General features: G+C 50.3%; 4 protein-coding genes, 1 long non-coding RNA gene and 1 pseudogene across 53 annotated transcripts in view; 5 read left to right on the forward strand and 1 right to left on the reverse strand.

The window, feature by feature from the left end:
• NRTN (neurturin) overlaps nt 1-3,210 on the forward strand; it is a 12,996-nt gene extending 9,786 nt beyond the window's left edge. For all 3 annotated transcript variants that reach the window (XM_080672356.1, XM_080672355.1, XM_080672357.1), the window contains one exon: nt 2,646-3,210. In XM_080672356.1, the coding sequence (XP_080528482.1) occupies nt 2,646-3,070 (425 nt within the window). In that variant the 3' untranslated portion in view covers nt 3,071-3,210. The remainder of the gene's footprint in view (nt 1-2,645) is intronic.
• A 26,856-nt stretch (nt 3,211-30,066) lies between these two features.
• LOC308252344 (ran-binding protein 3) lies at nt 30,067-110,447 on the reverse strand (the record flags this gene model as incomplete). Of its 42 annotated transcripts, none has more annotated exons than XM_080676816.1 (20): nt 30,067-30,242; nt 31,699-31,821; nt 31,947-32,039; nt 46,415-46,598; nt 47,003-47,145; nt 49,519-49,639; nt 52,686-52,795; nt 53,344-53,446; nt 54,528-54,606; nt 55,011-55,114; nt 57,192-57,311; nt 58,475-58,593; nt 59,446-59,538; nt 61,141-61,206; nt 66,399-66,470; nt 68,550-68,636; nt 68,728-68,764; nt 77,246-77,434; nt 85,728-85,783; nt 110,350-110,445. In XM_080676816.1, the coding sequence occupies 20 exons, from the start codon at nt 110,369-110,371 to the stop codon at nt 30,130-30,132; spliced, it is 2,034 nt and encodes a 677-aa protein (XP_080532942.1). In that variant the 3' UTR covers nt 30,067-30,129. The 42 variants fall into 42 exon arrangements, with proteins under 42 accessions (XP_080532942.1, XP_080532931.1, XP_080532970.1 ...); XM_080676805.1 differs by having other exon boundaries at nt 52,686-52,810; nt 110,350-110,436; XM_080676844.1 differs by lacking the exon at nt 77,246-77,434 and having other exon boundaries at nt 52,686-52,810; nt 110,350-110,437.
• CAPS (calcyphosine) lies at nt 36,281-44,751 on the forward strand. Of its 5 annotated transcripts, none has more exons than XM_080676850.1 (5): nt 36,281-36,404; nt 43,202-43,308; nt 43,383-43,560; nt 43,766-43,972; nt 44,051-44,751. In XM_080676850.1, exons 2-5 carry the CDS (start codon nt 43,226-43,228, stop codon nt 44,150-44,152), a joined length of 570 nt encoding a protein of 189 aa, XP_080532976.1. In that variant the 5' UTR covers nt 36,281-36,404; nt 43,202-43,225; the 3' UTR covers nt 44,153-44,751. The 5 variants fall into 5 exon arrangements, with proteins under 5 accessions (XP_080532976.1, XP_080532977.1, XP_080532974.1 ...); XM_080676849.1 differs by lacking the exon at nt 36,281-36,404 and adding an exon at nt 42,400-43,125; XM_080676848.1 differs by having other exon boundaries at nt 36,323-36,404; nt 43,766-44,751.
• VMAC (vimentin type intermediate filament associated coiled-coil protein) lies at nt 37,166-41,462 on the forward strand. Its single transcript, XM_080676852.1, has 2 exons — nt 37,166-37,470; nt 39,104-41,462. The coding sequence occupies exons 1-2, from the start codon at nt 37,280-37,282 to the stop codon at nt 39,420-39,422; spliced, it is 510 nt and encodes a 169-aa protein (XP_080532978.1). The 5' UTR covers nt 37,166-37,279; the 3' UTR covers nt 39,423-41,462.
• LOC308251900 (large ribosomal subunit protein uL15-like) lies at nt 90,527-90,978 on the forward strand (annotated as a pseudogene). Its single transcript has one exon. The product of its transcript is annotated as a large ribosomal subunit protein uL15-like (transcript).
• Nucleotides 110,448-110,527: 80 nt separating the features above from the next.
• LOC308250190 lies at nt 110,528-121,370 on the forward strand. The gene is made up of 3 exons (XR_013960829.1): nt 110,528-110,785; nt 114,609-114,735; nt 115,121-121,370. It is a non-coding gene; the product is annotated as an uncharacterized lncRNA (long non-coding RNA).
• Nucleotides 121,371-121,896: the final 526 nt, after the last annotated feature.

Below are 121,896 nucleotides of genomic sequence, written 5' to 3' on the forward strand. Positions count from 1 at the left end.
CAAAGATGGGGTGGAGGGAGGATGCAAATCCCCCAATGGCAGGGTGTGTGTGTGGGGGCGTGGCTTCTAGGAACTGGGGTGTCTTGGCTTAGCTGTCAAAAGGAATTAGACTGTCCCTCAGGGGCCAGATGGAGATTAGACCTAGGAACTCTGGCGGTGGGGGGGGGGCACCCACAGCACAGCGGGGGGCAGGAGGGGGAGGCTGGACCCAAGGCCCCAGTGACCTGCATGTGTTGATAGGGAACAAGAACCGGGGAGACAGAGAGAGACCTAGAAACAGAGACCTAGACATGGGGAAAGAGACAGATATAGAGATGCACAGAGAGAGAGACAAAGGTGGGAGAGATGTGGAAAAAGCAGTGCGGTAGAGAAGTGAAACTCCCACCTGAGGAGAATGGCCACCTGGCCCAACTCCTCACTTGACACTGATGCCTGCCTTCTGCAAGTTCTGCATGGGCCCCACCTTGTGTGTGTGCCCACATGACCAAGCAATGTGGTGTAGGCACAGGCCGGGCGCATGCATGGCGCCTGCGGGTGGGGGTGGCCTGCATGCACACCCGCCCTGCCAGGCCTCACAGTCCTTTCTTGTCCTCACAATAGACAAGGGCGGCCTCCGGCACAGACTTCACTTCCGTTCCCAACACTAGCCCTTGTAGGCCGCGAAGCCCTTCCCAAGACACTGGGTTCCAGAGACCTGGGTGGGCCCCCAAAAGCTAGTGTTCCAGGACCTGGGGACAAAGCACCAATGGTGGAATCCACTGAGAAGAGTCAGCCCATGGGCGGGTGCCCACCAGTCCTGTGTCCTGTCCCTGGGCCCAGCTGTGCTGGGGGAAGGGAGTGGCTGTTGATCCCCTCAAGGTCCTGGGACTAATGTGCGGATGGTGGAATTTCAGGCTGAGGAATGAAGAGCAGATCTCATCTCTTTGTGTTCCAGACCCTGTGCACGTGGCCTGGCCTGCTGGAGGGATGCAGGGACAGATATACTGAAAGATTATTCATTGTTTATTTGAAATTCAAATTTAACTGGGTATTTGTATCATCTGGCAACCCCCCAAATAACTCTCTACAAGCACACCTTGAGGTGTGCACACTAAGTGGAGGAGTTTTAGGCACCAGAAGTGAGTCAGGCTCAAATCTAACCCCAGAGCCTGGCTATCCCAGTCTGGCTCCTGGGCTGCAAGAACTCGGAAAAGGCTGCTCATTCATCCCTCACTTTCACTCTCTCAGCCACAACCACAGTAAGGACTCTGCGAGCCACACTGAACAGAAAGGGATACTGGCAGAGGAGGGCCATCACCTATGTGGAGTTGAACAAGAAGAGTGGCAGAGCTAGGCTCAGGGCCTGGGCTTGTCTGCTTTCTGAGACCTGCTGTAGAAACAGACACTCTCAGGGTAACAGACAGTCCCTCCCCCTCAGGCTTCCCAGTAAGATACTTCTTTTGACAGCCAGGTGTGCCAGCCTTGGGGGCAGGTCCGGGCTAAACTCAGGATTTCCTCTCCCAACCTGTGACTGCAACCTGTCAGAGGCTGGGAGCCTCCTGCCAGCCATTCCAAAGTCTGCACTTCTTTCCTGGGGCTGCGGAGTACAACAGATCCTCGAATAAAGTCATGTCCTTGAACCTAGTTTTGTTCCAATGATGAGATGCCGTAAGAACTTTTATATTAATTAGCCTTTGGTAAAATTGGTTTCATTCTTTGTCATTTCGCCGGAGTTCCAAGAACCTACCGATGATGTTAAGTAAGGACTTACTGTACTGGGGCAGGGCCAGCCTCTTGGAAAATAAATTTAGGCTACGGGATCCTGAGATTCTGTGACTCTGGCACCTCCCGAGGGCAGCTGTGGGAGAAAAGGGCTGAACTTGGGCCAAACTTGGGTACTGGATGGAGGCAGGAAAAATGCTGTCCGGGTTTCTCGCTCTCACTGCCACCTGCTAGTGGGGTGGCCTTGGCCAAGTCTCTGCTATTTTGGGTACCCAGTTTCCTTACCTATTACATGGGAGTGGCCCTGACAATAGCTGCTGCCACCCCAAGGGGGGGGGGGTCCCCACACAGGCCTCAGTGCCTGCTGCTCTTCTGTGTGTTCTGAGAAGCCCCAACACCCGATTTGGTTTCTGTATAGGGAAACTGAGTCTCATTGCACAGTAGAGCAACAGGTACAGGGTGGGGGGTTGTGAGCAGCCCAAGGGCTCCCTGAAGATGTTGGGGCTTTGAGTAGGGACCCCAGAGAGTGAGGGAGAGACCCATACAGCTCAGCTAAAGGGTGAGGAGAAGCCCAGCATAGGGATGGGATCCACAGACAGTGTTGGGGGCGGGGCTGAGACACCCGGATGAGCTCAGCTCAGTGGGGCAGGCTGGAAAGTAGTCCAGGGAACGCAGGAAGGGTTAGCCAGGCTCTGAGCAGCTCAACATAGGGCAGGGTCCAAAGAGGGATGTTGGTAACCTTGGGGGCCCAGCGTAGGGATCTGCATATGCACCCCTCCAACACCTTCCAGCGGGGGCGCATGGGCAGGAATCTGGGAAATGCGCTAGCGCCGCAGCATCCCCACAAGGGTCATTTTCTGCAGGGAACAGCGAGGGTAGAGGACTCCCTCCCACCCACCCACCCACCCACTGATTCCCATCCCCTTCTCTCTCTCCCCTCGCAGACCGTGCACTACTGCAGGGCGCCCCGGACGCCGTGGAACTGCGCGAGCTGACGCCCTGGGCGGGGCGATCCCCAAGTGTGCGCCGTCGGACTGGGCCCCGGCGGCGGCGCGCGCGTGCGCGGTCGGGGACACGACCATGCGGGCTGCGCGAGCTCGAGGTGCGCGTGAGCGAGTTGGGCCTAGGCTACACGTCCGAAGAGACGGTGCTGTTCCGCTACTGCGCAGGCGCGTGCGAGGCGGCCACGCGCGTCTACGACCTGGGCTTGCGGCGCCTGCGCCAGCGGCGGCGCGTGCGGCGGGAGAGAATTCGCGCGCAGCCCTGCTGCCGCCCGACGGCCTACGAGGACGAAGTGTCTTTTCTGGACACGAACAGCCGCTACCACACGGTGCACGAGCTGTCGGCGCGCGAGTGCGCCTGCGTGTGACCCTACCTCACTGGTCCCAGCCGGACAGCACCCAAAGTTACAGCTGTCAAACCTCGCGACAGACTGCCCATGCGCAGAAGATGCCGTCGAGGTTTCGGGACTCTCGCGATAACTGTACAGAGATAAAGTGTGGAAAGTTGATGTGGGTCTTGATTGTGCGCACCAAGGGTGTCCGCCTCTGGGAGGGGCAGGAGGACGTGTGAGGAAGTGGCCCCATCTCCCCTGGGAAAAGGGGGATGGGTGCGGGTGTCACCTGCAGCATGGTGGGGAGATTCTTTAGGGGGAAAGGAAAGATTCAAAGAGGGTCCTGTTTCCGGAGTACAAGTGGGAAAATGGGGTTAATTGGGGCAATGTCGGCAGGGACTGCCCTTCCACCTCCCTGCAGGTCCCTGTGCTGCTCCCCAGCATGTCTATCCCAGCAAGATGTGCTTCTGGGGAGGGCGGGAGGGCGAACCGGGAGAAGTGAAGTTGGTGGAGGAAGGTGGAGTCACCCTGCAGAGGAGGAGACTGAGGTCCAGGTGGACCCGGGCCTCAGGCTGGGTCAGCCCCCACAAGAGTGGCCTCTAAGCCACTATCTCCTTTTACCAGCTAAAAATACGCACGCGCTGCCCATCTCCCTGTGGGGATAGGTCTGGGGAGGGCGCCAGCCCCATCCAACCCCAAACTGGCGCCTGTTGGGGCAGAGCTGGTCCCGAGGGATCTAGGTCCTGGCCCATAAAAACCCTGGCCCGAGTTGGAGGGGGGATTTATGACGATCCCCCGTGGAGGATGGAAAAAGTGCTGGGCGGTGTTTAGATTTGCCTGCAGTGTCACCTTGATGTTTGGCAGGCCGAGGAAGGGCACAGGGTTTTGAATTCCCAGAGCTGGGGGAGGGATCAGTGGGTCCCATGGTCTGAAGAGGGACGGGTGAGGGGGTAGGTGCTGCAAGCCGAGGGCTGGCGCCCAAAAGACCAGAGGGTGTGGACCCTTCCCCTCCAGCCCCTCAGACTGGGGGATCCCAAGGGCACATCCCCTTCCCTCCTTTGCTGTTTCCCTAGACGGGCCCCCTCCCTTCCTTCCTGCACATCTGAGTTCAGGACCACCCTCTAACCACCACACCCATTCCAGACCCAACTCAAGTCCAGAAGCTGGAGGGCGGGAATCAGAAGCTGCCCCCAAGAAGGACCTAGTCAGGCAGGCACATCCCCCAGCTCCCTGCCCCCCAGGGCTCTGGTTGCAACTAGAGAAACTTGAGGCAGCTAATGGGAAGGACTTACATGGAGCTCCAAAAGCATGGCTTGGCAGCCAGGCCCCACCCAGCCAGTGGGTGGTCTGTTTGGAAGGCAATTTCAGGACGGAGGCTGGCTGGGGTCCCTGCATGCTCCTGCAGTATTCTGACTCTGAGGTTTGGGGTGGTGTATTTCTCCACTGTTTGGGCTGACTCAGCCCAGTGTGGCAGAGGCTGGGGTTCCCAGACACTGCAGAAGCTGAGCCTCAGTTTCCCCATTGTAGAAGGCTCTGAGCTTCAAAGAGGGATGTTGCTGAGCTCAGGACATACAGCAGGCTTTGGAGCCTGGGTTTGTGGCGCGCACACACACACACACACACACACACACACACACACACACTCCCCCAGCCTCCTGGGACCTCAGCCTCCCTGTCTCCCACCCAGATCCAGCATCCCAACCACAGAGCTCTGGCTTAGCCCGCCAAATAATTGAAATGTAAACAGAGCTGCCCCCACAGACCCCTGGGGCAGGGGTTCTCAACTCATATCACACACACACACACACACACACACACACACACACAAACACACCCATATGGGGGCTTAGCAGACAGAATTACACATAGACCCACAGCCCACATGCTTACACATTCAGTTGTCATTCACACTCAGAACTGCACACTCAGAGAGGGGCACCCTCAAAGTCACCACTCATTCGAAAATAGAAGGACACAAGCCCTAGCCAGTTTGGCTCAGTGGATAGAGTGTCAGACTGAAGGGTCCCAGGTTCGATTCTGGTCAAGGGCATGCACCTTAGTTGCAGGTTCACCTGCCCTGGTCGGGGTGCGTGCAGGAGGCAACCAATTGATGTGTCTCTCTCACATCGAGGTTTCTGTCTCTCCCTCTCCCTCCCACTCTTTCTAAAAAACATCAATGGAAAAATATCCTCTGGTGAGGATTAACCAAAAAAAAAAAAAAAAAGGACACAGGATCACACATTCTGTCACACACTCACAGCCACGCACACCCATGCTGGCCATCATGCTCCAAGCCCTGCGTGATCACGTGTCACACACACAGCATCACATTCTTTTTCCCTTGCTCTCCTTTGAGGGGTGGTCCCTGCCCTTGTGCCAGCCCTGCCCACACTAACCCCAAGACAGCCTGGCCCCCACTTTCCAGTCCCTCTGGGCCTTACTCTCCCCTCTCTGCCTGAGGGGCTTGCTCTCAGTGGGTTTTACACCTCTTGACATGTGTAGCCCGACCATTCTGGGTCTGGGAGCCATGCAGGCTGCTGAGCAGCATTCCTGACTCCTACCCACTTGATGCTATCAGCCCACCCCAAGTCTTGACAACTACAAATGTCTCCAGACGTTGCCGTGTGTGTGTGTGTGTGTGTGTGTGTGTGTGTGTGTGTGTGTGTGTGTGTGTTGCGGGGGGGGGAAGGCGGGGGAGAGTCGCCCTGGGGTGAGAACCGCTGTTCTAGAATAGGGGAGGACACATCAGTTTTTATCAGAACGTTCCCATCTAGAAAATGGTACCAATATTGCCTGCCTGCCTGCCTGCCCCACAGGCAGTTACCCAGCTGCAAGCAGACCCAGCAGGGCCACGGCAGTGAGCACCTTGGTAGGTGAAGTCCGCAGAAGCCAACATTTCCAGCAGCTGAGACATTCCCGCCCCCCCGGCCCCACACCCACCCCAGAGGCCCCTGGCAGGTTAAGGCCCCGAAGCCCAGATTCTTGGCAGCAGAGGTGCCCAGTAGGTGAAGTCCCAGGTAAGTGAGATCAACAACCAAGGTCTCCAGGAGGTGAGATTCCTAGGAGGTGAGGTCCCCAGCATGTGATACACCCTCTCCGCATCCCCAGTGGGTGAGGCCCCTGTCAGGTGAGGTTCCTAACAGCAGAAGTGGCTGGCAGGGGAGGCCACAGGCTGGCCGGCTCATGTGAACCAAGAAGCTTTGCTGGTCACTGTCTGGTGAGTGGACTCCTGCTACAGCCGCCAGCAAGCCTTGCACAACACCAGGGCCCAGCGAAGGATCAAGGCCGCCAGGGGAAGTAGCTCAGTAGCCGACGTGGTCTTCGTCTAGGCCCAGCAGATCCTGGGCCAGCTCCTTGGGGCTCTGGAAGTTGTCCATGTGGACAAAGGTGCTGGGTGGCAGGAATTGTTCGCGGTTCCTCCTGCTGGGGCGAAACACCATGGGCATGGGCCAGACCTGCAGGGCATGCTTCCCCAGCTTCTCTGATGTAGTTGGGGTGCAAGTTCTGCAAAGCCAGGTAACACTTGCACTGGGACAGGCCCTAGGTTGTGAGTGCCTGGGGCAGTAGCTTGTGGGAGCGCCCATCCATGTCCACTTTGAGATGACTTTAAAGCATCTGGTTGAATCCTTCCTCCAGATGGACACTACCCAGGCCACCAGCTCGGTCTTAGCTGAGAGGTTGACCGGTGCATTGGCCGGCTGGCCAGGCCATGGCTCCAGCCAGCCATACCACCCGAAGTTGTCCCAGTCTCTGCAGTAGGACATGGGAGATTGAAGTACCCATTCAGGGCCCTCAGCTATGGGCAGTGGCCAGGCAGTTTCATGTTAAACCAGACACAGCACTAGCTGAGCGGCCTGAGGGGAGACAGAAGCTGGGCCTGCGGTCAGCAGCTAACCTTTAGGATGCATGAGGGCTGCGCCCACCTGAGGGTACATGCTGCGGTTGGCGGCCGAGTGGCAGTCAGCTATGCCAGGCCATAGCTCTGAGCAGTGGGGTGCTGAATGTCCTGAAGGAATGGGTGGGTGGGGGGCTACCCCAAGGTGGCCTGGCTGGGTCCCCCCAGAGGATACTGGCCCTGCCCACCCATTAGGAGCTGTGGTGAGAGAGTCCATTGTCGACTTAGGGGGCCACATGGGCTCAGGGGACACATAGAGGTAGGAGAAGAAGCACAAGGCCAAAAGCAGCTGCAACAACCCCCCAAGGAGCTAATGGTGCCAGGGACATCGTGTCGTGGCCCAGTCGAGCAGACCCATGGGTCAGAGCAGCTGGGAGGAGGGAGAGTGGAGACAGTATCACTGATAAAAATAACCCATGCTGAGGGGCACACGTGGGCTACCAACGTTAATGTTCCTGAGTCCTGAGGTAGGCACCAGTATGATTCCTGTTTTACAGATGAGAAAACTGAGGCCAAATGACTCAGAGTGAGGAAGTGGCGGAGCTGGAATTCCAACAAAGACAGGCTGACCCGAGTCCACTTCCTCCTAGCACTTAGGCAACATGACCCTTTCTCTACCTGGGGAGGGGTCCCCAGGGAAGGTGGGATAGGTCCCAACAGCTCTCAGGTCCCACCTTGACCCTGCCCTTTCTCAGCTTTCCCGGACTCTTCTCCAATCTGGGAGAAGACAGAGTTGGTTACAAGAGGCTTAAATCTGAGGCTTTGTCTGAGAGGGGCACAGTGGGATTGGGTTTGAAGGTTATGTAGGAACTCACCAGGTAGAGTAGGAGTTAGGGGAAGGGTGTTCCTGGCAGAAGAAACAACCAATGCAGAGGCCTGGAGGTGAAAGACAGCCTGGCCTGTGTGCAGGAAGAGCAAAGGAAGTGCTTAGGGAGGCCAGTGTGAACTTGATGTTACATTCACTTGGTGGTCCACAGTCACTAAGTGCTCCAGAATAGCTCCTCTGGGCCTGTGCTGGCTAATTTCCCTCCAGTCCCAGTCCCTCCTGTCCCCAGGAGTGGTCACGAAGTCCTCCCAGACCCCAGACCCCAACCACTGGAGAGGAAATCTACGACCTTGGGTCTGCCACCCTGGAGCTGCCCATTTCACAGGTGAGAAAACTGAGGCCCGGAGAGGCACCTCTGTCTCTTGCCTGAGTACACACAGCTGGAGCCATTGTGATCAAGAACCTCAACTCTCCCCTCTGAATGTAACCCTAAACTTCTCTCCCGCTGTGTAAGTGGAGCTCAAATCTACAGCCTGGCACTGTCTGATAGAACTTTCTGTGACCAGGGAATTGTTCCACCTCGCACCATCCCATTCACCGGCCACTAGCCCAGTGTGGCTACTGAGCCCTTGGAATGTAGTTCTGGTGTCCCAGGAGTGGAGTTAATGCTCATTTACATTAAAAAACAGATATTATCTTCTGTAAATTGAAAACAACTTGAAATAAAAAGTAAAAACACACCAAAAACAATGTCTGGTTCTCAATTCAATGATTGGAAAATATGTAAGAACATTTGGAACACCCGGGATGTGAAAATCTGCTCTTTCCACCGCATGTTTTATGAAGTCTAAGTAAAGATCAAGTATCTACAATGAAAACTGGGTGTCAGCATTAGGTGAGCTGCCATAAAATACACATCGGATTTCCAAGACTTAGGATGAAAAAGAGGATAAAAATATCTCAATAATTTTTATATTTATCTCACATCAAAATAATACTAGTTTAGATCTATTGGGTTAAAGAAAGCATATTATTAAATTAATTTCATAAAATATACTCCAGGTTGCCAAAACGTCGCATGAAAATGTAGTTACTAGAAAAATACTACCTATATGTATGGCTTTCATTGTATCTCTATTGGACAGCGTTCATTGCTCTAAAATTTTTTAAAAATATATTTTTATTGATTTCAGAGAGGAAGGGAGAGGAAGAGACAGATAGAAACATCAATGATGAGAGAGAATAATCGATTGGCTGTCTCCTGCACACCCCATGACTGACAATCAGACCGAGACCTCCTGGTTCATAAGTCAACACTCAATCACTGAGCTATGCCGGCCAGGCGCTCTAGAATTTTTAAGAAAGAGAAACTATTGATATGAATCATAATTTATTTAAAACTGATCTGACAGTATTTTCTTTTTTTTTTCACTTTATTTTTAAATATATATATTTTTCCCCATCACCATTTATCCCCACTCTATTCTCCTCCACCTCCACACACCCCTCCCCTCCGCAGTCACCACACTGTTGTCTGTGTCCATGAGTTCTTGCTCTTTCTTTTTTGCTCAATCCCTCCAACCCTCTCAGGCCCTCTCCTCCAGAGCTGTCAGCCTATTCTCTATCTATGAATCTGTTTTTATCTTGCTTGTTGGTTCAGTTTCTTCATTAGATTCCACATATGAGTGAAATCATATGGTACTTTTTTTCTGACTGGCTAATTTCACTTAGTATAATGTTCTCCAGGTCCATCCATGCTGTAACAAAGGGTAAAATTTTCTTTTTTTTTTTATGACTGAGTAGTATCCCATAGTGTAAATGAACCATAGCTATTTTATCCACTCATTTATTGATGGACACTTGAGCTACTTCCAAATCTTGGCTGTTGCAAATAACGCTGCAATGAACATAGAGGTACATATATTCTTTCAAATTAGTGTTTCAGGTTTCTTCAGATAGATTCCCACAAGTGAAATTGCTGGGTCATAAGGCAGTTCTATTTAAAAAAAAAATTGTAATCCTCACCTAAGGATATTTTTCCATTGATTTTTAGAGAGAGTGGTAGGGTTGGGAAGAGACAGAGAGAGAGAAACATCGATGTGAGAGACACATCGATTGGTTGCCTCCTGCACTCACCCCGACAGGGGCCAGGGATAGAGCCTGCAACCCAGGCACGTGCCCTTGACCGGAATTGAACCCGGGACCCTTCAGTCCCTGGACCGATGCTCTACCCACTGAGCCAAATAGGCTAGGGCCATTTTTAAATCTTTGAGGTATCTCTATGTGGCTTTCCACAGGGGCTGCACCAATCTACATTCCCACCAACAGTGCACAAGGGTTCCCCTTTTTCCACATCCTTGCCAACACTGGTTTGTTGATTTATTGATGAGAGCCATTCTGGCAGGTGTAAGGTGATATCTCACTGTGGTTTTAATTTGCATTTCTCTGATGATCAGTCACGTTGAGCATATTTTCATATGTCTATTGGTATCTGTATGTCCTCTTTGAAGAAGTGTCTATTCAGGTCCTTAGCCCATTTTTTAAATAAACATTTAAAAATGTTTGTATTGATTTTCAGAAAGAAGAGGAGAGGTAGAGAGAGAGAGAGAGAGAGAGAGAGAGAGAGAGAGAGAGAGAGAGAGAGACATTGGTGTGAGAGCATAATATTGATCAACTGCCTCCTGCACGCACCCCACCAGGGATAGAGCCTGCAACCTTTGATGCCTGGGCCTCCAGCAGCCTCCGTCTCACTCAGCCACAATCCCTGCTGGTTTTTACCGCCAGAAGTATGGGGAATTCTCTTCTTGTCACTGGGCTGGGGGCCTAGTGTGGAGCTTGGACCCCTCCCTTCTGAGGGAAACCTCCACAGCCTAAGATATCCCTCTTGATATTCCTCTGCCAAACTTGGGTGTGGGACCAGCCTTCCTGTGTCTCCACCCCTCCTACCGGTCTTGATGTAGCTTCTTCTTTAATTTCATAGTTGTAGGACTTCCATTCAGCTCGGTTTCAGGTGGTTCTGAATGATGGTTGTTCTGTAGTTTATTTATTTATTTTTTCGTGCCTCAGTTTCTCCTTTTATTGCTTCTGTACACTCCTCACCCCCCTGTAAACAGAGTGCTGTGAGATCGCGGTGGAGGAAGCCTCCTCTGGGGTGGGCGGTGGCGGGCCCGGCTCTCCTCGCGGTGGGCACGCCTGGCTGTGGAGAGGTGAGCTGCTCAGCCTCCCCCGTGGGCGCCCGGTAGCCTCTGGGTCTCAGCTTCATCTCCGTGAAGGGCACGGAGAACTCGAAGCCCTTCCAGTGGTACCAGCTCACTCCCTGGTGGTCCACCGTGCTCCTGTAGAGCCTGTTGAGGTTGGCATAGTGGCGGTTCCTGTACCACCAGGCCCCTCGGTAGAAGACGGCGCAGGAGATGAGCAAGTTGTTGGGGTCGCAGTCTGTTCTGTAGTTTAGTTGTAACTGTGATGTGGTTGTGGGAGAAGGCGAGTACTGTGTTTACCTACACCACCATCTTGCCTGGAAGTCTTCCATTTTTTCTCTTGTTTCCTTTGCCCAAGGAGATATATCAGGGAAAAAATATTGCTATAAGAAATGTCCGAGATTTTACTGCTTATGTTTTCTTCTAGGGTTTTTATGGTTTCAAGTTTACCATTCAAGTCTTTAACACATTCTTTTTCTTTTATACATTTTGAGTTTATTCTTGTGTGTGGTGTAAGAAGGTGACCTAGCCCTGGCTGGTTTTGCTCAGTGGTTAGAGTGTTGGCCCTCGGACCAAAGTTTCTCGGGTTCAATTCCCAGTGAAGGGCACATACCTTGAGTGTAGGCTCCCCAGCCCTGATTGGGGTGCATGCAGGAGGCAACCAATTGATCTTTCTTTCTCCTCCTCCTCCCCACTTCCACTCTCTAGAAATCAATGGAAAAAATATCCTCGGGAAAGGATTAAAAGATAAAAAGGTGGTCTAGTTTCATTTTTTTGCATATATCTGACCAATTTTTCCCAACACCATTTATTGAATAGACTATCTTTAACCCATTGTATGTTTTTGCCTCCTTTGTCAAATATTAATTGACTATAAAGGCATGGGTTTATTTATGGCCTCTCTATTCTGTTCCATTGATCTATATGTCTGGTTTTAAAAAATATTTTTATTGATTTATTTTTTAGAGACAGAGGAATGGATAGGGAGGGAGAAACATCGATGTGAGAGCAAAACATTGATTGGCTGCTTCTCAAATGCCCCCCACCGGGGACTGAGCCCACAACCCAGGCATGTATCCTGACCAGGAATCAAACTGGCAACCTTTTGGTGAATGGGACCATGCCCAACCAACTGTGTCACACCAGCCAGGGCAATATGGACTTTTCTGTTTGTTGTTAATCCTTACCAGAGGATATTTTTCCATTGATTTTTTAGAGAGAATGGAAGGAGGCGGGGAGGAGAGACAGAGAGAGAGAGAGAGAAGCTCATATGGTGTGTGTGGGGGCAACTGATTGATGTTTCTCTCTCATATCATGTTTTTCTCTCTCCCTTCCTCTCTCTCAAAAAATCAATAAAAATATCCTCAGGTCAGGATTGAAAAACATATATCTCAATAATTTTCTATGTTAATTACATACTGAGATAATGCTCTGGATGTACTGAGTGAAATAAAATATATCATTAATTTTACTAGTATCTTCAGTATCTTCCTATTCTTTTTCATGTGGCTGCTAGAAAATAAAAAAATTACATAGTATGTGGCAGAACACAGTTTGGGGTTCCTCAAAAAGCTAAACAGAGCGTTACCATATCACCCAGCGGTTTCACTCCTAGGCATCTACACAAAGGAATGGAAAGCAGGGACCTGAACAGATGTTCATACCCCCTTTTCACAGCAGCATCATTACAACAGCTAGAAGTTGCAAACACCCCAGCTGTCCGTCAACAGATGATGGATAAATACAATGTGGTCCGTCCATAGAATGGAATACTGTTCAGTGTTCCAAAGGAAGGAAATTCTGACACCTGCTGCAACATAGATGAACCCCGAGGACACTATGCTCAGTGAAATAAGCAAGACAGAGAAGTGCAAATATGTATGATTCCACTTCTACGAAACATCGAGAACGGGTAAACTCATAGAGACAGGAAGTAGGTTAGAGGTTACCAGGGGCTTGGGAGGGTTGAAAGGGGTTTTTGCTTACTGAGTGCAAAGCTTCTGTTTGGGGTGATAAAAACGTTTTGAAAATAGTGGTGATGTTTGCACAACCGTGTGATTGTACTTAACGTCACTGAACTGCACACTTAAAAATGAGCAAAATGGCAAATTTTATATCATATATATTTGGCCACGGTTTAAAAAATAATGTAACATGGCAAAAACCATTGGATTGTATGTTTTAAATGGACGAACTGGATGGGATGTAAATTACACCCCAATAAAGTTGTTTTAAAACCTGACAATGGAGGCTGGCAGGCTCTTTCTATGGGGCAGAGCCTCCAATTGAGGACCTCACAGGAGGCCTTTTGTGATTGAGAGGGAGCAGAAGGGCCTGGTCGGTGTGGCTCAGGGGGTGAGTGTTGACCTATGAGCCAGGAGGTCACAGTTCGATTCTGAGTCAGAGCACATGCCCAGGTGGCGGGCTTGATCCCCAGCAGGGGGGCGTGCAGGAAGCAGCCAATCAATGATTCTCTCTCATCACTGATGTTTCTCTCTCTCCCTCTCCCTTCCTCTCTGAAATCAATACAAATATATTAAAAAAAAAATAAATAAGGGAGCAGAATGTGGAATTACAAGTTCACACCAACATTTCTAGAAAGAGACGGAAAAGACAGGCCTTCGGGGAGAGAGCCCGAGGCAGGCAGGAAAGAAGGCTGAATGCTGACCACCCCGACTTTGTGCGGGAGGGGTCTGGGGCTGTGCACCGAGGTTAATAGAAATGGAATTACAGTGAATAGAGTTGCTCTTTTCCAGGTTGGGCTTTGGGCTTATGGCAGCCCCTCCTCGGAGACAGAGAGGTCCTTGGCGGTGACCTTGAGGAGCACAGATTGGGGGCGGGGGGCTGGAGGCACTGGGAGACCAGCACTGAGATCCCACCCAAGTTGAACCCAAAATATGTAGAAAAGGTCTGAAGAATGCCACGGTGCTGGGACACCACAAAGATCAGGAAAAAACCCCCAAATCAAACCAAAACCCCACTGCATCCCAAGTCCTCTTTTCCCACCAGACAGGGGTGGGGGAGTCCAAACCTGGGAAGGATGAGGACTCTAGGGTGCTTTGGGATCCAGGAAGCTCCACCCGGTTCCCGGTTCCCGGTTCCAGGAGGCCTTTCCAGGGGGCAGCGTGCGGGTGTAGCAAGCAGCGGACCGGCAGGTTTAGGGTGGAGCACAGCTGGCCTCTCAAGGTGTGGATGGATGACACCAGCAGGAGAGGGGAATATACCTCTAGCTGTGGCACAACTCAGTGCAGCCCTCACACCTGCCATCAGGTGACCCAGGGTGTTTCATCCCAGGAGCCAGGCCATCATCCGACAGCAAACTGAGAGACTCCGCCAATGGCCGCTGCAAGATCCGATGGGGTGTTGCAGGAAGTTGGGGACTGGAGTCACCAGCCCGGCCTCGCCTGCAGCCTTCGGCTTGTGTAGCTTTGGGCATACCATTGACTCATCCGTACAGTGAAAAGGCTGACCTAGGCTCCTGGTTCTCAAAGTGGGTTCTGTGGCAAGGGGAGGCACCAGGGGTTGTCTGGGGGTGTGGAAGGGCAGGTGAGCTGAATTTCAAGCTTTCCCACCTTCACTTCCACCAGATGCCACCCCTCATTCAGTCCCTGAGTTAATAAACATTCCTTCAGTCCACGCTATGTATCAGGCCCCAGGTATATTGCAAGGAGCAACTGGGTGAGATAGACGATACATATGGAAGCTCGTAAGTGGACATCCCATATAATAAAAGGCTAATATGAAAATAGACCGAACAACCAAACAACCGGTCACTATGATGTGCACTGACCACCAGGGGGCACACGTGGAACATGGCAGGCGTCGGCAGCAGAGCATGGAACATGGTGGGCGCTGGCCATGGCTCACACCCGCAGCCAGCGCTGGTCTCTATTGCTCGGTGCTGTAAGTGGGTGCAAGCGGGCCGGTGCCACCAGCGTGTGGGAGTGGTGGCAGCGGTGGCAGAGCTGTCAGCAGACAGGAGACAGGGGGCCACAGAGGGAGGGGCTGGGCAGGGGCGCAGAGGATGGGCCGAGACCCGCCCCTGTGCCCACCGCAGCTTCACGGCCCACAGTTCCTTTCAAGGTGCACAAATTGGTGCACTGGGTCCCCAGTACAATCATAATGTGCACAGTGAGGAGAGTGTGACATGTCTGGACTTCCTGGACATGTGATCTGTGAGCTAAAGCCCCAAACAGTTCTCCAAGTAAACAGAAGGAGGGAGGAGCATTCTAGGCAGAGGGAACAACCCATGCAAAGGCCCCGAGGCAGCAAGGAATGGAGGAACTGGAGGGAATTCAGCAAGGCTGGGTGCTCATGTGCAGGAGATGAGGTCGGGACCGGCGCTGAGGCAGGCGACAGCAAGCCACATCTGGAATATTTAGCACTAGGGCGACAGGGAGCTATGCGAGGTTTCAAAAGGAGCAGTTTGTTGGGAGCAGAGCAGAGGCAGGGGGGCCAGAGAGAAGGAGGCTGCTGCAGGCGAGTCAAGGCCCAAGGCCCCGCTCCCAGGTATCCCCACTTCCCTGTTCCCAGACAAGAAATCACTTTTGTGAGGATGGTCACGCTGCCTGGGGTCCCACCAGCTAGTCCCAGGCCTAGCCACAGAAGAGGCTGACCCAGATCTCCGCATGGCTCACTCCTTGGCAGGTGGAAATATCTGGTAACTTATTAAAGTATAACTCAGGAAGCTGTCAGTCTTCATGTCACTGTGTCCTGGGCCTAAGGCCAAGACTAGAACTAGAACCTTCCTCCCCCCAGGCACCCTGCTGACATGGAAACCAAGGTCCAGAGAAGGGGTCTTTGCCACAAGTCTCTCGGACTCTCGAATGCACTAAGGGGTCTCCAGCAACACAAGCTGCTCTGCCAGCAACATTCTTTGCTCCCTGCCTCTTATTAATTTCCAGTCATCTTTCAGGACTCAGGACAGACTCCTCCCCCAATGCCTCCCCTCCCATCCCCTCCCCTTCCAGGCAGATCAGATCCCTCCCGGGGCTCCCACAGCTGCTTGTGTGTCCCCCATCATAGCTTTGGCCACACTGTCACATCCCCTGCCGGGCTGGCGGCCCTTTGAGGACAGAAAAGCTGGAAGAGCAAGACAGCTTGGAAGAGAGGATTTCAAACCCCCAACGAGGTCTCTGTGGAGGGCCATAGGGCTTTACCTAGTCCAGGTCTGTGATCAAAATTTGGCTGGCTATGTCTGCAAGCGTGTTGGGTTGGGAGACTTGGCCTGCCTTTTACTGAGGGATTGAGGCTGGGGACTGTCCTTCTCAGAGCCTCAGTCTCTCTCCTCTACATTGGCTTGTGCTAGAGCCCCCGGGAGTGTTACCGTCTTCAGAGGGAATGAGCTCCCTGTCAAGGGAAGGATTCAAGCGGGATGGCTCTGCTCTGGAAGGAGTTGCTGCTCAACACCATCTGAGATCCCCAGAGGAGCCAGGAGGGGCTTTACCTGCCCTGGGGCTGCGCCAGCTAGGCTCCAGGGGCTCCTCCTGACAGCTCCTGATGGGCCAGGACTGCAGCCAGAGGGGCCCCCAGGGCTGCCCCCCCCATCTGCTTCCGGGCCTCTGGTTCAGGTCTACTTTTCATCACATGGCCAGAGGGGGGTGCTATCCACAGGGGTCCCCACACACAACTGCACCTCAGGACCCCAAGGCCCCTGTGGTCCCAGGAGCTCTAGCCATCTGTCACCAGGTCATGGGGAGGGTGTGGGTTGGGGCAGAAGCACTAATGGGAATTTTCCATATACCAGCCCCTAACCCTGCCTGAGTGGGCCTCCCACTGGCCTGCTTGGGCCTCCACTGGCCTGCTTGGGCCTGAACTCAAGGCACCAGGGGGCTGGATGACCCAGCTGGCTTCAGGCATAGTGTTCCTGGGGCCAGGAAGTACAGCCAGGCTAAGTCCCAACCCCAAGTGAGCCCCCAACCCTGGCTGAGCCCCAACCCCAAGTGAGCCCCCGGCCCTGGCTGAGCCCCAATCCCAGCTGAGCTCTGATCCTGGGCGGAGGTCCCACTGTCGAGAAGGGGAAGTCCCTGGGAGGCCTTTGGGGCTCCTGATCACCGTAATTCTACCCACCCAGACCCCTAGCAAGCCCTGTCCCTCCGCAGCAGGGGCGGGGAACCTTTTCCTGCCAAGGGCCATGTGGATACTTATAACATCATTCATGGGCCAGACAAAATTATCAACTTAAAAATTAGCCTGCTCTATTTGGTCAAGCATTTAATTAACTGACCCCTAATGCCTTGGCAGGCTAGACCAAATGATTTCGAGGGCTGGATGTTCCCCACCCCTACTCCACAGTGACTGGAAATAAAACCATGCATGTCACAGGATTAGGGAAGTCAGGTCCCTACCCAAACCACCCCTACTGGCCCTGTGGCCAAGCGACCTCCTGCACTGGCCAATCCCACGCCTGGCAGCCTCTGGGCACAGGCCCCAGCCTTCACCCTGACTCCCTCCCCAGATCCTTGGATCTGGCACTTCATTCCCTCCCCCAGGACATCCCATCCTGCCCTAACCTCTTCCTTCTGAGTGCCACCTTCTTAGGGGGCCTCCTGCCACTGTCTCTCCCATGATTTAGTTTTATGGCCTTAAGCCACCTACAATCTTATTTGACCATTTGACATTTTTATTGTCTGGTCACACAGCTGGGAAGTGGGGAGCAGGAGGGGGTGGGGGTTTGGGACGTGAACCATGGCCTCCTGGCATCGGGATGTGCAGGGGGACCAATCACCAGCCTCTGGGGTCCAGCCTTTGGGGGTCAGAAGACCCTCCTGCCCAAAGCCAGAGGGAGCCAGTGCTCAGCCTGAATTTGCTTTGTGACCTGAGACCTCCCGACTCTAGGCGGAGGCTGGCACCTCCCTGGAAAGGGGCTTATCCCAGAGCCCAGAGTGTGAGACACTGGGGACACCTCCCTCCGTCTGCAGAGGCTGAGACCTGGGTCTCTACCTATACAGAGCCCCTGAGCCTTGGGCCTGGGCTGGGTGGGTGATGGAGCAGCCAGCCTGCTGGAAACTTCATTTCCCCTGGGGCCTCAGGGCTGCCAGCCAAGGAGGAGGCAGCTCAGGAGCAGGGTAGGGGGCCTCCCAGCTGGATGGGCGAGAAATTATCCTCACGTGCAAAATGCGGCATGTGGGAAGGCTATGGGAGTATGAGAACGGTGCCTCGGTATGGATGGGGGGCACCCTGGCATCTCCCCATGTTAACCAGGTGCCTGAGGCTCAAGGAGGATTCCCATTCCCCCCACTCCCCGTCTGACCCCCTTCCTCGCCAGTCTCAGAGAAACTTCCAGAAAGAGGGAGAAAGGGTAAGAGGTTCAGTTGCAGACATCAGTTCAGTTGGAGGCGGTGACTACAGGGACAAAGGGAATCCAGGCTCCACCCTGTGCCTGCCCCCACTGCCTGGACAGCCCGCCCCAGCCTGCAGAAAAGTCCTGGTCAGGCCTCCCGAGGACTCCTGCCTGTCTCCCAAGACCCCTGGCTTGCAGCCAGCCGGTGGGGAGAGAGGCTCCAGGTGTGTGGTGTAGGTGGCAGGTGAGTGATGGGCCCAGTGAGGCTGGCTCAGGCCTGGGGTCACAGGCAGGCTTGGCAGAGCCCCTCCAGGCCCCCCACATCCTCACCCAGTGGTGCCCCTCCATCCTTGGTCCCAACCCCAGTCAAAGGCATCATAGGGATCCTCAGTGTCCACTCTGCAGACAGGGAAACTGAGGCTCAGAGAGTGCCTGGAATTCACACCCACCCCCAACTTAGTCTTTCTTGGCATTCTCCAGAGAGGAGCAATTTCCCCCAACCCCAGACTGTTCTGGAATGTTCAGGAAATACTCATTTAACAGCGGAATCCACCTGCAGCCCCGAAGTGGTGGCGCTGGGCTGGAACCTGGGCCTGTCTGTCTGGCCTCAGAGTTCTTGATTGCAAAAGCTTCAGAGAACAGACTTCGACCTCTGGCAGCTGTGTGACCTTGGGTGCGTTATGCCACTTCTCTGAGCTTCAGTCACCTTGTCTGCAAAATGGAGCCAACGCAGCTGGTCCTCATGGAACCCTCTGGGGTCCCTGCACACCCTCTCGCAGGGCATGATTGTGGGCAGAGGCTGGAAACCTCAGGCCTGGGCTCCTGGCCCTTTCTGGGGCTCAGTTTCCCCGCCTATTGTATTTTAAAGAAGACAGCATCTCTGTCCAAGAGATGGTGCTGGGGGCTGTCGCGTGGAGAGGGAGTGGGGGGAACTCGAGGTGACAGAAACCTGGCACCCCTGTGCTGCCCGCCCTCTGCCTTCCTTCATCCTTGGCCCTTGGCACGTTGGGGTCTGCCCACCCTGGCACCCCGGCCTGACCGGGTTCACGTGGCTTAAATTTCAGCCTGCGGTGGGTGAGGAGGCGGGGCCGACACGCTTCATTTTCCAATTTCTGGAAATAAAAGCTGTGGGGCCATCTATTGTCAAATGGAAAAAAGCCCATTGCAAAACCGTGTGTGAAAAAACAACAGCATCTAGGTGCGTTGCTGCCTCTGGGAGAGAAAATTCCAGGGAACTCAGGGGCTGGGAACAAAGGGCCCTTTCTCTGTCTCTGGAGAGGCTTTGTAGAGCGGTGTGGTGGCTTTGGAATCAGAAGAGCCGTGAGGGTATTTTATAAGAAAGGAAAGCGTTCGGAGAAGATCTGTTGGGACATGGAGACAGAAAAGCAGAGGTTTTGTTGTTTTGTTTTTGGAGGATGCTTTCCAGTTTTCTGATACCTGTCCCTCCACTGGCAAAACCTGAACCAGGAATGCGGGCCAGCTGGGCACCAGCCCGGCCCTGCTGCGGGTATATGGAGATGCCACGTGTGGAAGACGTGCCCAGATTTTGCCCCCACCTTCTCCATTGGTAGGCTCTCAGAATATCTCGGGAGTCCTCACTTATAGTCAAATCCACCTGCAGCCACTCTGGCCCCCGGCCGGCCTCCACCTAAAGAGCACCAGTTCTGGGGACTGACCTTGGGGCAAGGGGAGAGTCAGATGGGAGAATTTCAGGCTACATCTCACCCATCTCTGCTCAAGACTCTCCCAGGGCCTTCATCGATCTCAGAGGCAAGGCCCACAGGTCCTGCTGCATCCCCCATAGGCCTCCTCACCATTCATACCCCAGGACCTTTGCATGGCTGTTCCTTCTGCCTAGAACTCTATCCTCCTGTTATCCACATGGCTCCCTCAGGTATCTCCCTCGTGAATCACTTTTTTCATATTACCCCCTTCCCACCAGCACTGCCCATCCCCCTCTTGCTTTATTTTTCTTCATAGCAAGTACTACCACTTAACTAGACTATATTTCTTTGCATCATTTATTGTCTCTTGCCTTTGTCCCCATGGAGGATCTTGGTCTGCTTTGTTCCCTGCTGAGCTCTGAGCACCTTGAATAGTGCCTGGCAGAGGAGGGGCTCAAGAAACACACCTTGAATGAATAAATGAATGAATGAGCGAACAAAGAAATGAACAGTACTGAGCATGCTGGGAAATTCTGTTTCCTGGCTTATAATTACTTATCCCCAAGACAGAGCCCCATGGGGCAGGTTCTGGGTCCCCCGTAGGACCTGGCACCCCACAGGTATTCTGTAAACAGGTGCTGAATGAATGAGTCACCACAGAGAGAAGCTCAGGATCTCACTCGGAGAATTAGAAACAGAGACCCTGGAGACTCCAGACTTTGTGGCAGCAGGGACCTTTGCCCACCCTCTTCCTTGCCCCCTACCTTGACTGCCTGGTCAGGGGCTGTCTCTGAGGGGTCTACAGGTGAGGTAGTCCTGAACCTGGGCGACTAGGGTGAGCAAGGGGCTGGGCTGGAGGGGGTGGCAGGCGCAGGCTGATGAGGAATGCTCCGACATAGGAATGAATAAACAGGCTCCTTGGATGTCAGAGTTTGGGGGCCAGGGGACGCTTTGAACCTCATGCTTGGCTGAGGATGTTTGGACAAGGCAGGCAGCCAGGGGGTGTCATCAGGGCTAAAATTAGCCTCCGATTCCCGCTCAGCCCCTCCCTCCAGCTCCAGAAGGGAGGTGGGATGGACCAGCCATCACTTAAGTGTGCACTAACTTTGTGCCAGGCCATGCTCCTTGAATGTACTAATGCATTTAATTCTCTCAATGACCCCACAGTCAGGTACTAGTATTCCCATTAGGGAGGCAGCCTGCAGAGAGAAAGCACTTAGTAATACAACACGAGGGGTGGGATTCGAATTCGGGACTCGAGATCTGTGCCCTTGCCATTGGGGCCTTGCGGAAGGCCAGAGCGATGACAGACCCCACGCAGCAGAGGTGAGGCGGGCATGTGACCCCTCCTTCCCTCCCCCGGGAACCTCTGGAATCAGGACTCCAGCACCCAATTCAAGTGTGTCCACTGCACAGATATCGCCCACCTCGTTCACTGTACGTGTATGTGGGGAGTGAGAGCCTGGGAGAGCAGGAGTCCAGTTAAGGTTACTAGATATTTCCTAAAGAAAGCAAACAACCAAAACCAAAACCCAAATATATTGGCAGATTCGGCCTCAACCTCCCCAGGGTGCCTTCCTGGGCTCCTCAGGAGCTCCAAGGTCCAGCACCCACAGGGCACAGCTGGCAGGGAGGCCCCAGCGTCCCGTGGGGACAGGGTCCCTCCGATGGGCTAATGTCGATCGTATCCAGGCTTGCATCCATACACAGGGAGCGTAACGGAGGCCCACTGCCCCTCCAGGAGGGATTAGAAAAGGGCGCCAGAGAGAATCCCGCTGAATCTGAATCTCAGATAAACAATGAATCACGCCATAGTTTATGTCCCACGTATTGGATGGGACATAGACTAAAAAGTCTATTTTATGCCTGAAGTTCAAACATAACTGGCCGTCTGTATTTTTATTTGCTTATTCTGACAACCTTAGCTGCCTTGTCCAAACAACCTTAGCTGTGGGGAGGGGAGGAGGGCCAGCAGGCCTGCCAGCAAGGTGACTTGTGATGATCTTCCCAGGGGATGGGTGGAGGGGGGCGGGAAGCAGGATGGGGAGGGGGCCTCCGGCCTCTCTCTACCCCGCCAATCCCCCCAGCCTTGCCTGCTCTTGCTCATTATTCATTTTTAATGGTGGTTACTGGGCCAGAGTGTGGGCAGGAACACCTGGGACTGAAGCTCCCGCAGCAGGCGGCCTCACTAATGGGGGTGAGAGAATGAGTGGGGGTGGGGAGGGGGGTCCCAGCCCACGAGGGGGCTGGCCCAGGGCAGGAAGTGTCCAATTTGGGGCAGCGGCAAGAAGACAGGCAGCAGGGACTGCATCTCTGGCTGCCTTCACTGGTCCCCACTGGCCACCTGTGCTGGGTCCTCCTGAGCCCCAGAGCCCCAGACGCAGGGGTCGGGGGCTCTGCCACTCCTGGGTCCCCCCCTCCCCCTGGCTCCGCAGATGCCAGCCTTCACTGGAGCTTGTTACCGCGGGAGCTTACTGAAACCTCACAGACAGGCTAAGTAGAAACTGAGGCCCTGAAAAGGGGCTGACTGGCCACCAGTGGCAGAGCTGGGACTCTTGGCCTCACCCCTTTCTTTCTTACTCCTCCAGCCTGGGTTGCTCTTTCCCCCTTCTCCTGGAAAGCTCCTATGCATGCTTCAGTACCCGCTTCTCCAGGAAACCTCCCTGAAGCTACATCAGGTGCCTCCTCTGTCCCCTTCTGCTCATGCAACCCATTGCAGCCCTGGTCAGTCAGCGTGGTAACTGCCCAGTCACGTGTCTATCTCCTCTGCTGGGCTGTGAGTCTTGGGATGATGGGCTGGGTCTGTCTTTTTTTTTTTTTTTTTTTAAATATATTTTATTGATATTTTACAGAGAGGAAGGGAGAGGGATAGAGAGCTAGAAACATCGATGAGAGAGAAACATCGATCAGCTGCCTCCTGCACACCTCCCACCGGGGATGTGCCCACAACCAAGGTACGTGCCCTTGACCGGAATCGAACCCGGGACCCTTCCGTCCGCAGGCCGACGCTCTATCCACTGAGCCAAACCGGTTTCGGCAGGGCTGGGTCTGTCTTGATCACCACTGTGTCCCCAGCACCCAGTATGGGCCTGTGACACTGCAGACCGAAGTGCACTGGATGGAGGTAGCGTAATTGGGAAACTTATATGCATATGTGCATAGCCCATGGACAGGACAATAGTGTGGTGAAGGCCTGGGAGGGGCAGGTGTGGGGTGGAGGGAATCAATGGGGGGAAAAAACAAAGGGGACATCTGTAATACTTTCAACAATAAAGATAAATTAAAAAACAAAAACAAACAAAGTACACTGGAGTCAGCCACAGGGCCCTGGTTCTACCCCCATTTGCTGTGTGCAAGTAACTATCTCTCTCTGAGCCTTTGTTTCCCCATCTGTAAAATGGGGTACTAGCACCTCCTTCGTATCCTGAGTTGCAAAGAAGTCATGTTGTACGAAAGATGTTGAAACCATGCTTTGTTGGGGGAGTGTTGCTCAACATATATTTAAATCTCAACAAATATTTAAATACTTAGGCAAATTAAAACTACAATGAGCTATCACTATACACCCAGAGGAATGACCAAAATCCAAAGTGACACCACCAAATGCTGGTGAGGATGTGGCGCAACGGAAACTCTCACTCATGGCTGGTGGGAATGCAAATGGTGCAGGCACTCTGGAAGACAGTTTGATGATTTCTTACAAAACTAAACACACTCACCTGGCTGGTGTGTCTCAGTGGTTGAGTGTCGGCCCATGCACCAGGAGGTCACTGGTTCAAATCCTGGTCAGGGCACATGTCTGGGTTGTGGGCTTGATCGCTGGTTGGGGGTGTGCAGGAGGTAGCTGGTCAATGATTCTGTTTCATCATTGATGTTTCTATCTCTTTGCCTCTCCCTTCCTTTTTCTCTAAAATCAATGAAAACATTAAAAAAAAAACCACCCCCAAACCTAAACACACCCTTTCCATGTGATCCAGCAACCATGCTCCTTGGTATTTACCCAAAGGAGTTGAAAACTTATGTCCACACGAAACCTGCACATAAATATTCACGGCAGCTTTACTCGCCGTTGTCAGCACCTGGACGCACGCAGCCCCCTGTCCTTCGGTAGGTGGGGGATGAACAGACGGTGGGACCTTCAGACAAAGGGAAGTTCCTCCGGGCTACAAAGAAATGAGCTCTCCAGCTGCAAAAAGACATGAGGAAACGTAGATGTATGTAACGGAGTGAAGGAAGCCAGTGTGGAAAAGCTACAAGTTACATGATTCCAACTCTATGACATTCTGGAAAAGGTGAAGCCATGGAGACAGCAGAGGGATCAGTGCTTGCCAGAGGGAGGGGGGTGCCTAGGCGGATCACAGAGGGATTTTAGGGCAGCAAACCTACTCTGTGTGACACTGTAATGGTGGATTCATATCACTATACATTTGTCGAAACCCACAAAACGTACAACACCAAGAGCGAACCCTCATGCCAGCTATGGGCTCTGGGTGATGATATGTTTGCTGGGTCAGTGTTTACTCATCAATTATAACAAATGTAGTCACAAATGCAATATCTTAATGGGGTAATAGGGGAAACTGTGTGTGTGTGCCTTTTTGGGGGCAAGGTCATATATGGGAACTCTATGCTCAATATTTTATAAATCTAAAATGGCTCTAAAAATAGTTTATTAATCAAATTTTTTTTCCAGAAAGGTTGTGAGTATATTCACCCATATACAAAATGACATTTGCTGCACTATTTATAGTAGCAAAAATCTCGGAATAAGGAAATGTGCTTTAATGGGTCAACAGTCCAGCTGCAGGTTGGAGTATTAGGCAGCCGTTAAAAAGCAAGAGAAAGTTCTTCACAGGAAGGGATCTGAGATGTTTGTTATGAGGGAACTGCACTAAGATCTGCGAACCAGCAGGGTCTATGATTATGTTTCTGCAGTGGAAAGAAAATATACAGACATGTTTGTTTCTGCATGGAACATGGCTGGAGGGAAAATAAGAAACCTGGCCACGGCCTCTGGGGTGAGACACAGGTGGTGGGGGGAGGAGGCTAGGGAGGGAGGGTGGCAGAGATTTTTTTCTGAATAGTTTGGTATATTTTAAATTCCCTGGCCCAGTCTGTTTTATCTATTGGAAAATCAACTGTACAGTGTATTTTAGAAAGATGACTGTGAACAAAACAATGGGCAAAATTAAAGCATCTGGATGGGTGTAAAAGAAGGAGGGGGATTTTAGGCCGGGTCATGGGTCTGCCTGCAGCCCCTCTGTTTGGGCCGGAAGCCCTCCCATGGGCCCCGAGCTCTGTCCTCGCTTGGCTCACACCTTTCTTGCTCTGGTTCATCCAATGCTCAGAGCCCAGCAGGGCCCCGGGGGTGAGACATGGGCTGCGTGCGCTGGGGCCAGGTCTGAGGGAGCCGCTCGAGACCAGGCCGACCACCCAGCGTTCCAGGAAGCCACTGGGAGGCCACTGAGGAGGAACCTGTAAGCACCAATATGGGGCTGGGGGCTGAGCCAGGCTTTGCTTGTCGCCCAAATCCAAGGAGGACCTGAGGAAGGGAGGGAGGGTGCCTGAGGGGTTTGGGGGGTGGGGAGAAACTGCTTCATGACTCAGTTTTCCCACAGGTAAAGTCTTCTCAGGCAGGGGATGCCCGAGGTGATCTGCATCTAGGGAACTGGGGGCTCTGTGGGTTCTGAACCCTAGATGTCAAGCCAGACTGGGTAGGGATTGGCAAAGCTCTGCCCCCACTTCCGGATCCCTGAAGTGATGACAAACCCGACTCTGGCTTTGGGCTTGGAGGGTCAGGTGGGAGGGTGGGCTGCCCCCCCCCCCCCCCGCCCGAATCCAGCCAGGAGACCTAAACCTCCGCCCTCCCCTCCTGGATGGGGACCCTGCATCCCAGGGGTATGGTGCCCCCAAGGCATTCAGCTCTGGCCCCTCCTTGAGCAGCCCTCTTGGCGCTGCTCCCGGGTGTCTTTGCCAGGACAAGGGAAATGTTTTTGCCCAGAAGGGCCCACTGCAAGAGGATGGATTTTGTGGTATCTGGCGGCCAGCGTTCTCCAAGGCAGTAAATCCTGCTCTGACTTGCTGTGTCCACCTGGGCAAGAGGCCTGATGGCCTGTCCTCTCACCTACGGTCCACCCCACCCACCAGTGCATGGCCTCCTAGCTGTGGGGGGGAGGTGTTTAGCCAGCTATTCCAGCCCCAAGGCCTTTGCACTCAGTTCCCGCTGCCTGGAACACCCTTCCCCCAAAGTAACCTGAGACTGGCTTCTTCTGGTCCCTCCCTGACCACCCCCACTCCTGCTAAGAGCAACCTCACCACCTCACTTGTGTCTTTATATATATTTGATTGATTTCAGAGAAACATCAACTTGTTACTCCACTTATTTATACATTCATTGGTTGATTCTTGTATGTGCCCTGACTGACAGGGGATCGAACCTGCAATCTTGGTGTATTGGGACAAGGCTCTTAACCACCAAGTCACAATGGCCAGGGCTCACCTGTCTTTCATGCCACCTTGGTTTTCTCTCTCGAGCACAGTTCATGACCATTTACATGTTTGCTCTTTTTTTTTTTTTTTTTACTGCCTGTTTTACTATTTCTCCCTCCAGAGTAGACTTTGAGCTCTGGGAAGGCAGGGACCTTGTTGGCTGATCCGACCCCCGGCTTAAGACTACGCCTGGCACAGAAGGTGCTCAGTAAACACGTGTAGGTGAATTCCAACTCTTGTCTTGGAGACTTGAGTATGGATGGTTTCTTTCTGCCCCCCTCCATGCAGCCATCATCTAATGGGATGGAGTGAGGGGAACCATGCCCAGAGCTGGCACCCAGGAAACAGGGCGCGGCCACGTTTATGGAGCCCTGTTGTGTTTCTTGGCTGGCTGCTGACCATGGGTGGCAGCCAGGATATACCCCAGACCTCAAGGAGACCCACCTCCTACTAAACAATACCCGTGATGGTGACATGGGATTTAGAAGCTGGTAAGTCTATGGGCAAAAGTGGAAGAGGGCACAGGGGATGTGGTGCCCTGCTGGCCAGGTGGGAGGGCATGTGATGGGGTGTCAGGAAGGCCTCAATGGGGTGACGTTCAAGCTGAGAACTGAAGGAGGCAAGGGGGAGAGCTGTGGGGACTTCTGGGGGGACAGCAGTCCAGACAGAGGGCATGGCAAATGCAAAGGTCCTGGGGCAGAACTGTGTCTGGTGTGTTGGAGGAATAGTGAGGAGGCCTGTGTGGCTGGAGCAGAGTGAGTGAGGGGGAGAGATGGAGGAGGTGAGGGCAGGAAAGGGACGGGGCAGGTCATGCAGGGCCTTGTGGGCTGTGGGGAGAACTTAGGCTTGTGCCCCAAGAAGGTGAGAGCCCTGAAGGGCTGTGGGCAGAGGAGGGGCAGGACCTGACTCGGGTGTTCACAGGCGCTCTCTCTGGTGACTGCTGAGGGAAGAATGGACTGGGGGGCTAGGAGGGGGGCAAGGGTTGGAGCCAGATCTGGGGGCAGGTGAGTGATGGTGGGGGCTGGGCCCAGGGAAGCAGCGGCAAACCCCAGACCCAAGGGGCCATCTCGATAGCCTCGTGTGTCCCCGCTGGACCAACAGGCACCTCAGCCTACATCCAACAGAACTTTGTAAAGAAATCTGTGTGGTATAATTTTGCCTTTGAGATCCCCTGGTCCCATTGGGTTGCTTTTGTTCCAGTCACGCTGACCACTCCCACTTGGAAGGTCTTTGCGAGACAAGAGACATTTTATGTGTTGTGTCCCAACAGTAGCTAATAATAACAAAACAACTCCGCGTGCCGGCTGTGAGCTCAGCCTGCTGTCACCTCTGGGCCTCCGTTTCCTGTCGGTAAAGCAGGACTAATATGAATAGCTGGCAGGTGGGAAAGGCTCCAGGGTTTTTCTCTTTTAGTCTTACTTGGATCGCACACATTTTCTTGGGTTACGAGGGCTCAGAGACCCCCTGGCTGAGCAGTCCTTGTAGGCTTGGCCCACTGGGAAGTGTGTCAGGGCCATGGTCCTCAGGGAGTGCCTGCGGGGAGGGAAGGTAAGGCCCTATGGCTCCCTGCTGTGCTCTCCCCATGGTCTTACCATGCCCTCTTGCCCCATGCCCTTCCCCTCATGCACATCTGGAAAGACCTCTTCGCCCTCACCTGGGGAGAGGGTGAGCTCTGGAAAAGGTCCTCCACTGCCCCAGGCAGGGACTGCTAGGGCAGGAGGTGGGGTTCCAGGCAGAGGGGTGGGGGGCCTGGGGTCTGTGTGTGGGGCGGGGATGATGTCAACCCCTCACAGCCTAGTAAATGTTTATGAGCACGGGGGCCTGGGTTTGGGGGCTCCCTGGAGCCAGCAGGCAGCTGCTCCCTCCTGGCCTATTCTGGGGGGCCTGGCAGTTCTGCTTCAACACTGGCGGCCGGCCCACCAGAGGGTGGGTGGGTGGTGAGCACAGTCCCTGCCTGAGATGTCTAGAGGGGAAACCAAGGCTGGGAGGTAGGAAGGGGCTTGCTGGCTGTGAACCTTCCCTTTCCATCAGGCACGGGGTTTGGGCCTCACGGAGAATAAGTGGGGGAAGCTGAGGAAGGGTGTGCAGGAGGGAGGTACAGGCAGATCTGGTACAGGTCCTTGAACAGGCACCTCCCTGCTCCAGCCCTCAGGGTCCTCCATGCAACGGGTCTGGGTCAGTGGTACCTACTCTTAGACTTTGTCACTCCTGCTGACTCGGGCAGGATGAATGGGAAGAGGAAGCGGACAAGGAGGCAGAGACAGAATGTGGACACCACAGGGCCAGAGACTTTCGAGTGGCCAGCCATCCAGCTGAGCATGGTGAGCTCTGCCCCCTGCCGGCCACTGAAGGAACAGACCAGGCTGGTGCAGGAGCAGAGGGGCCAGTCCCCCAGAGGGTGTGGGAAGGGAGCTTACCCCCGGGGTACAGTCATTTCCCTCCTCACTGAATATCTTATGACGGCCCTGGTTACACCCCACTTGCCAGATGGGAAAACTGAGGGTGGAGCCAGGAAAGAACCAAGTGTTGAAACCAGAAGGCAGGTCTGGAAGCCCAGCACCCTCAGGACTCAACCAGGCATCTGGGACCCTCCCCTCTTAGCCCATGGGCGGGGTGGGGTGTCTCCATCCTTTCTCAGGGAATCCAAGTCCAGGCTCAGGATGCTGGTGCCCACTCCAGGGAGGGTGTTCTTGGCAGAGGTCCCTCATCATGGGGGGTGGGGAGGCTGAGGGGGCAGGGCCAGAAGAGACTGGAGTGGCTATACTGGGGCAATAAAAAATGAGCAGTGACAGGCCAGTGGCTGACAGCAGCAGTGCCCGCCCGGACTGTGCTCTGCAGAGGTTTAATTTTAGCCGATCAACACCCGGCTGAGTTATTACCTGGGCTGGACAGAAGAGGAAAGCAAGGCTCCAAGTTTGGCTTTCAACCATGTCTAGGCCCTGGGGGTGGACATGAGAGAAAGAAGGGATAGGGAGGGCCCCAGTGAGGAGGGTGCTTGAGGGCTGCAACCAGCCTGGCCTGCTCCTGCTGCCCACAAGGCAACTTGCAGAGCCCAGACCCCCCCAGGGCACAACCCTGCTCCCCGGGGAGACTGGAGGGCCCTAATTTATGACCCATCTCAGCGTGCTGGAGCAAGCCAGGCCTTCCTCTCCGGCTGCCAGGAAGCACCGAGCCAGTTCTGCAGAAAGTCTGGGGGCTGAGGCGGCCAGTGTTCTGGGGCTGCCTAAATCACTGTGCCTGACAGGTGGTGGCCGTGAGGATCTCAAGTTTCTCCTCTTGTTGCTGCCAGGGGCCCCTGCCCTGCAGGCTCTCAGTGGCCTGTCACCCACCTGTCAGATGGGGACAAGGCTCTGGGGCAGGCCATCTGGGGCTCTCTGCTCCAATGCCCAGGAATTTGGAGTCGGGCTTGCGTGGGCCATGGGCGTGTTTTCCGCATGCTGTTGGCTTTGGGAGGAGGCCCAGACAGAGGATGGTCTGGGACCTGCAGGGGAGCAGCAGGAAGGGCTGTGGGTAGCTGTCCCAGCTCCCACTCACAGGTTCCTGCCCCCCAACACCCACTCCCTGCTTCAAGGCCAGCTGGTGCCTCTGGCTCAGTGGGGAACAAATTCAGGTGCCTAATCTCCTGCTCCCATCCTCGCTTCCTTCCAAATCCACCCAGAGTCTCCCTAGCTGGCGCTGGCCTGTCACTCTCACCCTGGAGAGCAGTGGAGGAGAAAAGGAAGACACACACACACACAAATATACATCAAATTTAATTTTAGGGGCATTTCCACCTGCTCAAGGTTGAGGGAGGTGGTGGGACTCACACCTTGGGCTCTGCGAACAACTCCCAGCCCTCCAGCTGGCCCATCTTGACCAGGGCAGCCGCTATGCCCATGTACACGCAGGCTGCAGCACCGATCCCATAGCTGTGAGCTGTGAGGGTGAAGAGGGTGTCGTCAGGGACTGTGGGGCTTGTCTATGCCTCCTCCCTACCCCCACCCCGGGCAGGAACTCCTCCCTTGAGGGATTAAATCACTTAACCCTCTGACTTTGAAGGTGTGTGTGAAAACTGAGGCAGAGAGAGAGGCAGGAATACAAGCTGTCAAGATGGGAGGGGAGGAAGGGTAGGGGTTGCTGGACAGATGCCGCACTGGGGACTCCCAGCCTGTGCTGAGTACTGGTACCAGGTCCCCTGTCTACCCCATGGTTTGTGAACCAAGGAGCAGATTGCAACTGATGGCCTGAAAGCTGCCGCCAAGGATGGGGTTCCGCTTGCTCTGCGTGGGGGCTCACACCCGTTCACAGGTTTGAGGGTGCATGCCAAACCCAGACCTCACTCAAGGTCTCAAAGCAAAGGCAGGCCCAGCCCAGGTGGCTCAGTGCTTGACAGTCGACCTATGAAACAGGAAGTCATAGTTTGATTCCTGGTCAGGGCACATGTCTGGGTTGTGGGCTCAATCCCCAGCAGGGAGTGTGCATGAGGCAGCCGACCAATGATTCTCTCTCATCGTTGATGTTTCTCTCTCTCTCCCCTCCTTTGAAATTAATACAAATATATATTTATAAAAATAAAGGCAAAAGCAGGATAGTGTGGGCTACCCCCTCTGCAGTGCCCTCCTTCTCTGCCTGGCTGGCACCTTCCACTGACACTCCCAGCCTGTTGGGCCAGGGCAGTTTATCTTCGTGTGGCATCTGGGGCTGTGGGAGGCGGAAAGAGCATCGTCTGCTCCATTCAGGGGGCTCCACCATGCCAGGCTGGCCTGGGCCAGACCCCTTCCACCAGGGAGGCATGCTCTGCTGGATCCCAGGTGACCTCAGGCCACCTCAGCCCCCTCCTTGAGCCTTAGTCATTACATCTGTAAAGTGGGGATGGTAGTACAAGAACCAGCACCACCTTCTTCGGCTTATAGGCTGGTGGCGGAAACAGGCAGTGACCTCAAATTCTCTGACCAAGTGCAACAAAGGAGGGAAATATGGAGCGAGGGTAGAGGGTCTGAGATCATACACAGAGAAGTTGGTGAGAGAGAGAGAGCTATGCTAACATCTGGAGGAAGGACATTCAAGCAGAGAATAGCCTGTGCAAAGGCCCTGGGGCAGGACGGTGCCTGGCGTGTTGGAGGAACACGGAAGAGGCTTGTATGGCTGCAGCAGAATGAGGGAGGGGAAGAAAGGGAGGAGGGAAGCATTGATGAGGTGGGGATATAGTAGGTGCTTAAGCAGCAGCAGGTGTTACTATTGTTGAACTGGCTGGTGACTGGGCACTGGGAGCTTTTACGACGACTGCCCCCTCCTCTGTGTCCTACACAGCCGGCCCTGCCAGGTCCCTGGTCAGGGATGGAACGCAGAGGGAGGAGGCTCAGTGGAGGGCAGGGTTGGGGAGCTCACTCACTGCGTGCTCCCAGGGTCAGGCCTCCAGCGCAGCCTCCAATGAAGTAGTTCAGGGGGTCGTCAGGCTTCTGTCGGACCTGGGCACTGACGCAGGAGGCAATGCCAAATACGGCACCAATGGCGGCTGTGGTGCAGATAGGAAGGGGCGGGCACTGAGTCAGGGGCCCGGAGGGGCAGGATTGCCAGGCCAGTGCCAGAGGGGACACTGAGGAGAAGTAAGATGCCCCCCCACCCCCAGCATTTGCTCACCTGCAGTAAATGTGTACCGTCCTGTCCTGGCCACTCCCTCCAGGAAGGAGTCAGGGGGCTTGAGTGCAACGCTGTAGGCGGAGGTGATCAGGCCTGCAGGATGAGAGGGGTAAGGTGGCTCAGACTTGGGCCTCTGCACTGAGGAGTGGCCCTGGCTAGGGAGCAGGCCCCTCTCTCACCTGATAAACCTTCTCTCCCTTGGTCCCCACTGTGCCCCCCAAGGTATCTCAGCTGGGATGGGAACCCAGGTCTGCTGCTGCAAAGCCTGGGATCTCATCCTGCCTTCAGCCCCCAGGCCTCCCCACTAAGGCCTAATCAAGGCCCCGTCACCCTCATGGGCCCACCACAGGGCACCAGCCCAGTACACAGAGGACAGGCCCAGGGCCTCAACAGCCAGGCTACTCCCTATCCCTGAGTGCAGGCATAGCTGCCACAGCAGCACTCCCAGAGCCCCTGGCACCTGGGTTCCTCTCCCATCAAGGGCTCTATTCTCCTGTGGGACCCGGGGCTCCATGGCCTAATCCTCCTTGGCAGAGGCTTGGCTCCTGGGGCTGCCAATGCCTTCTTGTTGGCACCCAGGTCCCCCTCCCTACTGGCAGCTCCAGCCTGGGCCTGTCCCTCACAGCTGGCTGGCTGGGTGGATGCCCATATCCACTGGGCCTCGCCACTGCCATCAGCTTTTCCATCTCTGCCTTTCCATCTCTGCTGTCGGCCTGACCACCCTGCCCCTCACCTTGGCCTTTGATGCATGAGGGACCTGAGTGGGGGCTGGGTCTGCTGCTGAGTGCCAGGTGGGTGGCAAGGAGCAAGGTGAAGAATTCTGAGTGACCACTGATCTGGGCTGGTATGTGGGTTTGGGGTAAGGCTGGGGCAGACGAGGGCCCACCTGGCTGACTGCCTGTCACCAGAACAGTCCAACATGGGGTTCCCCATCCTCCAGCTGACCCTGCTCAGGGCAACAATGCACCCCTCCTCTCCCTACAGACCCCCAGTGTTGCCTACATCAGGGACATCTTGAGGCAAGCCCATTTCATTCCAGACAAAAGAGAATTGTCACCTATGGGTGGCAAGCACAGCCACTGCTGCACTTACCCTCCTCAGGACCAAAGGGGCTCAATACCCTTATACCTGTTGCTTCATGGGAGGGGAGGGGCGTCAGAGAGGCAGAGTGACTTGCCTGAGGTCATTAAGCAGAGCAGACTGCAAGCGGGATGATTCTCACCCTGGGGCCATGGTCTACCCCGCACGGCAGCCCTGGGCAGTAGGCTTCACCTGCTTCTCAGGACCCACCCATGGGACCTCTAGGCTGAGCAGTACCCCCCACCCTAGCCTGGGCTTGGATGCAGCTCACTGGAGCTGCTGTGGTCCCTTTTAAAGACTTAATTGGCAGGGCCTCCCAGTCCTGTCTGGGACCTCTGAGTCTTGATCTCAGGAGCTGGGCCAGGAACAAGGATCTTAGGATGCCCTGAAGGGGAACCACTTACAAGATTCAGTGATGTCCCCAAACCCAGTCATGCAGTGAGCCCTAGGGGGCACCTTATCAACCCCATCCCATATGCCTGTGGTCCTGGCCGCGATGGACACACAAGAGTGCCCCTACCATCCTGCATGCCCTTAGAAGTCCTTGAACTGGGAGCAAGTGACCCGAGAGCCCCCTGATTGTCCCAGGGTCAAGACGGTTCCACCCCAACTCTCCCCAAGCAATCATCCAGCATGGTGGCCTGAGACAGCCCACCTCTCCAGGAGCTTGCTCAACTCCTCAGATGCTGTGACCCCCAGCACACAAGGATCTCTGACTCACCTTTCCATCCCCTCAGCCTGCTCTGGGCTTCTTCTCAGCCTCCCATAGTGGCCTCCAGACACAGTGCACATTTGTTCATTCATTAATTTATAGTTACTGTGTGCCATCATTCATTCATTCACTCAGTTACTATGCACCCACATCCATCCATTCATTCAGTTACTCAGGACCCTGGTTCATTTATTCACTCACAAATAGTTACTGTACCCACAACCATCATTCAAAAATTCATTCAGTCACATAATCACTATGTGCCCTGATTCTTTCTTTCTTTCCTTCCTTCCTTCCTTCCTTCCTTCCTTCCTTCCTTCCTTCCTTCCTTCCTTCCCTCCCTCCCTCCCTCCCTCCCTCCCTCCCTCCCTCCCTCCCTCCTTCCTTCCTTCCTTCAAAAAGTTATGGTGTGTCTACAAGGTTCTGGGCTCTGCTGACCACAGGGCTTCCTCCAGGGGCTCACCAGCTCAGGGCAGCGAAACATGAAACCAGTGCTCTTGTGAGGGCTGAGGGGAGGTAGGGAATGAGGGAGTGGGTAAGTGAGGGAGGATCCAGAAGTCAAGTTGAATGGTGAGAGCACACATGTACACTCCCACTCACAAACACCAGCATTAAAGTCTTCCTCGGTTTCAAAATCCCCTAAAGCAGCGATTTTCAGATTTTCAACCCGTGCACCGTGGCACACTGGTGTGCTGAAAGATTTTCTAAAATATGCAATACCTGACAACTTAATCAGGGGCACTGAGCTCTTTTCCCTTAGATTGTCAAAGAAATAAAATGACAACAACCAACACAGCAATAGCCATCTGGTGTCAATGAATTAAAATTATACCTTTTTTTTTGTCAGATAGGCAAAAATATATTTTTTGTTATGCTGCAGAATTTTACTAATTAGTTTATGTGTGCCATGAGATGAAAAAGGTTGAAAAATCACTGCCCTAAAGCATCACTTCTCCCAATCTTCTCCCTAAAAGCCCCACTCTCCTGGACTTTAATTTCCTGAGACACAATCAGGACCTTCCAGGCATTCATCAGTGACAGCATCTCCCCATAAGAATGCACCAGAGAACTCCTACAATGAGTTGATCCCACACTGTGCAGCCCTCCAGGGCTCCCATAGAGATCCCACCACATGCCCTGAACTGTCCCAATAACTTGCCATTCAAGTAGACTCCATATAATCCACCCCCTGGGACCCCCTCTTCAGCCTTTTCTGCTGACCACCCTCCATAAGGACCCAGTGCACACATTCCTTGCCCCAGGCTCCCCCAGATCAGCAGACCTGGATATGCAGCCCGGCTTCAAAAGACCCCGGGGCAGTTAATACACCTCTTCAACCTTCAGTTTCCACCTCTGAGAAATGGAGATAATGGTCTTACTAAATATGCAGATAATGATCGGGATTATTAGGTCTACCCTAATGCAAATGCCTCCCAGTGCTGACTCAACTTCTGCCGTGCCCTGTTTCAGGAGCTGGAGATACAAAGGTGGCCAAAACCACCAAATCTACTTCTCAGGGAGACTAGAATAAAGGGGGACCAGAAGGGGTGAGACTCGGGGGTCTCCTCTGCAGGGGAATGCCAGTGCTGTGGGTCCCCTCACACCCCCAAGGCTTTCCTTATAGTAGTCCCTGACTCACTTCTCCTACGATCTCCGGCACTCCTAGGATCCCTCTGGTGGCCCCAATAAAACTTCAGATGTCCCTGACCACACAACTGTTCTGAATCCTTTCTCAAATCTTCTGTACCCCACTCAGACATCCCAATAATAACCCATAACCCCGCCCCCCAATAATCTCAATATTACACCGTTAGAAAGTCTCATTATCCTCCGGCTCCTTTGACCTCAATAATGGCCCTGTCTCACTCCACGTCTTCCAAAGAGCCCGTGTCACTTCAACAATAACCCCCAAACCCCAGAACCCAGGGATCACTTCTGACAATCCCAGCAACCAGCCTGTAACATGTACCAAACCTCCTGGAGACCTCCAATCCTGCTAGAACCCCACCCCCCACAAACGTCTCTCTCACGAGTTCCCCATGACCGCCCCAGACACCCCATCGAGGATGACGTACTACCCCGCGACATTCCCAGCCCTGATGTGACCCCCTTGGACAGCTCCCACTGGCCCTACGGCCTCCCTGCGCCCTCTGAATTAGTTCGACACCCCACAAAGTCTATCTTGTACAGGGTATCCCCAGACACGCTGAGGAAAACCATATGCCACCCCGCGAGATCCACAGTCCCCCAGGCCACCCTCGGATAGCCCCCAGTGACCCTATGACCTCCCTGCACCCTCCGCCCTCGGGGCCCGGCCAGTCGGTGCTCACCAACGGCACCAGTGATACTAGTGCTGGCGTAAGCCTTGCGGTGACACTCAGTGCCGTCAGGGATGTCCCAGTACCGCCGAATAAGCCGCGCCATGGCTGCGACCCTGAGCACCGGACTACACAGCCGGCAGTACCCAGGGCCAAGGGCAGCCTCCGCTCGCTATCGCGAGACTTCCGGAGAGGCGCGCGCAGCACCCCTGGCGGACAGGCGCGCAACAAGCATACAACTTTATTGAGTGCCGCGGCCACGGACACGGGCTGCGCGCACGCACCGAGTTCGGGACTGGCGTAAAGGAAGAGCTCGTGCTCCCCCAGCAGATTTCTTGGAGGGGAAAGGTGAGGCCAACCAGGATCAGTGAGGTCAGATCTCGCTATTTCTAGCTCAGCAGGCCCTAGGTTAGGAATGGTCTGACTCCCGGAGGTGGGACCTAACATAGGGGCGGAACTATAATATAATAGGTGCTAGGCATATCGCCACGCACAGATTAGGGCGCGGTCGGGACGGGACTGAGTTTGACGAGACTAGAGCTAGAGCAAGAGGTAATTATGGGGCGGGACATAGCGAAAATGTGGCCACTTGCTGCGTCAGAATCTGCCTAGGGGCGTGGTCACGCACTGAGGCCCGTCCCCAAGTAGGAATCTGAACCGCGTGCGACTATTTTGGGGCGTGGCCAGTATCAAGAGCGGAGCTTGAGGGGAAAGTGACTAACCCTCATACTAAGATCTTAGAAGGATATGGCCTGTCCAAGACCTGTGCCTGATGAAGTACGCATTACGCTTGGGGACGTGGCAAGAACCAGAGACAGAACCTGTGGGGGACTCGACCAATCCGGAGCTGTACGATTGCCTAAGGGGCGTGGACGTGCCCAATCAAGTGGTTCTGAGAGAAGCGCAACCGATTCCCGGAACGTGGTCAGACTTGCTCGGTCGCGGAATCCGGACCAATCCTGGTGTTACCTCCTGAGCAGAGTAACCAATGGCGTTGCCAGAACCTGAATGGGCCGTGCCGCCAGAGAACAGGCCCGGGCCAGGGGCGGAGTTCTGAGGTTCCGGAACCAATCAGGGTGTTTGGGCTTGAGGAGGGCACTACCCAGTCGGTTGCGGCCAATCGCCCCGTGGTCCTGAGTGGGCCTTTGGGGCGTGGTCCACGGGGGTAGCACGGGTTTCAGGCGCCCCAGGGGCGTGGCCAGGCCTGGACCGCCACCGGGGCCATGTCCGCGCCGCCGCCCCTGCAGATCCGCGAGGCGAACGCACACCTGGTGGCCGTACACCGGCGCGCCGCGGAGCTGGAGGCGCGGCTGGACGCGGCGGAGCGCACGGTGCGCTCCCAGGCCGAGCGCCTGGCCCACCACGACGAGCAGCTGCGCGCTGCCCTGGACGAACTGGGCCGCGCCAAGGACCGGTGAGGCCCGGGGCCCGCCAGGTGAACTTCTAGTAGGTGGGCGGAGGCGGAGCCGAGAATGGAAAGGGAGCGCTGGCAGGGGAACCGAATTCATTCACTGGAGGCTGTACTACCGGAGGGTTTGAAAAAAGAAACACCAAAAAATTTGAATTAGTTATCAGCATGTAAAGATTTGTCACACAAGTGTGTGGATTTTTTAACTTAAAAGCTTCCCACAAAGTAAAATCAGCTGGTACTGAATGGTGCAGAGTCCACCGACTTCTTTGAGTAGATTTTGGGAGCCATGGCAGGTTCTTGAACAGAAGAGGATGTGATCTATCAGAAATTTATGTTTTGTTTTGTTTTTGCTAATCCGCACCCAAGGATATTTTCCCATTTATTTTTAGAGAGAGTGGAAGTTAAGGGTGAGAGACAGAGAGGAACATCAATGTGAGAGAGACATATCGATTGGTTTCCTCTCGCAGGTGCCTCAATGAGGGCTGGGGCTCCAGCCTGCAACTAAGGTATATATGCCCTTGACGTTGACTGGAATCTAACCCAGGACCTGTTAGTCCACAGGCCAATGCTCTATCCACTGAGCCAAACCAGCTACGGCTACCAGAAGTTTTTTTTTAAAATATATTTTTATTGATTTCAGAGAGAGAGAGAGAAACATCAACGGTAAGAGAGAAGCATTGATTGGCTGCCTCCTGCACGCCACCTACTGGGGGTCAAGCCCACAACCCGGGCATGTGCCCTTAACCAGAATTGAACCCGGGGACCATTCAGTCCACACGCCCACGCTCTATCCACTGAGCCAACCCAGCTAGGGCTATCAGAAGTTTTTGAAGAGTCCCTCTAGCACCTGAGTATTGAAAGGGATGAGACAAGTGCCCATGGGGAGATACTGGGGCCCAGGTGAGAAACAATTCAGAGCTGGATGGATTAATTCATCTTTACTAATTAATTCTCCTACTATGTGCCAGACACTGTACTGGGTACTAGGGCACATCTACGCAGCTCTGCCCTTAGGCAGACACATCACTAGTCAGTTACAACATGGGGTGATGAGAGGTTGTGAAGGAGGTGCACACACGGTTCTGAGGGGATACAGAGGGAATGCTTCCTGGAGGAGGAGCCAACTAAGCTGAACAACAAATAGGAAAAGATGTAGGGAAAGAGGGAACTGCAGGAAGAGCTAGGAGGAGACATGAGTCTGTTCAGCTGGGTGGCTTAAACAATAGACATTTATCACTGTTTTGGAGGCTGCGAAGTCCAAGATCAAAGTACTGGCAAATTCAGTTCCTGGTGAAGACTGTCTTCCTGGTCATCTCATTGTGTCCTCACCGAGAGGGAGAGAGCTGCCTGGTATCTCTCCTTATAAGAGCACTAATCCCATCATGAGGATCCCACCCTCATGACCTCATCTAACTTTAGCTTCCTAAGGCCCCCACCTTCAAATATCACACTGGGATGTAGGGATTCAACTTATGAACTTGGGAAGGACATAACCGTTCAGTCCTTAAGGGGGGGCCGTGAGGCAGTGGTGAGGAATATGGCCTTTATTCTGATGATGGGGAGCCTGATATCAGAAGGGACAGGAGCATCTCTAGTCCTTCAGTACTGTTACTACTGAGTTCTGTCTTCCTGCCAGCGAGATCGCCGCTCTGCAGGAGCAGCTGCTGACCTCCGAGGCCACTGTCCACAGCCTGCAGGCGGCCGTGCACCAGAGGGACAAGCTCATCAGGCAGCTGCAGCCCCGGGCCAAGTTGCTGCAGGACATATGTCGCCAGCGACCACCCCTGGCTGGGCTGCTGGCAGCCCTTGCTGAGGCCGAGCGCCTGGGTCCCCTACCAGCCAGTGACCCTGGCCACCCATCCTGTGGTGCGCCCAGTTTGCTCCTTGCCAACAGCACTGAGGAGGAAGGGGACAGGGACCACCTCCAGCCAGCAGTGTTTGGGACCACTGTGTGAGCCCCAGAGCACAGATTCCAGAATGGAGACAGAGGGTGCCTGTGGAGACTTTTTCCACTGCTGTGGGGGTACTCAAGGGTGGGGGTGTCACCAGTGTCCCAGGGGGAACTCCATGGCAGAGCCATAATACTTTCCAAGCATCAGACCTGCTAAAAAGTCAAATGGTCAGCCTGCAGGCAAATGAAAATGTTTAGCCCAATCTTTTTTAAAAACAAAACTTTAAATCAATTATCCTTGTTGAAAATTGGCAACATTTACAGACAAAAATCTGGATTTCTGGCTTTAGATTTGGCCATGCCTGCCTAGAACTGAACCCAGAATACTCTCTTTAGCCACAGTGTGAATTTTTTAATTAGCCCCTTCACTTCTCTTAGGGCCAGATGTCCGGACCCCAAAGCATGAGTTTGAGACCCCTCTCTGGTGGAGGCAGATGGCATCAAGTTCCAGATTATTAGATTGTTTCTTCTCCCCTTTTCCCCCTGTCCAGATTTTTTTTCATCCTGAAGCATCCTTTATCCCAGGATAGAGCTTTTTTTTACTCCATCCCGAATCAGAATTATTTTTATTATTTCCCAATCCAAGGACATACCTATTGATGTTCTAGAGAGAGAGGAAGGGAGACAGCAAAATATTGATGTGAGAGAAAAACATCAATCAGTTTTCCCGTACACACTCTGATGGGATCGAACCCACACCTAGGTATGTGCTGAGGGGAATTAAGCCTGCAACTTTTTGGTGCATGGGACAAGGCTCTAGTTGAGCCACATGGTCCCCAGACTAGAATTAAGAGCTTCAAGCTTCATGCTGTTTTGCATTAATTATTTTGAAGACAAATCCTAGACATCTTCCCCCTAACTCTGTCCTTCCCTCAACCTTTAACTCAGAAGGCAAGTGCCCATGGGGAGATACTGGGGCCCAGGTGAGAAACAATTCAGAGCTGGATGGATTAATTCATCTTTGCTAATTAATTCTACTATGTGCCAGATACTGTACTGGGTACTAGGGCACGTGAGATGCTGGCAGCCAGGCTGTGCTGTCCTGGAAAACTCAGGCCTCCCTTAACCTTTTCTTGATAATGTGCTGCCTCAAGGCCTTTACACTGGCTGCTCCCTCTGCCTAGAATGCTCTTCCCCCAGGTGTCACATGACGGGTTCCTTGGCACTCGGGTCTTTCTTTGCTCAAATTTCACCTCAGAAAGTCCTTCTCTGACTACCTGAAGTAATTCCTCCCCACCCCCTGCCATTACCATTGCATTTTTTTCTTTAAAAATATATTTTTATTGATTTCAGAGAGGAAGGAAGAGGGAGAGAGATAGAAACATCAGTGATGAGAGAATCATTGATCGGTTGCCTCCTGCACACCTCCTACTAGGGATTGAGCTGGAAACCTGGACATGTGCCCTTGACTGGAATCGAACCCAGACCCTTCAGTCCGCAGGCCGGGCCTCTATCCACCGAGCCAAGCCTGCCAGGGCTATTTTTTTTTTGTTATAGAAGCTCTTGCCACCAGAGTGTAAACTGCATGAAGGTAGAGCTTTTGTTCTACACCAATACTGTAGGAACAGGATGAGTCTGTGGGCCCTGAAGGGAGTTGGGGGTCCCCAGCACTTCAGATAAAACCCCTCCAGTCTAGCTTTTGTAGTAAGCAGCTGGTTCCTATTTTATAGTCCCTAGAGAATCTATTTTTTAACTCCTTTTTTTACACTGCACTCTTGGCCAGAGCCATTCAGGGAGTGTTGCTTATCAAACCAGGGAACCTTGTGCTCTCCTCAGCCACGCCAGAGCTGTTTCCCACCTCCTTACTCAGGAAATTGTCATACTGGGAACTGCTGTGGGGCAGGGCCTATTCCAGCTAGAAAGGTTGGCGCCCATCCCGTCCTCAGGATGGTGCCTGTTGTCTGCCTGGCATCTAACACTGACCCCTCAGTATATAACAATATCCCTATTTTCTCCTCTGGATGAATAAGAAAGGGGGGCTGTTTGTATGAGGGAAGGCAGGCTGGGGCCTGTGTGAGCTCAAGAATAAACAGGGTGATTTGTCAGCCTGGTCCTTCCTCACTTTTTCCAGGTGTGGGGGGGCTGGTCACTGTGTGGTTCCTGGTCTAGGGTGGGGCCCTGCTGGGTGAGGGCTTGTTTCAGTCACAGGAGCTTGTACCGCCGGCACTTTACACACAGAACTGTGTCTAATCTTTGTTTGCAGCCACCTATGGACACAGGCTGCCCCATTTCACAGCTGGGAGACTAAAGGTGAAATGAAAAGGCCTCTGGGTCAGGAGGGCCTGGACCCCTACCCATTTTTGGAAGTTATTGTTGAAATTCTGATTCTCTTACAGATGTCAAACAGAGCTACACTAATTGTGGTCAGATTTTACATTTTCCATAGGGAAAAAACCGATGCCAACACATTAAAAAACACAATGCAGTATTTCTTTGACTGCCCAAAGAATGCTGGACTGCAGTGAGCCACTGAGCTGACTGTGACATCAGCTGTGGCTTGAATTGCATTGCTGGGTCAGGAATTCCTGACCACACACCATTGTGCTGAGTGCAAGGCCTGGAGGTCCCCAAAGGGGGGGGGGGGCACTTTTTTTTGGTTAATCCCATTTTTGAGGATATTTTTTCCATTGGAAAAAAAAACACTTTTTTTTTTTTTAGAGAGTGGAAGGGAGGGAGGGGGAAAGAAACATCGATGTGAGAGACACATTGATTGGTTGCCCCCTGCACATGCCCCAACTGGGGCCAGGATGGAACCTGCAACCCAGGCATGTGCCCTTGACAGGTAATTGAACCCATGACCCTTCGTTTCATGGGCTGACTAACCACAGAGCCACACCAGCCAGGGCAAGGGCCCACATTTTAAGTCCTTGGGAGTCCCAACGTCCTTTTGGATCCTGCTGGTTGGTGTAATGCTCTGTTGGCAACGATGTCCAAAATCTGGATCAAAGACCTGTGATGGTGGCCTTGGTTCCTCTTGGATTATGTCAGGTCAGGACCACTTCTCTATTTGGTACCGCAGCCTCCTGGCTCACCAGCTTGTCCATGAGCAAGCCCACCAAGTGATGTTTGAGAACTGAAAACCAACCACCAAAAGACCCATACAACAAAAACACCATGACTGGCCCCTTAACTACCAGAAACTGCTTTATCCAACTTAACTCTGCTGTGTCCTGGCTCAGCTAGCACTGGTCTCAGGACCTCCCATTGGACATGAGTTGGGCCACTACCAGCCCTTTTAAACTCAAATCCCTCAGCAGCTTTGGATGCTGCCCTGTGAAAAGGGATAGGGGTCAGTATAGTCCAGAGAGGAGAGGGGCTCTGCCTCAGGTCACATAGGAATTGGGCCTTGAGCCTCCTTCCATCCAGGACATGGTGGTCCTTGCAGGCCTGTGGCCTGCCCCTCATTGTGGTCAGAAAGACTCCCACCTCCCACCCTAGTCTGGGCCTGGCTCTATCCTAGGCCTGAGCATTGCAGGGTAGGGAGTGAGCAGCACAATGGGTGGATGGGGCTGCCAATGACAGCACTGCTGTCCCTCCTGGTCCTGCCATTCGGCACAGTCAGGGTTACAGCTGGGGCCCCTCCCAGTCTCCAGAGCCACTGTCCCTTAGCAACAATCCTACTGGGTAGAACGCACTGCCAACACAGGACAAACCAGGCAGGAGCCAGTGGAGTGGCCATCTGAGGACTCCAGGACAGACAAGGCCAGGTGAGTGAGTAGGGGGCACCCAGCTTGTAGCCTGGCCAGCCGAGCAGGAAGCCTATTTGCCCTCTATCTCATTCAGCTGCCCAGAGAGCCTGAACCTAACATGGATACGGTGGACGCCACTGTGGAGAGGCTCCGGGAACAGTGCCTGTCCCGAGGGGCCTCTGGCATCCAGGGCCTAGCCAGGTGAGCTGTCCCCTCACCCGTTCATGACCACTTGGCCCCAGGCATCACTCTCCAACTGCGACCCTTGCCCCTAGGTTTTTCCGCCGCCTGGACCAGGACAGGAGCCGATCCCTGGATGCAAGGGAGCTTCAGCAGGGCTTGGCTGAGCTGGGGCTGGGGCTGGACATGGCTGAGGCTGAGGGTATGTGCAGGCGATGGGACCGTGACGGCAGCGGGACGCTGGACCTGGAGGAGTTCCTGAGGGCACTCCGTGTAAGGCTGGCTGATGGGGGGCAAGTCCCTTCACCCACCTGTCTGGCGGGGGGAAGGGGTGTGCTGAGCTCTCAGTGGGGTTACCTGTGTCAGCAGACACCAGACACCCGGTAATTCATCACTAAGAGACTCAGGGATCCCCTGTGCTCTGCACTCTATGCCTGGAGGGGTTGGGGTCTCTTAGTCATCACTCTCCCTCTTTCAGCCCCCCATGTCCCAGGCCCGGGAGGCGGTCATTGCAGCTGCATTCTCCAAGCTGGACCGCAGTGGAGATGGTGTGGTGACCGTGGATGACCTTCGGGGGGTATATAGCTGCCACACCCATCCCAAGGTGCAAAGCGGGGAGTGGACTGAGGAGGAGGTACTCCGCCGCTTCCTGGACAACTTTGATTCCTCTGAGAAGGACGGGCAGGTAGGTGACGCCTATGAGGTCTCCCCAGCTCCTCCTGCCCTACATGTCCATCCCTACTTAGAGCCTGTCTGCCCCCAGGTCACCCTGGCTGAATTCCAGGACTACTACAGTGGTGTGAGCGCCTCCATGGACTCGGATGAGGAGTTTGTGGCCATGATGACCAGCGCCTGGCGACTGTGAGCAGCATGCACTCAGCTGGCACCACTGTAGCATAGGACTCCACCATGGCACCCTCTGAGCTTCCAGCTGGGCAGCCCCAGGGGTGGGGGCTGGAGGGGAGCAGGAGGATTAAGGCTGCAGAACTGGTTGGACCAGGTCTGAGGCCCTTGTTTGGCCAACAGGCCCAAGTGGGACAAAGCCCCCCTTCCCCCCATGAGGACACTGCAGGTGCCCACCCCACCCCTCACCCGGTTCTGCTCAGTTAATCCTTGACTCTGTTAGAATTCCCACCCTGCCCCTCCCTCATGGTTCCTGGGAAGCCAGGAGGCCCCTGGATGTGATATGGATGTGGGGAGGGAAGCAAATGGCTCTTCTGTGAAGCTAGGCTCTGCACTGAGATCCAGTGACCCTTTTCTGGAGTGTGGGGCAGGGGCCCAGGGCAGCAGGCAGGCCAGGCTGCTGGAGGAGCCTTACCTTGGGAGGCAGAGGTCATTCCTGGCCAGGCCCTCGGGCTTCCTGAGGCCCCTGGGGCACACAGGAGGCCAGGGCTTTAGTTAAAAGTTTTAATGTAGTTCCCAAATACATTTCATATGACAATCTTACATAAATGTTCCAAAACACATGGGCATTATCTGGTTTTACTTGTCACTAGTTGGCTAAGGCTTAAAGCAGAGAAATGTAGCCAGATCTGCTGGGGGTGGGAGGAGGGGTGAGGGAAGGGCTTTGGTGTCTTCCCATGGCTCAGGCTCAGGCTGCAAACAGTCAACCCAAGGTGTGGGTGGCACAGCTACGGAGACCAAGCCTTCTCCCTCCCTATGAGTGGGCTGGATAATTTCTTCTAAACTCCCCTGGGGCCCTGTGAACAGGGACCTTCTTTGCAAGGGGGGCGGTGCCCAGTTGGGGTCTTGGCCTTCTCTGGGATGGGCACAGCACCCGCTCCCGTGTGTGCTGCGAGTGTTAGGACAGCATTCTGTAGTCTGGAACCAGTCCCCTGCCACTCCTCAGAGGCCCTGCTAGGAACCCCATCTGCCTGTTATGGAGGCCCCTGGCCCTGGATGGTCTTGGGAGCGGTGACATCCAGGATTGGGCAAGGAATGGCCAACAGTAGAAAGCAGGTGTGTGCCTGGGTGTCTGATGATGGGTGACCCACATGATGGGGACAAGCAAGAGGGAGGGGTGCTATGCACGTCCCCTTCTTTGTCAGCTCCTGTGGGAAGCAGTGGCCTCACTGTCAGGTCCCCACTCTGGAAGGCACCTCATCCAATAGGGCCAGGCCTCTACACCAAGACATCACCCTCTAGGCAACGGGAATGGGTGAAAGGGGATCTAAGAAACCAGCCCCCTTGTACCCTCTTAGATCCAGTGACCTTTTCTAGATAAGCTCTCTCTAGTTGTGAGGCCTACCCCTCAACACTTCTTCATAGTTTGGAGGAGCCCCAGGTGGGGAACAAGTGGGAGCCTTCAGAGCACCCCAAGCTCCCAAGTAAGGCCCCAGCACACAAACCATGACCATAGGGAGAACGAGGACGTTGGAGCTGTGCCTGCTCAACACTCAGGAGCACCTTAATCTAAGAAACCAAAAACAAAGCCTTGGGGGAAAAGAAACCTAAAAACATATACCCCAAATCAGAAGGTGGGGAAGGAGAGTTAAAGATAGTAGCAGAATATCCAGCAGGGCCAGTGTTTAACTTGTGGGAGCAGACCTGGTAGCCTGGGCAGGTGGCAGGAACCCACGGGTATGGCGGCGGCATGAGAAGGGTGAAGAAACCAGGCATCCCAGTCCCAGTGAGAAGCCGTGACAAGTCTTAATGTGCCATTTCAATTCAAAGGAGGGAGGGAAGAAATGTTCTTTTTGTTTTGCTCATCAATATGATGAGGTCTCGTGTCCCAAACCACATTCAAGCAGTTCCCAAGTCTGCTTCTGAACGGGCCTTGCGGATCCGGACTGTGGCCAACCCAGCGGGGAGTGTGTTTCCCGGGGCCCCGCACCTCGACGCAGCCGGAGAGGGGCGGGCGGGTGGGTGGACAGACGGACAAAGCAGCAGGCTCCCGGGTGGCCAGCTCCAGGCGCTATGTGCTCCCAGCTGTCTGCCCGTCCCCTTCGTTGTCAGCGCCTGTGGGAAGCAGTGGCCTCGCCATCAGGTCCCCACTCTGGAAGGCACCCCAGCCCCCGGGGTCAGGCTTCCACACCAAGATGTCACCCTTAGGCCAACGGCAATGGATGAGAGGGGATCTAGGAAACCAGCCCCTTTGCGCCCTCCAGGGCAGGGACTGCTGGCTCACCGCCTCCTGTGGCCCCTGATGGAGCTAGGACGTCGTCATCGTCACTGTCATCCTCATTGGATGGGGCCACACCAGGCTCGGGGGCAGGTGTTCTGGTCTCCTGTTCCTGCTCCACGCGGCTGCGCAGGGCCAGGATGCGGTGGTGCAGAGCGGCATATAGCTGGCCCGTGTCCTTGGAACTGGCCTGGGGGAGGCAGAGAAAGTCCTGATTATGAGGCTTCATGGGGAAACAGCTCCCTGGACTCTCCTCAACCTGGGACCACAGACCAAAGCTCCAAAAGCCCGGAGCCCACCCCTCCAAGTGCTCCCAGAGCCTGTGGCTGGGCCAGCCCTCAAGTGACAGTGGCATTCCTGCCTCTCATTTTGGGGATGGGGCCCACCTAGAGGCCTCCTTGCTCTCTAGGGCCATGCTCTCAGAGCAGTGCTGAGTGCTCCCCACAGAGGGGCACTCTCCATCCAGCCCTGTGGTAACTGCCAGCGTGTGCCAAGAAACTTCCCTCCTGTGGCAGCTCAGGGTTGCTGCCCTGGTCCGGGGGAGGGGGACTGTTTGGGATCAGGCAGCCCACCCTGTCCGGGGGGGCTGCTCACCGAGATCAGGAAGACCTTCACACCCTGGTCCTCGGTATCCATGGCTGTGATGCGAATGCTCTTCTCACTGGCCTTGTCAATCTGCATCTGGGCCCACAGCTTGGTGTTGAGGATCAGCCGCAAGCTACCCTGGGTCCGCATCACTGCAACCAACAAGGCCATGACTCAGCCCTGGTCCCCACCCCCCACCCAACAACCAGCTAGAACAGATACATCCTGGAAGGAAAGCAAACCCAAACGGTGAAATCCCATGACTCTCCCATGGTCCACGAAAGTTGTCCACCTGTCCACTGAGCAACAGCCACACATGCTGGGGTTGGCCTGGCACCATCACCTGGCTTCCTGGGCCCAGAACCACCAACGCCACTGGCGGTGTCAGAGGCCACATGTAAGCGAGTTCTGTTGGTCCACACAGCATGTGCCAGGGGGCTTCCTTGGGGAAGTGGGTGATTAGGCAGAAGCAGGAGAACTGTAGGGAGGTGGGACCAGATAGGGACATTTGTGGGCTGCACACTGGGGACACTCACACTTTTTTATTTTTTATTTTCAATTAATTGTTTTAATCCCACCAACAATAAACTTTTAAAACAAAAGCACTTTCACATCCTTAATTAGGTATGCTTCCCATCTGTGGTCTCCAAGTTTCTGCTTCTTGATTTAACTTTGTCCTCCACCCCCGCCGCACACCCCTCCCCTGTGGCACTGTGGGCCTGGGCCCAGCGCTCCCTGATGTTCACACCAGCGGTGGGCTTCCTGTAGGGGCTCTCGGGCCTCACTCCCGACCCACGCCTTGGACAATCTTGCCCCAGGCTGGTGCCCAGGGTGCAGAGCTGAAGAGAAGAACTAGGGAGGCACTTTCTGTTTACCTTTTATGGCTAAAATAACAGCTTAGCAAAGCGACTTCACGAAGAAGCTTAGTGAAATTGTCAACACACTTTATGTGACACACGTCACGTAAAAGTCAACACCGCTTCACTGTCCCCCACTAACAGGCCAAGTCCCTGAGGTTTTCTTAGAAAAAGGATTGAGGCTAACCTGTGCTCAGAGCTTCCAACAGGAAGGAGATAAAGACAGACTGAAGGAAGCATATGGCAAAGAAAAACTGGGCACAGACCTTTCCTCTCCGGATGTACATGTGACACCCCCAGTTTTACCTGCAGCAGACCCAATGCCATAGTCAGCCTGCCCAATTTGTCAGAGCCCACCCAGCCAGCCCAGCTCTCCCCATTAGAACAGGACTGGTGAGGATTAAAAGGTGTCATCCCATCCAGATGGCCACACAGGACAGGGAGCAGCTTGGGCCAACTTGGGGAGGCCGGTGGGGTCCTGGGCCTCAACTGACCAAATCTCCCTGTGTCCTCTAAGCCCGATCTCGCAAGCCCAAAGTACCCATCTTTGAGGCAGTGGAGCAGTTCAGATGGGCTCAGAGGGAAGGTGTGTGACAAGGTAAAAGGCTTTGTGGGGTGAAACTAAAGGTCCTGGGATGGATCGCAATGAGAGAGGGGAGGGCGTAATGCAACCATGCTGCTGCCTGAGGAGGTGGGTGATGAGCTGTGGGGCTGCAAATACTGTGCTCTCTCTGTCCACATACATTTGAACATTTCCCTAAGAAAAAATGAAAAAGGAAGGGAGGGGACGTCCATGGGGGAAAAAGAATGGTGCCCAAATAGAAGGGCCCTTTTCATCCCTGTAAACAATCTCTGAGACAATTCTGAAAGGATGCAACGTAAGCTACTACTGGGTCATGAATAGCTGTTTCTGTCAAGGCTGGAGGACAATCTTTGTGTGGGAAGACAACAACAAAAAAAGTGAACACACATATTTCACAACACAGACAAATGAACATGCTGATTCTCTTTAAACATGCATATATGTATGTGTATACAACCCCTCAATCCATTTTTGTAATCAACATACTTCTGGGAATAAGATTCATGTGTAGACAGCCCAGGACCACCATTTATGGTACTCAGAAAAATTAGGGACAAACTACATGTCCATCAATACGGAAATGGTGACATACATTCATTTTTCAACAGAATATATTAGTTTTCCCAAAGTCATGTTTTAAAGGAAAATTTAATGACACAGGAACATGTTCACAAAATAGTGAGTGAAAAGAACAGCATATAAAATTGCCCCATTTCCTCAAGAAAAAAACCACAGAACAGGAGTGGACCATGTTATTAGCAGATATTTCTCTTTATCAAGAGACTGCAGTTGATTTTTTCTTTTTCCATCCTACCATAAAACAACAGACACTTTCATGATCAAAAAACAAGTTTAAAAATTGCTAAATACTTTTATCCCACTCAGAGGGACCTTTCACACTCAGAAAGAGGGAAGTCATGGAAGGGCTGGCAGCTGGATCCTCTGGGTCAGGCCTCAGGGTGTGGGTACCTGGGCTCTCCCGTGAGGACCTGCTCCCCTGCTCCTTGGGTCAAGGGGCCAAGTTGGGACCTTGCCCTTTACTGCCTTGGGAACTCTGCACCAATCCAGGCCCTCCCACAGCTCACCTAGTCGGGACTGTAATGTCCCATCGTCAGCCGATGCCATGTCGTTGAGTCTCAGCAGTCCCCGGCCTCTCTCCACCCAAGACTGTGAGGTCTTGTCAAAGACAAACAGCTTACACTGGATCTGGAACACAGGGCAGCCCTCTGGGTGAGCAAGGGACCCTAGCTGGGTAGATGCCACTAGGAGCCTCCATTTAATTCTCATGTACTACCAGGGTCAACAAACTACGGGCCCACATCTGACCCTTGGCCAGTTTTCTGTTCTGCCTTCAAGCTAAAGTGGATTTTATACTTTTAGAGGAATATTTAAAAAATTAAGGAAATGAAAATCAAAACCACGAGATATCACTTCACACCCACTAGGATGGCTACAACCAAAAAGACAGATAATAACCGGCACTGGAGAGGATGTGGCATCCCTGTTGGCATCTGAAGCCTCATACAGTTCCTCAAAATGCTAAATATGGCCCTGGGGCAGTGTGGCTCAGTTAGCTGGAATATCATTCCATACACTGAAAGGTCACGGGTTCGATTCCTGGTTAGGGCACATGACTAGGTTGTGGGTCTGATCCCCAGTTGGAGCGTGTGCAGGAGGCAACCTTCTTTCTCACATTGATGTTTCTCTCTCCTCTCTCTCTCTCTCTCTCTCTCTCTCTTCCTTCCCTTCTCTCTAAAATAAATAAATAAATAAATAAATAAATAAAATAAAATCAATGAAAAAACTTCCTTGGGTAAGGATTAAAAAAAAAAAAAAAAAGTTGCCCTGGCTAGTGTGGCTCAGTTGGTTGAGTGTTATCCCATGCACTGAGAAATCGCTGGTTCTATTCCCCATCAGGGCACATGCCCAGGTTGCAGGCTTGATCCCCAGTAGGGGGCATGTAGGAGGCAGCCAATGGATGGTTCTCTCTCATCGATGTTTCTCTCATATTTTTTTTTTTTATATATTTTATTGATTTTTTACAGAGAGGAAGGGAGAGGGATAGAGAGTTAGAAACATCGATGACAGAGAAACATCGATCAGCTGCCTCCTGCACACCTCCTACTGGGGATGTGCCCGCAACCAAGGTACATGCCCTTGACCGGAATCGAACCTGGGACCCTTCAGTCCGCAGGCTGACGCTCTATCCACTGAGCCAAACCGGTTTTGGCTGTTTCTCTCATATTTAAAACAACAGAAAAAAAAGTGAAACATGTAGTGACTACATGGCCCAGCAATGCCACTTCTAAGTATCCACCCAAGAGAAATGAAATAGGTTTTCACACAAGAACTTGCACATAAATGTTCACAGCAGCAAAATTCTATAATAGTTAAAAAGTGGAAACAACCCAAATGTCCATCAACACAATGTAATATTATGGAGCTATGAAAAGGAGTGAAGCACTGACACACACTATAACATGGATGGACCTTGAATACTTGATGCTCAGTGAGAGCAGCCAGACACAAAAGGCCACAAAGTATGTGATTTCATTTATGTGAAACCAGAGGCCCGGTGCATGAAATTCGTGCATGGGGGGTGTGTGTGTGTCCCTCAGCCTAGCCTACACCCTCTCCAATCTGGGTCCCCTCTCACAATCCAGGACTGCTGGCTCCCAACTGCACGCCTGCCTAACTTCCTGATTGCCCCTAACCGCTTCTGCCTGCCAGCCTGATCACCCCCTAACCACTCCCCTGCCAGCCTGATTGATGCCTAGCTGCTCCCCTGCCAGTCTGTTTGCCCCTAATTGCCCTCCCCTGCAGGCCTGGTCACCCCTAACTGCCCTCCCCTGCAGGTCTGGTCCACCCAACTTCTCTCCCCGGCAGGCCTGGGTCCCCCCCAACTGCCCTTCCCTGTAGGCCCGGTCGCCCCCAACTTCCCTCCTCTGCCAGCCTGGTCACCCCTAACTGCCCACCCCTGCAGGCTTGATCGCCCACAACTGCCCTCCCTTGCAGGCCTGGTCCCTCCCAACTGCCCTCCCCTACAGGCCTGATCGCCCACAACTGCCCTCCCTTGCAGGCCTGGTCCCTCCCAACTACCCTCCCCTGCTGGCCATCTTGTGGTGGCCATCTTGTGTCCACATGGGAGCAGTCATCTTTGACCACATGGGGGCAGCCATCTTGTGTGTTGGAGTGATGGTCAATTTGCATATTACTCTTTTATTAGATAGGATGTCCAGTACAGGCAACTCCACAAAGATAGGAAGTGGATTCGTGATTGCCAGGGGGTGGGGGAGAGGAATGGGGAGTGACTGCTAATGGGCACGAAGTTTCTTTTTGGAGGACAAAAATGTTCTAAATTAGATAATAGTGACAGTTGCACATCTGTGTCAATATACTAAACACCACAAAACTGTATACTTTAAAAAGGTAAATTTCTTAGAGATATGTGCACTATATCTCAATAAAGCTGTTATATTAAAAAAGGATATCAACAGAGACCATAGTGGTTCTTTACAGAAAAAGTTTGCAGATCATGTCAGTATCTCTTAACATGGATAGATTAAAAAAACCAAGTTGAATGGGGAAAGAAGTACCACTAAAACCTGCATTAAAACCAGCCTCTCTCTCTCTCTCTCTCTCTCTCTCTCTATATATATATATATATATATATATATATACACACACACACACACACACACATATATATATATATCTATGTGTGTGTGTGTGTGTGTGTGTGTGTGTGTTTTATAGACACACACATTGTGTGAAAAAGTGAAAAGCAGATGAACAGGCAGAGACCTAGACATGTTGCCTCAGGCTAGGAAGGAAAATGCTGACAGGGAAAGAGTAGCGTGAAGTTTTGGCTGCATCTGTGATTTTCCCCCCTCTAATAAAACAAGACAAGGTTCCAGTGTGACAAAATAACCACAGCTATAACTTTGGTTAGTAAGAGAAGTCACAAGTCGTGTAATTCCCTAAACTATGAGAATGTTTCAAAACAGAATCCTTTTTTTTGGTAAAACAAAGCAATATAAGAAGATCCTTAGAGTTGGTTAAACTTTCAACAAAAGCCCCACCAACAAGATCCTAAAGGTGGGACTCACGTCTCTCTGTCACTTCCAAGGGAAGTCTCTCCCCAAATGTGCTTGGAGAATGTGGGTTGACCCCTTGGGGGCTGGACCCTCAAATGCACAAAGAAGCTTCGGGCCATCACAATTCCACCTAAGGGCCAAGAGGCCCACCTTACCTGTAACACGTTGCTCTCTGCCTCCTCTCCAGTGATGACTTCCACTTTTTCCAACAAACACTTGCGCGCTGTTGCCTTGGTGTAGGCGGCTGCCGATTCGGCCAGGGACTCTGCAATGTTATTAGCTAAACGACATTGACTATTTACTTGGTGGGGGGAGAGTGTACTGCACAGGAAACAAAAGGGTTGGCTTGGTCTCAAGGGTACCAGCTACCCACGGGACATGGAGTGGACCCCAAAATATGCCAAGTAGTTCAGCCCCGGGATCTGTAAGGGAGGCCAGCTGGGAGCTGCTGGCATGGCTCTGGGTTTCCCATTTCCCATTCAGTAGGGGACAGACCTCAAAGAGGGCACTGAAGAAAAACTCCCTCTGCTGCTTCGGGGTGTGAAGGGAGAGGGCTACAACCACCTCAACCACCCTACCCCCAAGTCACGATACAGCACCACGGGCCTGTGCCTATTTATAGATGAACATGTCCCCTTTCTGTTCACTGAAAACCAGTGCCCATGGCTTTCTGGCTCTGTCCCAGTGGCTGGTTCATGAGGTTATTACTGCTGTGTTGAGCTGATCCCTACATCCCTCCCAGGCTGAGGTGTGGATGGACAATGTCCTATCACTTGGTACCCCCTCCTATGAGGCAATAGGATTGCGACGTACCTTTCTCAGGGGTGGCCTCTTGGGATGAAGACTCGGACCCAGACTCGATAGCTGAGTTCTCCCTGTTGGCATCTGAAGTGACCTCATTTAATTTGGGTGGGCTCTGCAGGGAAACAAAGTCACATGGGAAAAGCATTAGGCCGATCCTGGCGGGTCAACCACTATGGAACAGTAAGTCCCTTGGCCCGGCAGCAGCTCTCGGAACTTCCCTGCTGGGCTTTCTGCCCACAGCTCCTCCTCTGCAGCTTTGGGGACCCTCCCAGACCTGCAGACAGACCTATATAGCCCTTCCCCATGGGCTATGTCCCAGCCATACTCCCCACATCCCAACCCCAAAACCACACAACAATCTTCAAGCATTATTTGGTGTTATAACCTAACACAAAGGGGCATCATGCATGAACTGCCCTTGGAGCCCCTCAGTGGGGCCTCTCATGGCATTGCCTGGAGGTGTGTGCCACCAGCTGACATTACTTTTGGCTGCAGAGTTCACTTTGTCTGTGTGAGGTAGTTCTTTGACTATTTTATTTTGACAGGAAATGGACAGTACTGACGCTCGAGAAAAGCAGCAGAGGGCTCTTTAATGTAATGTAGACTGAGACAAACATGGACAGAATTGGTTGGACCCAAAACAGCTCTGTAGCCACACTGACAATGGACACAGAGGGGCTGTGCCCATTTGATCGGGGGAAAAGGGATGAAGTAAGGAAGCATGTAAACAATTCCAGAACCCACCCCTGGCTGTGATGTGTCGGGAGTACATGGGGCACCCAGTCCCTCTGAGGCCACCACACCCGTCCCCTCCTTTGTGCCGCAGCCTCATTGGCAGGTGGGGAGGACCATTGTTGGCTTCAGAAGTGGCCAGGGGGGCCCCAGCAGCGTGCAGCTAAGGACTGGTCTGATGGCTGTACCTGTAGCCAGCCTTCGTGGGGAAAGCATGCCCTGTGCCTCAGAAAACCTGTCTTAGGATGAGGAAAGACTGGAAATAGAACACTGGCTCCTGGAGAGCAGATAACCCTGCCCATGACTTTAAACTGAGTCTTCTTTCTCTTACTTGCAACTGAAATCATCCTACTTTTCCAAGAGACAACGCGGCAGCCACACTCACGTTCCTTGACCTGGGCTGGGGAGCTCTAAAAACCTTCTGGGCCCCAGGAAGAACAGTCCCCATAGGGGCCACTCACCAATACGCGCTCGCTCATGTTCTGGCCAAATACAAATTTGTTGCTGGTGGCATCGGCACTATTGGTCGAGTTCTCTAAACTGAAGAGAAGATGGACTGTGAATTCAGGGGCGGAACCTGGTGAGTAACAAGAGGCAGCTAAGCTGCCACTGGCCCACTGGGTTCTGTTCTGGGCACAAGGTCCTGGTGATAGAGATCACGCTGAGAGCTGGGCTGGACAACCCCATAGAACTCAGGTCCTGCCTCAGTTGTCCATCAAAGTCCACTGTCCTGGCTCCTCCACGGCTGTGCCAAGTGGGAAAGAAGGAAGGGACTAGGGGGCAACTGGAATTCTGGAGGATTCTGCTCCCTCCCCTCCATTCTTTCCCCTAGGGAAGGACCAGGCTGGCTCCTGGTCCAGTTTCTGCCTCCTCTCTGGGCCAGAGACAAGGTGGATGAATGACCTGAGCACTTCTGAGGCTGGACACAGGGCCTGACAACATACCTGGAGCTGATATATTGAAGAAAATAGTTGGTCGCGGTTGGCGTTTCTGAACTGGGGTGTCCGGCATTTTCCATGTCAGCTGCTTCAGTGTTTTCATTTATTAACTGGGAAACAGAGACACTATACTCAGAGAACACCACATTCTGGACCTCTACAGCTTGGCCTGGCTGCACAATCCTCTGCCATGTGGCACAGCTCAACGTGCAAATCCTATCAATGTGCATGCAGGGGTTTGTGTGTGAGCACTGGGTGCTGGCGCTGTAATCAATTCCAGAACCTTTTGCTTTTAACAGTTAATGTACAAAAACAATTCATAAAGTGTTAGCGAACTTCTTCTACCTTGTTTAAAAAAAAAAATAAAAAATGCACTTAGGTTGGCATCTTGTTAGCATTTTCATCAACACTTCTGTTCCGAGATCACAGAACACTTATAAATCTGGTGTTTTAAGGGGTTTATTAAGAACATAAAGCACTGTTGTTTGAGGGCTTCATTAATGCCAGCTGCCCTGTCTGCTCCATCACATATGTGACCTAATGCACTACTCCTGGGAACCCTGAGCGGGGAAGGATGGACTTGGTCCTGTGAGCAAGGAAGCTCGTTCTCAGAGGAGCTGGAGACTACGGCCTGGAGTCACCCTCTGTGGAGAAGGTGGGATGTGACCAAGACCTCAGAGATCACATGAGCTCTGGATCTCTAGGAGACAATGCCCCTGGCCCCATGTCAAGGCAGCATTGCCCTGAACTTGAGGAGCAGACTCAACTAGACGATGGCCAGACCCCGCCCCCAGGGCTGGTAGATTTCAAGGCTGTTCCTTCACTTTCCTCTTCCTGGAGGGAGCAGTCCCCAAGGAATGTATTATTTTGGCTAAAGCTATGCAACATCAACACTTATTTTTGTCTCCTGGGGCATCTACGCTTCTCTTGGACAGTGACACCATAGGAGAACACAGGTGGCATGTTTTCTATATGATGACTTTTGTTTCCTTATTTCCGAGTCTCTCACCCTCAGCATCATTGGCATTGGGGCTGGATCGTCCTGGGCATTGTGGGGTGTTGAGCAGCATCCCTAGCCCCTACCCACTCGATGCCAGGAGTACCTACCCCCTAGTGTGACAATCACAGATGTCCCCAGATATAGCCACTGACACTGCCTCTCAGTCCTCTAAAGAAGATTCCTGCCAGGTGAGCTGCTGGAAATGGCAAAGAACATTCCATATCTGTGCCTGCTAAACATAGTACTGCTCACTCTAGTCTTTCTGGAGTGCTAGCACACAGCGTGCAGAGCCGAGATCCCTGCCACTGCCAGATGCCCCCACCCCAACTCAGTCCCCAGACTGGACCCACCTGCCTGGGGGGCAGCCAGGAGATGGCAGATACTGTTGCTCCTGTGGGAGAGAAAACAATCTTTCCACCTGCCCTATTTTTGAAAATAAGGTGATGGTTCTGTCGGGAGCAATCTGGTCCCGTGGGAAACATTCAGCACTATTTGGGGGCATGTGTGGTTGTCACAACTGAGAGGGTATACTCCTGGTATCTAGAGGGTGGGGACCAGGGATGCTGCTCAACAACCCACAGTGGTGAGCAGGTCAGGCCTCCAATAACTAAACACAATCCGGTCTGAATGCTGCTAGTGTTGAGATTAAAAAACCCTGAAGAGCCGAAACCGGTTTGGCTCAGTGGATAGAGCGTCGGCCTGCGGACTGAGGGGTCCCGGGTTCGATTCCGGTCAAGGGCATGTACCTTGGTTGCGGGCACATCCCCAGTGGGGGGTGTGCAGGAGGCAGCTGATGGATGTTTCTCTCTCATCGATGTTTCTAGCTCTCTCTCCCTCTCCCTTCCTCTCTGTAAAATGTCAATAAAATATATTTAAAAAAAAAAAAAACCCTGAAGAAAACAAAAACTTCACACTGGCTGCCTCTCTGTCCCCTGTAGCCAGGAGCCACCACTCAGTCCCACTGAGGATGGAGGGGTGGCAGGCAGCCTGGGTGGCTGAGCAGCCGAGTATGGGAAACATGCACAACAAGCAGCTGCCGGTCGTGCTAAGAGTCACAGGACCACTTCACAGCACAGCCCCTGTGTCTGACCCACCCTTCAGAAGCAATTTCTGTTCTCGAACCTGGGAGAGGCATACAAAGATCAATCCCTGAGTTCAACGGCTCACCCAGCCCTCTGAGCACATACCTTAACTCTGTCCCTCAAGTTCTGCCCAAATACAAACGCTTGCTGTGCAACTTGCTCTTTTTTCTCACAGCTGTCCTCCTCAGAAGTACTGCTAGACTCATTTTTCTGGGGCTCTTTCTCCTAGTTAAACAGAACAACGACAACTGAAAAGAAGGGACACATTAGCCCTGATGAGCAAGCTGAATCATCTTATAGCATAATTGCATGTCCCTTGACGAGGGTCCCTGGGCTGAGGAACATCTGAGGAGGGGCTAGAACCAATTGGAAGAGTGAGGTAGGCAGAGCCTGGGACTGGATGGGGCAAACTCTCCGCAGCCAGGAACATGGGGAGGACAGGACAGTGGGGTCACTTTTGGGTCTCCCTCTGGTGCAGAGCTGTGCAGCTGACTGCCCTGAGACCCAGCTACCAAAGTTTCCATGAAGCATATATTACAAAAACAATTTCTATTTCCAATTCCCTTAACTTGTTTGAAGGTGGGGGAACCTCATAGATGTTTCAAAATAGAATTGTAGATGATCCATTTTCACCATTTGAGCCTGAACATCTATGGGGGGTGAGGGTGAGGGAGGCAGAGGATAGAGAACCTCTGGCAGCAACTTATCTGCTGAAGTGGCCAAGGGCAAAGGCACACAGACGCAGTCTGGCTTGCGTCTGAGGCACAGTGCAGTATTGCAATTTGGATTCCAAATTTGTCTCTGCCAACCCCAAGAGCAGGTGCTTCATGAAATGCCTGTTTCCCAGCTGCTCTGTAGCACTACTGGAAAACAGATGCTTCTGGCCTATATAATCCAGAACCACAAAGGATGTCTTTTAAAAACAAACCATTTCTGAGCTGACTCCCCAGGCATTTAAAGGAGCACACGTGTACAAATCCCAGAGTCGCTGGGGTGTGGAAACAGGGAGGGAAGACACGTGTCCCCACAAAATGGTGCAAAGATCTCATTAATGAAAGCCATCCCTCCAGGCCCAGTGGCTCCCCAGGGCTCAAAGGTTAGTGTGCCAACTGGCAGAAACGCTGCCCCAGGACATGTGGAAATGACATGCTGGATTCGGGCAACACAGGACTGTATAGCAGAGCTTTGCTCACAGCATCTTTCTCTCAGAACCATGAAGACTCCTCTCCCCTCTCTTGGTGTTTGTCAGCACTGATACTGCTGAGCAAATCCAGAAAGCTTGAACTCAAAACAAACTGACATTGCTCAGAGCAGGTAATTGTCTATGTGCTCAGCAAAGCCCGAGAAGTCTCCTGTGAGGTGTGCTCCCTGCCCTGGCACAGACGGACCTCAGGTGCTGGCGCCTCGTCAGGTGGACTTCTCTGTGTGGGGTTGTCGAGCGATGTCGATGTCGCTGTTCCTGTGCAGTCTGCTGGGATACTGAGCCCATTGGTGCCGCTGCTTGGAACTGTGGGGACAAACGGACAGAGTGAGAATCGTGGAGTCAGTGCTAGACCACCTCTAGTGCTTTCTTCTGCCACCATTAGGACCAACAGTATATAATTTCTCCTTTTATAAGAAAGGGTCTAGTGTCACTACTAAAAGCAACCAACTCTTAGATTAAAGGAACAAATATTGGGGGAACAATTATAAATTTTACAAAACAAGTTTTAGAAATAATATCTTTATTCTATGCATTTTTCCTTTAAATAGCTGAGATTACATGACATGCACAACTTTAAATCTAGTTTTGACTGTTGAGCATTACATAAAAAAACTTCCCATGTAATTAAAAACTCTTCATAAATATTAACTATTTCCCTCATGTGGGATGTTCCGTGGCTTTTGATGAAGACTTCTCGAATTGTAGGGAAAGATCAAGAGGAAGACAAGAGCTCATTCACATGAAGAAAATTAAGGATTAACTGAAAACCATTGTCTATGTGGATGTAATGAAAATATGGTTTAAGAGTCACGTCTCAAGGTTGGCGAATAAAATGAAAACATGTGAAAGTTACCCTTTGAGTTTCTGAGACTGCAGGGCTGAGTTCTGCCTGCAAATGTGTAGGGACGAATCTGAACCGCTCAGGAAGTGGAGGCAGCATTTATGAGGCCAGGGCGTGCACGAGGCACATTTACACCAGCAGTCAGGCTTGGCCTCCTGTCTTTACTGGGCTCACCAGGAATATAAAGGGCTGCTTTCCCAGCACTCTCTTTATTTCTTTGTGCTTTTGGCAAATATGACATGGCTGTCCCAGAAGTGACTTTGTAATATTCTACTCTGCCATGACAGCCTGGGTACCAGGGCTGTGTTTCTTACCGGCCTGTGAGAGTGCCTTTGGCTGTGGGGCTTGTAACACTGCCGGGCGAAGCACACTCCGCTGCTGCTCCTTGGGCTTCTGGCTTGGCAGACCTGGGAACAGAGGTCGGTTTGCCCAGCGCCCTTGGACCTCGTGGGCAGAAATGCAACAGCTCAGACTCTCAGGCACTTTACAGATAAATTAAATCCAGCAATCCATTTCATGTTCCTCACAGACTAGACTCTGTAAGGAAACACATCTGTTTTTTTAAAAAAATGTTTTTTTTTGTTTTTTGTTGTTTTTTTTTTATATTTTATTTAGGAAGGGAGAGGGAGAGAGAGAGAGAAACATCAATGATGAGAGAGAATCATTGATTGGCTGCCTCTTGCACGCCCCGTACTGGGGATCGAGCCCGCAACCCAGGCATGTGCCCTTGGCAGGAATCAAACCTGGGACCTTTCAATCCGCAGGCTGACGCTCTATCCATTGAGCCAAACCAGCTAGGGCAAGAAAATGTTTTTTATTGATTTTTAGAGAGAGGAGGGAGAGGGAGAGATAGAAACATCAATGATGAGAGAGAATCAGTGATTGGCTGCCTCCTGCATGCCCCCTACTGGGGATCGATCCCACAACCCAGACATGTGCCATGACCAGAATCAAACTGGCAACTTCTTGGTTCATGGGTCCATGCTCAACCTCTGAGCCACACTGGCCAGGCGGCAAGGACATTAAAAAAACAAACCCAAAACACTTTCTTTACAGCTCAACATACAGAGTTTGGCTATTGCTATTTTTATAAGTGATTAAATGACATTCCCATGTCACTGATCATGTCTGTGAATTAACCCAGTGAGTACACTAATGCTTTGGGGAAGCCAAGGGACAGCTGTTCTCAAGTGCTGGGCTCAAGGGTCAAGCACAGACCTGAGGGGAAAGCAGCAAAGCCACAGGCAATGCCCCAGAATTTAGGCTGCTGCTTGGGGGTCACAGAAAGGCACCCTCTGACCTGCTTTTCATTTTTTTATTTTTTAAAATATATTTTTATTGATTTCAGAGGAAAGGAGAGGGAGAGGGATAGAAACATCAGTGAGAGAATCAATGACTGGCTGCCTCCTGCACGCCCCCTACTGGGGATTGAGCCTGTGCCCTTGACCGGAATCAAACCTGGGACCTTTCAGTCCACAGGCTGACATTCTATCCACTGAGCCAAACCAGCTAGGGCAGCACCTGCTTTTTAAAAATGCCACATTGAGAAAACACCTCTGGCCAAATACAACTAAGGGCAAGGACCACAAGAAAACATTTTTGGCCCTGCTTGGGCTTGGGCTCCCTTTGGACCTGACAGGTCTCGAGAGCGCCATCACTTGGCCCTGCTCACCAACAGTGTGCTACTGAATTGAGGCCACTCTGCAAATCAGGGTTAACAATATGGCGTATTGGGGCTAGAATGCTCTGGAGAGACAGCTGGAACCAACTGAGCTATCACTGGACACAGAGCCCAAACTCCCATACCAACTCAAGCTTGTTCCCTTGTCACCTCCACTTCAGGGTAGAGAAGCTCCCTGGTCTGACAGGCTCTTTATAGTGTTTTTCCAGAGCTCATGTGTCAGGTAACAGCCCAGAGTGCACTGGTGGGTTGCCTTAGGCAGCTGTACAGAAGCCTGGAAGGGTATAAGAAAGCCACTCTCCTCTCTTCCTCCAAGGTGGGCACCTACCTGCACTGGGTGCCTGGCCATGGATCAGTGTTGGTGGCTTCAACCGGAACCCACTGCTCTTTTCCTCTACAAGCACAAGACAAAAGATAAAAAAAAAAGCCTTCCTGGAGTGGGGTGGTAAGGCTGGGAGGGAGCAGGGGCAGGAGAGGGTTGTTGTCTGGGCCTCAGTAGCCAGGGGCCTAGAGAACAAGGGAAATGATTTCAAACTGAAACAGAAATGCAGAAGTCCTATCCAACCACCAAGGCTGTAAGGCAGCCTGGGTGAGGAGGCAGGGCATTGCAGGAAGTGCGGCTCGGGAGCCAAGTGCAGACAGTGGAAGGCCATAGGGTGTCAAAGGTGCAAGACAGAAGTGAGGGTGACCACTCTACCAAGGAGCCCTTCCATCTAGAAGGTGAGTGCAAGGCTGGACTTTGCCAGGACCTTGGATGCCATGCTGCACTTGCAGGCCCTGGAGAATGGCACAGGGCCACCAAATAAAGGTCTCCAGGGATGCATTTCTCTTTCCTAGAGCACTTGTCAGGAGGTCTCTGTACTACCAACAGATGTGTGGGAAATGAGACATGTTTTCTTTGGCAAGAGATCAAGAGTGGCACATAGTGGGCTTGTTCTCTTTCCAGATATGCCTGGAGAGCTTTGTCTCATTGCTTAATGAGAGCACTGGAAGGCCCGGAAGAAGGAAGCAGGGTTGTTTGTCCTGGCCACACGTGAGGAGGCGGGGCCTCCCCCAGGACTTGAGTTCAGGCTGACAAATACAGGGGCTCTTGGGATATTCAAAACCTGGTTTCTGCTTAGCCACGCATCCACAGATCCCTTAATCAATGCATCTTGGTGACTTTGCCCATCTCATAAGGGGGTGGGGTGGAAGAGACAGTTTAATGTAATCCTTGGTGGGAAGGATCAGCATAAAAAGCTTTGTGACTCCAACAGGCCAGGTCTGTATCTGGAGAAGCAGAGGGACAGCAGCATTTTGGGCCACCAGAGGCAGCCTTGCTTTTGTGCTAAGGTCTAACACATCGGAAAAAAACCTTGCCAGATTTCAGGGCACAAGATAATAATACAGAAATCAGTGTGTGTTTCTATACACTGGCAACAAACAACCCAAAATGAAGTCAAGAAAACAATTTCATGTTGTTGGAAGAAAATAAAGACTTAAAGGGAAAGATACCTCAAAAGGTCACACAGACAAATCCAGAGACAGAAAGTGGATTCATGGTTGCCAGGGGCTGGGAAAGACAGAATGGGGAATGACTTCTAAAGGATATGGGGACTTCTTTTGGGGGTGGTTAAAATGTTCTAAAATTAATTACAGTGACAGTCGCACAACTCTGTGGATATACTAAAAACCAACCAATTGTACACTAAAATGACAACACAAATGCTTTGTCAGACCACTTTCAGGTAGGAAACAAAATCAAATCAGAATTCTGAGTAAAACAGAAGGGCCCTCTTCCTGTTGTCGACATGTTGGTGAGCCAAACTGCTCTCCTTAGGCAAAAAGAGGATTACAGAAACTCTCACTGCTAGTTAGTAAAAAGGACTGGAGCCTGCCAGGCTTCTAGAGCCTGTGTTAGTGGGATGGTGTCTCTCCCATAAGAGAGCTCTGGGTCATAAAAACCACACTCGGGAAAATCAGACAAAACAGGATGCAGGGGAAGACATGCTGCCAGATGTTTCTTTTTAGAAGGAAAATACTGAATTACATTTCCAAAGCTTAGGGTTATTCAGAAGATGATTGGCAATATAAAACTAAAAAATTGAGATGAAATTCACAATTCAGAAAACTTCTAAAGCCCTTAGAGCTGGCTCTGCAATGCTCACATTGTGGCTACAGATGGATGGCTACCACTGTGCTCTGTGCAGAGCCAATGCTAACAGCCACTGACCCGTGAGGCTGACCTATGCTGATCAGTGTGGGCAGCGGGCCCAGAAATTACTGCCAATGAACATTCACTAACTTTGCATCTGGTGCCAGGCCAACCCTGAAGATGCACAGGAATCTATGCTGAATGCTACAGTAAACTGATGGACAGACAGACAAGGTGTACCACACTTCTGAAGGGGCCAAAGCAGGAGGGTGGTATGCTTACAGGGCAGTAAAAGCCTGGAGGACCCTGTTGCAGCCCCATCTTCACTAAAACAAATGTGATCTCTTCTCATGGCCTCCTGCAAGATGGTCAGGGTACAATGAAGAGGCATTGCTTGGAGGCCAGAGCCCCACCACACAGAGGTGGCTACACTGGTGTCTTCTTGAGGGTACATGCATCCCCTTCTGTGAGCTCTCTGGGGGAAGAGGTCTCTCCTCTGGGGCAGCCTCTTTCCTCTTCCAAATCATGTCTGAAGCAAGCAGGCTCCTTTGAGGGTACACTGTGCCCTGCCTCAGGAAGATCCTGAGTGACTTCTGAGGGAGTTAATGCTCACCACCCAGGGAGGCCCAGATTTAACAGGAAAATATATCAGTATTCAACCTGATGTATTCCAGCGGTTGGAAAGAATCCAAGAGAAGGCAGCCTGATGAGAGCTGAGGTGTATAAGGGCAGTGCTGGTGCAGGGGGAGAAGAGTGCTTGACCACATATGGGGGAATGGAGCAATGAGTAAATGTATTTAGGACAGAGGGAGTCAGGTTTCTTAGAAAAGGGAGGTAGACATATAGAGGGAGAGGTTAAGATGAATCCTGTTGGCAATGAATTGGAAGTATCCAGATAGAAATGTAGAAATATAGGTAAATGTAAGCATATGTATGCATATAGGTATACGTTCTTAGTTGTGTGTGTGTGTGTGTGTTCCCAGCTTCCCAGCTCTAGGCACTGAGAGGTCCTGAGAGCAGTGACAGCCCAAATGGTGGTGAGCACACGGAGCACCCAGATCTTGGTTTCTTGAGACCATGCTCCATTAAGAGCCAGCACCCCTTTGAGAAAAGGGGAAAGATGATGAGCCTGGAACCTCTTGTTATGACAGAAAGTAAAGAAAGTGCCTAAAAGAATGACAGGGACCTGGGAAAAGGACATAGGATCCTGGTTTGATGGGGTCCATTGGCCAAATCTGGAACAATTAAAATAACTGATGATCAAAATAAAATCTGAATATTAAAATAAATACTAATAACAAATTGCAACCCACTGACTAAAACAGGAATCTGTAAATCCATATTGACACAAATGACTAAGGGTACATGCATCCCCTTCTCTGAGTAAAGTGGGGAAAAGAAAGCTGCTCCTTACAGAATGCCAATTAATAAATGTTGGGGCAATAATGGGGCAGAAAATCTCCATATGGCCATCATCAGAGTAATAATTAATTCAAGCAAGAAAACATTAATGGATGCTAACAAAGGAGGGCAAAATGAGAGATTTCCTCATGTCTCAAAGTATCTCTCCACTGAGCCAAACTGGCTAGATCAACCAAAGGACTTGTATGCATGCATATAAGCATAACCAATGGACAGACACCAGGGGGGTGAGGGCATGAACGGGAATGGGGTGGGGTGGGGCGCAACGAGGGTATAAGGACACATATGTAATACCTTAATCAATAAAGAAAAAAAATAAAGGAATTAAAAAAAAAAGTATCTCTCCAGAAAATAGTAATGACAAAGGGAGAAAAAAAATTTTATAGTGGAGAAACCGGGCAGATTCCACCCTAATCAAGTGATCAAAGTCAACCCGGCCTGCACAGGAAGAGTACACATTGTGTGCCACCACTGGGGTGCACAGGGAGAGCACGGCTGCACTTTTATGGTATTCCAGCTCCAAATACACAACCCGGGTGGAAGCCCCAGGAAACACCAGACACCCACAGACTGAAGGACTTCTCCAAAATAACTGGCCTGTAATCTTCAAGGTCAGAAAAGTCAAGGAAAGAATGAGCAACTGTTCCAGATGGAAAGAGAGACATATGATTAGAATCTGATGTCTTTGCTCTGAAGAATGCAAGGAGCCTTCTAGGTAAAGGGATAGAGAAATGCTTTATAAAAATTTCCTGTAAGTTTTAGTCCCCCTCCCCCACCCCAATTAAGCTAAAAAGGCAGGCAAACATATAAGAGGCTCACTTTGAGAGCTGATGTGCAAATCTAATATGACTGGCATGCTGCATCAGGTACCAGGGACCAGGACTGTATCAGAGCCTCTGCTAAGGCAGACTAAGCTGTCCCCTTTCTCAGGGCTATCCTGCTCTCAATGCTGCTGGATAAAGGTTTTGGGGGCAGAGAGAGGGAGCAAGGCCATCACTCACAGACCTCAGAGGTGATTGTGAGATTCATAATAGAACTCCATGGCATAAAGGGATCAAGATGTGTGTCTTCAGCTATTGATCCCTAGACCAAAACAGACTTGCAAAGGCTAACACTGCCCCCACACCTCAGAACACAACTTGCTAAACCAGTGCCCCAGGTACGACCAAAGACCTTTAAAAACCAAGCTCCTCTTCAGAAGCGGGAACTGGGTTAACTCCAAACAGTTTGCTTTTAGAGTCAGAACAAATTCAACTGAAATGGTGCCATCAAATCAATCCTCAAAGTTATAAAAACTCGCCTCTTCCCTCGACATCGCTCTCATGCCAGAGTATGAGTTATCTTGCAATGCTTTTGAAGTCGGCAATGAATTTATATAAGGCAGGTTTGGTTACAGAATTCGGGTGGTTAAACTTGCTCATTAAATCTTTTATGAGGAGAAACTTTCAGGAATTATTGGAGTTGGTTCTCCTGAGAAAGACCAAAAAAGGCAGGCCCTATGTTCTTCAGAGGGGAGCAAGCTGTTTTCCTTAAAGTTTTAAAGCTGTGATTAAATATATGCATATATCTTAACACATCTAAGCAATAATGTGAGAATTAATACACAGAAAAGGAGTCTGGGAAATTACATTTCACATTAGTTACCTTTGGGATGGTAGTCAGTGGGAAAGGGCAGACTAATTCTTTAAGTCTATTTATTTCTAATTTGCCTTTTTTAAAATTAAATGAATGTATTACTTGTGTAAAATTTTGAAAAACAAGTAATACACCACTTTCTCTTTTTTCAAAAAGGATGTAAAAATCCTTGTAAACAGGCTTGCTTACAGAAACAGAAATAAGGGCTTATGAAGCCTCTCTCACACCGGATTCCAAATGTATAAGCTAAAGAGTTGGGAAAACATTTAGGAACTGAACCCTGCTTTCAAATTGTCCATTGCTGTTAAGATGCTATGTTACAATATTAACTGCTTTTCGTCCCAGGAAAACCCCCAGTGACTGGCTGTGAAAGGCAAAGGGATGTGAGGGCTCACCTGGTTCTGAGTCAGAATTGCCTGCAGATGGTTCGCAGAAGGTTGATGGCATAAAAACATTGTTTTTTGATACTGTCAGCAAGGAGGTGCAGGCAGTGGAGGGAACAAGAGGAAAAACAGAGTGAGTAGGTGGGGCAGACATGAAGGGTTGATCTCCAAGTCCCATTGTGATGTAGGAGGTGGGGGTCAACATTATGAATAAGGCCTTTAGATACTCCAGACTCTACAGCAAGAAGAGGGGAGTCTCCAGCCTAATGGCCTCTGTCTGATGTCTACCAGTTCACTCTGGTCCACTGTGGTCATCTCTCCTGTCCTCATGCCCCTGGCTTTTCCTTGGCACCCTGGGCTCCTGTGGGGGCAGCCAGGAGGGAACTGGAGCACACCAGATGTTCCAAGTCTTACCCGGGGCTGAGCCTCAGCCCCTGCTCCTTGTCACCGGTCCAGGCTCAAAAGTTGGCTGCACCTGCCACCCCCACCTGTTTCGGATCTTACTGGCACTCTCATCTTTCCATTTCCTCTGAGGATTGGGAGCTGATTATCTCCTAGACCAGTGGTCGGCAAACTCATTAGTCAACAGAGCCAAATATCAACAGTACAGCGATTGAAATTTCTTTTGAGAGCCAAATTTTTTAAACTTAAACTTCTTCTAACGCCACTTCTTCAAAATAGACTCGCCCAGGCCGTGGTATTTTGTGGAAGAGCCACACTCAAGGGGCCAAAGAGCCGCATGTGGCTCGTGAGCCGCGGTTTGCCGACCACTGTCCTAGACCTAGACCAATGCACTAGAGAGAAAAAATGTTTGGTAGTCCTTTGTCCCTTAAGCCTAGTGCACAATACAAATCACCTCATCTCTTCTCTGCTACACCTTCCTAATAAGAAAGTGTGGTTCAGCAATAGACAGTGAGCGGAAGGAACACAATCACAGCCAGGAAGTGGATGCTTCCTCATTCCATAGAAACACCTATGCAATAAGCGGGCAGAGGCCCTTAAAAAAGGATGTCCACTGCAAACCATCTGGACAGTTCCTCAATGCCTAATGGGCAATTGACAGTGCATCCATTCAGGGGAGGGTCTTATGCAGTCATGAAAAAGCACATGGCAATGTTAAAAAAAAAAAAAAGCATTAAGGGAAATAGGAAATCAAGTGTGTTATAGAGACAACCTTGAGAGGACACTCACTTTCTGCACCAACTATTCCTATAAAGTCTGCATTACTTTTATAAGCAGACACAAACTTTCCAAGAGTGTCTTTTTTCCCCGTTAAAGAGATATCTTTAAGGTTCACAGTTGTAAATGTTTTATATGAACTTTGCAAGACTGAACTTCAATTTGGGTAACTAGAGATCCTCTCCCAATACACGTGTATCTCTAAGTCACAGTTACAGAGACCAAGATGGGACAATGCCAGAGTGGACCAAGTCCAGATGAGGTGGGGAGGAGAGGGAGCAGCCCTGTGACAGCCTGACCCTCCAAACTACAGGGGAGTCCCCAGGCTCGAGGAGCCCCCACTAAGTAGCCCCTGTGTCTCTCCCTACCCTTGAACCTACCTCTTTCCTGCACCAGATTTTGCACAAGCTGTGGCTGGTCTTCTGGCCTCTGTGCATGTGCTCAGATCATGCCCAGTCCAGATACTTCTACAGGGGTCCAACCTGGCCCACCTTTCAAGGCTCCAAGCCCTTTCCTTGGGGAGCTCAAGGCAGTCCAACACCACAGTGTCTATTGGGACCACTCAGCTCACTATGAACCGTGTGTGTGTGTCCTTCTCAATGGACCACCAAGGTCTAGGCAGAAGGGTCAGGAGAATCCCCCACTTCCAAGCAGCTTTTGGAAGGTGGACATGTGATTATTGATCAGAGGCCCCAATAGGGCTCAGATAGTCCCTTTCTCATTTCAGAGGGACGATTTTTCTTGGTGCATCTTTCTTATCAGTCTACTAGGTCACACTCCTCCATAAGTGTCACTGATCCCAGACTGGGATACCTGGTGCGACACCTCTGGCAAGCTCTAACCTTATCGTGACAGAGACCAAGTCTCAGATTGATCCTAACTGGATCTGAGCAGGATACAGATGAGTGTGAGATGTTGGAGGGGGAACAGTGGGCTTATAAACATGGATGCTTTCGCCACTCAATAAAGGTCTGTAGCTGTTACCTGACTGTGAAGGTGGGAATTGGGTTAAAGAGGACGTCCTTTCTCGCTTGACAGGAGGGCAGTAATTTCCATCTTCTCTGTCAGAATCTACAGAAAACAATGAGAAGGAGGAGGAGAAAATTAGGCTCCTTCCATTTTTACAATCAAAGACAGTGAAACGTTTTAGAGGTTTCCTCACCTTCACCACCTTCAGGGCTGGAGCCTCCAGCTGACCTCTGAAACGAGAGCACATGTCAGGGTGAAAGAGAGGGCCAAGCTGCCCTCTCACCTAACAGCTCACACGTTCTGTAATGAATGGATTCTGAGACACAGTACTGAGGGCCAACTCCCTTAGCTCAGCCACCAAGTCATAAGAGGAACTTTCAATCTCACGCTCAGAACTCCCCCATGAACCTTCTGCTGACCAGGCCACATGCTAAGGAATCCTCTTAGTGACTGACAGTGCATTTACAGCACAAGGACCGGTTTCTTTGTTTCTCCCCAGGTTACAGCTAACTGGTGTGTCATCCCCAAATTCAAGCATAGTGAAATGTTACCCGGCCAAAACTCCATTTGGCAAAGAGCTGAAAAGCGACCCATTCTCCACTCTGAAGGTCAGCTTTAAAAAATGGTCGCCTAGCCCTAGCCAGTTTGCCTAAGTGGATAGAGCATCAGCCTGCTGACTGAAGGGTCCTGGGTTCGATTCCAGTCCAGGGCATGAACTTAGGTTGTAGGCTTGATCCCGGGACCTAATCAGGGCGTGCTTGGGAGGCAACTAATTGTTGTGTCTCTCTCACATTGATATTTCTCTCTCTTCCCCCCCTTCTTCTACTCTCTCTAAAAATCAATGGAAAAATAACCTTGGATTTAGATTAACAATAAAAAAATAAAATAAAAACGGTCGCCTAACACCGAATTGTGGTTTCCATTCCTTGCCCTGGCATATTCCACAGTAAGGAACCTTGTTTCAACGTAGGCCATTGTTTCCAGAGCAACCCATAACTTTGATGCCTTGGACCAGCCTGCTGCAACGTGCTCAGGATCAATTCAGTAGACTACAAACCCACTGAACGATCATACACACACACACACACACACACACACACACACACACACACACACACACACACCCTGAGAGAAGGTGGCTGAAGAACCTTTCCCTTAACAACCTTTAGTTTTAGTCTTAACAATTAAGAGCCCTGAAGTGAGTCCCCTCCCAACCCAAGATAACACACAATCCCTCCCGTATGTCCCTTCTCAGGGATTTATGCTTCTTGAGAACTAAACAGCAGAAAGCAAATGTGGAAGATTGAACATCACTCCTCCTGGGGCGCTTAAGAAGCAGCAGAGGAACCAGTTTCCTTGGTTTCAGAAAAGCCCCTAAGACTCAAGGTTAGCCAAATGACGACCACCTGCCTGGAGGAGCTGAGGGATGAAATGAGGTGGTGCATGTGAAAGTGCTTTTCACACGGCAGAGCAAGTGTGGAGGCAGTAACTGCACTAAACCAAACTGTAGATGAGGGAGGACCTGGAGGGACCCTCCTAAAGCTGGGGCAGCTAACTTTTTTTTTTTTTTAAATATATTTTATTGATTTTTTACAGAGAGGAAGGGAGAGGGATAGAGAGCTAGAAACATCGATGAGAGAGAAACATCGATCAGCTGCCTCCTGCACACCCCCCACTGGGGATGTGCCCGCAACCAAGGTACATGCCCTTGACCAGAATCGAACCCGGGACCCTTCAGTCCGCAGGCCGACGCTCTATCCACTGAGCCAAACCAGTCAGGGCGGGGGCAGCTAACTTTTGCTGGTGACCCGACACCCTCCCTGATTTCCTCCTGAAGCTGGAACCTGACTCTACACTAGTGAGGACCTCCTAAAGCCTGGGCAACACACTTTTCTCATAAACGGCCAGAAAGTATTTCCAGTTCTGAGGACACGTTTTTACAATCTTTAAAAATGTAAACACCACCTTAGCTGTGGGCAAGTGTGTGTAGACCAGCCCATCTTGAAGGATGGTGAGAGCTTGGACAGTAAGAAAAGGATCCCAACCTGGACCTTCCCTCCTGTGTGAGCCAACGACTAGGGTTTGAATCAGAAAAATCAATCTGGGCTTCTTGCTCCAAGTCTGTGTCCTAAGAGCCTCCCTGGAAGTGTTTGTGAAGGGAGAGGATGACACTGTCCCCAGGTGTGTCTCAGGGGATTGGAAGCTCAGAGGGGACCATCCATCCAAGTGCTAGGGAACACAAACCCTTCTAACAACAGGGGCTATTCAATAGTCCTTAGAGCAGATGTGAATAAACCACTGGGCCCAAATAGGGCATGAATGGAGCGTGAGAGTGCTCAACCCCGCTCTTCAAGCCTTCTAGATCTAGACAGTTTCTTCCAGCTCTGCCACTGCTTAAGTGGGAAACCTTGGGCAAATTATCTTATTTGGAAAACAGGGTGCTGGTGCCTCCCCCACAGGGAAGTGGCATGGGGTCAACTGGATGAATAGGTGGCACTTGCTCAGCCCAACGTGCCAGTCCTTGCTCTAACTGTTCATAGCTCACTTCCACTGGATGTTACACCCTTGGACAGGGCTTGAAAGCTCAGGGACAGGCATGAACAGGAGAGTTGGGATTTGGAATAATGTCCTAGGGGCAGCCAGGAGGTGAGGGGTCAGGTTTGAAGACCCTTGGATGGGGGTTCCTGAGCCCACAGCACTATGATTCAGCAGTGACCAGGGCTGACATCTGATAACAAAGAGCTGTGTTAGCGACCTGTGGCTCTGTAGGAACTGGGATCTGCCACTTCCTGGATTGACTTTTGGAACCTGGAAATGGCCACCCTCTCTGGGCTCTGTAGACACTGCCTCCTCATCCACTGATATCCTCCTTTCCCTCAGGTCTCTCTTAAGTTCCCATGTGAGAAGAAAACCCCTTGGTCCTCTGGCCTCATTGCTCCCTGTCAGGATCCCCTGCTGGACTTGAAGTTCCAGGAGGGGACTGGTCCTCGGTACCACACAGCAGGAGCTTGCTCAGCATTTGCTCAGTGAAAGACTAGGGAGAAGCAGTGAAGAACTGTGTTCCGAAGTTATGCACAGGGCAACAGCCAGTAGCCCAGAAAGTTGTTAGGCCCAAGTTGCCTCAGTTGTTACAGAGGAGATTCCTCTAGCATCTAAATCTCAACAGGCCTCCACATATAACTTTTCTGTTGCCCGCTGGCCATCTATGTTAACTTCCACCTTGCGAATCTTCCAGGGCTCATTCTGCTATGGATTTCTAATTTCATTCCATGTGTTTGGAGAAGACTGTATGGTTTCAATCCTTTCAGATTTACTGAGACTGGTTTTGTGGCCTAGCAAGGGGTCTACCCTGGAGAACGTTCCTCGTGACTGAGGGGACAGTGCACTGTGCTGGGTCCTTGATGTGCTCATCCATCTGTCTGGATATTCTACTGATAACTGAGTGTAGTACTGAGGTTTCCAACTGTTATGACTGAATTGTCAATTTCTTCCTTCGGTTCTGCCAATTTTTGCTACATGTATTTTGGGGCTCTTTTAATGACACCTAAATTTCTTACCTCTTCCAATGATACCACAAAGCCTCAGGCTAGGAGTCCCTCCTCAGACCAGGAGCCTCTGGGGATTTAGCCTCACCTCTCAGGGTCCAGGACTGCTTACCAGGACCCTTGGCCCATCCCGTACCACTCCTCCCTGCCGTCATACTCCAACCTGTCTCTCTGATGTTTTCTGAGTATGTCAGCACCGTCCCGCTTCAATGTTCCTTTGCCATGTGCTACTCCCAAGGCCTGGGATGCTTTTCCTGCAGGTCCACTCACTGTGGCCTCCCTGAAGCCTTTCCTAATCACCTCCAGAATGAACCTATGTTCATGCCTATCTCACTGCCCAGGAAGTGGAGGCAGCTCGCCTTTACCCCACCCTCCAGCCTCTCTTGGGCCTCTACCCCGTTTTGTGTATCACAATCAGAAATGATCTGATGTTGTCTGTCTCTAGCTATGATGAGGCCCTACTCTGTCTGTTATCCTCAGCGCATATGTGCAATACCCAGGACACAGTGCACAAAAACTCTCAAGTATTTATTGCACAAATGGAGTCCATATCCTCCACTATGGCCCCTTAGAAAACCTGAGAAGAAAAGTTGCCTGGCCAAACAAGATTCAGACACTCCTAGACCCCTGACTCCAGGAAACCCTCAAATTCTTGCGCCAAGTCTTTTGAAGAACCATCCACAGGCATGCGATGGGTCTCTTGGTCCGGAAAAACCTGGATGCTAAGGCCTGGGAAGGAAAACACAGGAAGACTCCTGCACAAGGAGAACCTTCCAAAAACTGCTGGAACCTCCTGTGGGGTCTGAAACAGCTGAGAAGCAATGAGGAAACTGACACTGGCAACTCTTCTAAAAAAAATTAGTACAAGGAAGCATAAGACAGAATGTAAGGTGAAGTCATTTCTGCATGCCTTTGGATATGCTGACTCTTTTAGAAATCCTTCATAGCTGTCCGTGTGAGGAGCAACCTGCCCTACACCCTGCTGGAGAAGGGCTGAGCTTGCTGTCAGGCAGAAAAAGGTCTGCGGTGCAGCAACTCCCTCTGCCGTGCCCCCCTTCCCCTAAAGGCCAACGCCAGCTTCACCCTTTCCCTTGGATGGTAGCCTGGTGGTCTGGACCTCTTCTATGTCAGAGCAGTCTGGGGAACCCCTTCATCCCAATCAAGGGAGTGGCTACTCAGGGGTCAGTAGAAAGCAATGCCTGGGACTCCCAACTCCTTGGACCTTAGAAATCTGCAGCCCAAGTTCAGGAATTACCATTACAAACTCATATGAGGAGGATTCTAGAGCAGATTTTCAGGATCTGTGCTTCTTAGGGAGAACAGAAGCAGGGTGTAGAAGCCCCATTTTCTACTCCAACTCTCCCCACAGTAGAATCCATCTGTGGAAGAGTCAGAACCCATTTGGGACATCATGATGAAAATATACCCAACTAACACTGACATAAGGGGGCCGAAGAGAAAGTAGCACAAAGATAACCCTTCAACTGATTTCTCTGGCTTCAGGACAGTGTGAACGAATGAAGCAGGTTCACAAAAATGGAAAAGCCCTCTTAGATGGCGGAGGGGCGGCGGGCTGGTAAGCAGACCAGCCTGCAGAAGAATCAAAGGAGCTGCTCACCGTGTGCTTCCAGGCGGCACCGGCAGCTCTCTCCCCTCAGAAGCCACTGGGTCCTCCAGGGAAGCAGTTCATTCTGGGAGGCGTGTAAGACCCTGTCACCAAGTACAAAATCGGGATAATGTCTAACCCAGGATGGGAACATAGGCACGGGAAGCTTCTGATTTTTGTATAAAGGATTAAACTGTAAAAATTACGATCATTAGATTTATTAAGTATCACCCTCTTCCAAAAAAACATGGCTCTGGTGAGGCTGCCTGCTGTGGCCTCGAGGGAAACAAAGGTGCCAGGCCAGGGAAGGGGATGGAGCTGGAGATTGTGTCTCAGAACATGACAGACATAGGTACACAGGTAGTATGCAGAAATGAAAAGCACTGCTTTCCTGACCTCCCAGAAAAGACCAGAAAGCAAGACTAAGTCAGATAAATTCTTTCCAGAAAATACTGGATGCCATTTGGCCTGCCTGGGCCTCAGTGACTCCAGTCTAAACTGACCAGTTAGAAAGTCCAGCTGGCTGTGGGATGAAAAATCAAGTAAGAGCAGGGCCTATTGCCCTGGTGCAGTAGCTCAGTTGGTTGGAGCGTCGTCCCATATACCAAAAGGTTGCAGGTTTGCTTCCCAGTTAGGGCACATACCTAGATGTGGGTCAGATCCCTAACCAGAGCATGTATGGGAGGCAACAGATGGATGTTTCTCTCTCTCACACACATCGTTCTCTCTAAAAAAAAAAAAAAAAAATCAATAAAAACATATCCTTGGGGGAGGATTTTTTTTTTTTTTAAAGAGCAAAGCCTTATTGCGTCATTGTCTTCATATCAACTATGGGCCAATTTTGTGACTGAGGCAACCAGCTCAGAAACTCTTACTAAAAAAGCTCACTGAAACAAGAAAAACAGAAGTGGCCTCCAAAGACATGAAGTAGGGTGGGGATGGAACAAAAGTCAAATCCTGTGCAGGAGCTGGAAGATGAGGGAAGCTGTCCAGCCAGGGAGCTCGTTCCAGAATCTAAGCTTCTTGGTGGGTCTCATAAACATAGTTTAAGCACATCAGCGCCTTGGCTTGGAGCTTCAGTCCAGCAGACTTCAGCCAGGATCGGGGCAAGCACGAAGCTGCTTGCTTCTTCTGGATAAGAGAATTGAATCTGAAATGTGGTTTGGGTTTCTTCAAACTGCCTGCTGAGAGCCAGGAAGTCTGATATATAGACTTTTTTTCTAGTACTGAGTCTTCCATGGCTAGAGTGCTGATGAAACTGAAAGATGATCAAGGCCCTTTATAACAATTCAGCGAGCCACTATTTGCCATAAAGATCTCATGCTTTATAGACCCCCAGGGATTGAGGCACAGAGAAGAGACTGAGCATGATGGATGAGACCTACTGAGTAACAAGTGGGCGGTTTCCTGAACTCTGGTGTGGTACAGAGCAAGATCCAAATTTGTTCTGATGCAAACACAGTGAGTAACCAAGGGAAAAAAACCTCAGCCTAAGAAGCCTGGATCAGGTTCCTCTGCCTTGATTTATGCCTTAATTGACCTAAAAACCAAAGTGAACTTTGCTTGAACATGCCCACTCAGTGGGGAAAGCCAATTGATAGGAGCCATTAGCAACCTGTAATGGTTTTCTCTGCAGACAGCCCCACAGAGCGAGCCCTGGGTGAGCCCTCAGAGCTATCCCCAACTGATATGATGGTGGTGCTGCTTGGACTTGTGATGGAACGGAGGATTTCTGTAGTCACGAATGCTGAAACTGTGTGCGTGTGTGTGTGTGTGTGTGTGTGTGTGTGTGTGTGTGTGTGTGTATGTCAGATGCAGGCCTTCACGGTTGTGCTCTCCATTCATAAACCACTCCCCTGAGTCCTGGCTCCCTTCCATGGTAACTTCACAATCCATCCTGAGGTTCCCTGCTAGAACACTTGACCTTGTATTGGCCAGCCTGGGGAACACCTGAATTTCTTGGGATTAAGAGTCTCCAACCCAAAGTCCACAAGAACGGAGAAGCCACGTTCCTCAGAGATCAACATTTGGACTGGCCACAGGTGGAAGGTGAGGACCCACCAGTCTTACCAAGTGGGCACTAGAAGTGAGAGAGGCCTGAAATAGCCCACACGAATTTGGTAGAGTAGCTGCCATGACACGACCTCTGCATCTAGCCATCTGCTACTCTCAGTTGAAAACCCTCAATCATCCCAGTTAGAGATGCCTCTGTAAGTTGTGTTTTTCAAAGAAGGCAGCAGTAGAAAGCTTCAGAGTCTCTCAGGCAGGTCCACTTCAAGGTCATCTGTTCTTAGTGCCCTGAGAACAGATGACCTGTTCGCAAAGGCTGAAGATAAAATAACTAACAATACCTGACTCAGGAAGAGGTCCCAGGAGCTGCTCTGCCCACAACCAAAAAAGTGATCACCTCTTAATTATTGCCCTGCCAGCTCTTGTGTGACAGCTGTGATGCCAGAACACACTGGCAGTAAGTGCCTCCTGGCTGGAGTTGTTACTGAGCTTCTGAGTACACTTCATTATCCCAAACCCACTTCTATGCCATGAAGGACTGCCTCCCCGCTGTTCCCCACCCACGATAAAAACGACTTCTTCTTTATCCACCACACACTGATTTCTCCAAATTGTCAAAATATGACTCCAATCTCACCTTGGCTGAACATGACTTCTTCTTGCACCTATGGTTTGGTGCCTGTAACTGAATTTTAATGGCTTCCTTAAGAACACAGGGTACTGGTGACGTGACATAGAAATTGCTACATGTCTGGGGTTGTGATGCCCTGGAAGGCTGCCTAGCATTCTGTATGGCAGAGTGGGGGTCAGTTTTCTTGTTAGGAGTCATTTTTCAATGGCATGACATTGGGGGTACCTAGAGGATGGAGTTTGCAATCCTGAATATATGATGATGTTTACCTTTCCCAAATTATCAAACTCCAAACACTCAAGACATTTCTTGTTCTTGAGAGTTCACAATCTTCTCCACCTATTATCTTCAAAAGCCTTCTTAATACAAAGATAAAGAGCTCAGGGGTTCCCTCTGGATTCAAAGAAGAGTCTTCTCTTCTTCCTGCTTTGATTGAAGACAAGCAGCTCACAGCCTCACCACAGTCCAGACACAATCAGTCTTGCAAAGCAATTTGTGTTAGACATCTCCTCTTCCTACAGATTAAGGAAGCCAGAGCTCCTTGTGTTTCTAAGACACTGAATTGGAAGGCCCAGATTCAGAGAAAGAAAAAATGGAAGGAGGGAGAAGGGGTCCAATTTGATTTGGAAAGTTCTACCCACTACTCAATTCCTCTTTTGACCCCTCGTGTCTCTTTCAGGAAACAGTACTAGCTTTTTGCTATGGGTATATATTTATCCAACTAGAAAAGTCTCCATGTAAAGGGGACCTAATCTTCTCTTGACTTTTCAGCAGCAGGAATTAAATAGAGCTGGAGCGATCTTGGACACCTTTTCAGTTATCAGCTGCTTATAATCTAGAGTCTGGATCTGAGGGACCCAGAGGGAAAAGGGCCGGTCTGGGTTGGGACCCCTGGGCCATGGAATGGAGGTGGACTTACCCCTGCCAGTTCTCGTGGAAAAGGAGGAAGCTGGGCTTCAGGAGCGCTGGCTGAAGCGCTAGCAGGGGCAGGAGACTCTAGAGCATGCTCACCAGTTGACTCAGGGTGACCTGGGCCATGGTGGGGAGCCTCAGCCTCCCCCTGAGGCTCCTCTCCCGAATCCGACAAATCTTTTTGCTCTGCAGAGGACTGGGAGCAAAAAAGACAATTTTCCTTCAATGTAAATAAAGGCTGCAACATGGGGCAGGGGATGGGGGTGGGGATCGAAGGGCTAGAGATGGCTCCACCTTCAGCAATTCCTGCCCAGGAGGATGGGCCAAGAAAGCAGGCACAAAGTAAAGTGAACATGGACTTCCTGCTGTTTGACTTTACAAGGAGTTTTAAGGTGTGCAGGAAGCCTGAACCTTTGTTTTCAAAAGTGCAAGGCCTGGCATGGAGCTACTCTGCTTATGGGCCATGAGTGAGGAAAAACACTCCTAGTGACAAAAATGGGGACAGTGCCTCTATCAGAGGGGAAGAGGGATGATTACAGGTTAATAACACATCTCCTCAAAGATATGATGAGGGGAGCTGCCCTCAGCACCATTTCTATCTGCTAGGGAAGGTGGGGAAGTAGGCCAGGGACACCACACAGTCAAACACAGGCGTCCAGGGCAAAAGCTTCTGCATCTCACTCTAGTTCTTCCATCAATTTTCAACTTGTTCTGCTATAACCTGAGATGAAGGAAGAGCTTTTCTCATTTCAGTGAGTGCAGGTGTGGGGTGACCAAAGGAGCTGGCAGAGACACGGAAAGCCAGTTTTGTATTGGTGGGAGGGTGGGAGTTTAGCTGGAAGAGGGAGCCCTTTGGCCTGGGATTTCCCCAGGTTCATCCCAAACACCTTGGGCAGGGGCTTATTTGGAAAACAGCCAGGATAAGAGAAAGCTGGCTCCAGAAGTCTTTGTTCTTGAAAGCACAACACCCCCGGCATTCTTTGAGCTGGTTCTTGGGCTTCTGGGGATTGCTTCAGTGAGCTGAGAGCTCTGTGGCCAAGACTCTTTTCTTGAGAAGTGGGTTATAAAGCTGGTGTCCTGCAACAGATGGGCTCCAATCCCCAAACCTCCCGCATGGCATCGCCCACATGAAGCCATTTCTCTTACTTTGTGAACTAAATGACCATAGGGCTACCCTATCCTGCCTCCCTGCTGACGCTGCCGTGTTTCTTCTGGGTGTAAAGTATCTGAGATCTCTTTAGATAGGTGTTGGGGCTATTTTTTAACATGTGAGCCTGTTGGATGAAAGGTGCTATATAAAAAATAAGAGAAGTTTCAAACATTCGTAGGAAAGCAATAGCAACACAATGTTAACTCATGCAAGATCCATAGACGCAAAGGCCTTCCCAAACTGTTCTCTAACCTTTCTGGGGCACCAAGGTCAGTTCGCCCACTAGTCGGCTGCTACTTTATGGCGAGAAATTTAACACCCGCCAAAAGAAAATTAAACCCAGAGCTTTGTGGGAAACTGCCTGTCTCTTTAATTAGAACCAGTTGGATTTTTTTTAAATCCCTGCTTTTAAATGTCAGTGCTTCCTTTCAAATGGGAAGTTGAGGTGAACTTAGTATCAATTAATTCATGACATCTGGGCAAAACTGTATGTAACAATTTACTGAGGATTATGAGCAGGTTCTAGCTTGTAAAAGTAGAAACCAAATGTATACAGTATCTACTGAGCTCATTGTTGATGCTTCTACCTTAGTTGCTTTCTTACTTATTTACAATTCTTCTACTCTCATATATGTATTTTAAAAAATCCCTGCTTTTAAAACATAAATGTTCAAATGTCCTCATAGCATGGTGGACTCAAGATGACCAAAAAGAAATACAAATGTTGTTCCAGCATTTTCTCCTTGGGTCCAAGTGTTTCTGTTGGACAAGAAAAGTGAGCTCTAAAGAAGCAAGATAGGACCTGTAGTTTTTCAACATGTTTATTAAAATCAGACATCAGATCCAGACCCTAGATCATATATCCTAAATTGTATGTGGCTGACAAAAATAACAAAATAAAAACATGCACATAGGGTATACTTGTTACACCAACAATAAACTTCAAAACTAGGTCTAAACATACTATATGGCATTTTCAGCAATACGGGACTTTCTGCTCCTAAGCATTTCTGTAACTGCTTTCTGTCTTGTTACCAAATGGGCATTATCCTGCCAGTGCAACCACAATACCATCCCCCTTCGAATTAACAAATGTTTGGAAGATAAACTGAAAGAAACATTAAAAAAAAAGTTTTATTGATTTTAGAGAGAGAGGAAGAGGGAGGGAGAGAAACATTGATATGAGAGAAATATCGATTGGTTGCCTCAAGTACGCATGGAACCCACAACCTGGGCAGGTGCCCTAAATGAAAATTGAACAAAAGACCTTTCGGTGCATGGTACAGGGGACAATGCTCAACCAACTAAGCCACACCGGCCAGGGCTGAAAGAAACATTTAATCATCACATACCTTAAGACAACCTACTGAATGAGATTCAAATTCTCTACACATTAAAAAGAAAAAAACAAACTGCTTCCATTCAAGGCAGTTAATAAAAGGTTCTGTTTTTGCTTTAAAGGCAACCAATCAATGTTTTTTCTCTCTCTCTCAAATCAATAAACATATCCTTGGGCAAGGCTTAAAATTTTAAAAACAAACAACTCATTAAGAAAACTACACAAATGCATGTAAACACAAGCATTTCGTGAATAGCACCACCTTGAGGAAGCCTGGAGACATGGAAGGAAGTAAAGACAATTCCTATGCGTTAGGACTGGAGTTCAGACTGTGGAAGGCTTTCTCTAACTGGGACAACAGGGGGATTTGACAACTTGACCTGTGTGCCACCAGCAGGCCACTAACACCAATTTGTAGTTTGCTATGAACACACAGATCATCAATGGAACTGATATAAAATGTTGTGTGGCTGTACTACCAAACAAAAACAAGAAACACCTAGCTGGCAGCTTATTTGTTTTTAAAATTTCAAATCTTTATCCCAACAATAGCTGGGCCTGTGGTGTGCTCTCCTTTGAAGGGGGTTGGGGACAGGGGCTCTTTGAAGCACACCCCATTGGATGGTTTAGAGACTGTTTACTGACAAGGAAGTTAATGGCCTCACAGTGACAATGAGAATACTTGATCTATGTGAATCAAGAAGTGGCTCAAAAAATAGCTATAAGGGACATTTTGGTGACAATTAGGACAATTTATATATTGGAGAAGACTTCTGAATGATCATTTTCTTAGGGGTGACAATGGCACTGGGGCCATGGAGAGGAATGACACACTATTCCCTAGGAAACACCTGCACAAGTATTTAGAGAGGAACATCAGATGGGAACAAATTACAGTTTCAGCATTTATGACAAAAATGTTAACAGTGAAGCCAGATGAAGAATACCTGTGTCTTCAGTACCATTCTTGCATCTTATCTAATAACTAGTGGCCTGGTGCACGAAATTCGTGCACATTAAAAGGGGATTAATTAGAGGAAATAATTTAATATTGCTATTTGTCCTTTCTCTATAATAGAAGTGTCAGAGATGAAAGAAAATTAGTAAAATGTATATGAAAACCTTCCTCCTGTTAAGAGTCTGGGGTGCACCACGGGACCCAGAGTCAAGCCCCTACCCACCCACATGCGCCTCAAAATCGTGTGAGATCCAGACCTGGCCGGCCCCCGCCCCATTGGGCTAGATCCAGACCTGGCCAGTCCCACCCTTGTCAAGCCCCATAGGGCAGGGGATGTAGCCTGAGGTCCCCTAGTCCAGCGCCAGGACGGGGGGCGTGGCCTGAGGTGCCCCAGCGCAGACCAAGGTGGGGGGCGTGCCTTGAGGTCCCCCATCAAGCCCTGCCAGGTGTGGGACATGGCCTGAGATTCCCTTGTCAAGCCCTGCTGGGTAGGGGGCATGGCCTGAGGTCCCCCATCAAGCCCCGCCAGGCAGGGGGGCACAGGCTCAGGTCCCCCGTCAAGCCCCGCTGGGTGGGGTTTGTGGCCTGAGTTCCCCCGACCCAGCACTGGGGGTGCACCTTGAGGTCCCTGGTCAAGCCCTGCTGGGTGGGGAGCACGGCCTGAGGTCCCCTGTCAAGCCCTGCCAGACAGGGGGGATGCAGCCTCAGGTCCCCTGGCCCAGTGCTGGGGCAGGGGATGAGGCCTGAGGTCCCCCGGCCAGGTGCCGGGATGGGGGGCGTGGCCTGAGGTCCCCCAGCCTGATGCTGGGGCAGCAGCCTGAGGTCCCCTAGCCCAGCACCAGGACGGGAAGCACACCTTGAGGTCCCCCATCAAGCCCCGCTGGGCGGGGGTCATGGCCTGAGGTCCCCCAGCCTGGTGCCAAGGCGGGAGGCGCACCCTGAGGTCCCCTGGCCCGGTGCTGGGGTGGGTGGCGCGGCCTGAGTTCCCCTGACCCAGCACTGGGGGTGCACCTTGAGGTCCTCTGTCAAGCCCCACTGGATGGGGGTCACAGCCTGAGGTCCCCTGTCAAGCCCAGCCAGGCAGGGGGGCGCAGCCTCAGGTCCCCTGGCCTGGTACTGGGGTTGGGGGCGCAGCCTGAGGTCCCCCGGCCTGGTGCCGGTGTGGGGGGCGCAGCCTGAAGTCCCTTGTCAAGCCCCACCTGGTGGGGGGTGTGGCCTGAGGTCCCCCAGCCTGGCGCTGGGGAGGGGGGAGCAGCCTGAGGTCCCCTAGCCCAGCACCAGGACGGGAAGTGCACCTTGAGGTCCCCTGTCAAGCCCTGCTGGGTGGGGAATGCAGCCTGAGGTCCCCTGTCAAGCCCTTCCAGGGGCGGGGAAGGGTGTAGCCTCAGGTCCCTGCTGATTGCTCGTTAAGGCTCCTTATGGGAACTTGGCTTCAGCTGTGGGTGCAACCATCTTTGTGATGGAGTGATGGTCAATTAGCATATCCCCTCTTTATTATATAGGATTTGAAAATCCTATATAATAAAGAGCTGATATGCTAATTAGACCAAACAGCAGCAGAACGACCGTCCGGATGACCTTCTGGACAAAGCCGGGGCTTCAAGGGGCTGCGAAGGCCAGCTGGGGCTGCAAGGCCTAAGCCCCTTGCACAAATTTCATGCATCAGGCCTCTAGTCCTATCTAATAAAGAGGGAATATGCTAACTGACCTTCATGCCATTGCAAAGATGGCAGCATCCATAGCCAATAAGGAGGGAATATACTAATTGACTGCCACACCCTCAAAGATGGTGGTGCCCACAGCCAATAAGAAGGGAATATGCTAATTGCTGCCCTGCCCTCAAAGATGGCAGCGCCCACAGCCACAAGATGGCGGCGCCCAGTCCCCTCAGCCCCACTGGGGCCGCAGGCGCACGGCAAGGCTGGGCATGCCCCTAGGCGGGCCTGACTGCTCTGCACACCTGCCTCTGGAGTCCCCAGTCCCCTCAGCCCCCTAGCCCCCCAGGGCCGGTCCAAGGTGCAGGCAAGCCTTGGATGGTGGCTGCCCAGCCACCCAGTGCCACCCAAGGCTCAGGTAACCAGGGCCAGCCAAGGCTTGCGCTGGCAGCAGTGGCAGCAGCAGAGGTGTGATGGGGCGTCGCCTTCCCCTGACCACTGGGTTGCCTCCCACCCCTGAGGGTTCCCGGACTGTCAGAGGGGGCAGGCCGGGCTGAGGGACCCCCTCGAGTACATAAGTTTTCATGCACTGGGCCTCTAGTTTCAAAATAAAACGTCAAAGAGAAAGAGGATAAAAGTGTGCTCAGAAAAAAGCAGCCCCCAAAAGTCTTTTCCCAGTTCTGCTTCTGCAGTGTGAGAAGGGAATAGGGCAGAAAGAAAGAATGAAACTGGAAGACTCTCAAACTCTTACTTTGGCAAGAAGTCTTCTGGATGATCCTTGAAGGCCTGCCCTTCTTTCTTGAAATGGAAGTTAAGGGGAAACAAAGCTACCTGAGTTACTGTTTACTTTCCGCCTTACTCTTGAGCTGTCGTAACAATAAAGAAAAAAAAGATTGTGTCCATTTAGCCACTATCTATCTACTGGACAGCTCAGAAAGAACCCCTAAAGGACAGTCACAAAGGCTTCTCCAGCTTCTGATGTTTAACACAGAGGTTTCCCACACCCTTTCGATGATCTTGGGACAGAAATGGAGAGCTGAATTCTGAAGAGCTGCAGATCAGTTATTTTTAGAAGCCCATTAGTGTTGGCTCTGAGTCAGTATTTTGATAAGAACTACATTTGTACATTTTAAGATGATGATGACCATCTTTCCAGCTACTCTTCTGGTTCAATGTCATCCATTTACATCAACTTTATGAAGGCAATACATGTAAGTTATCCTTTTAATTACAAAGCAACAGAACCAGAAGGAAATGGGAGTGGGAGGAGGTAGAAAAGGATAACGGGGATAAATGGTAATAAAAGGAGACTTGCCCTGGCGTAGTGAACATATATAATACAATATACAGATGATGTATTATAGAATTGTACAACTGAAACCTATATAATTTTATTAACGAATGTCACCCCAATAAATTCAATAAAAAGTAAAAAAACCCTAACTAAACCAACTGAAAAACCAAAGCAAGAATCACAACTGTGAAAACAGTAATAAAACAGGAATTAATTTTAAAAGCATTTTAAATTCAGCCAAACAAATATTACATTTTAGTTTTTCATCCTGCCAGCTGTCCAAAAGTCCTCAGGTTTAAAGAATTATTAATTCCTATTGCTCATTTTAAATTCAGGGTCTGGAAACTTTTTCTGTAAAGGGCCAGAAACTAAATATTTTTGACTCTGCAGGCCATGGGTCTGGGTCCAAATTACTTTACTCTGTTGTTACAATGTGCAATCTGCTTCAGTAACTGTGAAGGGGATAGGCGTGGCTATGTACCAATAAAACTTTATTTACAAAAACAAGCAGTGGTGCCAGGCCTTAGTTTGCTGATCCCGTTTTAAGCTAAAAGTGATTCAAAAGATGGTCGCAATAAAACTCAAAATTCTAGAAAATCCTGACTTAATGGAAAACCTAAGAAATGACTTTTACTTCTAAAAGAGAAATCAAATACATCCATTTCTAAAAAGCTACAGGAAACACATCAGCCTTTCAGTGACTGACCCTTTTTCAAAGGAGAGATGATTAAAAACACAGGTAAGTTAGCTGTACGTATGTGTCAGGGCCCAGGGGAGAGGAGACATCAGAGGTTGATGTATCTTGAAAATACCACCTGGAAAGCCAAAAACAAAATGGGAAGAACATTTCCTCAGGTTTGGCTATTCTTTCTTCATCAAAGAATTAACAATGGGGATGTTTAATGTGAGAACAAGCCTAGTAGATAAAACCCTGCCAAAACAGAAGGCTCCAGTGCAAGGGGGTGTGGGTTTAGGGCCCCATTCCCTCCTATTCTCTTGGTACATAAGCTTTCTTCCTGGCATAGCACCTAAATGTTTTCCAGGAAATTGGGCTGCGCAGAAAGAAAAGTCTGGCCTTTCTTCTCAGACCAAAGGACAAAGTCTACAAAGCAGTAGCTGGACTGCTGGGAGTGCCAAATCACCAGACTAGCTGACCCAACCTCCAAGCCGGCCACCCTGCCGAGGAACTGGGGATCCGCCAGAGCACCCAGCCCTGAGCCAATTCTCAAATTCTCTTCTTATCAACAAGATTGCAAATGGATTTCAGAACACACTTGGTCACTCTGAAATCTTGCCATGGGCATTAAATTATCTGATGTCCTGGGCCATGGGTGGGGTGGGATCATCCATGTTTTTGACAAACAGAGGGAGTCCTCACATCAGCTTGGGAGGCATCACCACAAAACATCAACTAACTTTGGACACAATCCCAACCTTCCATACTGATTTATCAGGAAAGGATATAAAACCTGTGACTTCAAGACAAACAACAGGCAAAGGTAGGTATGCAACTGATGCACCTATCAGGCCTTTGACAAGGTATTTCCAACAACAATGTGACCAAGACATTTAAAATCTAAGAAGGGGAAGCAACACAACAAAGATGGATGGTAAATATACAATCCAAGTCAACTAATAATTATTCTAAATGCATTTATGCCTTGTTGTTTGGGGCCAAAAAATGTCTCTAAAATCTTTAAAGGTCCTGTTTTTCCTCCTTAACCACCATTGCTCTCTCCTTCTCTCCTCCCTCCCCACACTTTCTCTTCCACCTTGTCCCTCCTTCTCTTCCTCCTCTCCGTCCTTCTACCATTTTTCTCCTATTAATTTTCCTAATGTACAATATTTCTAAATCAAATAATTAGGAATGAGGACAAAGTTTTCTACCACCATTTTTTAAAGCAGGGTCTCTGAACCCTTTCCACACACACCTATCTCAACCACTCGCCATGGTAACCTAAAGCCACTGGACCTTTTTCCTCCAAGCTCAATGTGAAGGCTTAAAAGGGCAGAAGTATCCTTTGCCATGTGACCTGGGGAGAGAGATCTCTAGGAGAAAACAAATGTGAAGAGAGAACATACCAGCCCCTTACCTTTTGTCCTTTATCCTTCTGAAACACAAAGACGGGCGGAGCAATGGCAGGTTTTTCTGCAAAAAGAAAAATTGGTGTTTTTTCCCCCCCAACACTATTTCATATAATAAACAAAGCTATAATTATAAGTTAAAAATAAAAAAACAAACCCAATATAAAACTAGTAACCCCAAAAGACATCAAATCACTTAGAACAGCGGTCGGCAAACTCCTTGGTCAACAGAGCCAAATATCAACAGTACAACAATTGAAATTTCTTTTGAGAGCCAAATTTTTTAAACTTAAACTTCTTCTTCTAATGTCACTTCTTCAAAATAGACTCGCCCAGGCCGTGGTATTTTGTGGAAGAGGCACACTCAAGGGGCCAAAGAGCCGCATGTGGCTCGCGAGCCGCGGTTTGCCAACCACTGACTTAGAAAATACTTTCATTACGAGGAGGTGTGGGGTTTCAGTTTGTGACAATTCAACAGTTTATGGTAGGATACGTGTGCACATTATACACCAATAAAAAGGCTTTAAGACTCACTTAGGCCTGATCAAGGGAGAGCGGTGCGGTGTGTGGCGAGCTGCAAGACATTGGAGGTGACAGCTATTCAGTGCCACCAACTGTGGTTCTAAAGGAATTTGGCTCAGGGAAGTCAAATTTTTATGTGCCATCTCCTGAATTTCAAATGCCTGAGACTAGTTTAGGGTTTGTTATTATTATTATTTTTTTTTGAATTTGCAGGCCAACTGAGGTCAGGGGGCAACCAGTTTGCAATCTCTGTCTACACAGCTCATGCTTGTTGGAGAACCTTGGCCCACATTCCACCTAGTTCTCTAAGCAAGCAGCCATTAACAAAAAAAGAATTTAGGGAGTTGCAAAAGTCTGAGAGTCCATCTTGCATGTCTGCTGAAGGAAAAGACCCTCTGGGGATGCCCTGTCAGGGCTATGCCGCCTATTTTCTCAGGCAATACCATATATCTCCTATCCAGGGGCAGCCTAGGAAGCCTCTGCAGCCAGCTAGGGGACTGTAACCGAGGACCACCTTAACTCATGGGCGAGGCCCCTCATCATCTTGGGCCTGGGCATGGTGGCTCTGGGAGTGCTCATGAATCCTGTGGGGTGTGTTTAGGGTCTCCTTCAGCATCCAAGGGCTGAGAGAGGAGGGAGGCCAGGGGAATCATAAATTTGGGGAGCATCTGCACAGTCCTGCCGTCAGAGCCTCCAGTCATAGGAGGCTTAGATTAACCAGGAACCTACATTCACACAGCTTTGCCCCAGCAGGACTGCTATGTAGGAGGGGGACACGGTTCACAGTTCATAAGAGTGCTCACATAGGGAGCTGGTAGAGTGTCTGGTCTAGAGTGTCAGGGAAACATCCCTGAGATGAGGTTGCTGTGCTGAAGTCTCAAGAAGAGCCTGGCAGGGAGAGTGGCAGGTGTGAAGGCACGGAGCCCAGGGTCAGATGGTGGCCATGCCAAGGATTTGGGAAGTGGTGCAAAAGGAGTGGGGGAGACACGGAGATTGGTTGAGGTTTAAAATGAGAACAGTGTGGGGAAGAGGCCATGTGGAGAGACCAGTTAGGAGGTGACAGCGATTACCCATAATAAAAATTAGGTGAAGAGGAAGTTTGAGGAGGAAAAAGGACAAGACCGAGACAAAAATCAAAGAGATCCTGTTCCACTCCCCATCTCTCCAAACTCCCCCTTCTTGGAGAAGCAGGACAGGCACCAGTCTTCACTTTGAGGCAATGGCCCACTGATGGTGACCATTCCCTCTGCCGCACTCACTGAAGCTGCACTATAACCGAGTTAGATTAACCACAACAGTCCTCATTGTGCACAGCCCACAATGAACATGGGTGAAACATGTGTGAGACCAAAGTGCTAAAGGGAGGAGAGTAAGGGTCACCATCAAGGTTTCCATGCTACCCTAAGCAGCCATTTCCTGGCATAGTGCATAGCTGCTGCCTGACAAACCAGGATGGATGCATAAATGAATGAATGAACAGGCCTATGCTAGACAATAAATGACAGCAAAGACATGCTGGAGGGACTCTGGGGATGGCAGCAGCTTATTTACAGATGTCTACTATAGGAAATCCCAGAGATGGTCCGGTGCTGCCCTATAAACACAAACCCAGCATCAGGGGTTGGAGGTCCAGGCCCCAGGCTCGCTTCTGTCTTCAACTCCTGGCCAGCAACAAGGCACTGAGGTGCACAGGAAGAAGCCAGGGTTTTGGCCAGCCCAGCACCCCCAACCCCTCATTTTCTTTAGGGAAGCACCCCTTCCCCACCTCTGTTTCAGATGAAGCCTAGTCCTGGCTCCAGGCCTAAGGAGTACTGCATGCCATGAGCCCAGGGGACACTGTGACTCTCGAATAAGGCCAGGCTGCTGATGGTGAATGAGATTCAGGTCCAGGAATTTTGTTGGAGCTACTGGGTAATGAGAGCTCTCTCTCTGCTGAGCTGGTGGGAGGTAACCCTGGTGCTGCCACCAGCTGCCCGTCATCAAAAAGGACCTTAAGCCAAAACCGGTTTGGCTCAGTGGATAGAGCGTCGGCCTGCGGACTGAAGGGTCCCAGGTTCGATTCCGGTCAAGGGCACGTACATTGGTTGCGGGCACATCCCCAGTAGGGGGCGTGCAGGAGGCAGCTGATCGATGTTTCTCTCTCATCGATGTTTCTAGCTCTCTATCCCTCTCCCTTCCTCTCTGTGAAATATCAATGAAATATATTAAAAAAAAAAAAAAAAAAAAAAAAGGACCTTAAGCTAGAGCCAATCCAGCAGGAAGCAAGGGAGGAAACTGAATCCCATCGCTGGAGGTCCAGGGCCCAGCCTGCCCACAGCTAACCCCACCCCCAAGACTTTTCAGCTAAGTCAACAGAAGCTAATTTTTGTGTAAGGCACTCTGAGCTTGATTTCTGCCCCTTGTCTCCAACAGCCTCCAGCCTGAGAGGTTGCAGACTTCACTAAACTCACACTATACTTCCTAGAAGAAACCTTGGACTTGGCCTCACAGAAGGAATCAACCGCTGATACACTATGTATTTATGGGCTTATGGTCTATCTCCCCTACTAAGATGTCAACTCTAGGAGACTGGAGACTGCCTGGTTCCCCCTCCCCGTCCTGTGGTGTGAGAACATTACTTGGCAACCAGAAGGGATTCAACAAATATCTGCTGAAGGGATGAGCAAGGGGGGAGGGCACTACAGAAAACAATTGCCAGGCTAGTAAGAAAGGACTAGGTGAAGAGAGAACCATTTGGACAGCAGAGGAACAACTTTCTGATCTGCAGGCACATAGGAGGGTAATTGCAGGCAGCCTGGGGCAGGACAGGACAGGACAGGACCGGACCATGTGGCAGGGTCTGGGCATTAGCTGGGAGAGGTCCCATCTAAAGAAGGAACAATTCTGTACTGCAACTGGCATGTTGCTAAGCTGGGGCAGAGGGAGGTCATGGAGGGGACCATGGGGTCTGAGCTCTGAAATCAGCCACCCAAAGAACAGGAACACCAGCTGAGATCCAAACAGATCCACCCTCACCACCACCATCTCAGTTCAGACCTTTTCTGCCTCTACTTTTACCCCCTTAAAGTCCGGCTTTTGCAGAGCAGCCAGAACCATTGGTGTAAAACACATGCCTAAAACTCTGCAGTGCCCTCCCAGACTAGGGTTGGAGCTCCTTCAAACAGGCCATCCCCACATGACCATTACTGTGGCACTGTTCCGTGTACACCCCATGCTTCTGTCACATTTCTGGACTTCTGCCTGGTTTAGTCCCTCCGCCTAGTGTTCCTTTAGTCAACACTCATTCATGTATAGATACCAACTTCTTCAGGAAGCCCCTAGTTTGAACTGTGCTCCCAAAGCATGCTCTGGTTTATATCCTGCATTGATCCTACCTAGGCTACTTGTCAGGGAGACTGGGAGACTACTGACACAGCATCCAAAACAGCTCTGCACCCCCAGCCTGTCACCCAATGTACCTCATATAAGAATCATCCAATAAATGTTTGAACTAAACTCCCTCTGTACTTCTTCACGTGCATAACACTAGCTACTATGTAATCACAAATATCTATTAAACCCTTATTTCATGCCAGGCATCATGGGAAAAATGGGAACAAGTTGGGGGCAGAAAACTTTAGGGTGAAACACCCAATTTAAAGGGAGGAGTGTGTTTGTGTACAGGCCCGGAGCTTGCATGGGTTATTTATCTGCTCCCTGGCAGTGTCTACCCCAGGAATATAAACTCTGCATGGAGGTCTCTGTTGTGTTCACCTCCATATCTTTAGAGACACACATGAAATATATGCTAAATAAGCAGTTACAGAGTAAATGAAATGTCCTTCCTTGCCAGGGCTATGACTGGGGAAGCGGCAAGTGCTTTGGCAGCCCACCTGGGGTCCCAATGGGACCCCCCACTGAGGGTAGGTCTGGCAGTCATGACAAACACAACCACTGTACTAACATGTAACAATGAACTTCAGCCAGTCAGTTCTCCACCAATCACACAAAGCACCAGAGTTACACACATTTCATTTCCACTCAGCTCCAATAAGGTCAGAAGTCCATAAATTGCAAATTAGTACTGATAGTACAAAATAACAATAGATACGCAACACTTCCAAGTAGGATGGTTCTGCACTTATCAGAGTAGTCAAAGATGGTTTTTATAAAACTGTCCCCTATTACCAAACAGTTTCTCCCTGATTAAATTAGTTTGTAAAAAAAGCAGCTTGGGGCTCTGCCCCCGCGTTTCATACCTCGCGAGACTTCCCAAAAGCCTCCCTCTTGCAGCTCGGCCACCGACATGCCATCCAGACTCAGGAAGACCCGAAAACTTCAGGGCCACATGAGCCACGGCCATGGCCACGGCCGCATCAGCAAGCACAGGAAGCACCCTGGAGGCTGCGGTAATGCTGGTGGCTTGCATCATCACAGGATCAACTTCGACAAATATCACCCAGATTACTTTGGGAAAGTTGGTATGAGGCATTACCACTTAAGAGGAACCAGAGCTTCTGCCCAACTGTCAACCTTGATAAACTGTGGACCCTGGTCAGTGAGCAGACACGGGTAAATGCTGCCAAAAGCAAGACTGGAGTTGCTCCTATCATTGATGTGGTGCGATTGGGCTACTACGAAGTTCTGGGGAAGGGAAAGCTCCCAAAGCAGCCTGTCATTGTGAAGGCCAAGTTCTTCAGCAGAAGAGCCGAGGAGAAGATTAAGGGTGTTGGTGGGGCCTGTGTCCTGGTAGCTTGAAGCTACATCGAGGGAAGTTCATTAAAATGTCCAAGTACAAAAAAAAAAAAAAAAAAAAAAAAAAAAGCAGCTTGCCCAGAGCATTGGCTTGACACATCAGCACAGGAAGGGCTAAGAAAATAAAGGGTGGCCCTAGCCAGTTTGGCTCAGTGAATAGAGCATCGGCCTGTGGACTGAAGGGTCCAGGGTTCGATTCCAGTCAAGGGCACGTCTCTCGTATCTTGGTTGTAGGGTCCTCCCCGGCCTGGGCCCACGTGCAGGAGGCAACCAATCGATGTGTTTCTCTCACATTGCTATTTCTCTCTGTCTTTCCCTCTCTCTAAAAATCAATGGAGAAATATCCTCGGGCGAGGGAAAAAAAAAAAAAAAGCCCTAGCTGGTTTGGCTCAGTGGATAGAGCGTCGGCCTGTGAACTGAAGGGTCCCAGATTCGATTCTGGTCAAGGGCACATGACTTGGTTGTAGGCTCAATCCCCAGTAGGAGGCATGGAGGAGGCAGCCGATCAATGATTCTCTCATCATTGATGTTTCTATCTCTCTCTACCTCTCCCTTCCTCTTGGAAATCAATAAAAATAAAAAATTAATAAAATAAAACCAACAATGCCCTGGCTGGTGTGCACAGTGGTTAGAGCTTTGGCTAGGGCACAGAAGGGTCACAGGTTTGATCCCCAGCTAGGCGCCATGTGGGAGGCAACCAATGTGTCTCTCTCACATTCGTGTCTCTCTCTCTCTCTCCCCCTTCCCTTTCCCCCCCCCTCCCTCCCACTTTCTCTAAAAAAGAAATCAATGGAAAAAAATATCCTCGGGTGAGGAGTAACAAAAAAGAGAAAGAAAACAGTAAAGAAATCTGTTTAACCAAATGTTGCCCAAAGTTGTTTGACCAGGGAAGCCTCCCTTCCTAGAACACCTTCAGACAAGGCTTGAGAACTGTGTTCCATGGGTGACTATGGCACACGCTGGTGTGTGCAGTGGGATGGGATTCAGAGCTCCCAAGTCACATCAAACAATAGCCCCACCTCTGGGTGGCACAGGCTCTACTGTCTGGGATGTGTCTGGTACTTTGGCCTCACACCAGCTTTCCAAGTGCTACATGCCAAGTCCAAGATGGCTACTGCTCAATTCAAATGCCTCCTCCATCCTTTTCTAAGTGCCCTTCCTCAGCTATTGTGTCCCAGATAGCACCAGCTCGAGCCCAACTGTGATCCCCGATAATAATCACACAACCCAGTGGAGCAAAGTTCAGGCCTAGGCAAAATGTGTGGAGGGAGTGGGTCTCATTGGCCAGAAGCTGAAAGGAGCGAGCCCCTGATGACATCCTGGCACACAGCACCAGTTCTCCCTTCTGTCCTCTGTTACCCTCCATCTAACTGTGAGGTTCAGATGCAAAATGGTTCAGCCCAGTTCTGATCCCGAGGCAGGGTCTGTGTCTTGAATCTAGCCTTTGCAGTCCCTGTGATGAGCACGGATAGGTTAAGTCCAGGCACAGAAAGTTGCCGATTTCTGCTCTCAGGGCCCTGCTGACATGACTATGACTGTCAGGGTGCTCCACCCAGTCATTCCAGCCTGGGAACCACTTCCCCAGCTACACCACTTGCTATGTTCACAGATTCAATCATAACATTCATTGGCAACTACAACCTTCAGCAGTTCCACACACCCAAGTACCCACTGTGCGCCAGGCATCATACTGGCTTCTGTAGTGTGGTGGTGACACAGAGACATGTCCCCTGCCTCCCAGGACATGATGTCAGACTTTAGTTGAATATTACAGGGGATGCATAGAAGGGACTTACAGCACAGAGCTGGGGCACTCAATGTGGTGAGCCTGCAAAAAAGGGAGTGAATTGGGGAGAGCTTCTTGGAGGAAGTGCCATTTAAGTGGAAGGACGAACAGCATTTAACCGGGTAACCAGGAACAGGGAGAAATGAGGCAGCAGAGAACAAGGAGCACTGGATATACTTGAAAGTTAAGGTGGCACCAGTAGACAGACTTCTGACCCTTAAGGACAGTCAGGAAAACAGACCACCGAAGCCCAGGGCGATAGGAGTAAAAGGCACACTCTCCCTTTGCTAGGTCTGAGGTCTGCACATTCACACATGTTCGAGCATAGTTCCTGGAAGGTAAGCACCAATCACACTCAGGCAGTTCCTTTCTTTCTTTTTTTAAACCTTTATTGTTGAGAATATTACAGATCTCCCCCCCCACCACCCCGCCCTTCTCCACCCAGTTCCTGCCCACCCCAGGCCTTCACTACCCTATTGTCTGTGTCCATAAGGTAATCCTAATGTATAAAAAGCCAGGGGCCATCACGACCAAACACAGACCAAAAACACCAGACGGATGACCAAACAGCAGGCTGTGTGGGGTGACCAGGCCAGCAGGGCGGTTAGCGAGGGACAACCAAACGACTGAACAGCAGGCTGCATGGGGCGACCAGGCTGGCGGGGGGGCAGTTCGGGGCAACCAGGCCAGTGTGGGGAGGGCAGTTGGGGGCAACAAGGCTGGTGTGTGTGGGGGGGCAGTTGTGGACAACTGGGCTGGCAGGGTGGGTAGTAAGGGGCCACCAGGCTGGCGGGGGGGGGAGGGCAGTTGGGTGCGACCAGGCCGGAGGCGGGGGGGGGGGGCGACCAGGCTGGCAGAGGCAGTTAGGAGTGATCAGGCTGGCAGGGAGGGGGCAGTTAGGGATCGGGCCTAAACCGGCAGTTGGACATCCCCCGAGGGGTCCCGGACTGGAGAGGGGATGCCCCCCCCCCGTGCACGAATTTTGTGCACCAGGCCTCTAGAGCTTATATAAGTTCTTTGGTTAATCTCTTCTGGCTCCCCATCCCTACTTCCCTCTGAGATTCTTTAGTCTGTTCCATGTTTCCATGACACTGGTTCTATTTTGATTATCAAGTTTATTTTATTCATTAGATTCCTTGCTCATTTAATTTTGACTTTTAGATTCAATTGTTGATAGATATGCATATCTTTAATTTGTTCTTCTTCTTCTTAAAGAAGACCCTTTAACATTTCATGTAATATTTGTTTGGTGGTGGTGAACTCCTTTAGCTTTTCCTTTCCTGAAAGCTCTTTATCTGACCTTTAATTCTAAATGATAGCTTTGCTAGGTAATCTTGGTTGTAGATCCTTGCATTTAATCAGTTTGAATATTTCTTGTCACTGTCTTTTGGCCTGCTAAGTTTCTATTGAAAAATCAGCTGATAGTCTTATGGGGGCTCCCTTGTGGGTAACTGCTTTTCAGAGTCTCTCTTTGCCTTTAACCTTTGGCATTTTAAAAATGATGTATCTTGGTGTGGGCCTCTTTGGGTTCATCTTGTTTGGAACTCTGTGCTTCCTGGACTTATATGCCTATTTCTTTCACCAGGTAAGGGAAGTTTTTTGTCATTTTTTCAAATAGGTTTTTGATTTTTTGCTTCCTCTCTTCTCCTGGTATGCCCATGATGCAAATGTTGGTTTGCTTAACGTTGTCCCAGAGGCTCCTTATACTATCTTCATATTTGTTTTCTTTTTCTGTTCTGATTGGGTGTTTTTTTTTCTTCAAATTCTTGATTTGATTCTCGGCATCCTCTACTGTTGATCCCCTGTAAATTATTCCTTATTTCAGTTAGTGTATACTTTGTTTCTGACTGACCCTTTTTTATGTTGATGTTCTCACAAAGTTCCTTAAATTCTCACAAAGTTCCTTAAATTCTCACTAAGTTTCTTGAAATTCTCATTAAATTCCTTGAGCATCCTTATAACCATTGTTTTGAACTCTATCTGGTAGTTTTCTTGCTTCCATTTAATTTAGTTCTTTTTCTGGAGATTTCTCCTGTCCTTTCATTTGTGACATGTTTGTCTCTGCATTTTGGCTGCTTCCCTGTGTTTGTTTCTATGTATTAGGTAGATCTGCTATGACTCTGGGACTTGGTAGAGTCACCTTGTGTAGTAGGTGTCCTGTAGAGCCCAGTGGCTCAGCTAGATTTCAGGTGGTTCTGAATGATGGTGGTTCTGTATTTTAGCTGTAAATTTTGATGTGAGGCAGTTGCTTTCTTCAGGAAATGAGCCAAGGTAGCTTGAAAGATGGTGGGGATCCCTGAGATGCAGACTCCCTCCTCACTCAAGGAGCCTACAGGGAATGTACGTCTCTGGGTGGGAAGAAGGTTTCCAAGGAGGTTGTCCTTCTCCTAAAGCAGAAACTACTGGGGCCCTGGAACCTAGAGAAAGTCCTCAGATGGCTTAGGTGGGAGGCACTAAAAGCCCCACCCCAAAAGTCATGTCCATAATTTTAGTTTACAATGTCTTTGTCAGGGAGAGGGCTCATAAACTACCTCCTCTAGTAGTGGGTAAGAAGGGTCAACAGGAGGAGAAAAAAAATTTTTTAAATATATTTTTATTGATTTGAGAGAGGAGAGAGGGAGAGAGAAATAGAAACATCAATGATGAGAATGATTGATTGGCTGTCTCCTGCACACCCCCTACTGGGGATTGAGCCTGCAACTCAGGCATGTGCCCTTGACCGGAACTGACCCCAGGACCCTTCAGTCCACAGGCTGACTCTCTATCCACTGAGCCAAACCAGCTAGGGAGGAGGAGAAAAGTTTTAAACAGTCCCACACTTGAGAGAATTTAAATAGTGGACTTCCTGATACCACCTCTACCAGTAGGCCAGGGACTGGACTCAAGGGTTTTATCTGTGTCTTCTTTGCTTAGAGATTGATTGCTGGCAAAACCCTTAAGATTAAAGGAGTTATGTGTATATTTCAGAGGCAGCAAGGAAGGTGGATGAAGAGGGGCACTGCCCCAAAGCCAATCTAAGAAGGAAGAAGAACCCCAAAGGAAAGGGTGGCTGAGGAAAGGAGGCAGAGTCCCTGCTACAAGCAAGAAATGGAAAGCCAGGATTTGACTTGGACCCCAGAGGTGGCTCTGGGTAGAATAGTGTGTTTCCCAACCTCCAAGGTAACAGAGGTCTTGGGATCCCATATTTAGACTTTCCTCAGCCTCTGCCAAGTTATTCAAAGCAAGGACATTCCCAAATGGGGTTTCCCAAAACCCCAGGATGATTTCATATATCCAGCAGTTATTGAGCTCCCAGTATTTATGGGCTAGGCAGGGTGCTTTATCTGCAGCATTATCCTGAACCTTCACAACCACCTTAGGAAGTAGGTCATTCCAATGTCCTTATTTTATAGAACAGGAAATGGAGACTCAGAGGGGCTCAGTGACTGGTCCAAGGTGGGAACGGGTCTCCACCCCAGGCAGGCCTGACTCTGAAGCCCACACAGCTGAGCTATACTGCTATCCATGCACAAGTGCAAAAGGGAGAAGTCATGACCCCAGTTTGCTTTCTCCCATCTTTTCTGCTTAGGCGGGCCTTCAAGTGAAGAAATAGACACACTTTTCCATTGAGAAATAACATTAGGAATAAAGCAGCTGTCAGTTAACATTCTGTATAAACATTTATAGAAGAGTACAAAGGAAACTAGAGGGAGGCTGGCTGGCATGGCTCAGTGGTTGAGTGTCAACCTATGAACCAGGAGGTCATAGTTTGATTCCCGATCACGGTAAATGCCCGGGTTGTGGGCTCAATCCCCAGTGGGGGCTTGTGGGATGCAGCTGATCAATGATTCTCATCATTGATGCTTCTATCTCTCTCTCCCTCTCCTTTCCTCTCTGAAATCAAATAAAAGAAACGAGGGCAAGTGGAGTTTTGGGGTGGGCCCAATGCTTTCAACAAATAATGTGACAAGTATGCACTTAGACAACAGCTAATCCATTGAATCCTCAAGGAAAGAATGAATGCACATTCTAAGATGCACATTTAGTGGTGAAACAAATTGCATGGTCTTCATTGGTCAAATGTTTAACTATGAAATCCTTTGCATAACACATTCAGATTCCAAGCTGAAAACACACACATTTTCTTCACTCCTCCCTTCCACATAAATTTTCCTTCTTCACCCTGTGTTAGTTTACACAAATTACCAAAGGCAGACTGTCCTGTGACAAGCTTTGGCACCCCCCTGTGGCTACCTCCAACCTTTGTCTTTGAGGATCTCTGTTAAACTAAATAGAAGAAAATATGCAGATCTAGGCAAACACACAGAGAAGGGAATCTGGATTATCTTTCCTGTTCTGTTTATTCCCCTCCTAAATGATGGCTTGAACACTTGCCAGGAAACAGCCCCCTTCTGGAAAGCCACTTGGAATTCCTGTCTAAAATGTCAGCAAGGTACTTGTGTAAAATGAGCTTTAATCCTGGGCTGATGTGTCTTAATCTTATCTGTGCAAAAAATATGGAAAGCATCTTGCCAACACAAATAATTATTAATACGTGGCAACTACTTTAATCCTGTGACACCATCACAGCCCGTCATTTCTTTTCTCAGGAATTATTATAAACAGTTCTGTGCAGCAACATAAAGGTGAACTCGTCATTTCTATGTCAGCTCTGTTCGCAAACTAATTCTTTGGTGAAGAATGACACTGATCTCAATCATGCTGTTGCTAGGTGATGCCTCCCTCTAGAGTACCACATGCTCAGTGACCACCCAGCCCTCCTACTGGATGGTAGCGGGCCCCTGAATTCTTTTTTGGGTACTCAAATATATTTCTCCTCAGGCAACTCTCAACTGGTCTCATGGAGGTCATAGGGCGCACAGTTTTAGGAGATAATGCTGGCTTTTATTTTATGTATCCCCCTTTTCCCCCCGGAATGTTCTCTGGAGCATTACCCTCAACTATTGAAATTGAAAACATTTTTTATTGCTCTCATCTTACTGCCAGACTCCTATACTTCTACAGTGGTGATGAGGAACAAGCAACTAACACTTGTTGGTTGAATGGCCTTTACTATACCTAGTGGTAAGTACTTCACACACTGTTTCATTGAATGTCATCACAACCCCCATGGCATATGTATTATTTATTATCTCTGATTTTCAAACCATGAAACAAGTGCCTTGCCTAAAGTCACAAAGCTGGTAAGTGGCAAAGGTGGGATCAGAACGCTAAACCTGACTCTCCGAGGGAACTAGATACCTCACATGCCCCAAACCACACCTCGGGCTAAGCAGCAGTCTGCCTTCTTCTACTTATCAGCCCTGTAGCCAAACCCTCTGCCCCACCCACCCAGACTAAGATGCTGAGGGAAGACCTTGTTACTTTAGGCACCTCTGTGGCTTGACTTCAAGAAAAAACCCACAAACCTATTAAATAAGTCATATAAAGTAAGGAACTTCACCTAAAACTGCTGATAAATTCAGGGATCCAGCGTTGACAGCACCTCTCTATTCTGCCACTAGATAGCGTGACACCCAGTACAGCTGAGGTGAAGTAAAAGTGGCTGAAGACTGGAGAAAAGTTCCAGTAAAGACAACAGAAATCCCCTCACAGGAAGGAAATTTAAGGACTACAGAACTTCTGCTGAGGTTGCAGACCCAAACTGATAAAATTCGGGAATGAGGGCTCTGGTTTTTGTGTGGATTCAAACTGGCCTCAACCATTTGTGGCTGGGCAAGTTAACTCATTTTCTTTGTATATTGTCTTTTGTCCAACAGGGTTGGTACCTACACCCCAGGCAGTTTTGGGAAAAATTAAATGAAATGCATATAAAGTGATTGGAAAGTGGCTGACACAGAATATGAATTCCACGTTGGCATTATTACCATCATAATTATACATAGAAGACTGCAAATACTTTGATGCCACCCTAAAGCATGGGCTCTCAGGCCCCCCAACAATGATACCCTCACATTTGAAGGAGGGTTTAGTCCCTTCTGAGAGCTGCATGAATGCTGGAACACCTCAACACAAATGCTCAGTAGCTTAAACCCCTCAAGTCCTTCTGAAGCTGAGAGATTCACTGAGGTGAGATCTCATTGATCTGGCCTGATGGAGGGCCAATTAGCCAAGTCTTATTCCCAGTTGCATGATTTACTGAGCACCTGCTACATGCCAGGCACCATGCTGAGCATGGTCACAGCTCTCTAATGGGAACAGAAAACAAGTACCCAAAGATTTGAGAGATAATGAAATAATTCTGGAGACAGGTGCTATAAGAAAGATAAAGCAGGGGGTGGGAAAGAGCAACTGGGTCGAAGGGTATAGGGCAGCCTTGGGCAAACTACGGCCCGCGGGCCGGATCCGGCTGTTCTATCCGGTTCTCTTGCTCTCCCCTCCGCTCCTTTACTTTGAATTTATATTAGTTCACACAAACACTCCATCCATGCTTTTGTTCCGGCCCTCCGGTCCAGTTTAAGAACCCATTGTGGCCCTCGAGTCAAAAAGTTTGCCCACCCCTGGTACAGGGTGAGTGGGTGGGAAAGGACTCTCTAAGGTATCATTTGAACCTTAGACAATAAAAAGGTGAATGCCAAATATACTGAGCAGAGGGAACCCCAAGTATTAAAAGTCCTAGGGACAGAAAAAACCTGGAGGTCAACCTGACTGAGAGTTTCCATAGGGAAAGGTGGGAGGTGAGGTTGTGAGGGGGGTGCTGTGATGAGGAGTCTGGATCTTTCTAGTCTAAAGGGAGGCCAGTGGACTCCAAGCAGGAGAGTGACAGAATCTGGTGTGTGTGTATACTATATAATAAAAAAGCCTAATATGCTAAGTGTCCGGTTGTCCGGTCGGCCATTCAACCAATCAAAGCATAATATGCTAATGATATGCTAAGGCTGCTCAATTGCTAACTATGATTTGCACTGACCACCAGGGGGCAGACAATCGATCGGTCGACCAGTCACTATGACGTGCACTGACCACCATGGGGCAGACAGTCAACCAGTTGACCAGTCGCTATGATGTACACTGACCACCAGGGGGCAGAAACTCCGACCAGTAGGTTAGCTTGCTGCTGGGGTCCGGCAGATCGGGACTGAGCAAGCCAGGCCAGACATACCCTGGAGCCCTCCCACAGTTCCTCCCCAGCTGGCCAAACTCGCACGTCCCTCACCAGCCCTGACCGTGCACCAGTGGAGTCTCTCGGCCTGGCTTGCGCCCTCTCACAATCTGGGCTGAGGGACCCCCAGTGCACAAATTTCGTGCACTGGGCCTCTAGTATGTATATGTGTGTGTGTGTGAGTATATCCTATCTAATAAAAGAGTAATATGCAAATTGACCATCACTCCAACACACAAGATGGCTGCCCCCATGTGGTCAAAGATGGCTGCCCCCATATGGACACAAGATGGCTGCCACAAGATGGCCAGCAGGGAAGGGCAGTTGGGAGGGACCAGGCCTGCAAGGGAAGGCAGTTGGGGGGGCGGGCAGGCCTGCAGGGGAGGGTAGTTAGGAGTGACCAGGCCTGCAGGGGAGGGCAGTTAGGGGTGACCAGGCCTGCAGGGGAGGGCAGTTAGGGGCAAACAGGCTGGCAGGGGAGCAGTAAGGCATCAATCAGGCTGGCAGGGGAGTGGTTAGGGGGTGATCAGGCTGGCAGGCAGAAGCGGTTACGGGCAATCAGGAAGGCAGGCAGGCGAGCAGTTGGGAGCCAGCAGTCCTGGATTGTGAGAGGGATATCCCAGATTGGAGAGGGTGCAGGCTGGGTTGAGGGACAACCCCCGCCCCGTGCACGAATTTCGTGCACTGGGCCTCTAGTGCAGTGGTTGGCAAACTCCTTAGTCAACAGAGCCAAATATCAACAGTACAACGATTGAAATTTCTTTTGAGAGCCAAATTTTTTAAACTTAAACTTCTTCTAATGCTACTTCTTCAAAATAGACTCGCCCAGGCTGTGGTATTTTGTGGAAAAGCCACACTCAAGGGGCCTAAAAGCCGCATGTGGCTCGTGAGCCGCTGTTTGCCGACCACTGCTCGTGTGTGTGTGTGTGTGTGTGTGTGTGTGTGTGTATTGTTTTTTTTTTTAAATATATATTTTATTGATTTTTTAACAGAGAGGAAGGGAGAGGGATAAAGAGTTCGAATCATCGATGAGAGAGAAGCATCGATCAGCTGCTTCCTGCACACCTCCTACTGGGGATGTGCCCGCAACCGAGGTACATGCCCTTGACCGGAATCGAACCTGGGACCCTTCAGTCCGCAGGCCAACGCTCTATCCACTGAGCCAAACTGGTTAGAGCTATATTGTAATAAAGAGCTAATATGTTAATGGTCGTCATGCCGTAATGACCGATCAGCAGCAGGCTATGTGTGCAGCAAGGTGCGCCAGGAGGCAGGAGGCGGTAGCGCCTCCTCGCAGTGGCGGGAGGAGGAGCGCCTTGAGTGATTTCAATCGCACGCTGAGCCTCTAATATATATAGAGTAAAAGTGGCTATGTGTGTGTGTGTGTGTGTGTGTGTGTACACACACACACACACACACACACACACACACACACAGTGACCCAGTGCTCGATATCACGCAGCCCCGCCCAACCACCTGCCGCCTGCCTTGACACCCTAACCTCTCCACCCAGAGCTCGAGAGCGCCTGGCCCCTTGCTCTGCCCCCACCCCTCCGGCCTTCTCTGGCCACTTCAAGCCCTGCCTTCCGTCCTGCGAGTCGCCTCGGGCTGGTCCCGCCTCCCCCAGGCACCTCCCTGCTTCCGCCCCATCTCTGGAGCAATGCGGCCGCTCTGCCCCATCATGGCACCGGAAGAGAGTGTGGAAGCCTCCCGCCTGCTGCCAAGTTTTGAGTGCTGCTTCCTGGTGGCGCGCGCGCTGAGTGCGAGCGGTGGGTGGCGAAGGACTGGTGAGGGGGGCGCTACAGGCTCTCATCCCCACCCTCCCTGCCACGGGATGGTCCCGCCTCCTCCGGGTGCCTCCCTGCTTCTGCCCTGTCTCCGGAGCAACACGGTGGCTCTGCCCCGCCACGCACGCAGCCTCCTGCTGAACGGTCGTTAGCATATTATCTCTTTATTATATAGGATACACACACACAAGCGTGCACACACACACACATAGATGAATGTTCTTCACTTAAGGATACGTTTATAGAGTTTAGAGAGAAACACTGATGTGAGAAATATCAATCAGTTGCCTCCATATGCATCCCACCCAGGGATGGAACCCATAACCCAGGTCTGTGCCCTGACCGGAATCGAACCTGCAACCTTTTGGTGCACAAGATGATGCTCCAACCGAACCTCCTGGTTTATATTTTTAAAAGATCCACCCTGGCAATAGTCCTCATTTGACTCTACCTCTCATGTGTGTAAGAAAAGTTTAGTAAATAAAATGTAGGGGAAGATCATCCTGGGAGGTGAAATCTCAGAGAGGCAGGAGTAGATGCAAGGGGACCAGTGAGGTGCCTCCAGAAGTCATCCAGGTGAGAAATGGCAGTGACAATGGTGGCTCAGGCTAGTCTTGTGGCCATGGAGACAGGGCAAAGTGGGTAGAGTTGAATATTTTGAAGACAGAGCCTGTTGGTCTCTTAGGTGTGGGGACGGAGATGACTGTAATGAGGCTATGAAGGCATGTCTTGCTGGCATCTGTAATAACTCTTGCTCTGCTGACAAGAAGACTCCACAAGCAGGGTGTTCCCAAATCTCCCAAATGGTAATGATGAATAACCCAGATCCTGGACTCTTAGATCCCCAGTGGCTTTACTCCAATGAGCTCTTGCTCAGTGGAGAAAGCCAAACACTCAAGAACTGTTTTCCCCTCCCCTGCTCTGTTGTTACAGATGCAGCACAGGCATTAATTCTGGGTCAACAAATTCCGGAGACTCTGTACGGCAAACCTAGGGGAGTTTAGTTTAGCCAAGGTATTTTAAACTTACTGCAGAAACAAGGTCTTCCTTCTAAACATGTGCATGAAGTAACTACTATCTCTGCAATTTCCTATTTTTCTTTGAGAGAGTGAGAGCAAATATAGGGCCCCACGAGTCAGTTCTGGGGAGAAGAACAAATTCCCATTAAGTTGATGGTATTGATCCACCAGAAAGGATGACCAATCGACTCAATGGCTGGCAGTAGGCATGTTGTTACCGGCCAACTCTCCCTGCTTCAGCTCTCATGAAATGAATGGCTTGGACCTGGAACATCTCTGAAGGTCCTTTCCAGCTCTGACATTTTGTCAGGTCCTCACCTTCGACCTGAAAGGTCATGGAAAGCACTGTTCCTCCTCATTAACAGGGATATGAAGTCCATGATGCCAAAAGACCACAATAAAAAAGGAAGGTCAGGAGGGTGAGCCTAAACTCTAGTTGGCAAATACTTTATTCCTGGATAGTTTTATTTAATCTTATAACCCAGTAGTTCTCACCAGGGGTGATTTTGTTCCCCCTAGGAACAATGGACAATGTCTGGAGACAGTTTTGGTTATCACAATGGGGAGAAGCTGCTAATAATATCTAGTAAATGGAGACCAGGGATGTTGATCAACATCCTAGGGTGCATAGGACGGTCCCCCAATCACAAGGAATGATTCAACCCCAAACTGTTCTGAGGCTGAACCAGATCTCCTGGTTCTACATTAATTATTTGGAAAAAGACTGCTTTAGCTCGCTAACTCACATTATACACCAGAGTAAGTTCCCAGTGTGTCAGACAATACAAACAGGGTGACCCCCAGCTTCTGTGAGTTACCTCCTTTTTCCTCTCCACTCAGTTTGTGTATTTATTTTAAAATATATTTGTATTTATTTCAGAGAGGAAGGGAGAGGGAGATAGAAACATCAATGATGAGATTCATCCTATTGGCTGCCTCCTGCATGCCCCCCACTGGGGATTGAGTCCGCAACCCGGGCATGTGCCCTGATCTGGAATTGAACCGTGATCTCCTGGTTCATACGTTGACGCTCAACCACTGAGACACACCGGCCGGGCAGTTTGTGTATTTAAATGTGTGCAGGACTAGGAATTTAGTAAACCAGACGATTACAGAATATAGTCTCAGGTATGGGGGTCCCAATGGAATTCCCTAACCCAGGGGGTCTCACATGGGAATAATTCTGTCCTTGAGGGGACATCTGAGACATTTTTTCTTGTCTGGAGATATTTCTCCTTGTAATGACTGGGGTAGGTGGGTACCACTGGCATCATGTGGGTAAAATGTAGGGAGGGATACTGCTAAATGTTCTACAATGCACAGGATGGCCCTCACTAACCCCAACGTCAGTAATGATGAGGTGGAGAAACACAGCTATAACCCCGAAGGAACCTTTTCTCTACCCAGGCACCCAATCAGAAGAGTAACAGCCAGCTGTAACTAATATGTATCCACAAAAGCCAGTGAATCAATGACCTGATATATGCTCTCTCTCACACAACTATCCTCAGACTTGATTTACATTGTTCCCACTGCACAGATGCAGGAACTGAAGTCAAACAATTTGCCCAAGGTCCTTGAAAAGGTCTTGGGCATTTCCAGGGGCTTCTGGACCATCTTGGAGAACCATTGACATATACTGCTCTCTGAATATTAGCATTGGAGGACATTGAATCCCAAATTAATTGCAGACAGTCAGAGCTTAAAGAGTACCCTGAGTAGAAAGAATGCTGTGTCTAAGAGGGGTACAAAGGGTTGAAACAAAAAGCCAGGTCGGGCAAGCACCAGAAAAGGAGGAAGTGGGCCAGGCCCCAAACAACTCAGTGAGGATTGTGGTGTCTGGGACAGTATATCTCAAGGGCAGCAGCTGCTCCTCAGACCAGGCAAATCATACTATGCAGGTATGCAGGTGGAGCCTGGTTCTTGTTTTTTCATGAGAAATCAGAAACTTGGGTTATTTTCCCTCCCTAGAAACCTCAGAATTCTTAAGTTTTGGCTCCTAGTTAAAACAAAGAAAAACCTAAATGTGCCAAATTACACATGTCTGCTTACCCTTGAAGCAAACTTCTGCCTGTGATTTTCAACCTTGGCTTCATGTCATAAGACATCTGTGGAGCCTTTTAAAACTACGATGCCCTGGACCAATGCAGCAATGATGGTATAGCACAGGCATCAGTTTTTATTTTCCTCAAAACCTCCTTAAACAATGAACAAGTGGGATGGGCAATCAGGGTTAAGATTCACAGCAAGTACCATGCAACAGCACAGCGTGCAACAACTGAGCAAGCTGTGGACATGCAGGGCTTTACTCTGAGGCTCTGTGCTACATAGTTTGCTACCTAGTAGTAATGTACAATCACACTACACAGGGTTCCATGAGACTACAGGAAGGGTACTGCACACAGATGGGAAAAAGAAATCCTGTTCAAATAAAATGAAGAAACTTGCTGCCGACACTACCACTAGGTCCTGAGTAGATAATGATGCAATTGCAAACCCATCTGCCTCTTGACTGCTTAAAGTACCATGGAGAGCTACCAAGGCTTGGTCAAGTCAATACTAGCCACCTTGGCCACCTGCCTTTCTAATGTACTGGAGATCCTCCAAATGCACCCCACTGCTCCCTGAGGCCCTCATCTCCCACTCTACTCCAGCCTATTCTCTGCCTGAACTCACTTATTAGACCCAGAATTCAACTGGTACCTAAAATGCCCTCATCGCCAACCCCAAACAATGTCCCTTTTGCAAACTCCATTCTAATCTTACCAAATTCCTATTGCCTCCATTCACTCCAACTCCCTTGGACTATAAGAACAAACCACATCCCGACTAGCTCTAACATCCAATGATTTTGCAGCCTTTGAGGTAGCATGACACCTATCACTAACACCAGGCCCCACATGCTACAGACATGAGAGGCACCCGAGAGTCAAATGTGCATGCTCTGACCTGAGGGCAAATCCCAGAGTTAATGTTTATCACAACTTAATGAAAAAATTTTAAATGTTTATCACTTAGCCTAAAAATTAAGTTTAGGGCAGGGGAAGGGGATGGTGAGAATTAAGTGAACTGAGGAGTCCAACTGAGTTCTGGCTCATTAATAAAAATTCGGTTGCAACTCATCCTCTCAGGGTTTAGGTTTTAAGTCAACAAGTAAGATAAAAACTGAGAAAAGCCAAACCAACCTTGAAAATCTCTAGACTGACAGCTGGTCAGGCTAGATCACTGGTTCTCAACTGGGGGTAATTGTGCCACCCCACCAGGGGACATTGGCCAATGTCTGGAGACATTTTTGGTTATAACAACTGGGGAAGGGTCCTACTGGTGTATAGTGGATCAAGGCCCGGGAAGCCAATCAACACCCTATAACGCACAGGGTAGCCCCCACAACAAAGAATGATCTGCTTCCATATATCCATAGTGCTGAGGCTGAGAACCCATAGCTAGAAGATCAAGCAATGAAAGGCAAGACAGAAAACTTAGAAGGACCTGCTCCTGCTGTCCTCCACCATGGGCTGACCCCCAGGGTCATCTCATTCAGTGGGGTAGATTCATCTGCACTATTCAGATTCATTTTTTTTCTTTTTTCCTCTCTCTCTCTCTTTGCTGAGCACTTAAGCTAAATATGTCTATAACATGAGCCCACTGCAGTAAAAATAGCTACCATTTACTGACTGTTTATTACTGGGTGCTAAATAATTTATATGCATTAATTTAGCGAATACTCCCAGCAACCATGAGATAGTTACAATCATTCCCATATTACTGGTAAGGAAACTGAGGCTCAAAAGGGTTAAGAATTTGCTTAAAGGCACTCAGAAAATACAAAGGCAGAGTCAAAACATAAATCCAATACATAGGGCAAAACCTGTGCCTCACCATCACTTATTCTAGTGGGTCTCAACTGCTGATGGTTCACTCACTGCCCACTCTGGGACATTTTGCAGTATCTGAAGACACTTTTGGATGTCATGACCCCCGAGGCAGGGATGCAGGGGAGGATGTGTGCTATTGGTATCTGTGGGTAGAATCAGGGATGCCACTATGATGCTAAACATTCTACAAGGTATAGGGCAGCCTCTACCACAAAGAATCATCCAACCTGCCCTAACCAGTTTGGTTCAGTGGATAGAGCATCCGCCTGCGGACTCAAGGGTCCCAGGTTCAATTCCGGTCAAGGGCATGTACCTTGGTTGCGGGCACATCCCCAGTAGGGGGTGTGCAGGAGGCAGCTGATTGATGTTTCTTTCTCATCTATGTTTCTAACTCTCTCTTCCTCTCTGTAAAAAATCAATAAAATATATTTTTTTAAAAATCATCCAACCCAAAATGTCAATGGAGCCAAAGTTGAGAACCCTGCTTTATACCACATCTCAGCTTTCTACCATGCATGTCCACAAGTCAGTAAGAATTCAAATGTATGTAGTAATGTATATGGTAATGCAGGATCTAGAACCCAAGATTTCCTATAACTCAAATACACTCTGCTCCCCTCTCCCTATTCTTCTTTAACTTTACCAAGGTCAATATGCTGCCATCAAAGCCTGATGTTAGTCTACAATGCAGAATAACTTCGGAGGTAGGATGATTAGAGTTTGGGATGTATCAACAGCAAAATACCAGGCAGAAGAGAATATCCCAAAACACAACTGGACTTTAAAAGTCACAGACTACAGGAATACCAAGAAAGGGCTGTGGGTGCTGTTGTCAGCATCCCCGAAGAGATCACTATGGCAACTAGGGCCAACAAGATGCTGCATTGGGTAAAGCACTGGAAATGTTTCTTTGGAGATAAGCAGTGTTCCTAACATGTCCCACTCAAGCCCGTGGTTTCTCAACCCTGGCTGCTTTCTAACTGTATAGATGCCCAGGGCCCACCCAACATCTCACAGAATCAGAATAGGTGTGGTGTGGGGACTGAGCATTTCTGGTTTTAAAAAAGCTCCCTAGACAATCCTGATGCCCAGACTGGGTGGCTAGCCAATGCCTCACTCACACAGAGGTGGCAATGGCCCAGAGAAGAGACAGAGGGTGTGAGGATGGATCAGCTTAGGATCCCTGTCTAGAAAGACAGAATCCAAGAGAGCATTTGGAGCTTAAATAGCAAGAGGGAAAGCACCTGGATGGGGGCAGCCCTTAAGGCTTCAAAATTCATAGGCAAGGGAGTCTTAGCTTACAGTGGATAAGAAGTTTAACATCCAAGCCAAATCCAGAAATGGAGTCAATGACTAATTAAAGGATGGCAGGAATATGTGAGGCATAAAAAGCCCTGAAAGTTGATTTCCTGAGAACAACTATGCCAGAACTAGTGCCAGAGGCAAAGTACTAGGAGAGTGCGGCATTCATTATGCAAAAACATTCCATTTCTCTATTTTACACTTACCCATTCAACTATGTAATTTATAATTGACAGCTGATGTGTCAGGTATATGCTAGAAATGGTATCCTTGGGAAAGAGAAATCCGTAATTTCCTCTTTATGCTAAAAGATATCTCCCAATGAAGGTCCTCACTGAATGAATGAATTCACTCATTCATTCATTCATTCATTTGACAAACATTTCTTGGATACCTACTCTGTGCCAGGCACTGTTCTACATGTTGTGACTCCATCAGTAATAATGACAGGTAGAAAGCCTTGCCCTGGTGGAGCTTATATTCCAGTAGAAGAGTATTTGAACAAATAAGTAAACCTAGCATGCCAGCTGGTGATTAAGTGCTGTGGGTAAAATAAAGCAGGGTAAAGGGGACAGGGAATGTGGATACAATTTAACATAGGTGGCCAGAGAAAAATCTCAATAATAAAGTAATCTGTGATAAAAATCTGACAGAGGTGAGGGAGTGGGCCATGGGAATATATGGGGAAGAGTGATTAAAGGAGAGGAAGCAGCAGGTCCAAAGGCATAATGGAGGGAGCTAATGGATTATTCAAGGGACACTGAGAAAGCCAGAATTAAGGAGAGAGTGGTGGGAGAGGAAGTCAGGGAGGTCAGGGAGGTATCACTATGGCTTCTGGGTTAAGCAGTAAGGGTAGAAGGAAAACCCAATGGTGGTAAGTGGTCATCCTCTAAAATATTTTTAAGATAGAACAGATAGGATTTACTGTGGCAAATAAGAGAAAGAGAGGAGTCAAGGTGACTTCAAGGTTTTGGGCCTGATTCAAAGAATGGACTTGCCATTTACTACAATGGGGGAAAGACGATGGCATGGACAGGTTTTTGGAAAAAAGTTAGGGATTTTGTTTGATATGCCTATTAGACATCCAAATAGAAATGGTGAATATGATATTGGGTATATGAGTCTTGAGATCAAGAAACTGAATGAGGCAAAGATGTAAATATATAAAGTAAGTCATATTGATTACAATTTGTCCAGTCCCTCTACTGCCTTTAAATCTTATGAATGCTCTAGAGACTCCTTTATCTTTTAAAAGGGATGTTGCCATAAAATGACCACGGTAGGGGGTGGTTCTGAAGCCAGACCTCATTGATTCACATCCCTGCTCCTTACTGGCTGTGTGACTGGCTTTGTACAAATAACTACTCTGTTTCCTTACCAGGAGCACAGGGCTACAGTACCTACCTCATAGAGCTTTTGTATTACAGGAGAAAACACAGGGTGATCAAGACATTGAACATTACCTAGTACCATCACAAATGCTCCACCAGGGTGAACACTTATCATGCATTCATGCGGTTCACTATGGAAACCTCAGGACACCCTCCAATAGCAGGGAGCATGGTATTGGGGATCAGGGCCAGGCAGGGAGACAGCTCGCTTGTAGCTGTGCACCTAGAAAACGAGGGAGCTAAAAATAGGCTTAGGAAGTCCTGAAGCTACAGCGGTATCAACACCACTGTTGATTTAAGCAGACATCGGCTAATGGAGTGTTTTCTCTAGGGATTCGGCTCTGTAACCTTGTCATAAACGTTCGTTCGGGTGGGATGTCAGCGCTCAACGGGGGAGAGGATCACAGTCTCTCTCTCTGGAACTGCAGCAAAAAAGGGCCAAAGAGGAGCCAGGTCTTTCAGGGCCCACATCCTGCGGCCGGGCCTAAATGCTAGTAGACTAGGTGCGACTCTCAGGTCGCCACGAAGGATCTGGGGGAACTGGCGGGAACTGGGGGCCAAGTTCCTGGCGGGAGGTGAAAACAGACCGGGCGTCCTCCGTCCGCTGAATGGGGAAGGCCCGCAGAGGATGAGAACCCCAAAGGATTAGTGGGTGGGTCGGTCAGACAGCGAGGCCCGGGATGGGGGTGGGAGGGAGGCCCGGTGCTGGAGAATGAGGGGGCGGGGAGGGAGAGTGGCGCGCTGGAACCACCACCAGGCCCAGAGATCTATTTACAACCGAGGCCAAGGCGATGAGGCCGCGCCTTCCCATGCCTATCAGCCCTCGGCCCGATCCGCGAGGCGGAAGGGCGTCAGGGCCGCGGCCCCAGCGGCCTTCCCGACCCACTAGCCGGAGGGCGGCAGACTCGGGGCTGCCGAGAGTGATGGGCCGAGCCGGTGAGCCCGGCCTGAGGGGACGCAATGGGGGACGGCTGCGGGACCCTCGGCGCCACTATATGGGAGCAGACAGGCGCCCCGCACTCCGGGGTGCTCACCCCTCGGGCTTGTGGCCTTTGGACCTTCCCCCGCCCGTTCGCTGGCCGCCAGCTGGACCTCGACGGCGCCTCCCCTACCTTCGTTCGCCAGGTCCGCCATTTTACTTCCTCAAGCCCTCCCACAAGGCTCCGCGCTGGCCGCCGCTCGCCTGCTTTCTGCCAGAAACTCTCGCGCGTGCGCACTTCCCAAGCCAACGCCGAGAGAGGAGGGCGGTTCGCGCCTGCGCGCCGAGTCGAGCTCTGTATTGCTGTCACTGCCAGGCCCTGTTCCCAGCACTCGCCTGCGCACTAACCGCCCCCGCCTCCTTTTCCCGCCGATCGAGGGGGCGTGGACAGGGCAGGACGCATGCTCAGTGCCCCACGCGAGCGTTCCGGACAAGGGGGAATACACATTTAGTGAAGGGGCACGGCTGGCGCCGGGTCTTGACGCCCCAGTTTACTGCTTGTTTTCCAGGGGATCCCAGTGGTGGGAGAGTGAGCCATCCAGAGCGCCGCGATGGAAACCTTCTTCTAGGTAAATCCTGGGGGGTCTGCGGACAGGGGCAGGGGCGCTTTCCACACGCAGAGGCCAGAGGGGGTGGCCTGCTAGGGGTTTTTGGCTCCCTGTCACTTCAGGCTTTAGTTTCCCCTTCTAAGGGGCAAGTACATTGGGCAAATGCTTTCTTGGGGAGGTGGGGAGTGGTTGGGGTGAGCAAGCAGAAATCAGAGGTTAAACATAACTGGCCAAAGGTGGGGGTGTCCGTGGGGGACACAGGTGTTGGCTGGGGGACCCAGCGCAAGGGACTTGATCTCTCTGGGCCAATAGAATGGGAGCTCCAGGATGGCCATACCCCGATGTCATGAATGGAACAGCGCCCTGGCATAGACTGGGGCCTGGAGTTTCATCTGTAAACTAGTGACCCGGTGCATGAAATTTGTGCACATTAAAAGGGGATTAATTAGAGAAAATAATTTAATATTGCTATTTGCTCTTTCTCTATAATAGAAGTGTCAGAGATGAAAGAAAATTAGTAAAATGTATATGAAAACCTTCCTCCTGTCAGAGTCTAGGGCTCACCACGGGACCCAGAGACAAGTCCCCGCCCACCCACATGCACCTCAAAATCGCGTGAGACCCAGACCTGGCCACCCTCCCCCCATTGGGCTAGATCTAGACCAGGCCAGGCCCACCCTTGTCAAGCCCTGCCGGGCAGTGGGCGTAGCCTCAGGTCCCCTGGTCCAGCGCCAGGATGGGAGGCGTGGCCTGAAGTCCCCCAGCCCAGACTGGGGCGGGGGGAGCATGCCTTGAGGTCCTCCGTCAAGCCCTGCCAGGTGGGGGACACAGCCTGAGATCCCCTGTCAAGCCCCACTGGGTGAAGGGCATGGCCTGAGGTCCCCCATCAAGCCCCGCCAGGCAGGGTGGGTGCAGCCTCAGGTCCCCCGGCCCAGCACCAGGAGGGAGGTGCAGCCTCAGGTCCCCCGTCAAGCCCTGCTGGGCAGGAGCGCAGCCTGAGTTCCCCCAACCCAGCACTGGGGGGTGCACCTTGAGGTCCCCCGCCAAGCCCTGCTGGGTTGGGGGCACGGCCTGAGGACCCCTGTCAAGCCCAGCCAGGCAGGGGGACAACAGCCTCAGGTCCCCTGGCCCGGTGCTGGGGCAGGGGGTGCGGCCTAAGGTCCCCCGGCCTGGTGCCAGGGTAGGGGGCGCGGCCTGAGGTCCCCTGGCCTGGCACTGGGGCTGGGGGAGCAGCCTGAGGTCCCCTGTCAAGCCCTACCCGGGCGGGTGTGTGTGTGGCCTGAGGTCCCCCGGCCTGGCGTTGGGTTGGGGGGAGCATCCTGAGGTTCCCTAGTCTAGCACCAGGATGGGAAGTGCACCTTGAGGTCCCCTGTCGAGCCCTGATGGGTGGGGGACACGGCCTGAGGTCCCCTGTCAAGCCCCACGGGGGTGGGGGAGGGCGTAGCCTCAGGTCTCTGCTGATTGCTCATTAAAGCTCCTTATGGGAACTTGGCTTCAGCTGTGGGTGCAGCCATCTTTGTGATGGAGTGATGGTCAATTAGCATATTCCCTCTTTATTAGATAGGATGGGCTGATCAACCCCATAGGCTGATGTAAGAATCTAGAATGGGACTCATTCTAGATTCACCTGCTATGAATCTCTCAGAACACCCTGTGGGTTCTGCCTTACCAAAGTCTAGCCCAGACCCACCTGCTCTGATCAACTTGGCTGTCAGCACCCCAGGCCAGACCATCCTCCTCTTTCTCCAGGAAGACTGGACAGCATCCTCTCTCTTTGCTTTCCTTCCTTTCATTCTTCTGGAGCTCCAGGCTCTGTTCTGCACACAGCAGCATGCGCAGGAATGTTTTAAAAATATAAATTGGATCAAGGGCACATCTTTCCTTAATGCTTCCAAAGGGCTTTTGCTGAACTTGGAATTGACTCTAAACCTCTTATTCAGACTTACACAGGCCCCTGTGCTTTGCTCCCAGGCTCCCCCTTACTTACTGCAGTTCAGCCACAGGGGTCTTTCCATCCTTGGAGCACACTAGACTCCTTCCAGCCTCAGGATCTTTGCATTTGTTGATCTCTCTACTTGGGACTTTGTGTGCTATGGCTTATCTAGGTTTGAATCCCAGTTTCACTCCTTCTCCAGGGGGATCTAAAGGAGGAGGTCCTCTAGCTTGTGAGCTAAGAATAGTGTTACATTTTTAATTGTTGGAAAAAGCCAGAAGAGTAATATCTTAGAACATGTGAAAATTGTATGAAATTTAAATTGGAGTGTCCATAAATAGTTTTTTTTTTTGAAAATAGCCATATCCTATATAATAAAAGCCTAATATGCAAATTGTCTCCTCTGGTGGTTGTTCAATCAGGAGTGGGAGTTCGATTGGGAGACTGGGAGTTCAATTGCTCGCTATGACGTGTGCTGACCACCAGGGGGCGGCGTGGAACGAAGGAAGGCCCCGGCTAGCAGCAGGAAGGCCCGGATAGGCCCTGACCACCAGCCAGGCCTAAGGACCCTACCTATGCACGACTTTTGTGCACCAGGCCTCTAGTATTCATTATATGTCATTACATATAATCCCTTCTTGGTCTTTGCCATATCTCTGAACCCTTGGACCTTTAATGAATTCTTTCCCTGCCTTTTTATTGGTTTAAGTTATGTTAAATAGATACTGTATATCACCATTTAAAATAGAAAACTGCCAGCCATGAATAGGAGGTGACTATAAAAATAAACAGGGCCCTGGCTGGTGTGGCTTGGTTGAGTGCTGTCCCATGCATGGAAAGGTCACAGGTTGGATTCCCAGTCAGGGTAAATGTCCTGGTTGTGGGCTTGATCCCCAGTAGGGGGCTTGCAGGAGGTGGCAGATGGATGTTTTCCCCTAACCCTTCCTCTCTCTCTTAAAAAAAAAAAATCAATAAAAACATATTTTTAAAATGTTTAAAAAAATAAACAGGAAAACAAAATGAGGTTTTAAAATTTTGGGTGGCTACTGTTGCCTGCCAAGGTGCTGAGCCTGCTTTTTTTTTGATGTTAGGAGATTAGCAAAGCATTAGAGGGGGATTAAAGGCATATTATCACTTACCTGAACTTTCTCCTTGACATGATGAGAAGGCATGACAGATCATTGAAAATGGGGTAGCTATAATCCATGTGATTTGGTGTCATTTAATGCCATGTCTACATGTCTCCTAAAGTCATTTCATACACTACACTCATCCCACACTTTGGGAAACTCCCAGAAACATGTCATCACTTGGTAAATATAATCCAGTTGTGGTTTTTCAAAGCACATGGTAGGCCAACTGAATTTCCACTGGTTATACAATTTTCATCACAGTGTCTGTGGCTGCCAACATCATGCCCTGCAGGCTTTCTTTTGATATCTTTATTTTGTCTCCTCTAAGAAATTAACTTAGTCAATATTTATTTATTAAACAAATATTTGTTCATCACTTCTCTGGTGGTTTTAAAATATGGCCCCAAATTATTTTACCTTCTTCCCATCAAGAGGTGAAGTCTCTGTCCCCTTCCCTTTCATGGAGATGAGCTTATTACTGGTCCATCAACAGAGTATAGTAGAAATGACACCAGGGAACTTATAAGGCTAGGTCATGACAGAGTAAGGGCAGGTAACTTTCGCCTGCTTTGCTGGAACACTTGCTCTTAAAAGTCTTCAGCCATCATGTAAGCAGTCCAACTGCCCTGTAAGGAAGCTGAAACAGAGACCACAAACCCCTGAGAGAGAACTGCCCCACCTATGCCTTGCTGTTTCTCACCTACAGAAACCATGAAAGATAAATTAAATGATGGTTGCTGTTATAAGCCACTAAATTTGGGGGTTATTTGTTATGCAGCAATATATATCCACCAGACCTACTATGCATCAGACACTGCTTTACATGTTGGGGTCCAAGATGAGCAAGACAGACCTTGCCTTCCTGGAACTTTGCATTCTTCTGTGGGGAGACTGACAATAGACAGGTAAGCAAAATAATTTGAGATAGTGACTAGTGCTACAAAGAAAATAAAACAGCATACTGTGACAGAGTGACAGAAGGGATACTTTAGATTGGTTGGTCAGTGAAGTCACCTCTGAGGGGTGACATTTTAGTAGAAGATCTGTAGGAGAAGCATTCTAAACAGAACAGTAAGTGCAAAGGTCTGAGGCAGGAACCAGGTTGGTGAACTGGACAAGCAGTGAGGAGCTCAGTGTGGGCCAGAACAGAGTGAGGAAATGCGGTTAGGGAGGGGCGAGAGTGAGGAATTTGGAGTTTTTCCTAATACAAGGCTTGGAAGTGGGAAGTGGAGGGATACAAATTGTTTACCTTAAACTAACCAGCCTTTTTGCTGCCTGCTTCCTCCTTAGCTTACTAGGAGACAAGTCCAAGGTACCCCTGTGCCCGGCTGAGCTCTGAGAACTGTGAACTTCCTTATCCACAGTCAAGATGGAAAATGGCTTTTATAGTTGGGCTCCAGGTAAAAGCCTTCACAACTGTAATTCAGTTCTTGTTTTCCCATCGTGGGCAGGGAGCCAGCCATGTGAAAAAGTATCTGCCTGTGCCCAGCCCCACAGTGAGGTCAAGGACCCAGAGATGAATCAGATACAGTTTCCTCCATCAGGGAGCTCAGAGTCAGGTGGGGACAGAGGGTAGGCATCCAGCTGCCTCTCCTGTTCAGCACCGTTCCCTGTCTTCCCTCAGTCCTATGAGTTTCTCACAGTAGGATGTCCAATGTGGCTGACACTGACACAGAGGGCAACCCCTGACCTAAGCTGGGTGCATCAGTTAAATATGGTATGGAAATACTTACCTTACTCTATTTTATTTGTAATTAAAATATTGTTTAACTTTTGCCCTGGTGATGTAGCTCAGTTGGTTGGACATTGTCCTGTGCACCAAAAGGTTGCCTGTTCGATTCCCAGTTAGGGCACATGCCCGGGATGAGAGTTTGAGAGCCTGGTAGGGAGCGTGCAGGAGGCAGCTGATAGATATTCCACTCTTCCATCGATCTTTCTCTTTCTCTTTCCCTCTCCCTTCTTTCTCTAAAAATCAATAAAAATATTATTTAAAAGTTTTCACTTTCAAATTAAAATAAATTCAGACTTAACAAAATTCAGAAATAGTATCAAGACATTACACATAGCTTTCACCCAGATCCCCCAACATTCACATCTTAGGTAAGTGAAATGATCAAAACCAGGAAGTTAACATTGATGCAATACCGTTCACTAATGTACAAACCTTAGTCATATCTCATCCTTTCATCACTAACATTTATTTTCTGTTCCAGGATCCAGTCCAATATCCCTCCATAAACGACATCCATGTAGATATTGTTTCTCCATAGTCCTTCAGTAGGGATCAATTCCTCAGCCTTATTTTTCCTTAACCATGACACTGGTACAAGTACTGCCCTATTTTTTGTAGAATGGCCTTAATTTGTTTTTGTTTTTAATGTTTCCTCTTGATTAAATTTTGGTGATGCATTTTGGGCAGGAATAATGTGGGAGTGATGTTATGTTCTCAGGGCATCCTATTAGGAGGCACTTGATGTAGATTTGTGTCTTCACTGATAACTTAGATCATTTGGTCTAGTCAGGTGTCCTCAAACTACGGCCCGTGGGCCACATGCGGCCCACCGAGGACATTTATCCGGCCCGCCGGGTGCTGCTGCCTGTCCTGCTTAGCAGCCGACTCGTCCCGGGCCCGCAGTGTGCATAGGAATTTGTTCATAGTTTTTTTTTTTAAACTATAGTCCGGCCCTCCAACGGTCTGAGGGACAGTGAACTGGCCCCGTTTAAAAAGTTTGAGGACCCCTGGAGATGGTATCTGCTAGGTTAATACTTTTCCCCTTGTAATTATTTAATATCTAGCAGGGATATTTGAGGAAAAGGAGAGGCAGAGGGAGGAAAGAGCTTGTGGTCTTTCCAGGCAGTATTGCAATTTAGTAACAAAGCCCCCATTCTAGGCAAAATCTGAGCTCGCAGTGTCTGTGGACCAAAAGGAAAAGGCTGTGTCTCACAGTGACCACTGTGGGGTGGCAGAAGATTGGGATTAATTAAAAATGGCTCCAGGAAAAAAAGCAATTCATTCCTTCTTTTTTTATTTTATTTTTAAAAAATATTTTTATTGATTTCAAAGAGGAAGGGAGAGGGAGAGATTGAAACATCAATAATGAGAAAGAATCATTGATCGCTGCCTCCTGCACGCCCCCTACTGGGTATGGAACCTGCAACCCAGGCATGTGCCCTAACCGGGAATCAAACCGTGACCTCTTGGTTCATAGGTCAGTGCTCAACCACTGAGCCATGCTGGCTGGGCTTTCCCTTCTTTTTTAAAAAAATATTTTAAAAATTGATTTTAGAGAGAGGGAGAGAGCAAGAGCAAGAAAGAGGAACATTGATTTGTTGTTCCACTTATTTATGCATTCATGGGTTGATTCTGTATGTGCCCTGACTGGGAATGACACCTTAGTACCCTTGATGCATTGCATTGGGACAACAGTTGAACCATCTGAGCTACCCGGCCTTTCTAAGTAAACTTGTGGGGACTCAGAGGCTCTGCACCTGTTGGGATCTGGCATCGCTTGGGAACCAGGTCAGTAGGCGCTGGCTGCACCAGCAGAGGTAGAGCATGTTTCGGTTGCCCTGCGCCTGGCTGCTCTGAGGATCATGCTGTCATTAGTCCGCATGTGCCACCTCAGAAACCGGGGCTCCAGATCCTGGGAGGGCTTCAGAGGTCTGAGAATCCCTACTGAACCTGCCTGCAAAACTCATAGGGGCACTGGCTGGGTGACTCAGTTGGTTGTAGGTTCGATTCCCAGTCAGGGCACATACCTAGGTTGTCGGTTTGGTCACTGGTGGGAGGTAACCCATCCATGTTTTTTCTCTCTCCACCTTCCTTTCTCTCTAAAATCAATAAAAACAACAACAAACATCCTAGAATGAGGATTTAAAAAACACACCAAAAAACTCATGGGTACTAAGGTGTCTTGCTTTGGAGACTGGTTGCAAACCCATAAACCAACCTCTGGCCAAATGTAAATAAAGGGGGAATTTGCTTGAAAGTTACTAGGATGCTGATAAGATCAAAGAGGAGAAAACACTGGGCAGTTACAGCAGGTCTTGGGTTGGGAATTGTTTAGCAGTATTGGAGGGGCACCTCTTGAGGATGCCCCAAATTCAGTTGCTTTCAGTCTTAGTCATCCAACTCCCTGGTCAGAATCCAAGCAGAAAGTGTCGCATGGGCCCAGCACCACAAAGCATTTATCAATCTCTGCCCTGACTAGGGTCCCACCTCTATCCAGTTCAAGCCTCTATCAGATGTTGATTGAGTGCCTCTAGGTGCCCAGCTGTTGGTGAGATGCCATTTGAGGTATCTCGATGCCAGTGGGGGCATCCAGTGGGCAGTTGTACATATGGGGGCTAAGGGAGGGGACTTCTCAATCCATTTTGTAGTTATGGCACTCTCACTTATGGGCCACCACTCTGGAATGAAACCCCAAGTCCCTGCCACGATCTAGGCAGCCTTCCTTATCTCCCCCCATTTGCCCTTCCTGCCCCATCAGTCACCCTGTGCCGGCCACAGTGGCCTCCTTGCTGCTCTCCACACACGACAAGCCTGTTCCCAGGATGTGAGAGAACCCACATAGAAATGGTGTTTAAAACTATGGGAGAAAGGTCATCCCCAAAGAAGGTGGAACAGATGCTGGATAGCAAAACCCCGCAATTGTCCATCATAGAGGATTCTAGAAGGGTCTAGAGGATCTAGAGGATCCCATGACCTCAAAATAGGGTGAGAACTACTCTCTGGCATTGTGCCTTTGGATACATATGAATATTCAATACATTACAGTCCAATACCATACATACATACATACAGTACTAGAGGCCCGGTGCACGAGATTCGTGCACTGGGGTGGAGGTGGTGTCCCTCAGCCCTGCCTGTGCCCTCTTGCAGTCCGGGACCCCTTGGGGGATGTCTGTCTGCCTGCCAGCTTGGGCCCGTTCTCCCTGGGGATCGGGCCTACGCCGGTAGGTGGACATCCCTCTCACAGTCCGGGATCCCTCGCTCCTTACCACCCACCTGCAGCAGTCAGGAGAGGCTCTTGCCACCACCGCTGGGCTTGCTAGCCATGAGCCTGGCTTCTGGCTGAGTGGTGCTCCCCCTGGTGGTCAGTGCGCATCATAGGGACCAGTCTTCCACCGTTCGGTCTATTTGCATATTACACTCTTATTATATAGGACAGTGGTCAGCAGACTCATTAGTCAACAGAGCCAAATATCAACAGTACAGCAATTGAAATTTCTTTTGAGAGCCAAATTTTTTAAACTTAAACTTCTTCTAATGCCACTTCTTCAAAATAGACTCGCCCAGGCCGTGGTATTTTGTGGAAGAGCCACATTCAAGGGGCCAAAGAGCCGCATGTGGCTTGCAAGCCGCAGTTTGCCGACCACTGATATAGGATATCTATCTACCTATCTTATCTATTAATTGATGCGATGATGCACACTGACTACCAGGGGGCAGACGCTCAACACAGGAGCTGCCCCCTGGTGGTCAGTGCGGTCCCACAGCCCCTGCGTCTGCCAACCTCCTGCAGCATCCTTCCCGGTTGCCCTCCCCCTCCACGCCCCCCCCACGCCCCCCGCCCTCTACCCCAGGCTGGCCAGCACTAATTGCCCTGATCAGCTCTGATCACCGGCCAGGCTGAGGGACCCCACCTGTGCACGAATGCCGAGAACCAATTCCAGCATGTAATAATTACAAAAGTTTTACCAAAAGGTTGGTGAAGCCGAAACCGGTTTGGCTCAGTGGATAGAGTGTCGGCCTGCGGACTGAAGGGTCCCAGGTTCGATTCCGGTCAAGGGCATGTACCTTGGTTGCGGGCACATCCCCAGTGGGAGGTGTGCAGGAGGCAGCTGATCGATGTTTCTCTCTCATCGATGTTTCTGGCTCTCTATCCCTCTCCCTTCCTCTCTGTGAAAATCAATAAAAAATATATTTAAAAAAAAAAAAAAAGGTTGGTGAAGCTTGGGGAGCTCAACAGGGTTGAGTCACATGTAATTTACCTGTTGGAAACGGCTAAAAGGCACTCCTCCCAAACCTGAATAGGATTGTTAACTGCCAGACAGCTCAGGGCCGTGGTCGGCAAACTGCGGCTCGCGAGCCACATGCGGCTCTTTGGCCCCTTGAGTGTAGCCCCTTTCTCCAGAATGCTGAACCCTTTGTAAGGCTGGGAAAAAGAACCCCAGCAATTGGTGCCCAACCTGGGGCCTAATCCTGGAGTACCAACATCAATGGCAAGTTTCTGGAGAAAGAAGTATTCGCCTGAGCGGATGGAAAGTTCACTGTGCACAGAGCTCATGTCAGCTTCGGAACCCTGCCGATCTGCAAGTGTGTGAGTAATACTTTGTGTTTAAGTCAGATTATTATGGGGAAGAATTTGGCAAATAGGCAAAATTATAAAGAAATTGGAAAATCAAAAGGTACTTTTTAAAATCAGGCTGAAAAAAGAGTACCGTGGTCATCTTTAATATGGTTTCCTGTTCAAATCATGAAAAACCTAATTTGTTTTGAGGATGGAAAATCTGTAATTTCTAAAAAGCCACCAAATCCTCTGCCCCTGGAGAGGAGAGACTGGGCTGCTAGAGAGATTAAGGCTGTCAGCTCTCTCCCCAGGAGATTACACAATGTTTTGTTTAAAAATTATAGAAGTACTTGCTGGGAAATGCAAATTTTGGCCAAGATAACCTTGGGTGCTAGTAATTACTTCGGAAAGCGAAAAAGGAAAAAACTTAGGATCTGTCTTTATCTATTGAGCATGAAAAGACCAGATCTGTTACTAAAATTTCCCCCGAAGCAAGCAGGATGTGGGGGAAGGGAGACATGTGGAGATCCAATATGGAAGCCCACTCTCCCAGTATGCTAATTTAAAGTTTCCTTTCTCGCCATGAAAAAGTTTTAAAGCTACACCCTTTGTTAATGGAGAAAGGGGTGGTCACCTTTCCCCCAGCAGAACAGGTAGGCCAGCTTCCTGCCAGTAGTTTTCCCGAGGCAGCAAACTCTTAAAGAAAAAAATAGTGGCTCCTTTGAAATTAGTTTCCTGCCAGCAGCCATCTTTAAGGAATGTGGTAATTTGCATTTCAATGGCTACAAACTTCCTAAAAAAAATTTTGGAAGTTTGCTTAATTATATAAATAATAAAATTAAGTGTTTAGATATTTTGAAATGAAAAAATGCTAAAATATTAATCTAAATTTGCCTCATAAAAAACCTAGAGGACAGAACTGAAGCTATTGATTATGTCTTGTGTTTTAGAAATTTATTCTTAAGAATATGAAAGTGTTATTAATCTAGGAACTGCTAATATTTGACTGGCCAGCTCTAAAAGTTTAAATTTGATATCTTAAGATAATTATAAAAAGTATTATAATCTTTAAATCATATCCTATCTAATAAAGAGGGAATATGCTAATTGACCATCATTCCATCACAAAGATGGCTGCCCCACAGCTGAAGCCAAGTTCCCATAAGGAGCCTTAACGAGCAATCAGCAGGGACCTGAGGCTACGCCCTCCCCAGCCCCCATAGGGCTTGACAGGGTACCTCAGGCTGCATCCCCCACCCAGCAGGGCTTGACAGGGGACCTCAGGTCACGCCCCCCCACCCCGGCGCCAGGCCAGAGGACCTGAAGCCATGCCCCCCGCCCCATGGGGCTTGACGGGGGACCTCAAGGTGAGCTTCCTGTCCTGGTACTGGGCTAGGGGACCTCAGGCTGTGCCCCCCACCAAGTGGGGCTTGACAGGGGACCTCAGGCCAGGCCGCCCACCCCAGCATCGGGCCAGGGGACCTGAGGATGCGCCCCCCTTCCTGGCTGGGCTTGACAGGGGACCTCAGGCCGTGCCCCCCGACCCAGGGGGGCTTGACAGAGGACCTCAAGGTGCACCCCCAGTGCGGGGTCAGGGGAACTCAGGCTGCGCCCCCCCACCCCAGCACCAGGCCGGGGAACCTCAGAACGCACCCCCCGCCCGGCGGGGCTTGATGGGAGACCTCAGGCCATGCCCCCCACCCCTGCACCGGGCCAGGGGACCTGAGACTGTGCCCCCCTGCCTGGCTGGGCTTGACAGGGGACCTCAGACCG

The sequence above is a fragment of the Plecotus auritus genome (genome assembly GCF_963455305.1).
Source record: "Plecotus auritus genome assembly, chromosome: 6".
In the NCBI taxonomy this organism is placed as follows: Eukaryota; Metazoa; Chordata; class Mammalia; order Chiroptera; family Vespertilionidae; genus Plecotus; species Plecotus auritus.

What these genes read in the sequence shown, in the direction of transcription:
- VMAC (XM_080676852.1), top strand. Translation starts at nt 37,280, where the DNA reads ATGTCCGCGCCGCCGCCCCTGCAGATCCGCGAGGCGAACGCACACCTG. An exon ending in CTGGGCCGCGCCAAGGACCG is followed by an intron (nt 37,471 to 39,103) that starts GTGAGGCCCGGG and finishes TCTTCCTGCCAG; the next exon opens with CGAGATCGCCGCTCTGCAGG.
- CAPS (XM_080676848.1), top strand. Translation starts at nt 43,226, where the DNA reads ATGGATACGGTGGACGCCACTGTGGAGAGGCTCCGGGAACAGTGCCTG. An exon ending in GGCATCCAGGGCCTAGCCAG is followed by an intron (nt 43,309 to 43,382) that starts GTGAGCTGTCCC and finishes CCTTGCCCCTAG; the next exon opens with GTTTTTCCGCCGCCTGGACC. An exon ending in AGTTCCTGAGGGCACTCCGT is followed by an intron (nt 43,561 to 43,765) that starts GTAAGGCTGGCT and finishes TCCCTCTTTCAG; the next exon opens with CCCCCCATGTCCCAGGCCCG.